The sequence below is a fragment of the Schistocerca nitens genome, chromosome 1 (assembly GCF_023898315.1).
Source record: "Schistocerca nitens isolate TAMUIC-IGC-003100 chromosome 1, iqSchNite1.1, whole genome shotgun sequence".
Lineage (NCBI taxonomy): Eukaryota > Metazoa > Arthropoda > Insecta > Orthoptera > Acrididae > Schistocerca > Schistocerca nitens.
In genome coordinates this window covers 1,209,655,518-1,209,799,696 of record NC_064614.1, presented here as the reverse complement: position 1 = coordinate 1,209,799,696, position 144,179 = coordinate 1,209,655,518, and the positions used below count along the sequence as shown (strand labels likewise).

The 144,179-nt window shown below is 43.9% G+C and overlaps 1 non-coding gene across 1 annotated transcript; it reads left to right on the top strand.

Moving 5' to 3' along the window:
• Window positions 1-78,108: 78,108 nt before the first annotated feature.
• On the top strand, window positions 78,109-78,181 carry Trnat-agu (transfer RNA threonine (anticodon AGU)). Its single transcript has one exon. It is a non-coding gene; the product is annotated as a tRNA-Thr (tRNA).
• Window positions 78,182-144,179: the final 65,998 nt, after the last annotated feature.

Here is a 144,179-nt window from a genome sequence, read left to right as displayed (position 1 = left end):
TGTTATTCTACATGTTAAACTAAAAAAAAGCTCATATAAACATAGGTCCGAAAATGTTTAGTTACAGAGTTACGGTTAATAAAAGGTTTTGGCTGAAATTTAGCAACCTCGCTAACATGAAGCCATTGCAAAACTGTACGAGGTTAAACTAAAGCACGATTTTCATTTATGTTGTTGTTATTGATCTGGTCAGTCTAATAAAACATGTCCCAGACGTGTATGTGCACGATTTTCATTTATGTTGTTGTTATTGATCTGGTCAGTCTAATAAAACATGTCCCAGACGTGTATGTGCAGTAGTTTTCCAGAACATCCAGAGAAATAAAGATTATTATAGAAGTAAATTGGTTTACTTGCCATTAAGAATGTAGAAACGTTTATGTCATCTTTGGCAACCGTTAGTGAGTTGTTTCAGTCGCTTCCTAACCTTGAGTTAGTTTTCTGTATTTTTCAGTCAAAGAACATAATAACAACAGCGTATTTAAGTGAAACCACATAGTAACAGTCGTAGTTTGTAGATTTCTTATGAAATAGGGATTCCTTTCAAATTTACGACAGAGGAATACGCCGATGTGGTGTTTATTTATGACAAATGTGATGGTAATGCTACGGCTGCAGTTAATGAATATCGCGTACGTTATCCAACTCGGAGGATTCCGAATGCACAAACAATTAACTGAGTATTTCGAATGTTCATAATCAGTACGAGCGCTCGATACATAAAAATGATGATGAGGATATTATGGATGCTGTTCAACCTAGCCCAGGGACCATTACACGACGTATCTCTCAACGATTAGACATATCACAGTCTAAGGTATGGCGTACACTGAAGTACAATAATCTGTATCCTTACCATAAACAAAAAGTGCATCATTTACACCCGGGAGACCCTGCCCTTCGCTTTGGAGTTGTGCAACTGGTTGATTATTAATCAAAAATGGTTCAAATGGCTCTGAGCACTATGGGACTCAACTGCTGTGGTCATAAGTCCCCTACAACTTAGAACTACTTAAACCTAACTAACCTAAGGACATCACACACATCCCTGCCCGAGGCAGGAGTCGAACCTGCGACCGTAGCGGTCGTGCGGTTCCAGACTGTAGCGCTTTTAAACGCTCGGCCACTCCGGCCGGCGATTATTAATCGGCAGTTACACAAATGTATTTTATTTACTGATGAGGCACAGTTTACTCGAGATGGTATAAAAAATTTACGTAACGGGCACGTATGGTCTGAAGCAAACCCATATGCAACAGTGCAGCGCAATTGCCAGCAGCGATTTAGCATAAATGTGTGGTCTGGTATAATCAACACACACTTTACTGGACGATTCATTTTCCCAGGACGTCTAACTGGTGAGACGCACTTACGATTCCTTCAAGAAGAAATGCCCCGCTTGCTACGCGATTACAAATGTATTTTCAACATGACGGCGCACCTCCATATTTCACCAACGCCGTTACTACCCATTTAAATGAACATTTTCCCCAGAAATGGGTTGGTCGTGATGCCACACGTCTGCGGCCACCCACGTCACCCGATTTAACACCAATGGGTGTTTGTGTGGATGAAAGACATAATTTGTGAGGACAAAGTCAATACAAGTGAGGCATTACTTGCTCGCATTATGAATACAATAGGCGAAATTAACAACAACTCTGTGAAACAGAAACGAGTAATAAAATCTGTTCATACACGTGCAGCTAAATACATTGAACTAGGTGGAGACATTTTTGAACATTTATTGTGAATGTATTATGAAATTGTATGTACACTGTACAACTTCCTTAACACTTCCGGCTTAACATGAATTCACATGTGGTTTGGTATTAATAAAAGCTGATTATCTGACACATTCATACAGATTCGGTTAATGTTATTACCACCATTTTTCCATAATTAAATTATCTACCACTTCTGCTGAAAACTTTGTGCAGTTGTCTGGAATTTAAAAAACAAATTGGGCCAGGTAGTGAATAAATTAAAAATTTTACGAAATTACGTCTTTGCTTCTCTGGATTTTCTGGAAAACTACTAGAGATACACATCTGGGATATGTTTTATTAGATTCAACAGATCAATAACAAGAAAATAAACGGAAAACGTGCTTTACTTTAACCTGGTACAGTTTTGCAATGGCTTCATATTAGCGGAGTTGCTAAATTTCAGGCTAAATCTTTTATTAGCCGTAATTCTGTAACTAAATATTTTCGGAACTATGTTTATATTAACTTTTTTCTTTAGTTTTACTTGTAGAATAACATACTAAAATGTTTACATATCTTCGTGAATCACCCTGTCTACTAAGTTTCGCTGCCATACGAAAACTGAAGCCCACACTGGACCTCTGTCAATAGCTGCACTATAATTAGAACACACGGTAGGTGACCTACGACGGAGTCTAAGTGATCTTTCCATTCCTTATCCCTACAAATTGCTACGTCCAGTAATTTGTGTGAATTGATCGATTCCAGTTGTGACGTATTGATATTGTACTCACAGTATTCGACGTTTTTCGTTTTATGAAATGCAGTTTCACATTGCCGAAAATATAAAGCAAGCTTCCCATCTTTGCACAACTTTAAATATTATTTCTGCAGATTTGTTCAAACGGTACTTCATATAGATGGCTGCATCACGTGTGTAAATTCAGAGGTTGTTATTGATCTTGCCCGCAAAGTCATTAATATACAACGCGAACATCAGGGGTCCCAAAACGCTTCCCTGGATCGTATTTGAATTTACTTCTACATCTGTCGATGACTCTGCATCAGAGATAACGTGCAGAGTCCTTCCCATCAAGAAATCCTGATTACAATAATGAAATTTCTTTGGTACACCATACGATCATATTTTAGATATTAAATGTAGGTGTGCTAATGAATATTTCAACAAAATGACTGCCTTGAGCTTTCAGGACGTCATGTGGAAAAAATCTCATGATCGATGTGTACCGATCTCTTCTACTACACTTCGAGGTTCGTTTCAACAGCTGGGCACGGATTTCTCTTCAAGAGATCTACTGTAAATTGTGATTAAAAGACAGGCTAACTCTGCGAAAATTCGATACAGAATCTGATAGGGACTCCATTGGGCCCTGGAGCTCTGTCCAACTTTAGCAGTTTCAACTATTTCTCAGTACCGCTAATATTCACATCTATATCACTCATCTTAACAATGATGCGATAATTATTTTAGCAGTATTCATGGACTCTCCTTTGTAAAGGAACGCTTGAAATCGAAGTTCATTTTTTCTGCTTTTGACTTGCTCCTCACTACCCCAGTTCTTTTGTCGTCCACGAGTGTCTGGACACTAACTTTGGCACTACTAATAGCCTTTGCGTATTGCGCCATCTTAAAACTATCTCGCGATAATACACTAAGTTCAGCAGTGGAAAGTACAAAGCGTACATACTCAGAAATAAACACGTACAATGTCCGAAGGAACTGGCACGCCGGCATCTACAGCCATTATGAAATACACGAAATGTGTTCGAATTTGCGAATATGGACAAACATCAGCTGTATAATGGAACGATGGCAATGAAAATTTGTGCCGGACTGCGACTCGAGCGGATTTCCGGCTAATCGCGAATGGTCACATAATCATTAGCCTATCCCAGCATGACTCACTGCAATACACTAATTTCTACATGTCAACCATTTGTCTAAAACCTTCGCTCGTACATCCATTATGTATATTCCCGTACATGCGAGACATTTTACTTTAAAGTCGCTTGCCCAGTGTCGGCAGATTCTGTTATTCCGAATTATGGTGCAATGTTCCTTCCGACACGCAGTAACAGGAAATATTGTACGATGGGGCACGAGTGGTTGTCCCTGTGTCGCGTTATTGGTACTGTATATTGAAAGAAGCCGTTGCAGTGCGCCTATCTGACAATACAGGGTGATTCAAAAAGAATACCACAACTTTAAAAATGTGTATTTAATGAAAGAAACATAATATAGCCTTCTGTTATACATCATTACAAAGAGTATTTAAAAAGGTTTTTTTTTCATTCAAAAACAAGTTCAGAGATGTTCAATATGGCCCCCTCCAGACACACGAGCAATATCAACCCGATACTCCAACTCGTTCCACACTCTCTGTAGCATATCAGGCGTAACAGTTTGGATAGCTGCTGTTATGTCTCCTTTCAAATCATCAATGGTGGCTGGGAGAGGTAGCCGAAACACCATATCCTTAACAAACCCCCATAAGAAAAAATCGCAGGGGGTAAGATCAGGGCTTCTTGGAGGCCAGTGATGAAGTGCTCTGTCACGGGCTGCCTGGCGGCCGATCCATCGCCTCGGGTAGTTGACGTTCAGGTAGTTACGGACAGATAAGTGCCAATGTGGTGGCGCTCCATCCTGCTGAAATATGAATTGTTGTGCTTCTTGTTCGAGCTGAGGGAACAGCCAATTCTCTAACATCTCCAGATACTGTAGTCCAGTTACAGTAGCACCTTCGAAGAAAAAGGGACCAAAAACTTTATTGGCTGAAATGACACAGAAAACGTTCACCTTAGGCGAGTCACGTTCATACTGAGTTGTTTCCCGCGGATTCTCAGTGCCCCATATACAGACATTGTGACGGTTGACTTTCCCGTTAGTGTGGAAAGTTGCTTCATCACTAAACACAATCCTTGAAACGAAAGATTCATCTGTTTCCATTTGAGCAAGGATAAAATCACAGAAATCGATTCTTTTAATCTTATCAGCTGCAGACAGTGCTTGAACCAATTTCAGACGATAAGGTTTCATAACTAACCTTTTTCGTAGGACTCTCCATACAGTTGATTGTGGAATTTGCAGCTCTGTGCTAGCTCTGCGAGTCGATTTTCCTGGGCTGCGAACAAATGCTTGCTGGATGCGTGCTACATTTTCATCACTCGTTCTCGGCCATCCAGAACTTTTCCCTTTGCACAAACACCCATTCTCTGTAAACTGTTTATACCAACGTTTAATACACCACCTATCAGGAGGTTTAACACCATACTTCGTTCGAAATGCACGCTGAACAAGTGTCGTCGATTCACTTCTGCCGTACTCAATAACACAAAAAGCTTTCTGTTGAGCGGTCGCCATCATAGCATCAACTGACGCTGACTCCTAGTCAACAGCGCCTCAAGTGAACAAATGTACAACTAAATAAAACTTTATAGCTCCCTTAATTCGCCGACAGATAGTGCTTAGCTCTGCCTTTTGTCGTTGCAGAGTTTTAAATTCCTGAAGTTGTGGTATTCTTTTTGAATCACCCTGTATTATAAACAGAGATAGGAGGTATCCTTCAAGGAAGAGCTGGAACCCTGTTTTCTTTGGCATTAAAAAGCAACGGTCTTCGTTTAAATCACCAAAAGCCGGCAATAGTGATTTATATAGATTTATCGTTTCCGCGCGTTTTCACCACCGGTTTGCTGTTGTTGCTTGCGATATAGTGCAGTTACGTTCGCGGACGCGCAGTGAACCTAAGGGCGGTGTATAAAGGAGCCACGGTGGCGTGTTTGATTTCAGTGTGATTTTTATATTATTTTCCTCTTTTCGAAGGAGATTTTGAGATCTGTTTATCTGCTTGCTTTTGTAGTTCGAGGATCCGCTCTTTGACCTCTTCCCAGGTCCCGCCTACTAGGGCCATATCATCTGCAAAAGCTGGCAACTGACGTTGTTGCATTTGTTTGCTTATTCTTCTTAGAGCGCAGTTAAATAGCAGTGGGGAGTGTCCGTAGTCTTGCCGTACACCACTTTTTCTTTCAAAAGCGTTGGAGAGTTTTGTTATAACTTTGGAGTATGTGTTGGAAAGGGTTTCTCTGTTGAACTTTGTGGTTTTGTTCTCTAGATTTATTTATTTTAGCACAGACATAAGGAATTCCGGTTCTGCTGAGTCTTATGCTTTATCTGAAGTCAATAAAAGTGGTAACATATGACTCTGGGCTTGTGGTTTTTGACATACAGGGTTTGTTCTAGATAGGACCTTCATTTCTTATTACATACATGGAATGTGTGATGTGTTTATTATTTTCCGACCATCTTCAACATGTCACGTTCTGTTGTCGCCCAGCCAATAACTGCAGTTCAACGTAAGAGCGGCTGCGTGACAAATGACGCAGTGCCGTGCCAGGAGAACTTCACTGACTTGTCGGCAACATCTAAAGGTATCGTTGACGAAGCTGCCGCATGTTACGTTTTGAAACTGAACCAACATCGATGTAACGTCAGTCGCGGACAATTTATGCCAAGAACCTTTATGAAATGCATTGCTGACTCTTCATTTGCGACCAGATCTTACGACACAATCTATTTTCTATTTCAACATTTCTTTTGTTTTTGGTCATCAGTCTACTGACTGGTTTGATGCGGCCCGCCACGAATTCCTTTCCTGTGCTAACCTCTTCATCTCAGAGTAGCACTTGCAACCTACGTCCTCAATTATTTGCTTGACGTATTCCAATCTCTGTCTTCCTCTACAGTTTTTGCCCTCTACAGCTCCCTCTAGTACCATGGAAGTCATTCCCTCATGTCTTAGCAGATGTCCTATCATCCTCTCCCTTCTCCTTATAAGTATTTTCCACATATATCTTTTCTCTCCGATTCTGCGTAGAACCTCCTCATTCCTTACCTTATCAGTCCACCTAATTTTCAACATTCGTCTATAGCAACACATCTCAAATGCTTCGATTCTCTTCTGTTCCGGTTTTCCCACAGTCCATGTTTCACTACCATACAATGCTGTACTCCAGACGTACATCCTCAGAAATTTCTTCCTCAAATTAAGGCCGGTGTTTGATATTAGTAGACATCTCTTGGCCAGAAATGCCTTTTTTGCCATAGCGAGTCTGCTTTTGATGTCCTCCTTGCTCCGTCCGTCATTGGTTATTTTACTGCCTAGGTAGCACAATTCCTTAACTTCATTGACTTCGTGACCATCAATCCTGATGTTAAGTTTCTCGCTGTTCTCATTTCTACTACTTCTCATTACCTTAGTCTTTCTCCGATTTACTCTCAAACCATACTGTGTACTCATTAGACTGTTCATTCCGTTCAGCAGATCATTTAATTCTTCTTCACTTTCACTCAGGATAGCAATGTCATCAGCGAATCGTATCATTGATATCCTTTCACCTTGTATTTTAATTCCACTCCTGAACCTTCTATTTCCATCATTGCTTCCTCGATGTACAGATTGAAGAGTAGGGGTGAAAGGCTACAGCCTTGTCTTACACCCTTCTTAATACGAGCACTTCGTTCTTGATCGTCCACTCTTATTATTCCTTCTTGGTTGTTGTACATATTGTATATGACCCGTCTCTCCCTATAGCTTACCCCTACTTTTTTTCAGAATCTCGAACAGCTTGCACCATTTTATATTGTCGAACGCTTTTCCAGGTTGACAAATCCTACGAAAGTGTCCTGATTTTTCTTTAGCCTTGCTTCCATTATTAGCCGTAACGTCAGAATTGCCTCTCTCGTCCCTTTACTTTTCCTAAAGCCAAACTGATCGTCACCTAGCGCATTCTCAACTTTCTTTTCCATTCTTCTGTATATTATTCTTGTAAACAGCTTCGATGCATGAGCTATTAAGCTGATTGTGCGATAATTCTCGCACTTGTCAGCTCTTGCCATCTTCGGAATTTTGTGGATGATGCTTTTCCGAAAATCAGATGTCATGTCGCCAGACTCATATATTCTGCACACCAACGTGAATAGTTGTTTTGTTGCCACTTCCCCCAATGATTTTAGAAATTCTGATGGAATGTTATCTATCCCTTCTGCCTTATTTGACCGTAAGTCCTCCAAAGCTCTTTTAAATCTTCACCCTCATAGAGGATTTCAATGTATTCCTTCCACCTATCTGCTCTCTCCTCTGCATTTAACAGTGGAATTCCCGTTGCACTCTTAATGTTACCACCGTTGCTTTTAATGTCACCAAAGGTTGTTTTGACTTTCCTGTATGCTGAGTCTGTCCTTCCGGTAATCATATCTTTTTCGATGTCTTCACATTTTTGCTGCCGCCATTTCGTCTTAGCTTCCCTGCACTTACTATTTATTTCATTCCTCAGCGACTTGTATTTCTGTATTCCTGATTTTCCCGGAACATGTTTGTACTTCCTCCTTTCATCAATCAACTGAAGTATTTCTTCTGTTACCCATGGTTTCTTCGCAGCTACCTTCTTTGTACCTATGTTTTCCTTCCCAACTTCTGTGATGGCCCTTTTTAGAGATGTCCATCCCTCTTCAACTGTACTGCCTACTGCGCTATTCCTTATTGCTGTATCTATAGCGTTAGAGAACTTCAAACGTATCTCGTCATTCCTTAGTACTTCCGTATCCCACTTCTTTGCGTATTGATTCTTCCTGACTAATGTCTTGAACTTCAGCATACTCTTCATCACTACTATATTGTGATCTGAGTCTATATCTGCTCCTGGGTACGCCTTACAATCCAGTATCTGATTTCGGAATCTCTGTCTGACCATGATGTAATCTAATTGAAATCTTCCCGTATCTCCCGGCCTTTTCCAAGTATACCTCCTCCTCTTGTAATTCTTGAACAGGGTATTCGCTATTACTAGCTGAAACTTGTTACAGATCTCAATTAGTCTTTCTCCTCTTTCATTCCGTGTCCCAATCCCATATTCTCCTGTAACTTTTTCTTCTACTCCTTCCCCTACAACTGCATTCCAGTCGCCCATGACTATTAGATTTTCGTCCCCCTTTACATACTGCATTACCCTTTCATTATCCTCATACACTTTCTCTATTTGTTCATCTTCAGCTTGCGACGTCGGCATGTATACCTGAACTATCGTTGTCGGTGTTGGTCTGCTGTCGATTCTGATTAGAACAACCCGGTCACTGAACTGTTCACAGTAACACACCCTCTGCCCTACCTTCCTATTCATAACGAATCCTACACCTGTTATACCATTTTCTGCTGCTGTTGATATTACCCGTTACTCATCTGACCAGAAATCCTTGTCTTCCTTCCACTTCACTTCACTGACCCCTACTATATCTAAATTGAGCCTTTGCATTTCCCTTTTCAGATTTTCTAGTTTCCCTACCACGTTCAAGCTTCTGACATTCCACGCCCCGACTCGTAGAACGTTATCCTTTCGTTGATTATTCAATCTTTTTCTCATGGTAACCTCCCCCTTGGCAGTCCCTCCCGGAGATCCGAATGGGAGACTATTCCGGAATCTTTTGCCAATGGAGAGATCATCATGACACTTCTTCAATTACAGGCCACATGTCCTGTGGATACACGTTACGTGTCTTTAATGCAGTGGTTTCCATTGCCTTCTGCATCCTCATGTCGTTGATCATTGCTGATTCTTCCGCCTTTAGGGCAGTTTCCCACACCTATGACAAGAGAGTGCCCTGAACCTCTATCCGCTCCTCCGCCCTCTTTGACAAGGGCGTTGGCAGAATGAGGCTGACTTCTTATGCCGGAAGTCTTCGCCAATGCTGATTATTTATCAAAATTTAGGCAGTGGCGGGGATCGAACGCGAGACCGAGGACTTTTTTGATTATGAATCAAAGACGCTACCCCCCCCCTTTTTTTAATTCTCATTTTGTTCGCTTTTGTTCGTTGCGTCTGCTCGGGGGGGGGGGGGGCGTCGTTAGACATCCGTTTTTTTTTAAGTTCGTTAATGATCGATTAACTCAGTTTTTTTATTACAGAGGGCACGTAACCCTCTCACCGAACACGCTGAGGTACCGTGCCGGCTAACCCCTAGACCACGTCATCTGATTTTTCAGTATTTGGTTGGGCCACAATATGTGTGGCGACACTGTGCGTATGTGCCTATTCAAACATTTTTAGCAGTTATCAAGTAATTTTTGACATGTCTATACTGTTCTGAAATACTCTCTTACAATATTTTACGATTATGCTTTACCGTAGTCATAATCGGCGAATAAGGCTGTGATCTAGGGAGACGTGCCTTTCTTCTAGCGTTTTGGAGAAGCACTGCATTGTTACTCCTGGTGCTGTGGTATGGGGAGCCACCACGTATGACTCCAGGCTACGGCAGATAGTGAGTGACGGAATTCTTAACGGCACAACGGTACGTCACGGGCATCCTGCGTCCTAATGCTTTACCTCCCATGGGACAATTCCACGGTGTTACTTTCCATTAGGCCAGTGCTCATTCACATGTTTCTTCCTCGAGGTACTCCCATGGCCAGCAAAATTCGCAGATCTGTCCCCGACAGACCAGTCGGACGTCATCTGCGTCCCAGTCTCAGCCAGTACCCAGGACATCAAACACCAGTTATATCAGTCGTGAGCAGCTTGCCTCAGAGGAAGATACAACGGCTGTATGACACCACTTCCAACCGAATCAGTGCATGCAGCAATGCCGGAGGATGTGCAACATCGTGCTGATAGGTAAGCTCCTAATGCTAAGTTCTTCGAAAATTTGACTCGATCACTGAAAAAGCATCACATATCCCCCTCGCTTAAAAACTCAGTTCGTTTTCTCCTCCCCCTTCTGGGGCCTTCACTGTTTTTGTCACACAGTGTATTTCATGGAGATAAAATCATTTACTTCAGTTACATTTCTGTAGCTTAAACACTTAATCCATTTATTTTGTGTTGATTCCACATGATGGCACTGAAGTACAAGCTTTTTTTAATAATAAATGTATTTCATTTTGTTGAATCCTACCTAGTCGTCGAATACGGGATGTCCAGGAAACCTACTTTCTCGGATCGCAAGACAACATCCAAACAAACCGGATTAATGAGTTTTATTACGGAAAGTAATTGATAATACTGAAGTTAGAGAATTCGATAGATGTGTCCAAGCAAAGGGCGACATCCGAATTAAACAAGCTTCCTCAATATAGACAATGCTACATACTACAAGCGAAATGACTGGTCTTGAAGCTATTGTAGAACTGGGCCACGACCAGTCAAGCGCGGCGCATATGTCCTCTTCGCACAGTGGCGGCTGCTGTCGCGTTGTCGTCCTCGAGACGGGTGAGTCAGCCTGCAATTGGCTGGCGTCATCTCACAGCCCTGCCTGCTCTCTCGTTCCCCATAGGCATGCCAGCTCTTGGCTTTACGGCCGTAACATTCCAATGGCCCCCCTCCAAAGAAGCAACGACGTACCGTCGTCGAATAGGGAGCACGTCAACGGCGGAGGAGGCAGGAGTGTGGTTGCTGCGATGGACTGGAAGCTGTGGCTGTAGGGACAGTAGTCCTGCAGTCGTACTCCGCCACATCCGGCCTGCGCTCTGGTGGAAACTTCCCCCGGGAAACGACCAGAGGGGTACGCGTCCACCTCGTGCGGACCATAACAAGATGTTGTAGGCGTCGGATGCAGCGTTGTTCGGCTCCATCGGCAGGACGAGAGGAGGCGGAGTAGGCGAGGGCTCCGTCTCCATGGGTTCGTTCCGCGCTGTCGTGATGACACCTTCTGGCGGCTGCTGTGGCCGCGCTGTCCTTTGGATCCGTCAATCTGGAGGAGGAGACATATGTGGCGCGAAGAGATACTTGCAGCCCATCTTCGCCGACGGATGCTGAGGAGGGTGGAGCAGTAGGAGCAGTGTTCGATGGCGGCAGCTGTGTAGCAGTTCCGTCGGCGATGGTCCATCTCGTGGATGCGAACGATAGGAGGCGAGAAACAGTTGCAAAGTTTGATCCTTGGTGTGTGCCTTGCGAAACCTGGCCATCTGCTGCTTGAAGGTTCTGACAAAACATTCCGCTTTGCTGTTTGACCATGGATGGAAAACGGTGCACTCGTTAGATGTTGTATGCTATTGCGTTCACAGAATGTCTCACATTTATGTGGCGTGAACTGAGGGCCGTTGTCCGACACTGACTACACGCAAAACTTCGAGGAAAAAAATAGAGGACAACGCCTGAACAGTGCTACGTGTCGTTGTCGAGTTCATTGGCACATTTTATATTTGTTTTATTTATTTTACGCAGAGAAAGGAAACCTGCTACAAGAATCTACCACAATAAACCAACAAGTGTTCCAAAAAGGTCCCGCAAAGTCTGTGTGCACATCTTGTCATGATGATTGCGACTGAGGCCAAGCAGAAAATTTTTGTGGCAGAGCGGACTGATTTTCCGCATATACGTGATACTGACGTCATCTGTTCTATTTGGGTGGCCATACCATGCCAAGTACTGTGTCGACGCGCTAACTGTTTCGTGCGAACAATCCCCAGTGTCCTTGGTGATGTAACTGCAACACGTCTTTTTGCAAAGCTTTGGGGATCGACACACTGGACTCTCCACAGTCAGTCTGAACAAGAATCACACCTTGCTGTACAGCGAGGCTATGCCGACGTGCAAAGTATCGGCGTACTACAGAGTCCTTTATGCAGTGCAGTGAGCGAGACCAAGATGTGTGAATTTATTTTACCAGAATGTTCAAATCTGAATCAGCTGCCGTGGTCTGTGGAATTTGCCTATAGTTCAGAGGAAAGGATTGAAGGAATCAGAATTCTGAGCATCGATGTGAGAACAAGATGCAGCAGAAGCGTCAAAGTCTTTATCAGGGCCAATTGGAAGACGTGAAAGTGCGTCCGCATTACCATGTTTACCTGTCGGACGATACACAATCTCGTACTCTTACTGAGACAACAGCAAAACCGATCGTTGCAATTTTTTGGGCAGTTCGTACAGGAATCGGCTTCACCGGATGAAAAGAGCAGTGGCTTGTGATCCTTTACTAAGAAGAATTTTCTTCCATATAAATAGTAGTGGAATTGGATGACACAAAACCCAATAGCCAGTACCTCCTTCTCTGTTTGTGAATACTTACAATGAGCTTTGGACAACATTTTTGATGGAAAATCAATACGCCTGTCTATATTACCATGTCTCAGCGAAAGCACTGTATCGATTTTGAAAGAGAAAGCGTCAACTTGCAACACAACCGGTTTGTCAGGATCAATCTCAACCAAGCATCGATCACTGAGCAATGCAACTTTAAGTTTTTGAAAAGATTCTTGGCACTCATGTGTCGAAACAAAGGGGACGTTCTTGCGATGCAAGCGATGCAATGGAGCTGCAATTTGTGCAGCATTCGGTACGAACCGAATATAATACACTCCTGGAAATGGAAAAAAGAACACATTGACACCGGTGTGTCAGACCCACCATACTTGCTCCGGACACTGCGAGAGGGCTGTACAAGCAATGATCACACGCACGGCACAGCGGACACACCAGGAACCGCGGTGTTGGCCGTCGAATGGCGCTAGCTGCGCAGCATTTGTGCACCGCCGCCGTCAGTGTCAGCCAGTTTGCCGTGGCATACGGAGCTCCATCGCAGTCTTTAACACTGGTAGTATGCCGCGACAGCGTGGACGTGAACCGTATGTGCAGTTGACGGACTTTGAGCGAGGGCGTATAGTGGGCATGCGGGAGGCCGGGTGGACGTACCGCCGAATTGCTCAACACGTGGGGCGTGAGGTCTCCACAGTACATCGATGTTGTCGCCAGTGGTCGGCGGAAGGTGCACGTGCCCGTCGACCTGGGACCGGACCGCAGCGACGCACGGATGCACGCCAAGACCGTAGGATCCTACGCAGTGCCGTAGGGGACCGCACCGCCACTTCCCAGCAAATTAGGGACACTGTTGCTCCTGGGGTATCGGCGAGGACCATTCGCAACCGTCTCCATTAAGCTGGGCTACGGTCCCGCACACCGTTTGGCCGTCTTTCGCTCACGCCCCAACATCGTGCAGTCCGCCTCCAGTGGTGTCGCGACAGGCGTGAATGGAGGGACGAATGGAGACGTGTCGTCTTCAGCGATGAGAGTCGCTTCTGCCTTGGTGCCAATGATGGTCGTATGCGTGTTTGGCGCCGTGCAGGTGAGCGCCACAATCAGGACTGCATACGACCGAGGCACACAGGGCCAACACCCGGCATCATGGTGTGGGGAGCGATCTCCTACACTGGCCGTACACCACTGGTGATCGTCGAGGGACACTGAATAGTGCACGGTACATCCAAACCGTCATCGAACCCATCGTTCTACCATTCCTAGACCGGCAAAGGAACTTGCTGTTCCAACAGGACAATGCACGTCCGCATGTATCCCGTGCCACCCAACGTGCTCTAGAAGGTGTAAGTCAACTACCCTGGCCAGCAAGATCTCCGGATCTGTCCCTCATTGAGCATGTTTGGGACTGGATGAAGCGTCGTCTCACGCGGTCTGCACGTTCAGCACGAACGCTGGTCCAACTGAGGCGCCAGGTGGAAATGGCATGGCAAGCCGTTCCACAGGACTACATCCAGCATCTCTACGATCGTCTCCATGGGAGAATAGCAGCCTGCATTGCTGCGAAAGGTGGATATACACTGTACTAGTGCCGACATTGTGCATGCTCTGTTTCCTGTGTCTATGTGCCTGTGGTTCTGTCAGTGTGATCATGTGATGTATCTGACCCCAGGAATGTGTCAATAAAGTTTCCCCTTCCTGGGACAATGAATTCACGGTGTTCTTATTTCAATTTCCAGGAGTGTAGTTCATTTTCTCTAAGACTGGCTGGTATTCACTGACATTGCGAGGAACTGGCAGGTTTCGTATGCTAACAAATGTGACTGAAGAGGGTGTACACCTTAACTGTTTATGGCATGACCATGATACTGCAACTCAGGTTTTAAAGAATCACTTTCTACAGTCTAAACTTTAGTCCTGCATCAGATAACATACGAAACAAAGCAGGCAAATTTCTTCAGGTGCACGGCCTGCTACTATAATATCGTCCAAATAGTTTTTACAGTACTTGAGCATTCAGATGTTCCAAATACCACTGGAAAACGACTGGTGCGGAAGTACTGCCAAAAAGTAAACGCAAATATTTAAACAAGCCTAAATGAATGTTCACAACACACACTTTAGGGATTTTTCATCTAGTTGTATTTGAAAATATGCGTCGCCCAAATCAATTTTTGAAAAGTAACGACCAGCGCATAATTTGACCATGAGATCCTCTGGCTGTGGCAATGGATAAGTAACAATAACAGTTTGTGGGTTGTCTGTAGACAAAGTTGACACAGAGGCGAATGCGACCTGAAGGTTTGGGGAGTAAAACCAGTGGACTTGCCCGTTGACTAGATTGTATGGGCGCAATAGCTCGGCTATCTTACAATTCTTTAAGTTCAGTGGTGACTTTGTCCCGTAATGCAATGGGAACAGTGCTGGCCCGGCAAAATTTCAGCTGAGCATTGTCTTTCATAGCAATATCTGCAACAAAATTGTTGGCCTTGCTTAAACCTTCTGAAAAGAGTTCAGAAAATTCTTTCAGCAAGCTAGCTACATTGTCTGTTGGATTGAATGCAGTCACTGACAACACATTGTCCTAAATTCTGAAGCAAACATATCAAACGAATCAAGATCAAATATGTTCTCACAATCGTCTGATTGTAGCACAGTGAAAGTCACAGTTCACGTGTGCGAGCGATACATAGCAGCCAATGTACATTTTCTGAGAACAGGAACGTCGTGTCCATTATAAGCCGTCAGGTGCAAGCTAGTTTCAGACAGGCGCGGGGAACCGAACAGTTCATATGTGTTACGATTCAGCAATGTAACAGAGGCGCCCGTCCCCAACTAAAATTCCACACGTTTTCCGCTAATATGCAAATAAACAAAAAGTTAGTTGGACTGGCACAGCACTGAAGAAACTGTTCGCTTGCTAAGTTTGCTAATGTTTGCAGCAGATTTTGAATACAATGCAGTGATTGCACGGGTCTTGTGACCAGAATTTTGTGAGTGGGTAGAATTGTTTCATTTGTGCCATTGCAAACATACCTTTCTTGCCACATGCGTAATATTGTGCTTGTCTGGACAGGAAGTCTTGGCGTTAGTGCCGTGACTATCACCGAATGCGTGACTTAATTGAGCTGGCCTGTTTGGATAGATGTTTACGCGGCGTGGATAATTGTGTGTGGGGCATGCCACACTCATACTGGCACTGCCTTCTGGGCCGGTCATGAGGAAGGGACATCTCAACCCAACAAATTGGTGGTTATCGGCCTACACGGCACCTGAGTCATACTCATCGAGAATTTACACTACATACTGAAATGATGGAGCTAACTGTTTCGAAATCTAAGTGTGATATCAGTTGTATTGTACACACCTGCATCACGCAACATAACATCGGAATATAAAGCACCACAAGCACAGCCGGCCGGAGTGGCCGTGCGGTTGTAGGCGCTACAGTCTGGAGCCGAGCGACCGCTACGGTCGCAGGTTCGAATCCTGCCCCAGGCATGGATGTGTGTGATGTCCTTAGGTTAGTTAGGTTTAATTAGTTGTAAGTTCTAGGCGACTGATTACCTCAGAAGTTAAGTCGCATAGTGCCCAGAGCCATTTGAACCATTTTTGAACCACAAGAACATTTGAATTTTTATTTCCTCGTCATACTCTACAAACCTGTTACCAACTCCCGATTAGTTTGTTATGACCTTTTGTTGCAACGAAAGAATTGGTATCTAGCCGCTACTACATTCATTTGTTGCTCAAAACTGTTAGTTAGCGAATATACAACCTTATCATAGCAAAGTTCATTTGGAGTGGCGTTCGGGAACAATCTCTGAATGAGGCAAAACCTTGCAGTTCCTACCGCTGACAAAAAGCAATGTAGTTTCACAATACCTGGTACGTTGTGCGCAATTACGTGGGCGTCAAACTGTTTCAACCACTCGTGCCACTCCTCGCCTTTGTCATTAAACGGCCGAAAAGACGGTATGGCACTTGGAGCTACAGTTACTGTATTAAGTGGTGAGGAGCTGCTGCACCCTGTTTAGCAGAATGGCAGTTTGTTGGATTTGAAACTGAAACATCATTGCATCTATCGCTGGCAGCTGAGGCGCCTGGGCAGGAGATGGGAGAGGTGGGTTAGTCGTTTTGGACTACGCAAATGCTGTAAACAGACTATTCAAGCTAGAAAAATAAGCACACAAGCAAGAAAACGTTCCTCACCGCCCACCTGAAAACACTGATTAGCAAAAACAGTATAAGAGATGTTGTGTCTAGACCATACAGCCCAGACACAATGCTGTAGCCGATAGGGCACGCAAGGCTAACGCAGACGGGCGTGAAGTCTGGAACATGAGACTTATAAATGCACTAAAGAAAAATACGTAGCCTTTTTAATACTTAACTTTATTCTCTTGTTGGAATACATCTCTCCTGCATACTCGTAAGCTATTGGCACTGATACAAATGGCGCCTTGCTAGGTGGTCGCCATTTAACTTAGCAGAGGGCTATTCTACTGTCTATCTCTCGGCAAATGAGAGCAAGGCTTAGCACGTCCAATCGCTAGCTATGTTGTCCGTACAACTGGGGACGAGGTCTCCTCAGTCTCTCGAGACCTGCCTTGTGGTGGCGCTAGGTTTGCGATCCCACAGTGGCGACACGCGGGTCCGACATGTACTACAGGACCGCGGCCGATTTAAGTTACCACCTAGCAAGTGTGGTGTCTAGCGGTGACACCACATTCCTCCCCCGCAAATCGGCGAACGGTCGTGAGATAAGGCTTCCGCCCGCCGTGGGGAGGACCGCATGTTGACGTATGCGATGAGGTGGGGAGCCTAACAACAGGCGAGGCTGTGCCACCCGCACCCGGCCATTCGGTCCGAGGGGAGCTAGGAAACGCCTGAAAACCTAGTCCAGGGTGCACGTCAACATGCGGTGTATGCGCACGTAATGAGACAGGAGGGGCCGAAGGGTCGACCTCCATTGCGTCGGGGAATCCGACGCGCGATGACGACATCTGGTCCGTAGCGGGCAAGAGGTCCATGGCGGAGGACGGCTGGTCACGGGAAGCGAGCGGCGGCGCGTGACCCTGGGAGGCGCCGGGCGGTTGCAGCGAAGCGTCCACTGCGGGCGGCGCCGGCGGCGGCTGCGGCGGCGGCGCGACGCCATGAGGCAAAAGGGAAGGCAGCGTCGGTAACACCTGGGGATGAGACGAACCAGTAGATGGGTCCCCAAGGCGCTGACCGGACGGCTCCGTCGCTGAAAGCAGACGGGAAGCGGCAGAACCCAGGCGACGACAGAGGCGCAGCTGATTGAGATGCCGACGCACCTCACCAGAGGCCCCCCAAAACCAAATACATCGCGCGGCCGAGGCAGCGAAGAATGCGCCCTGCGAGCCAACGCCGTGAACCGCGATTAGTGCGATAATAGACAACGTCGCCAGGAGCAAAAGCAGGAGTCTGCCGCTGCACAGGAACCTGATGTGGCGGATGCAGCAAATACATCAAGGTGCGATGAGAACGACCATGGAGCAATTCAGCCGGCGAGCGACCATCGCGGGGCTGAGAGCGATACGAAGACAAAAAGAGCAACAAAGCGTCCTCCCGAGAATGCGACTCTTTCAATTTCAACATCTGTGACTTGAAAGTCCGGACCAATCGTTCAGCGGCACCGTTTGACTGAGGCGAAAACGGCGCGGATGTCAGATGTTGAATACCATTGGCCTCGCAGAAGGACTGAAATTCTGCGGACATGAATTGTGGGCCATTGTCGGAAACAATAGTCTGCGGAAGACCTTCAATGCAAAAGATAGCAGACAAGGCTTGGATTGTGGCAGAAGACGTCGTGGAAGACATCCGGACAACAAAAGGAAAATTACTGAAAGCATCGACAACAACCAACCATCGAGCATTCCAGAATGGACCAGCAAAATCGACGTGCAAGCGTTGCCAAGGGGAAGTGGCTTTCGGCCATGCAAAGAATTGCCGCGGCGGTGCGGATTGCTGTTCGGCACACGCCACGCAAGAGGAGCACATATTCGTAATCGCAGCATCGATTCCGAACCAAGTACAGTGCTGACGAGCAAGTTGTTTCGTACGCACTATACCCCAATGTCCTTGGTGAAGAAGCTTTAAGACAGCGGACTGTAACGAACGTGGGACCACGACTCTGGATTGATCATTATCGGAACGCAACAACAAAACACCACGTCGTACAAAAAGTCTCTCCTTGTGAGCAAAAAAACGGCGAACCAAAGGATCCTCGATCCGTGACTTTGACAAGGGCCATTGCGTAGCATCAAAACGCAAAACAGTAGCAAGGACAGGGTCAGCAGCTGTGGCTGTAGCTACACGACGAAAATCAATCGGAAACGATTCGACCACGTCATCGGTTTCCGAATCAATGAACATGCAAGCAAGTTCGGAAGAATCGAATGCTTTATCCTCAGCAACAGGCAAACGGGACAACGCATCAGCGTTTCCATGCTTAGCAGTGGACCGATACAAGATATCGTAGCGGTACTGCGAGAGAAAAAGAGACCAGCGAATGAATTTCTGCGCTGTACGTGGAGGTACAGGCATGGTCGGATGAAAAAGCGATGTCAAAGGTATGTGGTCCGTGATGATTGTAAAATGACGACCATACAAGAAATCATGAAACTTTGTAACACCAAACACGAGAGCTAAAGCTTCTTTCTCTATCTGGGAATAATGTCTTTGCGCAGATGAGAGCAATTTGGACGCAAAGGCAATAGGGCGATCATGCGAACCATCTTTGTGCGCAAGCACAGCACCGATCCTGAAATCCGAGGCATCTACCATCAACAAAAGAGGTTTTCGGGGATCGAATGGCGTAAGGCACGTATTTGAAAGTAACGCCGATTTCAACTGGCGAAAGGCGCGTTCGCATTCCGTCGTCCAGACGAACGGAACACCTTTACGGCGTAAGCGATGAATCGGAGCTGAAATGGAAGAAGCGCGCGGCACAAACTTTGCATAATAATTAATTTTACCCAACACACTCTGTAGCTGTTTCAAGTTCCGCGGTGCAGGTAAATCCTGTATGGCACGGAGGTGCTCTGGACTCGGATGTATACCTTGGGCATTTATGACATGCCCCAGGTAGGGTAAGTCACGAGCAAAAAACACACATTTGTCCTTCCTCAAGCGAAGACCATTCTGACGCAAGACCTGAAATAATGTTCGGAGATTTTGCAAATGTTCGGCTTCTGTCTGTCCTGAGATCACAATATCGTCCAGATAGTTCGCAGCAGTAGGGACCGACGCACACACAGTTTGTAAATAGTGCTGAAACAAAGCAGGGGCGGATGCACACCCGAACGGTAGTCTTTTGAAGCGATACAAGCCAAGATGCGTGTTAACCACTAAGACGCGCTGGGATTCTTCGTCCACAGGTATTTGCAAGTACGCATCTGCTAGGTCCAATTTGGAAAAATATTTTCCCGGGCACAGTTTGTCAAAAAGATCTTCCGGGCGGGGCAAAGGAAAAGTGGCAGTCACAAGTTGTGGAATCACTGTTGCCTTGAAGTCCACACAAAGTCTCAGTTTACCGGAAGGTTTTGGCAAAATTACTAAGGGTGAGGCCCAGAGAGAAGGCTGCACACGTTCAATTACACCTTGAGCTTCTAAATCGGCTAATGTTCTGGCGACCTCATCACGCAATGCGTGGGGAACATTGCGCGCTCTGAAAAATTTCGGTTGCGCGTTTTCTTGCAGTTCCAAATGCGCTTCATAGGTCTTAGCGCAACCAAGGCCCGGTGCAAAAATGTCTGCAAATTCTTCACAAAGACTAGAAACACTGGCGGAAGGCACAGTCTGATTCACTGATAGGACCTGATTTACTATAGACATATTAAACAATTGAAATAAATCTAAACCAAACAAGTTCACTGCAGAAGTAGAACGAATAACGTAAAATGATACAAGTTTTGTCTGTCCCTTGTATGTGGCAAGAAGGCTGCACTGTCCGAACACAGGTATATGCTGTCCAGAGTAACTATGTAACTTAACATTTGCGGCACGCAATGGCGGTTTGCCCAGTTGTTTGTACGTGTCGTGATTGAGCAATGAAACTGCAGCTCCGGTATCGAGCTGGAAGGGTATCACTTTGCCTTCAAAGTCTAAGTCCACAAAAAGTTTATTGTCCTGCTGACGACAAGAGCGACTGTCACGTGCAATTTGAACTGATACAGGTACAGAAGCACTTGCGACTTCACGGGATTTTCGGCGACGTCGACGCACACTGTTTGTGGGACGAACACAGTCACCGTTAGCTAAAGTGTCACTGGACGGGTGGGAATGAACTACATGAATGTCCATGGGCGAAGGTCCACGAGCCTGATTGTCCCGGGTTCGATTCCGGCGCGAAACAAAGGGCCTGGAATTATTGTGATTGTCTGATCTAAGCTTTTTCTGGCAAACACTTTGAACATGTCCTTTCTTTTGACAGTAAAAGCAAATAGCTTGGCGTGACGGGCAATTTTCACGCGAATGTCTAGCTGCACACCGCGGGCATGATTTCACTACAGTTGCTTGCTTACGCGGCGCACGTGTTTGCAAGGTAGGCTGCCGCCGCTGTGACGGGCGCGAGGGCCGCGTAGCGTCCCGTGCAGTGGGCCCGGCGGGCCGGTTAATGTGACACACTGCTGGCGAAGTTTCAAATGAGTCCTGAGCAGAGTCAAGTGTGTCTTGCCTATCCAATATGTCTATCACTTGTTGAAGGGAGGGATTTACTAGTTTCAAAATCTGTTCCCGTATGCGAACATCAGAAACGTTCTGTGCAATGGCATCACGCACCATAGTATCTGAATAAGGGAGGCCACATTCACATTCAAACGCACACTCCCTAGTAAGTCCTTGCAATGTCGCAACCCACTCCCTATTAGTCTGACCGGCCGTACGTTTTGTACGAAAGAACGTATACCGTTTTGCAACAACATTTACTGTTTCTGTGAAATAAGCATCTAACGCCGACAAAATTTCTTCGTAGGACAGAGTTGCTACGTCGCGCCGGGGAAACAACTTCACTATCACACGGTAGGTGCACACACCGACACAAGAAAGCAAAAACGGCTGCCGCTCATTACCTTGAATTCTGTAGGCGGCTAGATGAAAGCTGAACTGGCGTGACCATTCCGGCCAGGACTCCAAGGAGTCAAAATGACGGAAGGGCGGTGCAATGGCGTTTTGTGGCTGCGGTAGCGATGAAGCGGCGGCTGCCGCATCGTGTTGCAGCACACGTTGACCCTGGACGAGCTGTCCCAGGGCATCCAATAACGCCTGCGACTGCTGATTCTGCAAGCGAAAAAATTCGGACAGTACATCCGGAGATTGTGGCGAAGCCATGACACAAACGAATGAATACAAACTCTTTTTCTCGTCGCCAATAATGTTGTGTCTAGACCATACAGCCCAGACACAATGCTGTAGCCGATAGGGCACGCAAGGCTAACGCAGACGGGCGTGAAGTCTGGAACATGAGACTTATAAATGCACTAAAGAAAAATACGTAGCCTTTTTAATACTTAACTTTATTCTCTTGTTGGAATACATCTCTCCTGCATACTCGTAAGCTATTGGCACTGATACAAATGGCGCCTTGCTAGGTGGTCGCCATTTAACTTAGCAGAGGGCTATTCTACTGTCTATCTCTCGGCAAATGAGAGCAAGGCTTAGCACGTCCAATCGCTAGCTATGTTGTCCGTACAACTGGGGACGAGGTCTCCTCAGTCTCTCGAGACCTGCCTTGTGGTGGCGCTAGGTTTGCGATCCCACAGTGGCGACACGCGGGTCCGACATGTACTACAGGACCGCGGCCGATTTAAGTTACCACCTAGCAAGTGTGGTGTCTAGCGGTGACACCACAAGAGACACTGTTAAAGCAAGTAAAAACACCCCTGAAAAGAAACGACAAAGTAGAATTAATGCGCCAGCAAAATACAACAGTCCCCGAAATATCAAAAAATAGTTGCAGCTAGCTGCAGTGTTCTCACGCGTCAAGAAATGTCGAATCCTGCCTAGTCGTCGAATATGGGGTGTCCAGGAAACCTGCTTTCTAGGATCGCTAGACAACATTCAAACAGATTGTATTAATGCGTCTTATTGCGAAGTGTGATTGACAATACTTAACTTAGAGCATTACACAGATGTGTCAAAAGCTAAGGGCGACATCCAGAATAAACAAGCTTCCTCAGAACAGACAATGCTACATAGCACAAGCGAAATGACTAGCCTAGAAGCTATTGTAGAACTGGGCCACCACCAGTCGGGCGCGGCACATATGTCCTCTTCGCATAGAGGCCGCTACTGTAGCGTTGTCGTCCTGGAGAGGGGTCAGCCAGTGTGCAATTGGCTGGTGTCGTCTCACAGCCCTCTCTGGTCTCTCTCTCCAGATTGGCATGCCGTCATTTGACTTCGGCGCTTCACATTAAGCTGTAACAGTTATAAATTAGTTTCTCAAGTAGGGTAGTGTAATAGGTCCATTGCCACATAATACCCTCTTCATGCATTAGCTAAAATAGCTGCCCAGACAGTTAACTCATCATCACTGATTTTAGAGACAATCGGAATACACCGTTTCCTTGCTTTTGGTTAACACAGTGTACTTGTCGGGTATAAGGGGCACTATGACACACTTTTATTTTGCTTTATTTTTAGTGACCGATATCAGATCATCCCAACTTCGAGGCACAAAGGCATCATAAAATTCGATATGGGCAGATGAGGCCCATGAGAATATTTTGTAGTTCATTCGTTGGATTTGTGCAAAGGTAGAAATGGCGTGTGGCAAGCTGAAGGATTCTAAGACCCTGGAAGATTCAGAATCGTAAATAGGAGACACAGCCAGAGAAGATTTGGACTTTGCAACATTGCAACATAGGAGCGATCTAAAGAAGAGCTCTACATGGCATGAGTGGGCTGCAGTAAAGTTAAGTGAAGTCTGCTGTTTTTCATTATTATACTGCAGATGCAGTATCAGCTATCCTCAAGTCTCTTCTTGTTTTGATAAGCTTAGCTCGTGATGTCCCCCCCCCCCCCCCCCGCTCTCACAACCCGCCCCACCGCACCACCACCCTCCTGCGTGCAGAGGGGCAAGTCGCAGGAGCGCAGGTCTATACGGCGTGCTATTGAAATGGTATGGGAGCATGGATTAAAGGCTTTGAAAATTGTTGTTGTTGTTGCGGTCTTCAGTCCTGAGACTGGTTTCATGCAGCTCTCCATGCTACTCTATCCTGTGCAAGCTTCTTCATCTCCCAGTACCTACTGCAGCCTACATCCTTCTGAATATGCTTAGTGTATACATCTCTTGGTCTCCCTCTACGATTTTTACCCTCCACGCTGCCCTCCAATACTAAATTGGTGATCCCCTGATGCCTCAGAACATGTCCCACCAACCGGTCGCTTCTTCGTGTCAAGTTGTGCCACAAACTCCTCTTCTCCCCAATTCTATTCAATACCTTCTCATTAGTTATGTGATCTACCCATCTAATCTTCAGCATTCTTCTTGTCCAAATAATTTATCGTCCACGTTTCACTTCCATACATGGCTACACTCCATACAAATACTTTCCGAAACGACTTCATAACACTTAAATCAATACTCGATGTTAACAAATTTCTCTGCTTCAGAAACGCTTTCCTTGCCATTGCCAGTCTACATTTTATATCCTCTCTACTTCGACCATCATCAGTTATTTTGCTCCCCAAATAGCAAAACTCCTTTACTTCTTTAAGTGTCTCATTTCCTAATCTAATTCCCTCAGCATCACCCGACTTAATTCGACTACATTCCATTAGCCTCGTTTTGCTTTTCTTGATGTTCATCTTATACCCTCCTTTCAAGACACTGTCTATTCCGTTCAACTGCTCTTCCAAGTCCTTTGCTGTCTCTGACAGAATTGCAATGTCATCGGCGAACCTCAAAGTTTTTATTTCTTCGCCATGGGTTTTAGTACCTACACCGAACTTTTCTTTTGTTTCCTTTATTGCTTGCTCAATATACAGATTGAATAACATCGGGGAGAGGCTACAACCCTGCCTCACTCCCTTTCCAACCACTGCTTCCCTTTCATACCCCTCGACTCTTATAACTGCCATCTGCTTGCTCTACAAATTGTAAATAGCCTTTCGCTCCCTGTATTTTACCCCTGCCACCTTTAGAATTTGAAAGAGAGTATTCCAGTCAACATTGTCAAAAGCTTTCTCTAAGTCTACAAATGCTAGAAACGTAGGTTTGCCTTTCCATAATCTTTCTTCTAAGTTAAGTCGTAAAGGTCAGTATTGCCTCACGTGTTCCAACATTTCTACGGAATCCAAACTCATCTGTTTTTCCATTCGTCTGTAAAGAATTTGCGTTAGTATTTTGCAGCTGTGACTTATTAAACTGATAGTTCGGTAATTTTCACATCTGTCAACACCTGCTTTCTTTGGGATTGGAATTATTATATTCTTCTTGAAGTCTGAGGGTATTTCGCCTGTCTCATACATCTTGATCACCAGATGGTAGAGTTTTGTCAGGACTGGCTCTCCCAAGGTTGTCAGTAGTTCTAATGGAATGTTGTCTACTCCCGGGGCCTTGTTTCGACTTAGGTCTTTCAGTGCTCTGTCAAACTCTTCACGCAGTATCATATCTCCCATTTCATCTTCATCTATAGCCTCTTCCATTTCCATAATATTGTCCTCAAGTACATCGCCCTTGTATAGAACCTCTATATACTCCTTCCACCTTTCTGCTTTCCCTTCTTTGCTTAGAAGTGGGTTTCCATCTGAGCTCTTGATATTCATGCAAGTGGTTCTCCTTTCTCCAAAGGTCTCTTTAATTTTCCTGTACGCAGTATCTATCTTACCCCTAGTGAGATAAGCCTCTACGTCCTTACATTTGTCCTCTAGCCAACCCTGCTTAGCCATTTTGCACTTCCTGTCGATATCATTTTTGAGACGTTTGTGTTCCTTTTTGCCTGCTTCACTTACTGCATTTTTATATTTTCTCCTTTCATCAATTAAATTTAATATTTCTTCTGTTACCTAAGGGTTTCTACTAACCCTCCTCTTTTTACCTATTTGATCCTCTGCTGCCTTCACTATTTCATCACTCAAATTTACCCATTCTTCTTCTACTGTATTTCGTTCCCCCATTCCTGTCAATTGTTCCCTTATGCTTTCCCTGAAACTCTGTACAATCTCTGATTCTTTCAGTTTATCCAGTTCCCATCTCCTTAAATTCCGCCCTTTTTGCACTTTCTTCAGTTTGAATCTACAGTTCATAACCAATAGATTGTGGTCAGAGTCAACATCTGCCACTGGAAATGTCTTACAATTTAAAACCTGGTTCCTAAATCTCCGTCTTACCATTATATAATGTGTCTGATACCTTTTAGTATCTCCAGGGTTCTTCCATGTATACAACCTTCTTTCATGATTCTTAAACCAAGTGTTAGCTATGATTAAGTTATGCTCTGCGCAAAATTCTACCAGGCGGCTTCTTCTTTCATTTCTTAGCCCCAACCCTTATTCACCTACTATGTTTCCTTCTCTCCCTTTTCCTACGCTTGAATTCCAGTCCGCCATGACTATTAAATTTTCGTCTCCCTTCACTACCTGAATAATTTCTTTTATATTATCATACATTTCAATCATTTCTTCGTCATCTGCAGAGCTAGTTGGCATATAAACCTGTACTACTGCAGTAGGTGTGGGCTTCGTGTCTATCTTGGCCACAATAATGCGTTCACTATGCTGTTTGTAGTAGCTTACCCGTACTCCTATTTTTTATTCATTATTAAACCTACTCCTGCATTACCCGTATTTGATTTTGTATTTATAACCCTGTATTCACCTGACTAAAAGTCTTGTTCCTCCTGCCACCGAACTTCACTAATTCCCACAATATCTAACTTTAACCTATCCATTTCCCTTTTTAAATTTTCTAACCTACCTGCCCGTTTAAGGGATCTGACATTCCACGCTCCGATCCGTAGAACGCTAGTTTTCTTTCTCCTGATAACAACTTCCTCCTGAGTAGTCCCCGCTCGGAGATCCGAATTGGGGACTATTTTACCTCCGGAATATTTTACCCAAGAGGACGCCATCATCATTTAATCATACAGTAAAGCTGCATGCCCTCGGGAAAAATCGCGGCTGTAGTTTCCCCTCGCTTTCAGCCGTCCGCAGTACCAGAACAGCAAGGCTATTTTGGTTAGTGTTACAAGGCTAGATCAGTCAATCATCCAGACTGTTGCCCCTGCAACTACTGAAAAGGCTGCTGCCCCTCTTCAGGAACCACACGTTTGTCTGGCCTCTCAACAGATACCCCTCCGTTGTGGTTGCACCTACGGTACGGCTATCTGTATCGTTGAGGCACGCAAGCCTCCCCACCAACGCCAAGGTCTATGATTCATGGGGAGGGGGGGCTTTGAAAATTACAAATGCATTATGTTCATTATTTTGAATTACACTCCTGGAAATTGAAATAAGAACACCGTGAATTCATTGTCCCAGGAAGGGGAAACTTTATTGACACATTCCTGGGGTCAGATACATCACATGATCACACTGAGAGAACCACAGGCACATAGACACAGGCAACAGAGCATGCACAATGTCGGCACTAGTACAGTGTATATCCACCTTTCGCAGCAATGCAGGCTGCTATTCTCCCATGGAGACGATCGTAGAGATGCTGGATGTAGTCCTGTGGAACGGCTTGCCATGCCATTTCCACCTGGCGCCTCAGTTGGACCAGCGTTCGTGCTGGACGTGCAGACCGCGTGAGACGACGCTTCATCCAGTCCCAAACATGCTCAATGGGGGACAGATCCGGAGATCTTGCTGGCCAGGGTAGTTGACTTACACCTTCTAGAGCACGGGATACATGCGGACGTGCATTGTCCTGTTGGAACAGCAAGTTCCCTTGCCGGTCTACGAATGGTAGAACGATGGGTTCGATGACGGTTTGGATGTACCGTGCACTATTCAGTGTCCCCTCGACGATCACCAGTGGTGTACGGCCAGTGTAGGAGATCGCTCCCCACACCATGATGCCGGGTGTTGGCCCTGTGTGCCTCGGTCGTATGCAGTCCTGATTGTGGCGCTCACCTGCACGGCGCCAAACACGCATACGACCATCATTGGCACCAAGGCAGAAGCGACTCTCATCGCTGAAGACGACATGTCTCCATTCGTCCCTCCATTCACGCCTGTCGCGACACCACTGGAGGCGGGCTGCACGATGTTGGGGCGTGAGCGGAAGACGGCCTAACGGTGTGCGGGACCGTAGCCCAGCTTCATGGAGACGGTTGCGAATGGTCCTCGCCGATACCCCAGGAGCAACAGTGTCCCTAATTTGCTGGGAAGTGGCGGTGCGGTCCCCTACGGCACTGCGTAGGATCCTATGGTCTTGGCGTGCATCCGTGCGTCGCTGCGGTCCGGTCCCAGGTCGACGGGCACGTGCACCTTCCGCCGACCACTGGCGACAACATCGATGTACTGTGGAGACCTCACGCCCCACGTGTTGAGCAATTCGGCGGTACGTCCACCCGGCCTCCCGCATGCCCACTATACGCCCTCGCTCAAAGTCCGTCAACTGCACATACGGTTCACGTCCACGCTGTCGCGGCATGCTACCGGTGTTAAAGACTGCGATGGAGCTCCGTATGCCACGGCAAACTGGCTGACACTGACGGCGGCGATGCACAAATGCTGCGCAGCTAGCGGCATTCGACGGCCAACACCGCGGTTCCTGGTGTGTCCGCTGTGCCGTGCGTGTGATCATTGCTTGTACAGCCCTCTCGCAGTGTCCGGAGCAAGTATGGTGGGTCTGACACACCGGTGTCAATGTGTTCTTTTTTCCATTTCCAGGAGTGTATATTAAGTAGCAGACATCAACTGACCAATATCATGGGTTAAAGAGTTTGTCAAAGAATAAATATTTTTCGTAATCTGCGTAATATTCTTCAGCTAAAAAAGTATCTTCTACTACACACTTTATAAAGTAGCCTATATTCTACAGGATTCAAACTATCGAAATTGGTTAAGCGGGTTAGTTATAAAAAGTGTAAACGTCGTGCACGATGCGGGAGTTTGTCACGCGTCTCACTGTTTACGACGTCATAATCCTGAACTAGGTCTCGTTCAATAATATAATTTTGCAAGTACTGTGCACTAAAAGTGTCGCGAATGTAGTTAGTAGTAATGAAGCAATAAATTCTAACGTCATTCCCTATGCAAAAATAAATACTAAAATATAGTAAGCGGTAAACCTTTTCCCTTTATCATTTAGTGGTGGGTGTTAGCGAGAAAACGTTTCATAAGGGTTTGAAATTATGTGTAAAGTTTGCAGCAAGGCACTAAGTGCTCTGTTTTCAAATACTGGATGACTAAAATCTGGATTTTTGCAAGTCGAGACCAACACTTGTTTTTCACCACCACCCCCACCTGTTTGAGAGGCGGTTCTTACCCGGACAGCTTTTCTTTCTACACTGTAAGTGGTATGTGTACAAAGTTTGATTGAAATCGTTCCAGTGGTTTCGGAGAGGATGTGGAACATACATATCCACGTACTTTTTATAAAGTCGGTGGACACCTTTTCTTCGTGTTCCGATTTTGATGAAATTTAATCTATAAAGTGTCCATGAGCTATACTACCTGCGAAAACCTCATGAACACAGAAACAATGCTTTTACAAATTCATTATCAGCATAGATGTGTGGGTTACCGGTACTGCAAATAACACCAAAACGTTTGGCTATTGTAGAGCTTGTTGAGACGGAGGAAATAAAGAGACTGGTAAACTTTTCAGAGAGTGTAAATGGTGGTGTTAGGACTACAATGCTGAACTTAGCATCACTTAGTGCTTGTAAGATTACAACATGAAATCTGTACTTCGACTACATAAAATATTCTCATGTTACCAGACGAAATCTAATTGTTGTGAAACCACATAATATAGTCTCACGTTCAGGTACTTAGTTGAAAACATTCCTGTACTGTTTCTGTGAATGTAAATAAAATATGAACTGCACCTCCTGTGAGAGAGAGAGAAAACACGTAAGTCTTTTTTTCTTCATGATTTTCTTGTGTTTGTTAGCCAGTTATACCGTCCAATTGAAGCGTATGCACCAAAATAAACCTTTCCTTTTAAACGGTGCGATAATAACGTTTCTGTCACGTTTCTGTATTTTCCCTCTTAAAAGCGCTGCCGAACCATTTCAGTTCACGATGAAGTAACGCCTGGGAAGAAAGCGTGTTCAAAGTGTTAAGCTGATTATACAATTCTATTGCCATCTCGTCCGCAGCTCGTGGTCGTGCAGTAGCGTTCTCGCTTCCCACGCCCGGGTTCCCGGGTTCGATTCCCGGCGGGGTCAGGGATTTTCTCTGCCTCGTGATGACTGGGTGTTGTGTGCTGTCCTTAGGTTAGTTAGGTTTAAGTAGTTCTAAGTTCTAGGGGACTGATGACCATAGATGTTAAATCCCACAGTGCTCAGAGCCATTTTTTTATTGCCATCTCTAATCTATGTTTTTCGTCGAATCAGAGCAGAACTGAGCAACCTCAGAAAGTCAGCTGGAAGTTTTTGTCAAATACGTCGGCTTCTGTAGACTCCAAGGGCAATGATAATGCCTCGTGCTTACGACCCACTGCGCAGCGGTTAATGACACTGCACGGATTATATAGAAAACAACAGTTTCTTGTATTACTATTGCTACGCACGTCCCTACCTATAAAATCTCTTCTTTACTACGCACTAAAGAGCAAAAGCGCTGTTCCGTAATTCGTTCCGTTTTATGTTGCAACATAAACGCTGTTGATTCAGTTATATCAAATTTATTTTACTCTCAGAAACATTCGCTTCCTCGCTTCTGTAAAATGCGGATATCTGCCGGAGCCCTAATTACGCCTTTGAAGGGCAGATCATGCGAATCTGGATTCCCTAACGACCACCTCGCTTCAGTTATAAGCCTCAACGTCCACGTGAATGTGTCTTTCATATCTCTTGTCCCGGAACTATCTCCTGCACACAGTATTACTTAATGAGCCACAACTAGTTGTACAGAATGTTGCTATAATGTTTCTGATTCAGAAGGAATTAGAAAATTACTGCTCAAAGCAAGTCTCTGAGGATAATTCAGTATAAGCGTAGGACAAATAAACAAAATATCATAATAAATGAATGCACAGGATGTGAATAATGTCTGGCAGTATATGGCAAATATAAAGGCGATTAACATGGAGTTCCATAAAGAGATACGCGCAGTGGTTGGTAAATGTAGTGGATGCTGGTTATGTTATGTGTGCGTACAGTTTCAAAAGTGACACAGATTTCTTGATTTAAGAGCTGAAAATGGGAAAAACTAGATTTCTGCTCAAGTAATGTTATATTCCCTGTGACGGGAAAGAACTGCTTAGTAACGTAAAAGGTAAAAAGGAAGAAACTGAAACTGTCAGTATCAGACAAGACATCAGTTGGGACTGAGATGTATCCATTCGGAGTTTTGGGAACTAGAGACTGTTAGTGTCTAAACTCAAAGGAGCTAGAACAGTCTTCTATCACCAGAAGCTGATAGCCAGATATTACTTTTACATTAATTAAAGAAGCAAGCAAGATATGGATAAAGTGTGACTGATTACAGCCGTTTATCCAGCAAGCCCTCGTGAAGACGTAGGTGGCTACAATTTATCTACCAGCACCACACAAATAATGGACACCTTGTGTAATGTATGTCGCTTTGTAGACAATCTCCTGTACAATGCACATGTTAATGCAGTTTGTATTAACTGATACAACAGTGAACATCCATTAAATACAAGTACTCTTGCATCTGAACACAAAAAATCTTCTCAGCTGTTAGTGAGAGTTGATCTGCTGGGTTATGTTGGTTGTACTGCCATATTTTCCGACTCTTGTACAAGAACTTACCCTGAAATGCTGAAAAACCACGTAATACATAAGCAACGAAGTTCACTATTGTAAGACTACACTATTACTGACAAATTGCTAGAAACAATATTTATCGCCCCACATCACAAAGCTATAATGGTGGGCTTTTCACTCTGTAGCTGTGAAGCACATTAACAAAATGTCGCAGAATAAGTTGGTTGGTTGGTTGGTTTTTGGGGGAGGAGACCAGACAGCGAGGTCATCGGTCTCATCGGATTAGGGGCGGATGGAGAAGGAAGTCGGCCGTGCCATTTGAAAGGAACCATCCCGGCATTCGCCTGGAGCGAATTAGGGAAATCACGGAAAACCTAAATCAGGATGACCCGACGCGGGATTGAACCGTCGTCCTCCCGAATGCGAGTCCAGTGTGCAGAATAAGTAGTAAAGTATACGAAGACATCTTAGACCTACTGTGCAAATTTGGTTTATGAAACTACTTCAGCGCATTCATACAGCAAGATGTGACGTGTTAATTTCGTTCTTTGCAATGGTGAAACACTCTTTATGAGATAACATTTGTGAACCATTTACGAAAGATAATGCGCTATAAACGGAATAAACTCCAAGATGCTACTGCAGGCGGGCGTAAAATAAATGTGCGCAACGGAAAATAATAAATCCTAAAATGAAGATTTCACCCTGTCTGAATACCCCCTGAAGCAGATCTTGTTGTTGTTGTTGTGGTCTTCAGTCAAGAGCCTAGTTTGATGCAGCTCTCCATGCTACTCTATCCTGTGCAAGCTTCTTCATCTCCCAGTACCTACTGCAGCCTACATCCTTCTGAATCTGCTTCGTGTATTCATCTCTTGGTCTCCCTCTACGATTTTTACCCTCCACGCTGCCTTCCAGTACCAAATTGCTGATCCCTTGATGCCTCAGAACATGAGCTACCAACCGATCCCTTCTTCTAGTCAAATTGTGCCACAAACTCCTCTTCTCCCCAATTCTATTCAATACCTCCTCATTAGTTATGTGATCTACCCATCTAATCTTCAGCATTCTTCTGTAGCACCACATTTCGAAAGCTTCTATTCTCTTCTTGTCTAAACTATTTGTCGTCCATGTTTCACTTCCATACATGGCTACACTCCATACAAATATTTTCAGAAACGACTTCCTGACCCTTAAATCTATACTCGATGTTAACAAATTTCTCTTCTTCAGAAACGCTTTCCTTGCCATTGCCAGTCTACATTTTATATCCTCTCTACTTCGACCGTCATCAGTTATTTTGCTCCCCAAATAGCAAAACTCCTTTACTACTTTAAGTGTCTCATTTCCTAATCTAATTCCCTCGGCATCACCCGACTTAATTTGACTACATTCCATTATCCGCGTTTTGCTTTTATTGATGTACATCTTCTACCCTCCTTTCAAGACACTGTCCATTCCGTTCAACTGCTCTTCCAAGTCCTTTGCTGTCTCTGACGGAATTACAATGTCATCGGCGTACCTCCAAGTTTTTATTACTTCTCTATGGATTTTAATACCTACTCCGAACTTTTCTCTTGTTTCCTTTACTGCTTGCTCAATATACAGATTGAATAGCATCGGGGAGAGGCTACAACCCTGTCTCACTCCTTTCCCAACCACTGCTTCCCTTTCATGTCCCTCGACTCTTATAACTGCCATCTGGTTTCTGTACAACTTGAAAATAGCCTTTCGCTCCCTGTATTTTACCCCTACCACCTTCACAAATTGAAAGAGAGTATTCCAGTCAACATTGTCAAAAGCTTTCTCTAAGTCTACAAATGCTAGAAACGTAGGTTTGCCTTTCCTTAATCTTTCTTTTAAGATAAGTCGTAGGGTCAGTATTGCCTCACGTGTTCGAACATTTCTACGGAATCCAAAGTGATCTTCCCCGAGATTGTCTTTCGTCTGTAAAGAATTCGCGTTAGTATTTTGCAGCTGTGACTTATTAGACTGATAGTTCGTTAGTTTTCACATCTGTCAACACCTGCTTTCTTTGGGATTGGAATTATTATATTCTTCTTGAAGTCTGAGGGTATTTCGCCTGTCTCATACATCTTGCTCACCAGATGGTAGAGTTTTGTCAGGACTGGCTCTCCCAAGGCTGTCAGTAGTTCTAATGGAATGTTGTCTACTCCGGGGGCCTTGTTTCGACTCAGGTCTTTCAGTGCTCTGTCAAACTCTTCACGCAGTATCATATCTCCCATTTCATCTTCATCTATATCCTCTTCCATTTCCATAATATTGTCCTCAAGTACATCGCCCTTGTATAGAACCTCTATATACTCCTTCCACCTTTCTGCTTTCCCTTCTTAGCTTAGAAGTGGGTTTCCATCTGAGCTCTTGATTTTCATGCAAGTGGTTCTCCTTTCTCCAAAGGTCTCTTTAATTTTCCTGTACGCAGTATCTACCTTACTTCTAGTGAGATAAGTCTCTACGTCCTTACATTTGACCTCTAGCCAACCCTGCTTAGCGATTTTGCACTTCCTGTCGATAACATTTATGAGACGTTTGTATTCCTTTTTGCCTGCTTCACTTATTGCATTTTTCTATGTTCTCCTTTCATCAATTAAATTCTGTATCTCTTCTGTTACCCAAGGATTTCTACTAGCCCTCGTCTTTTTACCTACTTGATCCTCTGCTGCCTTCACTATTTCATTCCTCAAAGCTACCCATTCTTCTTCTACTGTATTTCTTTGCCCCATTCCTGTCGATTGTTCCCTTATGCTCTCCCAGAATGTACAACCCCTGGTTCTTTCATTTTATCCGGGTCCCATCTCCTTAAATTCCGCCCTTTTTGCACTTTCTTCAGTTTGAATCTACAGTTCATAACCAATAGATTGTGGTAAGAGTCCACATCTGTCCATGGAAATGTCTTACAATTTAAAATCTGGTTCCTAAATCTGTCTTACCATTACATAATCTATCTGACACCTCCTAGTATCTCCAGGTTTCTTCCATGTATACAACCTTCTTTAATGATTCTTGAACCAAGTGTTAGCTATGATTACATTATGCTCTGTGCAAAATTCTACCAGGTGGCTTCCTCTTTGATTTCTTAGCCCCAATTCATATTCACCTACTACGTTTCCTTCTCTGGTCACCCGTGACTATTAAATTTTCGTCTCCCTTCACTACCTGAATAGTCTTTTATCTCATCATACATTCTTCATCATGTGCAGGGCTAGTTGGCATGTAAACTTGTACTACTGTAGTAGGCGTGGGCAGATCTTAGGATCTCTTAATTCTATAAATTATAATCTAAAAACAAATGAATGATGAAGGCAAAAAATCCTACTTAAAGATAAACGATATTCCTGCTTATATTTTGATTGCTGATTAAAAAAACCTTTATATTACAAAGTTTACATTTCCTAAGTGAAATTAATAATGTATTGCCCAACTGTGCCCCTTATTATGACTGCCCGGTCTAATATCAATAGCGCGAAATGACTGACATCATCTTCATACCAAACACTAGAAGATACTAACTTCAAAGATGATCTACGTTGGTGTGGAACCCCAGTGGAAATAAACTAGCGTGATCTCAACTGTTTAGCTTCTATATCCGTAATAAGCCGAAGCAATTTGCGATATCACCGTATGTACTGCGTGCTGTGCGTCGAGGTGATGGTTCTAGTACTCGTCTGCAACTGTGGAAAAACTCCAGGCACAAATAAACGCTTTCAAACACTAGGACGGCAGAAGGCGGTCCTCTGACTAATAGACTCTGATACTGTCTTTCTTCTCTTTCAGAAGACAAACGCGAACCCCCAACCACAAGGACTGAGTCCAGATAATGTCTCACCGTAAGTATAGGCAGAGGAAGTGCTCCCAATTACTGAACGCTGCGTACTCAACGACGACTTCCAACCCGGAGGTGTAGTCCAAAATCGAATAGGTTCGCAACAGTACAGTGCCTAACTGATCTAGCTATAAACTCATCTGAGAGCCGAGACAGCAAGTCCGTCTGTACCAACAAAGATGATACGGAGCGACCGTCTGTCACACACGGGTGCTCACAACGGAAGACCACGTCTCTCCACCGCTGGCCTCCCCACAAGGCTCGGCTCCCCACCATCGTAATTCCGAAAACAAATCATTCCCGAAACCACGGAATATTCTCCCTCTCTACAGATTCTTCCGAGCGCCGACGAACCATATTTTAGTCTTTTGTCGTCCAGCGCGGGACGTTTGCGAGAAAAAACCTATACTCGTACAACGGTACGCTTCTGAGTAAAAATCCTTGGAAATAACCCAGCCTGCGTGGTTTCCGAAGTGCCGCTACTTCGTTCCTCTCACCTGCGTCCAAGATTATCAACGTTCGGATGTATTATCCGGTTATCCTTCCGGCCCTACTACAATAGAGGCCGATAGCGGCTGGGCGCCCCTGTATTGTGTCTTCGGACTCAGGTGTCACGACGTCCGTCTAGCTACTTCCAGTGTTTAAGCAGGACGAACACACCGGTGTGGGCCTTCCATCCAGGGCTTGAGTTCCGTCTGCCGTTTTGTCTACACTTGCGTTCCAACCTCTACTAGTATAGGCCATTGCCCGCATCTCGTGGTCGTGCGGTAGCGTTCTCGCTTCCCACGCCCGGGTTCCCGGGTTCGACTCCCGGCGGGGTCAGGGATTTTCTCTGCCTCGTGATGGCTGGGTGTTGTGTGCTGTCCTTAGGTTAGTTAGGTTTAAGTAGTTCTAAGTTCTAGGGGATTTATGACCACAGCAGTTGAGTCCCATAGTGCTCAGAGCCATTTAGTATAGGCCATCATTCATTACGCCGTTCTGATAATAAAGACACTCCGTCACCTTTCATGCAATAAGCGTTAACAATTATTTACAAGGCGTACGTGACAATGTCAGTCTTCTTTATGTATTCACATATACGATGTACAACCTATCAAATGATACCTCATTGTGTTTGTAGATCACGGCAATGGATGCTCGTAAGGTGCGAAACTGAATCCACCGTACAAAACTTACACAGATATTCAAAAGCTGTATGACTACGCCGCCAATTACACAAAGAAAGGTTGGAGACACTTGGATAAGTACGGCAGGAATAAGGTATATATTGGTCCAGAAACCCCGTGTAACTCATGGCCAATCCTCACATCCTCACTTGTACTTTTTACAACATGATTCCGTTTCCTAACAGTCGCCCAAAGCTCTAGAGGGAACTTAATATCGACTACGGGGCTGTTAGCTGTTTGGGTACCGTTCCTGTTACAGAGGTAGCGCAGGTGGCATAAAACGATATCAGTAGAGGCAGATAAATCACCATGTAACCATCCAGAGTGACTTTAAATGCAACGACCACGTAAAACAAATAGTAGGAAAAGCAGATGCCACAGTGAGATTCGTAGGGAGACTCCTAAGGTTGGTTGGTTATTTTGGGAGAGGCGACCAGCAAGGTCATCGGTCCCATCGGATTAGGGAAGGAAGTCGGCTGTGCCCTTTCAAAGGAAGCTTTCCGGCGTTTGGCTGAAGCAATTTAGGGAAATCACGGAAAACCTAAATCAGGATGCCCGGACGCGGATCTGAACCGTCGTCCTCCGGAATGCGAGTCCAGTATACTAACCACTGCGCCACCTCCCTCGGTGAGTCTTAAGGAAATATAACCCATCAACAAAGGAAGTGGCTGACAAGGTGCTTATTTGATCAACTCTTGAGTACTGTTCATCAGTAAGGGGTACTTACCAGGTAGAACTGATAGATGGCGAAGATCCAACGACGAGCGGCGCGTTTCGTCACGGGATGGTTTAGTCGGCGCGAGAGCGTTACGAAGATGTTGAGTAAGCTCCAGTGGTAGACGTTACAAGAGAGGCGTTGTGCATCACAGACAGGTTTGCTACTTAAATTTCGAGAGAGCACTTACCAGTGAGATTTGAACAACATATTACTTCCTCCCACATATATCAAGCGAAATGACCACGATGAGAGAATTCGAGGAATTAGAGCTAATACAGAGACTTACCGACAGTCATTCTTCCCACGCACCATTCGCGAGTGGAACAGGGTCAGTTAGCAGTACCAGAAGTACGCTGTGCCACAGAACGTTAAGTGGCTTGCGGAGTATTACGTACATGTACGATAGTGTTGAGATATATACCAGATGTTTACGAGTGCCCGTGAAATTAAACAGAGGTGCAGTCATTGTGCGGCCTGACGCAGACTCTGAGTTTGTGTAAGCACGACAGGAAGGAAAACATCCGGACATCCGCGCAGCCCAAGCCATGCCCGTAGGAACCCTAGCCGTATACTGTACTGTATACTGTATTTCTCAGGCGGCGCTCACAAGACGCGCCAGAAGCATTCGGCGGGTGTTCAGAACGCCGCGGTAAGGTGATTGAGTTGAACCGTCGCATGTTACACGAAATAATGGGATAAATGAATCGAACTGACTCTTGACTATATGAAAAGAGGCGTTATCGAAGATGGTAACAGCATGCATGGATATTCCGATTCAAAAATGGTTCAGATGGCTCTGAGTTCTATGGGACTTAACTGCTGAGGTCATCAGTGCCCTAGAATTTAGAACTACTTAAACCTAACTAACCTAAGGACATCACACACATACATGCCCGATGAAGGATTCGAACCTGCGACCGTAGCGGTCGCGCGGTTCCGGACTGAAGCGCCTAGAACCGCTCGGCTACCGCGGCCGGCTATTCCCATTCACGTGGGCACATAGCTCGAACTCTTCTACAAAGAACTGGATTCCACTTCCTATCCAAACGCCAATTAAGAGAAAGAGATTCAAAGTGCCTAACCGCGACATCGGGAAAACATGATCATCCTGCACTAATGCAGGAGATTGCATTTGCAGTGTGTTGCTTAAGCCAATCTGCCACCGTTTGATCGAGCAGAAGCAAGACCACAATAAAAGAAGTGTAACTCACCAGCAATTCGGGCACTACACAGTTCAGAATGAATACTCACGGCTAGGCGTTTGATTGGCCACTATAAACACAAACACCCCTCATTTGCTTCTGAGTCGGTATCCTTCGTCTACAAGTTTTGGGGCTCCAAGTTTTTTGCTATATTGAGTTTCTGTTTGTCAACATTTTCTGTGTCCGTTTCCTTGATTGAAATTATTGTTTATAGTACATAGAGACATTGTGGTCTTCGTTTTGTGTGCCTGGACATACATATCTTGTTGTAGATATTTTGGGATATGTACAAACTGAGCTGGGAGTATAACACTTATACATTGTTTGTGACCCGAGACTTGTAAGTGGCATTTTAAAACAAAATGCAAAGCTGGAATGAAACGGAACTGTCAGCAGGAAAGCACAAATAAAGATCATGAATTTAATAATCTGACGATTTACTAGAAAAATACACAAAAAGTAGATAAAGGTACACTACTGAAATTATAAATAGGTGACAGGGGCAATTCCTTAACAAATATACTTCAGCAAAAAGACGATCGTCAGTCTCTGAGCTTCCAGACACGTGCAGAACAGTGATACAGCTACTAGAATTGAGTCTCTGTGCTTCCTTATTTATTCTCCTTTTCCTTCGCCTCTGACGCAGACCCTTTGGTGGGGACGAGTAGAATGTTCCTTAATAATTATAACGTTAGCTTTTTCTAGCCCGCTTCGGCCCCAACGTATAGTTTATTAGAGCTACTGTAACTGCAACTACTAGTTTTTCATAGCACCTCAGTTCACTGTGTTGCCCCACATTGCTCCACACCCTTCTCCACACTTGTTCACGCTGCCCACCAGGCGGTGCTTCCTCGCCTGTGGGTGGCGTCCTAACCCTGCCTCGCGGAACTGTGTGCGTGATATTAACTTAGCCAGCGTGCCCTATGCGATACGTCCATCGGCACTTATCTTCTACCTTCTGACCAAAGCTGCGCAAAACTGTCAAGAATTCCCCAAATTAATGTCTATGTTTATTCCTGACGCAGCAGTTCTCACACCATCCTATACTAGGCATCTCCAAAACAAGCAGGTCTCATAAAATCTAACAGAAAACCTACTACGTCACTTTCAATCAGCGTATGTTCTTCACCACTTCGTTCGTGGGATGCGTTTCTATCGAAGACACACTGTGCGCTGGCTCTCGGTCTTTCGGCATGGAAACTCACACAGCAACTACGAGGAGTCTTACAGAATTCAAAACGAGAGCATCAGATCGCAGGCATCAGTATTCTACGTGGGGGATAAAATGAGAGTAGGGGTGACACCCTATACTCCTCGTAATAGTGTTCGCGGTACTGGTAGGTTTTCCTCTGGTTTTCTCCGATTTCTTGAAAAGATTTTCTTAATTGAAAAAATCTGATACTGTTTTCTGCTTCTATCTCTCTCCATTTGTGGTTTCGCGACGCTTTCGACCCGTATTACCTTAATATCACTCGACAGCTTTGAAAACAGAGAGGGAAGTATGCATTACAGTAGATGAATTAGAACTGCATGAAGGAAGGGGGACCAGTGTGTGTCAGTCCGATTAATCATAATTCGAAAATTGTGTACTAGACGAATACTTTGTATTTTCCTGTTTTATAGCGTATTGTTTGTGGTGGTGCGTGAGTCGACCGGCATTCGGCATCATTTATTGCAAGCTGTTTGCCACACTTGCGAACTCAAAACACGATTAAACACCATATCCCTTCACTACCCAATGAGGCGGGACCGGTTTAGTTTGGAGAAAAGTAGAAATTCCCTCTCCGGTAAGCTTTCTTACATTAGAAATACTATTTTATTTAATGAAAAATGAGTCATTTAAGGTCACAGGGTTCTTATTTTATTTAAACTGGAGACGTTGAAAATTTTGGTGCTGTACTGTGATTGGAATTCAGACATCCTGTTTCCTGATATTTGACACTCTTGGAACGATATAGTTCGATCATTTCGTTGTTTTCCACAGGATTGCAAATTTCTCTAGGTCTCCATGAAAGTTTCGTCTCTAGGTTCAAATCCTGGCACTGCGCAAAAATGTTCGTAATTTCGTTTCAAGCCCTACCATATGCACACTGATTACTACTGAAAACTAATTTTCATTGTTAACGTATCTCAATGTGTCGTCAACAATGCTGAGCTGTGCGTGGCCCGTGTTCGTGCCATCTGTCTCTTTCTTTTCATTCTGTTTTTACTGTACTGCCACCTCGTTTTGTTAATTCAATTACTGGTGTTATTGAGTTGCTGCCTTGCCTAACCGTGAGGGGCAGCAGCAGCGTTTATAGATTTATGCCCCACCGTATTATCTCTGCTGGACTGCTATTACTTCCCGGTCGTCGGGGTTGAGAAGTTAATTCGTATTTGGCAGTGAGTTGCAACGGACCAGCAGTGGAGTTCGCACCTGGCAATCGGACAGTTGGGATGCGGCAGTCGGTCGGGTTAGAGCGGCAGTGAGGTTCGGATAGTCATGACTCGCCCGACCGTTGCCAGCACACATGGTTGCAATACGGACGGTCTTGGTTGATCGTCGGTTGGTCATCTTACCGGACGACGTGATTGCTCGTCGATCGTTTATGGGCTGGAGATGCGTGTGTCTCAACTCGTGGTTCGTCTTTGTCACTGCATATTCACTCTTTTTACCATTGGTCGCGTTCTGCGTCCAAGTGTTTGTGATATTGTGTGTAGCTTGTGATGTCGACTGCCCATTTATTTTAGTGCTGTTTCCGTGATGATGTGTAGCAGTAGGTGTGGATCAGCCAGGAAATACACTCCTGGAAATTGAAATAAGAACACCGTGAATTCATTGTCCCAGGAAGGGGAAACTTTATTGACACATTCCTGGGGTCAGATACATCACATGATCACACTGACAGAACCACAGGCACATAGACACAGGCAACAGAGCATGCACAATGTCGGCACTAGTACAGTGTATATCCACCTTTCGCAGCAATGCAGGCTGCTATTCTCCCATGGAGACGATCGTAGAGATGCTGGATGTAGTCCTGTGGAACGGCTTGCCATGCCATTTCCACCTGGCGCCTCAGTTGGACCAGCGTTCGTGCTGGACGTGCAGACCGCGTGAGACGACGCTTCATCCAGTCCCAAACATGCTCAATGGGGGACAGATCCGGAGATCTTGCTGGCCAGGGTAGTTGACTTACACCTTCTAGAGCACGTTGGGTGGCACGGGATACATGCGGACGTGCATTGTCCTGTTGGAACAGCAAGTTCCCTTGCCGGTCTAGGAATGGTAGAACGATGGGTTCGATGACGGTTTGGATGTACCGTGCACTATTCAGTGTCCCCTCGACGATCACCAGTGGTGTACGGCCAGTGTAGGAGATCGCTCCCCACACCATGATGCCGGGTGTTGGCCCTGTGTGCCTCGGTCGTATGCAGTCCTGATTGTGGCGCTCACCTGCACGGCGCCAAACACGCATACGACCATCATTGGCACCAAGGCAGAAGCGACTCTCATCGCTGAAGACGACACGTCTCCATTCGTCCCTCCATTCACGCCTGTCGCGACACCACTGGAGGCGGGCTGCACGATGTTGGGGCGTGAGCGGAAGACGGCCTAACGGTGTGCGGGACCGTAGCCCAGCTTCATGGAGACGGTTGCGAATGGTCCTCGCCGATACCCCAGGAGCAACAGTGTCCCTAATTTGCTGGGAAGTGGCGGTGCGGTCCCCTACGGCACTGCGTATGATGCTACGGTCTTGGCGTGCATCCGTGCGTCGCTGCGGTCCGGTCCCAGGTCGACGGGCACGTGCACCTTCCGCCGACCACTGGCGACAACATCGATGTACTGTGGAGACCTCACGCCCCACGTGTTGAGCAATTCGGCGGTACGTCCACCCGGCCTCCCGCATGCCCACTATACGCCCTCGCTCAAAGTCCGTCAGCTGCACATACGGTTCACGTGCACGCTGTCGCGGCATGCTACCAGTGTTAAAGACTGCGATGGAGCTCCGTATGCCACGGCAAACTGGCTGACACTGACGGCGGCGGTGCACAAATGCTGCGCAGCTAGCGCCATTCGACGGCCAACACCGCGGTTCCTGGTGTGTCCGCTGTGCCGTGTGTGTGATCATTGCTTGTACAGCCCTCTCGCAGTGTCCGGAGCAAGTATGGTGGGTCTGACACACCGGTGTCAATGTGTTCTTTTTTCCATTTCCAGGAGTGTAAATCTCCACGCGGCGCGGTGGGTCGGGCCCGCTGGTGGTCTCTATGCAGTGTTGGAGTGTGTGGGAGCTGTTCTGATTGCTACAAGGTTCACTGGCCCAGGACATAAAAGTTGAGTGTTGATTTAATTACCGAAGCCAGTCTGTTGACATTGTGCCTTTGGTTTTCATAGTTCGCCTTTGGTGTTTATTCCTGTGAGTAACAGCGAGTGTTCGAGTTGGCGGAAGTTTTGCCACCATCCGGTGGAGTTTAACTGTGTATTGGTTATTTGAAGTGCATCAGCGGAATTTTCTGCCTTGTGGTCGTTAGCGTTCCGGTTACCTACCCTGGCCGTTGACGTGAAATTCAGGCAGTGTCTTTTCCTCACCGTGTTGTCGCTGTCCAACACGTGTGTGTAGTTTTGACAGCTTATGCATATTTGATTGTGGGCGGCTACGCCTTTTACGTTTTGGCCTTGGAATTCCTTGTGTACTGGTTGGGTGGAAAGCAAGTCGTCTTGTCGGTGGGTCCGTTGCCTGTCTCTCGGTTCGGTTGCCGGCGGATCGGATATAGTTGGGCTGACTACCTGTCTCCCCTAAGCGAACGTTAATATTTCAAGTGCAGACCGACCCCCGGAAACTTCTGAGCACCGCTGGCTGTACTGCCTTTTCTTATTGGTGTTTGATTGTGTCTTTTAATGGCTCATAGCCGATGGTTTGAAACTGTAGGCTTTTAGTTGATTTTTAAATAATGGGCCTTCAGCCGTTTTAAAACTGAAAATTTCTTACTTGTTAAGCCTTGCATTGTTTGGGCCTTCAGCCTCATTTGATTTATTATTTAAGGATAAAACCTTGCGCTTTCGGCCTTTTGAAAATTTGTTGTAGTTGTGTTTCAAATCATGGGCCTTCAGCCGTTTTAAAAATTAAAGAGATTGTGCCCTTAAGCCATAAGATTGTGTGACATATTCAGTCCATAGCTAAGCTCGGAAATTTGCGCTGTATGTTTGGGCAACTAAATAAAGTTATATGTGTTCGAGTGTAACTGACAGCTGATGATTTTTGGCCCCTTTCCACAATTCCAACTACTTGTTCTGGCCTGCGGATTTAACCAGGCGTTTCAAATGCGATAGTTGCTATTATTTCTACATCTCACTACTTGTGAGTAAACAACTGATACTTGACGTCTATTCTGGGACAGAAAATAACGGCAGTGGATGACAGATTCGATTCCTGGTCAAGGAAAAAGAACTGTGTCTTAGTTTAAGATCAAAAAATCTCGCTGCTGGTGAAAAAAGTCGAAATGTAAAATTTCATTTTATGTAGTTGGCAATCCGATTACGTGATGGGTACGAATCCCCGTCACTAAACTTTAAATTGTAACATTTCAGTTTTAAATACATTCACACTTCCTTTGTTAGATGACATTGAGGTAAGAAGCTTGATAGGATTCCCAATTCAGTACAAAATTTTCATTTGTTTTCAAGTTCAGGTTTTTAAACTGATGCTAGTTCGTGTCTGTTTATGCCTAGTTAGCAATGACATGGCTGCAGGTGCTGGGTTTGAATCCAAATCCAGAACAGAAGAGTTCATTGTGTCATTTAAAGTTCAAATATTTGTACAAATAACTGCTCATGAATCATGAGTACAATGAAATCACTGGTGATGCTCTGTTAAGGGGAGTTCGAACGGAAAAAATTCTTTTCCACATTTCCCCAAATAAACTCACATGGGAAGTATTTTATTTTATTAAATATAATCTACACCAGCAGCCTTTTCAGTAGGTTCAAGGGCAACAGTCTGGATGATTGACTGATCTGGCCTTGTAACAATAACCAAAACGGTCTTGCTGTGCTGGTACTGCGAACGGCTGAAAGCAAGGGGAAACTACAGCCGTAATTTTTCCCGAGGGCATGCAGCTTTACTGTATGATTATATGATGATGGCGTCCTCTTGGGTAAAATATTCCGGAGGTAAAATAGTCCCCCATTCGGATCTCCGGGCAGGGACTATTCAAAAGGATGTCGTTATCAGGAGAAAGAAAACTGGCGTTCTACGAATCGGAGCTTGGAATGTCAGATCCCTTAATCGGGCAGGTAGGTTAGAAAATTTAAAATGGGAAATGGGTAGGTTAAAGTTAGATATAGTGGGAATTAGTGAAGTTCGGTGGCAGGAGGGACAAGACTTCTGGTCAGGTGAATACAGGGATATAAACACAAAATCAAATAGGAGTAATGTAGGAGTAGGTTTAATCATGAATAGGAAAATAGGAATGCGGGTAAGCTACTACAAACAGCATAGTGAACGCATTATTGTGGCCAAGATAGATACGAAGCCCACACCTAATACAGTAGTGCAAGTTTATATGTCAACTAGCTCTGCAGATGACGAAGAAATTGATGAAATGTATGATGAAATAAAAGAAATTATTCAGATAGTGAAGGGAGACGAAAATTTAATAGTCATGGGTGACTGGAATTCGAGTGTAGGCGAGAAGGAAACGTAGTAGGTGAATATGGATTGGGGCCATGAAATGAAAGAGGAAGCCGCCTGGTAGAATTTTGCACAGAGCACAACATAATCATAGCTAACACTTGGTTTAAGAACCGTGAAAGAAGGTTGTATACATGGAAGAACCCTGGAGATACTAAAAGTATCAGATAGATTATATAATGGTAAGACAGAGATTTAGGAACCAGGTTTTAAATTGCAAGACATTTCCAGGGGCAGATGTGTGCTCTGACCACAATCTATTGGTTATGACCTGTAGATTAAAACTGAAGAAACTGCAAAAAGGTGGGAATTTCAGGAGATGGGACCTGGATAAACTGAAAGGACCAGAGGTTGTACAGAGTTTCAGGGAGAGCATAAGGGAACAATTGACAGGAATGGGGGAAAGAAATACAGTAGAAGAAGAATGGGTAGCTTTGAGGGATGAAGTTGTGAAGGCAGCAGAGGATCAAGTAGGTAAAAAGACGAGGACTAGTAGAAATCCGTGGGTAACAGAAGAAATATTGAATTTAATTGATGAATGGAGAAAATATAAAAATGCAGTAAATGAAGCAGGCAAGAAGGAATACAAACGGCTCAAAAATGATATCGACAGGAAGTGCAAAATGGCTAAGCAGGGATGGCTAGAGGACAAATGTAAGGATGTAGAGGCTTGTCTCACTAGGGGTAAGATAGATACTGCCTACAGGAAAATTAAAGAGACCTTTGGAGATAAGAGAACGACTTGTATGAATATCAAGAGCTCTGATGGAAACCCAGTTCTAAGCAAAGAAGGGAAAGCAGAAAGGGGGAAGGAGTATATAGAGGGTCTATACAAGGGCGATGTACTTGAGGACAATATTATGGAAATGGAAGAGGATGTAGATGAAGATGAAATGGGAGATACGATATTGCGTGAAGAGTTTGACAGAGCACTGAAAGACCTGAGTCGAAACAAGGCCCCGGGAGTAGACAACATTCCATTAGAACTACTGACAGCCTTGGGAGAGCCAGTCATGACAAAACTCTACCATCTGGTGAGCAAGATGTATGAGACAGGCGAAATACCCTCGGACTTCAAAAAGGATATAATAATTCGAATCCCAAAGAAAGCAGGTGTTGACAGATGTGAAAATTACCGAACAATCAGTTTAATAAGCCACAGCTGTAAAATACTAACACGAATTCTTTACAGACGAATGGAGAAACTAGTAGAAGCCGACCTCGGGGAAGATCAGTTTGGATTCCGTAGAAACACTGGAACACGTGAGGCAATACTGACCTTACGACGTATCTTAGAAGAAAGATTAAGGAAAGGCAAACCTACGTTTCTAGCATTTGTAGACTTAGAGAAAGCTTTTGACAATGTTGACTGGAATACTCTCTTTCAAATTCTAAAGGTGGCAGGGGTAAAATATAGGGAGCGAAAGGCTATTTACAATTTGTACAGAAACCAGATGGCAGTTATAAGAGTCGAGGGACATGAAAGGAAAGCAGTGGTTGGGAAGGGAGTAATACAGGGTTGTAGCCTCTCCCAGATGTTATTTAATCTGTATATTGAGCAAGCAGTAAAGGAAACAAAAGAAAAATTCGGAGTAGGTATTAAAATCCATGGAGAAGAAATAAAAACCTTAAGGTTCGCCGATGACATTGTAATTCTGTCAGAGACAGCAAAGGACTTGGAAGAGCAGTTGAATGGAATGGACAGTGTCTTGAAATAAGGATATAAGATGAACATCAACAAAAGCAAAACGAGGATAATGGAATGTGGTCGAATTAAGTCGGGTGATGCTGAGGGAATTAGATTAGGAAATGAGACACTTAAAGTAGTAAAGGAGTTTTGCTATTTGGGGAGCAAAATAACTGATGATGGTCGAAGTAGAGAGGATATAAAATGTATACTGGCAATGGCAAGGAAAGCGTTTCTCAAGAAGAGAAATTTGTTAACATCGAGTATAGATTTAAGTGTCAGGAAGTCATTTCTGGAAGTATTTGTATGGAGTGTAGCCATGTATGGAAGTGAAACATGGACGATAAATTGTTTGGACAAGAAGAGAATAGAAGCTTTCGAAATGTGGTGCTACAGAAGAATGCTGAAGATTAGATGGGTAGATCACATAACTAATGAGGAAGTCTTGAATAGGATTGGGGAGAAAAGAAGTTTGTGGCACAACCTGACCAGAAGAAGGGATCGGTTGGTATGACATGTTCTGAGGCATCAAGGGATCACCAATTTAGTATTAGAAGGCAGCGTGGAGGGTAAAAATCGTAGAGGGAGACCAAGAGTGAATACACTAAGCAGATTCAGAAGGAAGTAGGTTGCAGTAGGTACTGGGAGATGACGAGGCTTGCACAGGATAGAGTAACATGGAGAGCTGCATCAAACCAGTCTCAGGACTGAAGACTACAACAACAACAAGCTACACCAGCTGAAAATGTAAAATTTTTATGTGCATTTCTTCAAGATCTAATAAAGTTTGAGAGACAAGAACTTTCTGATGGTAAAACCAGACAAAATGATTGATGAACTACAGCAGTGTTATGGGATGGCTATTAGAAATAACCCTGATAATTTGCCTAATATGAAGCAGGCAATATGGGCTGCCTTCCTCCATAGACTGTCAACTGATGAAAAACCAGTACACGACCTTTGCCCTCCTGGACCTGATTTATGGTACAATTACCGCAATGCCCAGTACTCAAACAGTTCATACAGCCTTAACATTCCATCCCAGCACCAGTCATGGATATCATAAAACCTATTTACGGAGACATGGTATGTCCTAAATTACTGTGTAAGTGTCTCCATGGTCAGACTCAAAATCCCAATAAGTCGTTCAATAATCTTATATGAACTCGCTTATCAAAAATTGCTTTTGTTGGAATGAAGACACTAAAGTGGAGGGGTCAGTGATGCTGTTATTGCTTTTAGTGATCGCAACATTGCTGGAGAATCCTTTATCCACAACACTGATGCAAAAATGTCTTCTAAACCACAGTCAGTTACTAGTGTATATACCCGATAAGAAAGGAGAACCACATCCAGCAATTTTCGTAAAGAGTTTTCGGAGGATGCCGTCAAGATCCTGGACAGACATTCAGAATATTTGTGGTTTCACATGTTCATGGTGATGAGACCCTCTGGGTGTCGGAAAGCTTACAACAGTTATTGGAGAACTTTACGTAAATATTTCGAAAGGAACATAAAACAAAACAAAACACTGGGATAACCCAATACCAACAAAAAACTTAATCCGAATTCTCAAGGTAAAACTGCCCCTGAACCTGAAAGAAAAGTTGTTGCATGCATCTGAAACTGACACAGTCAGTAGCTGACTCATCTGACTCATGGGTTAATGATAACAACCATAGCCCTAATCACAAAAGTATTGCTAATTGTAGATCTTCAGCCCAATAAAATACTATACTAATGACTATAACAATAGGTTATCATTTGGCAAAAAGAGAAGCTACAGTAGTAGGTACAATCCGGGGTATCGAAATAACAATAATAGTCATAATAATAACAATATGAGGTCAGATGCTTGGCAGTGTAATGCCCACAGTAACTAGCAAAATAATCCTGTGCCACAGAGTAGTGGTGGGCATAATTCAAATCTAAATCGGAACCAAAATGATAACAGTTATAATAATAGTAGTGACAATCCTAACTGGAAACACAAAACCAACCAGTGAGACTTACTGAAGTTATCCAAAGCAATCAAACAAGTAACAGCGATTTAACAAACTAATTTTGGCAACATCGTACCATCAGATACTTTTTGGGAACAGTGTAGGTGGCAGTACAACAGAAGAGATCAGTTTGATCAGATGTAATGAAGGTAAGGATATACGTTGAAAGTTGGCCATCTATGATGCTGCTGTGTGCATACACAAACAGTGAGATATTATTATCGCGGTAGTAGCGAGCGAGGAGTTGTCGAGCGGAGTCGGAAGTGGTCGGACGCAGCGTGCAGTGGAGAGAAACCGCGCGACATGAGAGGTTGCAGCCTGTCGTGATCCTGCTATAGTAGAACCCATGAACGATGGCGGGTCGCGCAGGTCTGCGCAGTATAGAGAGAGGCACAGACGGAGATTGCAGCGTTGCCGGTTGCCTCTGATTGGCTTGACTTAGAAGCTTACGGTTTTTACACTGTACACGCATAAAGATGCAGACGCCAAACAGTTCGCAATCTTGTGTATAAGTGGTAGGGGTCAGACGAGAAAGTTATTCCGAGAATTTTTTTCAGTTTGTTGCGGTTTGTCAGAAATTTAAGCTTCCACCACCCCATAACTACCACTGTGAGATAGGCAGATCGAAAGGAATGAGACATGGAATGTCATCTGGCACAGGAAGTTGCGATCCTTCGTCTCGAGCGTCTACATACAGGGAAGTACAAAATCTTGTGTCCGATGAAAAAATCAATTTTCAGATAATTATTTTGGCAAAACAGCAGAAAACTGCTGTCATGTGCAGTGCTTAACTACTTCCAACGTGGATACAGAGTTGTGGATTCATGAAAACGTAAAGAATAAAATTTATTGAGTGTTAGAGAAATTCAGTGCGCCAAAAAAGAACTTATTTGAGTGTGTTTGTCACACACAAACAGCAATTATTTTCAAAAATATAGATCAGTCTACACAAACATTTAATATGGTCTTACATCCGCAGCGACGTACAAAACTACGACAGGTAATTAAGTGGCAGTATAGAAGCCAAAATATTGTCCACTGAAGATGCTTCAAAATAAGGTGGCTGGTATAAATAAGACTTTTATTACAGTCAGAAAAGACAGAATGTGTTTCAGTATTACTGGTAAAACTGCAGCTGCAGAAGAGAAGCTATAGAAAAATAAAATAAAATGTAAGCATTGTACGTGTGTCCACCCCGATACCTAAGTGGTCAGCGCGGCTGTCTGTTCCGCCAAGGGGCCCTGGTTCGATTCCCGGCTGGGTCGGAGATTTTCTCAAGTCAGGGACTGGGTGTTGTGTTGTTCTCATTATCATTTCATCATTAGTGGAAGACAACGAGAAACCACCGCTGGAATCACTTCCCTAGATGCTCATGCAGTGGATTTCTCTGACGAGGCTTCCCCCATGTCAATACCTGCCGTAAGGCAGAACACAAAGTTTTTATTGTACGTGTGGCTCACCTTTGGTTGTTTTCAGTCACTACGATGGCCGTCATCGACACTGCTGCAGTCCATGCAAGTCTCTGACTCATCTGGTCTTAGAGTGATGACGATGCGATCGAGCATATTATCAGTTAAAATTTCCCTCTTCATGTCCTCCTATTGTAGCCGTTCTGCGTGTCGAACACATTCAGCCCATGGTGTTTCAAGTGCTCTGCAAATGTGGAATGGTTTGTTTCGCACTTCCAACACCTGATGTGTTATTTGTACCATGTTTTAATATTCCTACATGTTATGCCTATGTATATTGAATCACAACTTTACATCCAAGTTTATACATTCCTAATGTATTCCCGGAAGTTATCCCTCTTGGTTGTTGGAATGAATAAATTCCAGGAATCGCGGTTTGCTCCTGATGAAAGCGTCTACGCCAGAAATTATGGCTCTCGCTTGCTTCTGTAGAACTTGTCGCTCAGCCGTGACAACTCCCATATTATGCTCGCACAGCATACAACATTCACAGCATAGCGCTCAGAATACTACTAAACACTTACTGTCCGTCGGAGAACGCGTGACGTAGGTGCGCAGAGCAAGCTTAAACTCGACCGCCGTCGTTAGTGACTCCAGCTATAATGAGAACAGTGTGGGGAAAAACAAATACAAAAGTGTTCAAAACGCCCGCCGTCAATTGTAACGCATTTTGCTGCTCTCGGAGACAGCTGCTGTGTTACTGTTCTCAGCTCATTGGTACAGTCCTGTACTTGAGCCCCCGCATGTTATATACGTGTCAGAAGTTCCTCCTTTGTGACCACTCAGCCACCCAACATACAGTAATCTAATGGAGTAAGATGGTGTGGCCTCGGTGACGAAGAATCGGCGACCGGTCGAGCGCTCAGAACACGTTTCAGTTAGGTACTGTGTAACTGGTCGTACGGAATGCTCCATCCATGTGGAGCACGTGTTGATCTCACCGCGGACTTCTAGACTGAGCCACACACAACTGATTTCAGCAAAGAGTACGGGCCTGAAGATGACGTTGACACAACGCCGAAACTAGTAACGAAGTAAATAAAAAATCTTAAGTACAGCCCGAGGAATTTCATTTTTAATAAAAGAAAATAACGTCATTTTGGTTGGATTCGCATGTGAGTCCTGCACAAGAAGGACATGTGACATACGCCCGTGGTTTTCAAAGAGTTTTACGTCGCATACGGTTAATAAAAGGGCATACGTTCATCCGAAGTTATTTGTTCAGAATCGCCAATTCTGTCACCCCCCCCCCCCCCCCGCCACCAAACCATGCGCCTTTCCTCTTGACTCTCCATGTATTGTGTTACTCTGACTATTAGGTGTCTGTGAAAGGGAACACCCTATGGACATTGGCTTTATGGTCTGAAACTGCTTGTCAATATTCCATCAATTTCAATACTTCCGAATGAAATTCTTCACCATGCTGAAATTTGAAATAAACTGGTCATTTTATATGCGTCAGAAGCTATGTAAACGCAAAGTAATCTGTTTTCTTTTGTTGTATTAATTTCGGGAAAGTTAGCCACTAATCACAGAATTTACCGTCATTCGACTTCACGTTTCTTTCGACAAAATATTCATAGTTTCTGCTGCTTGCCCCAGGCTGTAACCCCAGGTCCAAGATTTTAAGTACTCTTTGTTACGGCATGAAGTCAAGTACCGGCATGCCAGACGGGCACGTCAAAGCAGAGAAGGCTGTGAGAAGAAGTCAGCCAATCGCACGCTGACGGGATCTCCCTCCAGGATGACAACGCGATAGCATAGACCCCAACGTGAAGAGCCGCGACCGACTGGTGATGGCCCAGTTGAATAGCAGCTTCCAGATTAGCAACTTGGATAGAAGGGTCAACGCTAGATCACTTCGTTTGTATTCTCTATGTAGCACAGACTGGGAATTGTCTATACTGAAGAAGACTGAATCATTTTGTATGTCGCCCTTTGCTTCCGCCACATCTGTGTAACACAGATTTAAGTATTGTAATTATCTTTTTGTAATAAAACTCTTTAATACAACTTGCTTGAGTGTTTGTATTGCGAACCGAGTAAGTAGGCTTCAGTCAGTCAGTTAGTCAGTCAGTCAGTTAAGTCTTTGGTATTTCGCTCCTAACTCACAAACACACGAACAGCTTGTGGCAATTCAGTGCCTATTATTTATGTTTGCCTTAAATTTTTCACCTGATTTTTGATGTGTATCCGATAAGTTGCGTGTTCCTCTTTCATCGCTAAGAAGCATAACAAAAGCAGGACAAGGCGAACTTGATATATTTGACCGGATGTGGCCGTAAAAAGTCGGACGTGTCCGGTTGAAGCTTGACGCTTGGCAGCCTCATGGATGAAACTGGTAATAAGGCGAAGGCAGAAAAGAAAATTGACCAGGTGCTAGTAGGACTCGTACGCTGAGAGTTGAGTCCAAGCTTAATTACGAGGGTTGGAACTTTAATACTGGCAACTATTTATTTACAGCTCGTACAAATTAGATACTCCTTTCAAAGTTTTACTGACCTTCAAAGAAGTCACCAGCATAGTGCATAACCCGTTGCCAGCGATGTGGAACTCGTAGGATACTCTTAGCAGTGCCAGTTGTGTTGATAGTTCGAGCGGCGCTGTCTATTGCCCGACGAATTTGTAGCAGTTCTGAAGCGAATGCCCTGAAGTGTTTCCTTCAGTTTAGAAATCGAGTTGAACTCACGAGGGCTTGGGTCGGGTGAGTGCAGTAGGTGGTATAGCACTTAGCAGCCCGATCAGTCAAACAAATCAGTAACAGCTTGCACTGTACGTGCTTGAGCATCGTGCTGCAAAATGATGGTCAGATCCTGCAGAAAGTGTCATCACTTCTGTCTCGAAGCTGGTCGTCGGTTGTGTTCAAAAAATGAACAACGTGGAGACAGAAGTGATGACACTCTCTGCACGACCTGACCTTTATTTTGCAGGACAATACTCAAGCAGGTACAGTGCAAGCTGTTACTGGTTTGTTTGACTGATCGGGCTGCTAAGTGCCATACTACCAACTGCACTCCCCCGACTTAACCCCTCGTGAGTCCAACTCCTACTAAACTGAAGGAAACACCAGAGCATTCGCTTCAGAACTGCTACAAATTCGTCGGGCAATAGACCGCGCCGCTCGAACTATCAACACAACTGGCACTGCTAAGAGTATCCTACGACTTCCACATCACTGGCAACTGGTTATACACTATGCTGGTGACTACTTTGAAGGTCAGTAAAACTTTGAAAGACGTATCTAATTTGTATGAGCTGTAAATAAATAGTTGCCACTATTAAAGTTCCAACTATCGTATGTGTAAACAGTTCGACGATCCCAGGAATCGAGAATCTCGATGACTTTTGTCTGTTAGAGACGTTGATATGGCCAGATATCGGTCCCGGGAATCCAAGACTTTCGAGAATGTTTTAACTTTAAGTTTGAAGTCGGGTAACAATATATATATATATATATATATATATATATATATATATATATATATATATATATATGAGGGAACTACATATTAACAATTTTAGAGTTTTCTCCTTTCGTTCTACTGTGAAGTCCTAACAGGGGAACGGACAGCCTCACAGCCAGATAAAAAAAAATGACAATTTTTTTTCACGCGATGTATATGCAGATCAAAACTTTTCTGGGTTTTTCCCTTAGTTTTACTGTTAAACCTTGCTCCTTGCCAATTTTCATGAGTCTGGGTGAACAGGAAGTAGTCTGTAGGTTTTGACGAGTGAGTTTGCGTATCTCAAAATATATGACACAAATGACCGTATCGTTTGACTGCGTTGGCTTAGCTAGGGAGCATGAACCTTAGTATGTTACGTAAATTTGAATCTGATACATCTACCCGTTCCTGAGAAAAATGGACACGTATACAGATTGTCGGATAAGAAATGACAACTTTTTTTAAAATGACAAATTTACTGCGAGACTTTGCTTCTTGCCAAATTTCATGATTCTAGGCCAATGGTAAATACCATTTAGGTTTTGGCTAGTGAGTTTACCAATGTGACATAAAACACAGTATATTTTGTTTGCATCGACTTAGAACCCTCAATTTTTTTACACTGGCAAAAGACCATAAATTAAATTTCAACAGGGTACGGATAACTGTTCCTGAGAAAGGCGGGGGCGTAACAGACGGATGGACAGCCAGTTATCAGATAAAAGAAGGTCAAAAAAGCTTTACCTCGTGTGATGTAATTACAAATGCTCGCTTTTCGGATTTTTTTCCTTTAATTTTACTGTGAACTCTTGTTGTACCGCATAGGTTTTGATGAGTGAGTTTGCGAGTCTCAAAATACGTGACATAAATGACCGTATTATTTGATTGCATTCACGTAGGATCTTACGCTTTTTACACCGCTAAGGGATAATCGACCCTGGCGTTTTACTTAAATTTCAGAGTGATACGTCTAACAGTTCCAGAGGAAAAGGGATGTTATCAGACGAACAGGCAGCCAGATCAAAAATGATATTTTTTTCATATGATGTAACAACAATTTAATACTTTTGGTTTTTTTCGTTTACTTTTACCGTTAAACCTCGCTTCTTGCCAAATTTGATGATTCTAAGTCTACTGGAAGCACCCTATAGATTTTGAGAGTCTGAAAATATATGACATTAGTGGAAGAATCCTCTGATTGGCTTGACTTACAAGCTTACGGTTTTTACACTGATAATGGATCATAGACCATAGTATGTCACATAAATTTCAGCGTGGTACGTTTCACTGTTCCTGAGGAAAAGAGGTCGTAACAGGCGAACGGTCAGCCTCAAAGCCAGATAAAAAAATAACAAATATCTTTGTGATGTATCTGCAAACCAACACTTTTCGGGTTTTTTCCTTTAGTTTTACTGTTAAACCTTGCTCCTTGCCAAATTTGATGATTCTGGGTCAACGGGAAGTACCCTACAATTTTTGATGAGTGAGTTCGCGAGTCTCAAAATTTGTGACTTAAATGGCCCTTTTTTTTAACTGCATTGCCTTAAAAGCTTAAATTTCTTCCATCACCAAGGAATCATACACTATTGGCCATTAAAATTGGTACACCAAGAAGAAATGCAGATGATTAACGGGTATTCATTGGACAAATATATTATACTACACTCATGGAAATTGAAATAAGAACACCGTGAATTCATTGTCCCAGGAAGGGGAAACTTTATTGACACATTCCTGGGGTCAGATACATCACATGATCACACTGACAGAACCACAGGCACATAGACACAGGCAACAGAGCATGCACAATGTCGGCACTAGTACAGTGTATATCCACCTTTCGCAGCAATGCAGGCTGCTATTCTGCCATGAAGACGATCGTAGAGATGCTGGATGTAGTCCTGTGGAACGGCTTGCCATGCCATTTCCACCTGGCGCCTCAGTTGGACCAGCGTTCGTGCTGGACGTGCAGACCGCGTGAGACGACGCTTCATCCAGTCCCAAACATGCTCAATGGGGGACAGATCCGGAGATCTTGCTGGCCAGGGTAGTTGACTTACACCTTCTAGAGCACGTTGGGTGGCACGGGATACATGCGGACGTGCATTGTCCTGTTGGAACGGCAAGTTCCCTTGCCGGTCTAGGAATGGTAGAACGATGGGTTCGATGACGGTTTGGATGTACCGTGCACTATTCAGTGTCCCCTCGACGATCACCAGTGGTGTACGGCCAGTGTAGGAGATCGCTCCCCACACCATGATGCCGGGTGTTGGCCCTGTGTGCCTCGGTCGTATGCAGTCCTGATTGTGGCGCTCACCTGCACGGCGCCAAACACGCATACGATCATCATTGGCACCAAGGCAGAAGCGACTCTCATCGCTGAAGACGACACGTCTCCATTCGTCCCTCCATTCACGCCTGTCGCGACACCACTGGAGGCGGGCTGCACGATGTTGGGGCGTGAGCGGAAGACGGCCTAACGGTGTGCGGGACCGTAGCCCAGCTTCATGGAGACGGTTGCGAATGGTCCTCGCCGATACCCCAGGAGCAACAGTGTCCCTAATTTGCTGGGAAGTGGCGGTGCGGTCCCCTACGGCACTGCGTAGGATCCTACGGTCTTGGCGTGCATCTGTGCGTCGCTGCGGTCCGGTCCCAGGTCGACGGGCACGTGCGCCTTCCACCGACCACTGGCGACAACATCGATGTACTGTGGAGACCTCACGCCCCACGTGTTGAGCAATTCGGCGGTACGTCCACCCGGCCTCCCGCATGCTCACTATACGCCCTCGCTCAAAGTCCGTCAACTGCACATACGGTTCAAGTCCACGCTGTCGCGGCATGCTACCAGTGTTAAAGACTGCGATGGAGCTCCGTATGCCACGGCAAACTGGCTGACACTGACGGCGGCGGTGCACAAATGCTGCGCAGCTAGCGCCATTCGACGGCCAACACCGCGGGTCCTGGTGTGTCCGCTGTGCCGCGCGTGTGATCATTGCTTGTACAGCCCTCTCGCAGTGTCCGGAGCAAGTATGGTGGGTCTGACACACCGGTGTCAATGTGTTCTTTTTTCCATTTCCAGGAGTGTAGAACTGACATGTGATTACATTTTCACGCAATTTGGGTGCATACATCCTGAGAAATCAGTAGCCAGAACTACCACCTCTGGCCTTAATAACGGCCTTGAAACGTCTGGGCATTGACTCAAACAGAGCTTGGATCGCGTGTACACGTACAGCTGCCCATGCAGCTTCAACACGATACCACAGTTGATCAAGAGTAGTGACTGGCGTATTGTGACGAGCCAGTTGCTCGGCCACCATTGACCAGACGTTTACAGTTGGTGAGAGATCTGGAGAATGTGCTGGCCAGGACAACAGTCGAGCATTTTCTATGTCCATAAAGGCCCGTACAGGACCTGCAACATGCGGTCGTGCACTATTCTGCTGAAATGTAGGGTTTCGCAGGCATCGAATGAAGGGCAGAGCCATAGGTCGTAACACATCTGAAATGTAACGTCCACTGTTCAAAGTGCCGTCAATGCGAACGAGAGGGGCGGAGACGTGTAACCAGTGGCACCCCATAGCATCACGCCGGGTTATACGCCAGTATGGCGATGACGAATACACGCTTCCAATGTGCGTTCACCGCGATGTCGCCAAACACGGATGCGATCATCATGATGCTGTAAACAGAACCTGGATTCATCTGAAAAAATGACTTTTTGCCATTCGTCGTTGAGTACACCATCGCAGGCGCTCCTGTCTGTGATGCAGCGTCAACGGTAACCGCAGCCATGGTCTCCGAGCTGATAGTCCATGCTGCTGCAAACGTCGTCGAACTGTTCGTGCAGATGATTGTATCTTGCAAACGTCTCCATCTGTCGACTCAGGGATCGAGACGTGGCTGCACGATCCGTTACAGCCATGCGGATAAGATGCCTGTCATCTCGACTGTTAGTGATACGAGGCCATTGGGATCCAGCACGGCGTTCCGTATTACCCTTCTGAACCCATCGATTCCATATTCTGCTAACAGTCATTGGATCTCGACCAACGCGAGCAGCAATGTTGCGATATGATAAACCGCAATCGCCATAAGCTACAATCCCATCTTTATCAACGTCGGAAACGTGATGGTACGCATGTCTTCTCCTTACACGAGGCATCACAACAATGTTTCACCAGGCAACGCCGGTCAACTGCTGTTTGTGTCTGAGAAATCGGTTGGAAACTTTCCTCATGGCAGCACGTTGTAGGTGTCGCCACCGGCGCCAACCTTGTGTGAATGCTCTGAAAAGCTAGTCATAGGTGTCGCTCTGAAAAACTTTTCATTTGCATAACACAGCATCTTCTTCCTGTCGGTTAAATTTCGCGTCTGTAGCACGTTATCTTCGTGGTGTAGGAATTTTAATGGCCAGTAGTGTAGATCTTAGCAAGTGACACGAATTTCAAACTTCTACCCGTTCCTGAGAAAAATGTGTATTAATACCCAGCCAGACAGACAGATGGACAACAGTGACTTCCCGTCTTCCGTTTTCAGCGACTGAGGTACGGAAACCTAAAAGCAGATCCAGGAAATGGATTGACATATCTGTCGGTAGTGTACAATCGATTTCTGAGTATTGATACGTTTCCTGCCAAATATACGGCAGACATTTTTGATATGTCGTTGCCGCCTCAAAGTCAGCCATAGTGTCGGTCCCATATAGTAAATATCTCTGGAGTGAGCATTCACATGCGCAGAACAGATTTTGTGTTGTCAACATACATTGACGGCCTGGTCACGTATTCTTGGGACGTCGTGTGTTTGTCCGTATAGCGCCCTGTAGTATTTCGAATGTCACTGCATCCCTAGTACAGACGGCTTCTTTTCGTACGTGTCGTGGATTATTTATATATGTTGCGCAAACATTTTAACAGTATCAATTTGATACCCGGAATAAACCAGCAACGTAACCTTTAAGGGCAAGTGATATTGCATTCTGCTTCTTTGCGATAGGTGTCACAGTTCAGTTGCACTCGATTTTTGGTAGTTTTCAGTATGATACGGCACTTTATAGTATTACAGTGCCCGACATACATTTTTTCATTGATAGCCTTGCAAAACGACTTGACAGTACGCTAGTACTTTTGCAAGTGTCCGAAAAACACCGAATTTGCCACACATTAGCGATTATATCCCTGCTAATTCGTCCTTTTTTCTGCTATTTCCGAGTATTTATTTTCTCGATTTTGCGACCTAAGGCACAGTTTTTCATACTGGTGATACTCTGAAGTGTTTATTTAACGCATTTTACGTACTTGCTCCCAGTTTATTAAATAAATAGTAGACTGAGTAAGAAGTGGGAAAAAAGGCGATCGGAGAGTAAATGTACTGTAAAGCAAATACGGTTGGTCATGTAACAGTCAACCCATATAACACCATTGAGGGAAGTGCAAAGTGACACAAATGAAAGAGTTTTGAGACATGTTTACTAATATTTTACGCTTCTTAATCAAATGGCGAAGAAAATAAATTGAAGGCAAAATACACCAAAGAAGATGAATGTGTACTTTGATTAGCTACACTATTGTGTATTTAATTTTAATTTGCGCAGAAAATGTATTTAAGCTGAATGCAGAAATTAGTAGTAGCTGTTTTGGAAAATGAAAAATAGTTGGTATAGCATCTACCTTCAGCCACACACGTCCAAATTTTTCTCTGTCTAAACATTCCTCTTCAAAGTGTTTTGAAGATACTTTGGAATATTTTGTGGGGACAAAATTACTCCTCCTTATTTTCTGGAGCCACACCTTTACTCGTTGTTCATCCTTCAGGAATGTAAAACATAAATCACACATAACCATTCTCCATATCCTAGACACACTTAACATTGTCCCTACTGTAACTTTATAGTAAACAAACAGGTATGGACGCACATATTCTACGAAGACAATTACAGATTCCCACTCTATTGAATTTACCTGTCTCCCGTCTTTCAAATCTATATACATAATCGACAAGTCACTGATAAATGCATGGAGGATAGTATTTGCTGAAACAACAAACCATTCCATTTCCTGTTCCACTAGCAAATTTACGAGAGGAAGCGATTGTTTGTAACCATTTGTACGAGCCGTAATATCTATTGTTGTTGTTGTTGTTGTTGTGGTCTTCAGTCCTGAGACTGGTTTGATGCAGCTCTCCATGCTACTCTAGCCTGTGCAAGCGTCTTCATCTCCCAGTACCTACTGCAGCCTACATCCTTCTGAATCTGCGTAGTGATAATCTCTTGGTCTCCCTCTACGATTTTTACCCTCCACGCTGCCCTCCAGTACTAAATTGGTGATCCCTTGATGCCTCAGAACATGTCCTACCAACCGATCCCATCTTTTAGTCAAGTTGTGCCACAAACTGCACCCCAATTCTATTCAATACCTCCTCATCAGTTATGTGATCTACCCATCTAATCTTCAGCATTCTTCTGTAGCACCACATTTCGAAAGCTTCTATTCTCTTCTTGTCTAAACTATTTATCGTCCATGTTTCACTTCCATACATAGCTACACTCGATACAAATACTTTCAGAAACGACTTCCTGACACTTAATCTATACTCGATGTTAACAAATTTCTCTTCTTCAGAAACGCTTTCCTTGCCATTGCCAGCCTATATTTTATATCCTCTCTACTTCGACCATCATAAGTTATTTTGCTCCCCAAATAGCAAAACTCCTTTACTATTATTTTAAGTGTCTCATTTCCTAATCTGGTTCCCTCAGCATCACCCGACTTAATTCGACTACATTCCATTATCCTCGTTTTGCTTTTGTTGTTGTTCATCTTATACCCTCCTTCCAAGACACTGTCATTCCGTTCAACTGCTCTTCCAAGTCCTTTGCTATCTCTGACAGAATTACAATGTCATCGGCGAACCTCAAAGTTTTTATTTCTTCTCCATGGATTTTAATACCTACTCCGAACTTTCCTTTTGTTTCCTTTACTGCTTGCTCAATATACAGATTGAATAGCATCGGGGAGAGGCTACAACCCTGTCTCACTCCCTTCCCAATCACTGCTTCCCTTTCATGTCCCTCGACTCTTATAACTGCCTTCTGCTTTCTGTACAAATTGTAAATAGCCTTTCGCTCCCTGTATTTTACCCCTGCCACCTTCAGAACTTGAAAGAGAGTATTCCAGTCAACGTTGTCAAAAGCTTTCTCTATATCTACAAATGCTAGAAATGTAGGTTTGCCTATCCTTAATCTTTCTTCTAATATAAGTCGTAGGGTCAGTACTGCCTCACGTGTTCCAACATTTCTACGGAATCCAAACTGATCTTCCCCGAGGTCGGCTTCTACCAGTTTTTCCATTCGTCTGTAAAGAATTCGTGTTAGAATATCTATTATATAGTCATAAAACCGTAGACAAATAGTTCTACAGAATCAAGCCTTAATTTTAATGCGTCTCGAAATTTTTAAACATAGTACCCATTAAAAGTTACTATCCCTCCTTTCATATATTTTTCTTTGCACCCGTAGCAACAACAGTAATTCACCATCGCTATTACACTATCAACAAACGGTGAAAATACAAAAAAGACTCTTGATATTATAAACTTATAACTCTGTGGAGAGCACACACGCACAGCGTAGTCCCGAAAACACGTGACAATCCTGGTTTAATGTTGACAACATGCGCAGAACGCAATGCTCACTCCAGAGCTATTTACTCTATGGTCGGTCCCCGGGACCTCAGGCTTTTCAGCGCCTCCAAGCGCTATGGCGCACTGCGCCTGCTAACTTGAGCGGCCGTCAGCGAGCGACAGACAGGTGTCTGCTGTCCTGCGACAGCTGGCCGCCGCCGGCGCGGCTTCGTTCCCACAGCTTCCGCACGTCCAGCTATTCCTGCAAGCCGCGCGGCTGCTCCCGGCTGCTGCCGCCCCGCCTGGATCGGCGTTCCCGCTACACACGCGGACTTCCCACGGTCGCGGACCCGGGACGTTGATCCCGGTCTAGGGGCTGACCTGTCCTCACCGGACGGTGAGTCACCGCGCCACGGCACGCCGCACCGCAAGAAAGCCTGCGGCAGGTCACCGCACATACGCGCCCCGCGCGGCTCGGACGCAGGAAACACACGCGAGAAACAAGGACGCTGCCGCGAAACCACCGCCAGCCAACACGATTTCCAAATTGAGGGCGGGAAGCGAGTAGCACGCGGCACGCAAGCCGGCTCCAGCGCGTCACGAAAAGATTGTATGCAATTTTGCCGAAGGATGTTATTTGCAAAGACGGCGCTGTCACTAAAGAACCGTAATAACATCCTGGCCCCATCGTTCTCATCGCTCACGAATACACGCTCTGCAGCACTGGGCTTAAAGGGAATTGAAAAATGTTGCAGCTTCTACGCTGAATACAGATAACACTGTGAATGGCTTAACGCGAGACAGCTGGCTAAACATGTGACAGTAATACATTGAACACCCAAACAAAGTGGTACACCTCCATAATATCGTGTAGGGCCTCGCGAACACGCAGAAGCGTGACGTGGCATGGACTCGACTAATGTCTGAAGTAGAAGTGGACAGAACTGGCACTATGAATCCTGCAGGGCTGTCCATAAATCGGAGGTCTCTTCTGAACATCACGTTGCAAGGCATTCCAGATACACTCTATAATGTTCGTGTCTGGGGAATGTGGTAGCCAGCCGAATTGTTTAAATTCAGAAGAGTGTTCCTGGAGCCACTCTGTAGCAATTCTGGACGTGTGGGACGTCGAATTGTTCTGCTGGAGTCGCCCAAGTCCGTGGGAATGCACAATGGACATCAATGGATGCAGTCGATCAGACAGGATGCTTACGTACATCTCACCTCTCAGAGTCATATCTAGACGTATCAAGTGTCCGACATCAATTGCACAAGCCCCACACCGTTTCAGAGCGTCCACCACCTTGAACAGTCCCCTGCTGACATGCAGTGTCCATGGATTCTACATCTACATCTACATTTATACTCCGCAAGTCACCCAACGGTGTGTGACGGAGTGCACTTTACGTACCACTGTCATTACCTCCCTTTCCTGTTGCAGCCGCGTATGGTTCGCGGGAAGAACAACTGCCGGAAGGCCTTCGTGCGCGCTCGAATGTCGCTGATTTTACATTCATGATCACCTCGGGAGGTATAAGTAGGGGGAAGCAATATATTCGATACTTCATCCAGAAACGCACCCTCTCGAAACCTGGACAGTAAGCTACACCGCGATGCAGAGCGCCTCTCTTGCAGAGTCTGCCACTTGAATTTGCTAAACATCTCCGTAACGCGTTCAAGCTTACCAAATAACCCTGTGACGAAACGCGCCGCTCTTCTTTGGATCTTCTCTATCTCCTCTGTCAACCCGACCTGGTACGGATCCCACACTGATGAGCAGTACTCAAGTATAGGTCGAACGAGTGTTGTATCCATACCTGCCCACCTCCATCCGCTGTATACAATTTGAAACGAGACTCGTCCGACCAGGCAACTTGTTTCCGGTCATCAACAGTCCAAAGTCAGTGTTGACGGATCCAGGTGAGGTGTAAAGCTCTGTGTCGTGCAGTCATGAAGGGTAGACAAATGGGCTTTCGGCTCCGAAAGCCTATATCGATGATGTTTCGTTGAACTGTTTGCACGCTGACACTTGTTGATGGCCCAGCACTGAACTCTGCAACAATTTGCGGAAGGGTTCCACTCTTTCAAATTGAGCGATTCTCTTCAGTCGTCGTTGGTCCCGTTCTTTTTCCGCAGCGATGTAGGACCAGATCTATACTTTCCGGAACTTCTTTTCTTGTGAGGTGGAAAATACTCAGACAGGACTGCAAATGGAAATAATTGGTTTACAAGCTGATGATTCCATGAACGACAAGTTTAAAGAAAGAAGCCTTTGTTCAATTTTGCATGTTTCTTTCAGGAAAAAACTACTCTAAAATCAAATATTTTTTTAGTGTGTTTGATATCTGTATTTTGCACTCCCTACCACTATGGACAAAAATTTTCTTTGCTGAAATTTATGAAACCTTAATACGGAAGTAATCTCAATGACGAACATTTACGAGGCACTTTACTCAAACAGAAAGGCTACAGTCGCAATTTCAGATAACAATTTTCGAGTCAAAAGAAATATTTAATATCACTCACTAAGTGTGCTAAAAAGTAGTAGAGTGTACTTGAGGTTTTCACTGAATATTGTGTTTACGTCAAACAGCAGTCAATTTCATTATAATTTTCTTCTCTAATTTCAGAGAAAATATGTTATGCTGCTCACACTGAGGTTCAAAACTTTATATGTGGCCGCTCGTGGTCTCGCGGTAGCGTTCTTGCTTCCCGAGCACAAGGGTCCCGGGTTCGATTCCTGGCGGGGTCAGGGATTTTCACCTTCTTGAGATGACTGGGCTATTGTCGTGTCGTCTTTATTATCATCATTCATCCCCATTACGGTCGGAGGAAGGCAATGGCAAACCACCTCCACTAGGACCTTGCCTAGTACGGCGGTGCGGGTCTCCCACATCATCCTCTACGCCCTGTCAAGGAGTATGGGACTTCATCATCATGATTCATGATCCAGGAATTTGGAGGCTCTGCTGTAGTCAATGATAAACGACCCCAGCACCAATGGACATTGGGTGACAAGAAACAAGTGATTTGCAGTGGTGAATCAATCTGTAACCTGCGGCAGTGCCACGGAAGGGTTTGGGTTTCGCGAATGCCGGAAGAACGTTACTTGCCATCATGCAGAGTGCCAACAATGAAGTGTGGAGGAGGTGGTGTTACAGTACAGGGATAGTTGTCGTGGTTAGGATGTGAACCTCTCATTGCGCTCAAGAAAACGCTAAACGCCGAAGGATATAAATGATTTTTTCAGCTCTGTGTACTGCTTACAGTAGAGGAACAGTTTGGAGTCGATGACCGCATCAGCATGACAGTGGTCCCTGGGCAGTAAAATTCCTGAAACGGACTGGATTGAACCTAACGGAACACCTTTGGTATGTTAGGACGTCAACTTCACACACCAGTGTCCAGCACCACTGCCTCATTTGGTTTCGGCTGACATTCTTCTCACACATTCAGATCCCTCATTGAAATTACCCCCTTACTGTTGTCCACTAATAGATGTCCAGCTACTTTTGATCAGATAGTGTATGGAAACTAGGAGAGACGTACTGCAGAACAGAAGGCAGGAAGGAGCGATGAAAGACGAGTTAATCTTCTGGTTGAAAGGTAAAATAACGGACTCGCACAATTACAGACCAATATCCTTAACAATGATTTGGTGCAGAATTCTTTGACATATTATGAGTTCGAATATAATAGAATTCCTTGACATAGGAAAGCTTTTGTCCACAAATCAGCTCGGATTTTGAAAGCAACGCTCGTGCGAAACTGATCTTGCCCATTCCTAGCATGATATCTAGAAAATATGGATGGAGGGCATCAGGCAGATTCCATATTTCTAGATTTCCCGAAAGCATTTGACACAGTTCCACACTGCAGACTGTTGGCGTAGTTCTGAGCATACGGAATAGGTTCTCAAATTCGTGAGAGGCTAAGAGATTTTTTAAGTAATAAACCTCGAAGGCGAGTGTTCATCAGAGGCAAGGGTATCGTCAGGAGTGCCCTAAAGATGTGTGACAAGATGGCTGCTGCTTTCTATGTACATGGCGAGTCTCGTGGACGGGGTGATCAATAGTATACGGCTATGTTGACGACGCTGTGCTGTATGGGAATGTGTCTTCGTTGAGTGACTCTGGTAGGTTACAAGATGACTTAATATTTCTAACTAGTGTGATGGAAATGAGAGTTTGGCGTCATTGGCCGCGAGGCCCCTTACGGGGCAGGTCCGACCGCCTTGGTGCAGGTCTTATTACATTCGACGCCACACTGGGCGACCTGCGCGCCGGATGGGGATGAAATGATGATGAAGACAACACAACACACAGTCCCTGAGCGGAAAAAATCCCCGGGAATCGAACACGGGTCCTTTAGGACGGCAGTCCGTCACGCTGACCACTCAGCTAAAAGAGCGGACAACTGGTGTAATGAATGGCAGCTAGCCCTAAGGGTAGAAAAACGTAAGTTACTGCAGATGAGTAGCAAAAACAATCCCTAATGTTCGAGTACAGCATTAGCAGTGTGCTGCTCGACATACTCACTTCGGTTAAGTATCTAAGCGTCACGTTGCAAAGCGACATGAAATGGCATTAGCACATCAGGTTGGCAGTCGGGAAGTTTAGTTCATCTCTATAGGAGACGGGGTGTATAGAACGCTATTGCGAGTGTTTTGGACCTCCACCACGTCGGATTGAAACGTCCCCTTTTTTAACAATTATACACGAGACTGTGCTTAAACTGACACACAATATTTTTAGCGCAACACAATCTGACTTTCAATAATCTCTACAAGAGAATGGCCCTGACTAACATTAACCTGTACTTTTCACAAATCACTTACCTCACAAAAATCTTGGTTACTCCCACTACTGCAATAGAGCAAGCGCCACTACTGCCAGCTAAATAAAAGATTCAAACTATGGAAGGCACTAACTACTGATAGGGATAGTTAGCAAATGAAAGATATTAATAGAGAACAAACAATGTATTTACCTTGATATCATCATATATATATATATATATATATATATATATATATATATATATATATATATATATATATATATATATATAGCAGTTCATGACAAATTCCAAAACTCCGCCAACTCTCTCCCCACATCCACCACTGGTGGCGGCTCACCTCCAACTGCGCAACGCTACGCGCTGTTCACAGCCAGCTGCCTAACACTACAATGGCAAGTATTACAACAATGCAAAGCAGCCACAGACTGCACACAGCACAGCCAGTGATTTTCATACAGAGGTGGCGTTACCAATAAAAAAACCTAAACAGCCTACTTACATAGCCCCCATGCTCCCCACAAAAAAATTTTACAAATTGGTTTGGGCAGTGGCCAATACAGATTTGAAAAAATTTTTCATAATTGCAATAACAAAGAAATCAAATGCACACACTTATTGATACAATGTTGGTCAAAAGCTAAAATTTTCTCACAGTCCATAAAGACAGTCCTGATCATTCATCACATTGCAGTGTTTTTCTCAAAGTCTGAGCAGTAAAAGAAAATGCACACGGAAGTAGTGGATTTCCATGCAGTCTTGAAGAAGTCGTGTCCTTCCAATGGAAAGACAGTGCTGACTCTTGAAATGCAGACAAGTCATGGGCCGCAACAGAGCAAACCCACAGCGGAGTCAATCGAAGTTTTGAAGAATATCGTTTGGTAGGTCATCACAGAGCAGACCCACTGTAGTCCTGGTAGAGATTACGGTATTGGTGGGCCACCAGAGGCGCAGACCCAATGCAGTCCTTGCAGAAATAATGGTACTGGTGAGTCATCAAAGATGCAGACCCACTGTAGTCCTTGTAGAGATAATGGTACTGATGGGCCACCAGAGGTGCAGACCCACTGCAGTCCTTGTAGAGATGGCCAGCAGCCACCTGTTGTGACTGTGCAGGTGCACAATCACCATTGAAGAGTCTTGCGGATAATATAGCAAGTCCATAACCACCACTTGTGCACTCACAGAGTTTTTGGAATTGTCATTAGAACCAGAAATGCTGTTATCCAGTCCCTTGCTGAATTATTAACACACGTGCAAACACTAACAGTCCCTACTTCTCACATATTGTCCATATACTATGACCAACAGAAACGTGTGCAGTGAAATGGAACTTACAAGTTAATAATATGATGAACTGGTGTCAATTACAATTTTATAAGAATACGATTACAAAGGTACAAAATACATCATTAAAGAACATAACAATACAGATAACATTTGTAGTAATAGGGGCTTTACAAAAGAATAGAAATAAGCATATACATCAGTGTTACAGGAATTATGACATAAGTGAACACATAAAAGATCAGAATAATTATTGAAACATCACCTTCACATGTGAGCAACAAACCAGAATAAATAATGTCTAAACATCTTTACAAAGTAAATAACATATTATCAATGCAAATTATATTTGAGGATAACAGTATTCCTCATCATAGTTCATGTAGCTGAGTATTAGAAGAGAAAAAAGTTCTATGAAACAGTACACAGACACAGGAAGAAAACAAATACATAAGGGTACACAAACACATAGGGGGATAACACAATGGAAAGGACAGGGTTCGTTTTCAGTGTAACTTTTGGTACTGCAGTATTTTGCGAACAAAACCTATTTTGTTCTTGGAGATCTCCCTTCGTTCATCATTATTCCCAAAAAGTCCTATCTATACCTGCTTTCTGTATTCTATTCATATTTCTTTCAAAATAATTATTTCTCAGTGCACAATACTCATTTTTGCCAAATCTGTTTCATATAACCTCCAAAGCATTCTTTCCCTATTCTCCATAGTTAGGTTCTTATATAGACTACCCCCTCTTAAGCTAACTTAAATCTACTGAGCTCAGATATTAAACTAAGGGACGAGGCAATGCAGCAGCATAAAACAATTAACACAAACAACAATGATAAAAAATAGAAAAGGCAAAGCAAGCAGCATAAATTAGCAAAGCAAATGCAATATTACAACTAATATAAGGCAATGAGCAGCAAACAAGAAAAATAAATCTGGCTTAGCAGAGTAACACAAATTAAAATTCAGTAGCACTATGCCTGGCAAACAGCATAACTTATACCTAAACATGACAAAGTTCAAGCAGAAAAAGTATTACACTAAAAATGGCCATGTCTAATACCTATGTCACATCTTAACACTAGAGTGATGCATCACAATTTATTCTACAAAAGAAATTAACAAGTACTTGAAAAGAAAACTATGATTGCAGTTCCTGTGGAGGTAAATATCTTTTTGTGCTCCCTCATTTTTTTTTAAATTATTATTTACTCGATCTGTAGACAGAAAATATTTATATTAGTACATCTATAAAATTTTATTTTAACCAATGCTGCAGTGCAGCTAGAAAAATGGCTCTGAGCACTATGGGACTCAACTGCTGTGGTCATCAGTCCCCTAGAACTTAGAACTACTTAAACCTAACTAACCTAAGGACATCACACACACCCATGCCCGAGGCAGGATTCGAACCTGCGACCGTAGCAGTCTCACGGTTCCGGACTGCGCGCCTAGAACCGCGAGACCACCGCGGCCGGCGTGCAGCTAGAAACTAGATATCAAATGAAATAAGCAATTACACAAACCAAAGCATAAAAATATCATTCAATAGTCATGTGACATTTCATAAGTTAGTAGACATTCTCTCAACTCTCGTAGAAAGACGCTTGTCATAATCAGGTGTGCAGATGTAAAAATATTTCTCGTCATTTCATTAGGCATTTCTGTAAATATCATAAATTAAGAGCTCCACAGTGTCAACATATGTTTTCAAGTTCGACCGTGTCGTTTTTGCGATGCTCTCTACAAAGGAACGTCAATAGCGAGGATAATGGCCTCCCTTTTTTTTTTCTACCTGTGCCGCTGGAAAGGGCTCGCAATAATGGCTTTTTCTCCAGGCGTCTGACATACCTGGCCCCTCACAGCGAATTACTTCACGGTCACTTACCTTTCTTAACGAAATATTTACGACAGCAGTTTTCGCTACAGCGACAGTCTCATATAAAAATTTCATAGGTCAAGAATTTGCGTTACAAATCTGTAGAAACAAAATCGTATGAATATAACATTGTCCAAAAAATTTTCGCCGGCATTGTGATACATTCACGCATTTACACACATTTCCTACCTCTTAAAGTACGATTCTTGGTTTCCAAAATCCTTTTTTACAAGTCAGAGTCCCTAATTCATTACTCCTTACCTTATTACACATATACAAATTCGTCGACGCTTCTTCAATATTTCCTGATAATAAATACGTAGCATAATCAAATAACTCATATAGCATCAGCTTACTGATCATAAACATACCGCAACAGCATAATACACATAGTCATCGTAATAATAACATCATAACACCTCAGTCAATTCTCAAAATCGTCATAGCTTCCTCCAATAATTTCAAAACCTAAAAAAATTCTCTGCTCATGTCAAAAGTGTCATCTACCTCAAATGTACTTTAAAATCATGCTCCCTTACCAAATACATCATTCAAAGTTCTCATAGTATCACAATGGTTCCAAAAAAATATGAACAGTTCACAAAGTACTGACAAAATGCAATTTCATACGTGTGAAGTTATTCAACTGTGTAATTACGTAAACATCTGTCACTAATGTAGTAAAAAAAAATGTTTATCTCTCAGTTACATGATCAGATAGCTGTGTAATTTGTGTGTTAGAGAAATATGGTACCGATGTGTAAAGTTGTATAAGCAAATACCATATTAGCTAGCGTTCCTTGTGGTTGCCACACACATGGTACACAAAGTAAGCGTGTACCCCCCTGAGGATTAATGTAATTATACTCTCAGGTGTTACAGATTACAGCAATGGAATGAAATGTATCACGGAAAACTTTCTTTGCAATTCAAAAATCTTGAAAAATAAATGGCTTAAGTACAAAATTAATCTCTCAAATGCGTGTCCTGTAGCGCTAAATGTGCGTCTTGCTGTAAGATAATTCTGTGGAAGTGTCGTAGTTATCGTCCTCCGAAAGCTAAGTTCTGCAGAAGTCAATGTACTTACCTCATGATACACAAAAGTGAAATGCTTTGCGTATAGATATCTTAGTTATTACGCTTATTGCCGTGATGAGGAAAGTACTGTGCTGTAACGTATTGTTGTGCCACGAAAAAGGCTGTCTCATTGTTGTTATACCACAAAAGTTACTACTAAAACATGTTTTTCTTTCCAGAAGAATTCAGAAAACTGTGCAGATATAAAACAGATACACCGCAAAAGCAACATTGTAAATTGTCACTCATTAGTAGCGTCGTGATAAAAATCGTGTAGCTGTCACATAAACTAACCTCTGTGTCATCTGGTATCTCTCAGAAAGCACTTTAAATTCAGAATGTATTTTCAAATAAACTAAAATGTTGCATTAAAATCTCATTAGCAGTACTGGTAAACGTTCTAAGTATGTGAGCCTTATAGTCGTTACGTAATCGTGCAACAAACAAGCAAGAATGCACACACACAATAACACTGTGTCGTCTGTTCACAATAACAATGCATTCGTAATTTCTGTTTAAATAAGTTCTCTTGGTTCTTGATTGGATATTTAACTTCAAACATTGTTGCATGTTAAAAGTTTCTTAAGTCTGACAAAGCATACTAGAAATGTGAAGTGAAACGTTTTATGGCAAAGACAAAGTTAAAAAGCAGATTATCTTTCAATAAACGGTTTTACATGTGAAATGTGGTGTAAACCTTTACTCTTCATAGTACTCAGACTTTCAACTGAAAAGCAATTATCATGTTTTATACATCGGTAAAGAATGCTAAAATTTTTCTCAAGGCTAGCGTCTTATGTTATTTTTCTCGGAACCAGCGGGCGCACGCGGCTGCCTGCTGTGCGAGTCATTGTCTGTCTCTTTGTTGGCGCGCGCCGTTATTGGGATTAGGAGACCTAACTTCTACAAATTCACTCTGACGAGAAGGCCCTGCCCTGTTTAAATCACGCCAGTTCTGATGCAATTCAGGTCTGTCGTTACGAATATATCGTCTGTCGTCATGTCGGTAGGTTCCGTAATTTCTTCCTTGTCCGTCACGTGGTGGAGAATTTCTCCCTGAATCGTAACTGTGCGCCGAACTGTTGCGTCTGAAGTTATTCTGTCTCCCTTGATAATAATTGTTTTGGTTCCCATATTGTCTGTTTCTATGGTAATCTCTATCATGTTCATTACTATGGAAGTGCGATCTTTCTCTGTACCTATTATTCTGCCAACGGTTGTCATATGGGTGGTGTCTTTTTTGGTCACGATTTGTGTTGTGAGAATAGCCTTGTCGCGTCCAGTTATTATTTCTTTCATCGTGGAATTGCGACGGATATGACCTGTAATTGTTGTGTTCCTGTTTCCGCGTTCCGCGATTGTCAGTGTCAATTTCTAATTCTTGTAAGAGTCCCTGAAACGCTTCAATGTCGTCTTTGCAACGTCCTGCCAAAATGTTCAGGTAATTTGATTAAGCAAATGCGGATGAGTTCTAAGGGGCTGTATGGGTTTGAAAGATACTGATTCTTATGCAACATGTCTTCAAAGTATTTCATAAGACTGGAAAATTCAGATTGTTCGAAACGTTTCAGCATTATGATGCTATGTTTTACTCGGTCTTGTGTAGCTTGAGACCAATACGCTGAGAGGAAGGCATGATAAAAATCTCCTTCATTGTGACAATCGTGAATGACCGATCGCATTCTTACAGCTGGTTCATTTTCCAAGTAGCCACACATAAATTCTAACCTGTGCTCCAATGACCAGTTGGGAGGAAAACAATGAGAGAATTGATGGAGCCACGCTTGTGGATGAATGTCGTTGGCAGAATTCTTAAACGTTTTGAATTTACGTGTAGTAATGAACAGCTTATAGTCAAAGTCATCATGTCGGCGAGTCGCATATCGGTCATTGTTACGTCGTTTCGGCGGTTCCACTTCAAAATTCGGTGCACCTTGCCAATTTCTTTCATAACTTCCGAAATGCCCTGTGTTATTATTTTGCGTCTCTTCCGTATTTCTAAGTCCCTCTTCCCGTGTTGGAGCGCGAGTGTCCTCTGAAATTTGTAATTTTTGTATTACTTGTGTCAGCTGATCTTGTACTTCCCGGATTTCTCTTTGGTGTTGCGTATTAATTTGATTCAGATTTTGTTTCAGTTTCTTAATTTGTTCGCACTCTTCTGTGTCATTAAAGACTACCGGTTTTGTGTCGTTCAGATTATCATCTACCTTCGTAGATAAGTTAGTGAACTGATCCGAAAGTTCGGCTACTTTCTCCGATAGTGTACTTATTTCCTCAGTGTGTTTTTCTGAACCAAATTTCAGAGTATTTACTGTGTCCTTTAAATTTTCCTGAGTTTTTGCAAGTTGCATAACCGAATCGGTAGATGCAACTGAGTCAAATTTAGCTTGCAAGGTCTCATGATTTTCATGGACAGTAGTTTGCAGTTCTTTTATGGCTGCTTCGTGATTCTGTAGTGCATTTTCATGACGCGAAAAAATAGGTTGGAAATGCTCACAAATTTGTGTTTTTACGTCAGTACAGACTTTTTGACATTTCAATTCAATGTGATGTAACTCAGTAGTTAAATCCTCACGTGTTTGTTCAAGAGTTTGCTCCAATGAGTCTAACTTTTGAAGATTTTGTTCCATTGCGTCTAACTTTTTAAGATTTTGTTCCATTGTGTCTAACTTTTGAAGATTTTGTCCCATTTGTTGCATTAATTGCAATAATAATGTATTAGTGTTGGAATCTGTTTCTCTATGCTTTTTTGCGGTGTATTTTCACCGACAACATTCACATTTTGACAAGCAGAAAATGTGTCTTGACTCATTTGAGAAAACGGTGAGGACCCAAAACCTGAGTCTACAATATTTGCAAAATTGTGTCCTGTCATTACCGATTCCCGAGGCGAGCTGTTGCCGACCGATCGATCGATAATGCTTCCCTCTTGACTAATTGTTTCACTGTCCACGCCATTGTTTGCCGCCCGCTCCATTTCCCTATGCACAATTACCAAATTACTACTTTGAACATCAGTTAATTCATTACTCGGTGGCGCTAACACACTGCTTTCGTCTTCGCTGTCATTTCTCAGTTTACTTTGGAGCCTAGTGTTACGTTTTTCACACGCCATTATTGTCACAATATTTCACACGATAACACAGAAAAGCACAATTTGAAGAGCAAAAATAAGAGAACACATTAACATAGCACTGAAAATAATATCTAGTTAATTGCAGCTGCGAAATACTTGGTGCAAATCTACATGCATACCACAACTGTTTTACTGTACAACAATGAAAGACTGCAACTACAAAGGAGATTTTCTCTACAATTACGCGCTAGCAATAAAGAAAAGCTACACTAATTACACAAACTACAAGAAAAAAAATCAGAAGATTCCAGTGAGGTATCCTCGGCTAAGGGTCGACATATGAAACGTCCCCTTTGAACCACAGTACACTACTGTGCTTAACCTGACGCACAATATTTTTAGCGCAACGCAATCTGACTTTCAATAATCTCTACAAGAGAATGGCCCTGACTAACATTAACCTGTACTTTTCACAAATCACTTACCTCACAAAAATCTTGGTTACTCCCACTACTGCAATAGAGCAAGCGCCACTACTGCCAGCTAAATAAAAGATTCAAACTATGGAAGGCACTAACTACTGATAGGGATAGTTAGCAAATGAAAGATATTAATAGAGAACAAACAATGTACTTACCTTGATATCATATATATATATATATATATATATATATATATATATATATATATATATATATATATATATATATATATAGCAGTTCATGACAAATTCCAAAACTCCGCCAACTCTCTCCCCACATCCACCACTGGTGGCGGCTCACCTCCAACTGCGCAACGCTACGCGCTGTTCACAGCCAGCTGCCTAACACTACAATGGCGAGTATTACAACAATGCAAAGCAGCCACAGACTGCACATAGCACAGCCAGTGATTTTCGTACAGAGGTGGCGTTACCAATAAAAAAAACCTAAACAGCCTACTTACAGGATTAAAGGAAAACATCGAAGCAATTCACAGGTGCGCTGTTACATTTGTTTCTCGTATTTCCGATCAATAAGCAAATACTGCGGAAATGCTTCGTGAACTCAAATGGCAATCCATGGAAGGAAGACGACACTCTTTTCACAAAGCGCTACTGCGAAAATTTAGAGAACCGACATTTGAGGCTGACCGCATACCGGCTCTACTGCCTCAAGTGACGTACATTTCACGTAAGGACCAGGAAGATATGAGAAACGTATCGTATGGACGCTCAAACACTGACGCGAAAAAATCGCAATACTAGATAATGTAGAGTAATTAAATTCCAGGGATATTTGTCTCGATAATATTCACTCATGCTAATAATTTAAGGATAATGACAGAATGTCGTGCCACACAACGTGACACTACACAAAACTGGCGCTAATAGCATAGGCACATAGGGAACACACACGACACAGATCTGTAAGTCCACGGTATTGGCGATAAGTTGAGGAAACCATCCCAAACACATGTGTTACCAAACGCCACTGTTTCGTGCACATGTACTACGACATCAATATGGGATATTATCACAATGCACACGTACACAGGCCGCACAACGGGTTGGTATACTCTGGATCAGGTGGTCGAGCAGCTGCTGGGGTATAGCCTCCTTGCACCAGTGCCTGTCGGAGCTCCTGAAGTGTCGTAGGGGTTTGAAGACGTGCAACGATACGTCGACCGAGAGCATCTCAGACGTGCTCGATGGGGTTTAGGTCTGGAGAACAGGCAGGGCACTCCATTCGCCTGATATCTTCTGTTTCAAAGTACTCCTCCACGATGGCAGCTCGGTGGGGCCGTGCGTTATCATCCATGAAGAGGAAGGTGGAAACCCACTGCACCCGTTAAAAGGCGGACATACAGGTGCAAAATGACGTCCCGATGCACCTGACCTGTTACGGTTCCTCTGTCAAAGACATGCAGGAGTGTACGTGCACTAATGATAACCCCATCATCAAACCGCGACCTCCATACAGGTCCCTTTCAAGGACATTAAGTGGTTGATATCGGGTTCCTGGTTCACGCCAGATGAAAACTCAGCGAGAATCACGTTCAGACTATACCTGGACTCGTCCGTGAACATAACCTAGGGCCGGCCGAAGTGGCCGTGCGGTTAAAGGCGCTGCAGTCTGGAACCGCAAGACTGCTACGGTCGCAGGTTCGAATCCTGCCTCGGGCATGGATGTTTGTGATGTCCTTAGGTTAGTTAGGTTTAACTAGTTCTAAGTTCTAGGGGACTAATGACCTCAGCAGTTGAGTCCCATAGTGCTCAGAGTCATAACCTAGGTCCACTGTTCCAATGACTATGTACTGTGTTCTTGACACCGGGCTTCACGGGCTCTCCTGTGTCACTAGAATGCACCTTGCAGGTCTCCGGGGGAATAAACCATGTCTGTTCAGTCGTCTGGAGGCTGTGTGTCTGGAGCAACTGTGCTAGTGGCTGCGGTAAGGTCCCAAGCAAGGCTACCTGCAGTATTCCGTGGCCATCTTCGGTCACTTATGGTGAGATATCGGTCTTCTTGTGGTGTTGTACAATGTGGACGTCCCGTAATGCAGCGCCTCGACGCGTTTCCTGTCTGCTGGAATCGTTGACATAATTTTGAGATCACACTTTGTGGCACACGCACAGCCCATGCTCCGACCTGCTGTATTTAACCAGCCTCCAGTCGCCCTGGTACTCTACACCTCATAACGTCATCAATATGTGTTAACACACAGTCACCATTAGCACGTCTAAAAACGTCTGCACACTTACTCGCCGGCCAGAGTGGCCGTGCGGTTCTAGGCGCTACAGTCTGGTGCCGAGCGACCGCTACGGTCGCAGGTTCGAATCCTGCCTCGGGCATGGATGTGTGTGATGTCCTTAGGTTAGTTAGGTTTAATTAGTTCTAAGTTCTAGGCGACTGATGACCTCAGAAGTTAAGTCGCATAGTGCTCAGAGCCACTTACTCGCTGCACCAACATACCTCTGCATATGTGGACTGCTGCCAGCGCCACTGTGCGACGACCACAGGTCAAATGCACCGCATGGTCATACCCGCAAACCGCCCACTAGAGCGTTGTTTCACCATGTATCAGCATTATCCTTAGTTTATGAGCATGAGTGTAGTTAAGTGATTAACGATGAAAGCGCGAGATAAGCCATTGTAAATGTGGAATGCAGGTACATTAACAACCGTTGTAGCCGCCAGAACGTCGAATGCAAGCATGCAAACGTGCATCCTCTATGTTGTACAGGTGCCGTATATCAGTTTGTGAGACGGAGTTCCATGCCTGTTGTATTTGGTTGTTCAATGCATGGGCGGTTCTTGTTGTTTGTGGATGACGCCGAGTTGTGGTTGAGTGATGTCCCACATGGACTCTATTGGAGACAGAGCTGGAGATAAAGCAGGCCAAGGGAACATGTCAACACTCGGCAGAGCATGTAGGGTTACAACAGCGTTGTGTGGGCGAGCATTATCCTGTTGGAAAACACCCCCTGGAATGCTGTTCATGAATGGCAGCACAACAGGTCGAATCACGAAATTGATGTACACCTTACATCAGGCCAATAGGTTGGCTGCAGGTCCTCAACACGCCATCGGTGGCTCCGAGCAGAACCAGCTTACATCAGAAAACACAACGGACTACCACCTTCCCTCCAAAGTGTTCTGGCTTGACACCACTGAAGTCACAAACGGCGTTGGTTTGGGGGTCAGTAGAATGCATGGCTACAGGGAGTCTGCCTCGGAGCTGTGCCCGAAGTAACCAATCTGCAACAGTTCGTTGTGTCATTGTGGAGCTAACTGCTGTTCAGATTGCTGCATCACGATACGCCTGAGCCATACGCTGGAAACGATGGTGTTCCCACTCGGTAGCGCCAAGTGGTCATCCAGAGCCCGGTCTTCTTGCGAGCGTACATTCTCGTGACCACTGCTGCCAGCAGTCATATAAAGTGGCTGCATTCCTATGAAGTCTTTCTGCAATAACGCATAAAGAACATCCAGCTTGACGTAACCCTACTACACGATCTCATTCTAACTCAAAGAGGTATTGATAAAGGTGTCTTTGCCACATTTAAGGCAGTCCTGACTAACTTCAACTCACCAAGTCCAATCTCAAAGTTAACTAACGTTCATACCATTACAACGAGTATTTAAAGCAAACCCGATTTTTTTCAGTCACTATTTGCGAGTGCAACAGGAAAGGAAATGTGGTTCGAGGTGCCTTCCACTATGCACCTCTAGAGGCTTGCGAAGTATGAATGTAAATGCAGATTTAGACGACGCTATAATTAGATAACGTTGGAAGCTGAAGAAGTGAATTAAAATTTGTGCTGCGGCCGGGACTCGAACCCAGATCTTCCTGCTTATTTGGCAGATATACTGACCATTACAGCAGCACAGCATTGTAGTAAACATTGCTGCACCAACTACCCAAGTCAAATACCCTCTGGTGTCGGAGAGCCCTGGTAATAGTGAAGTGATAAGGGGAGATGTGAATTGGAATTTGTGTTGGGGGAGTGTATTTGACTTGAGTAGTTCGTGCACGCATGCCTACCAACCATAATGCTGTGGTGGTGTAATGGTCAGCATATTTCCCTAGTAAGCAAAAAGACCTGGGTTCGAGTCCCGGCCGCAGCGCAACGTAGCTGCACGAACTACTCAAGTCAAACACCCTTCCCCGCCCCTCCCCCCCCCCCCCCAGACACAATCTGAAATTCACATCTCCCCCTATATTGTCACTATTACCAGGGCTCTCCGACATTGGAATAGCACCCCAGCATTGGATGTAATGGGGAAGTGCTGTACTACATGAGATCGTGTAGATCTTAAATTTTCTCTGAGACATTTAAGTCTCTAATTTATCTACGATAACGTTGGAAGCTGAAGAAGTGAATTAAAATTAGCGCTGCGGCCGGGACTCGAACACAGGTCATTTTGCTTATTTGAGAAATATGCTGACCATTACACCACCACCGCGTTATGGTCAACATGCCTGCACGAACTACCCAATTGAAATACCCTCCACAACACAAACTCCAATTCACATCTCCCCTTATCACTTCACTATTACCAGGGCTCTCCGACACCAGAGGGTATTTGACTTGGTGCCGTAATGTTTATTATAATGATGTGGTGGTGTAGTGGTCAGCTTTTCTACCTGCCGGCACGGTAGCTCAGCGTGTTCGGACAGAGGGTTACGTGCCCTCTGTAATAGAAAAACTGAGTTAATCGATCAATAACGGACTTAGAAGGTTGTCTTACGACGTCCGCCCCGAGCAGATGCAACGAACAAAAGCGAACAAAATGAGGTTAAAAAAAAAAAAAAACGGTTAGCTACCCTCTGTAATATAAAAACTGAGTGAATGGATCAACGTACAACCTGAAGGGATGTCATGAGACGTCCGCCCCCAGCATATACAACGAACAAAATAGAACGAAATGAGATCAACAAAGAGTTTAAAAAAAAATCTGCCTAATAAGCAGGAAGACCTGGGTTCGAGTGCAGGCTGCAGCAAAAATTTTAATTCACTTTTTCAGCTTCCAACGTTATCGTAGATAAATTAGAGACTTAAATGTCTCATAGAAAATTTAATTTAAGATCTATACGATCTCATGTAGTACAGCACTTCCCCATTACATCCAATGCTGGGGTGCTATTCCAATGTCGGAGAGCCCTGGTAATAGTGACAATATAGGGGGAGATGTGAATTTCAGATTGTGTCTGGGGGGGGGGGGGAGGGTGGGGGAAGGGTGTTTAACTTGAGTAGTTCGTGCAGCTACGTTGCGCTGCGGCCGGGACTCGAACCCAGGTCTTTTTGCTTACTAGGGAAATATGCTGACCATTTCACCACCACTAGAAAAGGATGCGGAAAGGAAATTAGTCACGAATTTTCCGACTTTCGTCGTAAGTGACTTAGGTATTCTGTGAAATTAAAATTTTCCGGTACGATTGTGTTCCTACCCACCCAGCACGTCGCGACAGCACAAGTCAGGAGCTCAAGTGTGGCCAGAAGGTGCGGTTGATGGCGAGAGGGCAGAAGTAGCACCACGCTGAACCTTGATGGGGCGGCGTGTCGTAGCAATCAGCAGTATGGAGTGGGAGCGACCACATCAGCTTCAGCAAGAGCCGGGGGCCGCTATGGGCAGCAGCGGACAAGCCTTTGGATCGACACCAGGGCAGGATGGCCCGCCTGCCGTGCTTGTCTTTGTTACTGGCGTGGCTGGTCAAGATGTTCGCGACAGAGGACGGGAGACGTGTCACAGCGGTTGGCATACCGTGGATAGGAACTAAAGCACACAGACACTGGAGAAGCACAAAGCGGTAGAGCCGTGAGCGGCATGGAGGCTGCAGGCTGTTGCACTGCAACTGTCAGCGCAGAGTGTGGCCGGCTGTAACACGTAGTGGTAGTAGATAGTGTAGACGGTAGCTGACAAACAGGGACGAAAAACAAAGGACAGTCCCGATTATACGACGCGGAGCATAACACTTATGTGTGTTCTGAATGTGCCATTATTGCACTGGCTCGCACGGGTACCCTCAGTGAAGTCAACAGTCAAACTGTGCCGATGGTGCACCCGGTCAGCGAAGTCTTGATTTGCATGGAGCGAAGAAGCCGTGAGGAGTTTCGATTGTTTGATGAGTGTACTAAAGAGCATTTGGACGGCGAGGCCAAGGAGCAATATGAGTCTATCACTGTTATCTTCATTTAGCAAACAGGGCGAGACCACTGTGAGGAAACAGCTTTTTAGTAACAAGTTCATATAAACTTAGAGTGCCTGTTTATGCATCTTCTTTGTAGATTCTCTAGTAAGGCGTATATCCGTATAGACTGTTTATCCTTTCGCCTGTCTCTCCGGGGAATGGTTGAGGTGTTGGCGGTGGTAGGCTATAGGTTACTGCAGTTAGCAATTCTGCCTGTTGCTGTTCTATTTTGAGTACCTCTATGTTCATATGGCTCCAAGCACTATGGGACTTAACATCTAAGGCATCAGTCCCCTAGACTAAGAACTACGTAAACCTCACTAACCTAAGGACATCATACACATCCATGCCCAAGGCAAGATTCGAACCTGGGACCGTAGCAGCAGCGCGGTTGCGGACTACGTGAAATCATTCGTGGACAGATGCAATATTGTACATATAATATGTGTACTTGCATCTTAGGATACGTTTTTATTGCATGTTCTTATTGTCGCCTTTGGAGATTTTATTTTATTTACTAAAAATTCCGGTATGAGTAATTATTTTAGTTTCTTATATCACTCGTTATCTAATATTATATGTCTTATGAGTTTTAGTGCCAGGGTTCGCTTCGTTTATTTGTGTGTGCACTCTGGCTTCGTAAAGTTGATTAAAAGCTTAGGCTTGGACAATCCCCAGTCAAACTCCACTCCCACGCAATCCCAGCGCCACATAAGGTGACCGTAGAAGACTGAAATGACAGCTGTCCTCCGAGAGTCTTCGTCCCTCTGTAACCTCATTCAGCAGGCTCTGCGAAAATCATCCACACGTTTATTTACAACGTGATTCAGTTGTCCTTGCCTGTGGATTTTTATGCAACCCGTAACGGCTTCAAAAACCATGCACGAGGTTTTCTTATTCTGTCACTAGATACACACAAACTGTTAGTCCTGCAGTAAAAATGAACAAGACCTTTCCGTAGGAAATTTAATGTAGTTAAATTTTATACTGTATACGTTTTTGCTGGAGGCCACAGTTTTCGAATTATTCAAGAAAAACGAGCAAACGTGACTTCCAAACGGATTTTTCTTGAATAATTCCAAAACCGTGACTCCAGCGAAAACGTTTCCTTCTACAAAATCTAACTACATTAAGTTTCCGACAAAAGGTTCATTCATTTTTTCCGTAGGACTAATAGTCTGCGTGCAACTGGCGAGAGAATATGAAAATCTAGAACGTGATTTTTGAAGGCGTTACGGGTTGCATAAAACCCATAGGCAAAGAGAGGTGAATAACACTGTATTTTGATGGCTTCTCTATATTGCTGTGGATAATAGTCGGTCAAGGCAGATAAAACTTTTTTTTGCAAAACTTCATTTCAGGATTTACTGAATGGTCTGCTACAGCTTATTTTTCGGTTTTACCTAGTCTGCAAGGACTTCTATGTTAGTGTAATAATTTATTCACTCTTCTCTTGGTAGTTCAATGGGGATAACTTAAACAGAAAAGAAGAATCCATCAAATATCTTGATACACCGACAGTGGCTCTACACGAACGATATTTAATTTTTATCTCTGACATATGACAATCGATGGTTAAGTTTTATCTCTTTCAACGATTATCTCTGCCAGTCACATGTACAGTTCGATTATGCCTCTTTTCCACAGTATTATTCCGTTCACTGATAACCGACGAGTCAATCGGCAAGGCTTAGCAGTACCAGGAGCCCTCCGAAGATGTCTAGTGCAGCTCGTGACGAAACGTTGGAAACGGAAAGATTTCATGGACCGTTGCCCCACAACACAGAAGATTCACCAGCAGCAGTGACACCTGATCGTGAAAGCTATACATGTATGATCACACGGCTCTATGGGAAGAACTCTCAAAAACAGTCAGATATCTGCAAGTTTTACGTGAGAAGGGAACGCATTTGAATTCTATTTTAACTTGCTCATTCCATTGCACAGACTCCTATTCCTGAACTTTTTAAAACTTTTGATTATACAGGAGCCCCACTATTGTGAGGAAGGATACCTTATGCAAGACCAGTTATAGATTCTGTTAATTGTAAGTTGCTCCAACTACATTTATTCATTGATACTGAGTTAGAGATGTATCTGTGGAATAAAGTAGATTGGCTTATATATATATATAGGGTGTTACAAAAAGGTACGGCCAAACTTTCAGGAAACATTCCTCACACACAAAGAAAGAAAATATGTTATGTGGACATGTGTCCGCAAACGCTTTCTTTCCATGTTAGACCTCATTTTATTACTTCTCTTCAAATCACATTAATCATGGAATGGAAACACACAGCAACAGAACGTACAGACTTCAAACACTTTGTTACAGGAAATGTTCAAAATGTCCTCCGTTAGCGAGGATACATGCATCCACCCTTCGTCGCATGGAATCCCTGATGCGCTGATGCAGCCGTGGAGAATGGCGTATTGTATCACAGCCATCCACAATACGAGCACGTAGAGTCTCTACATTTGGTACCGGGGTTACGTAGACAAGAGCTTTCAAAAGCCCACATAAATGGAAGTCAAGAGGGTTGAGGTCAGGAGAGCGTGGATGCCATGGAATTGGTCCGCCTCTACCAATCCATCGGTCACCGAATCTGTTGTTGAGAAGCGCACGAACACTTCGACTGAAATGTGCAGGAGCTCCATTGTGCATGAACCACATGTTGTGTCGTACTTGTAAAGGCACATGTTCTAGCAGCACAGGTAGAGTATCCCGTATGAAATCATGATGACGTGCTCCATTGAGCGGAGGTGGCAGAACATGGGGCCCAATCAAGACATCACCAACAATGCCTGCCCAAACGTTCACAGAAAATCTGTGATGACGACGTGATTGCACAATTGCGTGCGGATTCTCTTCAGCCCACACATGCTGATTGTGAAAATTTACAATTTGATCACGTTGGAATGAAGCCTCATCCGTAAAGAGAACATTTGCACTGAAATGAGGATTGACACATTGTTGGATGAACCATTCGCAGAAGTGTACCCGTGGAGGCCAATTAGCTACTTATAGTGCCTGCACACGCTGTACATGATACGGAAACAACTGGTTCTCCCGTAGCACCCTCCATACAGTGACGTGGTCAACGTTACCTTGTACAGCAGCAAATTCTCTGACGCTGACATTAGAATTATCGTCAACTGCAAGAAGAATTGACTCGTCCATTGCAGGTGTCCACGTCGTTCTAGGTCTTCCCCAGTCGCGAGTCATAGGCTGGAATGTCTCGTGATCCCTAAGACGCCGATCAATTGCTTCGAGCGTCTTCCTGTCGGGACACTTTCGTTCTGGAAATCTGTCTCGATACAAACGTACCACGCCACGGCTATTGCCCCCGTGCTAATTCATGCATCAAATGGGCATCTGCCAACTCCGCATTCGTAAACATTGCACTGACTGCAAAACCACGTTCGTGATGAACACTAACCTGTTGATCTACGTACTGATGTGCTTGATGCTAGTACTGTAGAGCAATGAGTCGCATGTCAACACAAGCACCGAAGTCAACATTACCTTCCTACAATTGGGCCAACTGGCGGTGAGGCCGGCCGCGGTGGCCGTGCGGTTCTAGGCGCTCCAGTCCGGAGCCGCGCTGTTGCTACAGTCGCAGGTTCGAATCCTGCCTCGGGCATAGGTGTATGTGATGTCCTTAGGTTAGTTAGGTTTAAGTAGTTCTAAGTTCTAGGGGACTGATAACCACAGCAGTTGAGTCCCATAGTGCTCAGAGTCATTTTGAACCAACTGGCGGTGAATCGAGGAAGTACAGTACATATTGACGAAACTAAAATGAGCTCTAACATGGAAATTAAGCGTTTCCGGACACATGTCCACATAACGTCTTTTCTTTATTTGTGTGTGAGGAATGTTTCCTGAAAGTTTGGCCTTACCTTTTTGTAACACCCTGGCAGTAGATAAATCTAGCGGGTCAACCATAGCGCCATCTGATTTCCCCCTTCAAGCTAGACGAGTTTCGTTCTTTGTAGTTGTTTCGTTTGACGCTTATTTAGTGAGATATTTGGCCCGGTCACGATCACTACTGACCATTAAAATTGCTACACCAAGAAGAAATGCAGATGATAAACGGGTATACATTGGAAAAATATATTATACAAGAACTGACATGTGATTACATTTTCACGCAATTTGGGTGCATAGATCCCGAGAAATCAGTACCCATAACAACCACCTCTGGCCGTAATAACGGCCTTGAAACGCCTGGGTATTGAGTCAAACAGAGCTTGAATGGCGTGTACAAGTACAGCTGTCCATGCAGCTTCAACACGTTAGCATAGTTCATCAAGAGTAGTGACAGGCGTATTGTGACGGGCCAGTTGCTCGCACACCATTGACCAGACGTTTTCAGTTAGTGAGAGAGCTGGAGAATGTGCTGTCCAGGGTAGCAATCGACCATTTTCTGTATCCAGAAATGCCCGTACAGGACCTGCAACATGCGGTCGTGCATTATCCTGCTGAAATGTTGGGTTTTGCTGGGATTGAATGAATGGTAGAGCCACGGGTCGTAACACATCTGAAATGTTACGTCCACTGTTCAAATTGCCGTCAATGCGAACAAGAGGTGACCGAGACGTGTAACAAATGGTACCCCATACCATCACGGCGGGTGATACGCCAGTATGGCGATGACGAATACATACTTCCAATGTGCGTTCAGCGTGATGTCGCCAAACACGGATGCGACCATCATGATTCTGTAAACAAAACCTGGATTCATCTGAAAAAATGACGTTTTGCCATTCGTGCACCCAGGTTCGTCGTTGAGTACACATCGCAGGCGCTATTGTCTGTGATGCAGCGTTAAGGGTAACCGCAGCCATGGTCTCCGAGCTGATTGTCCATGCTGCTGCAAACGTCGTCGACTGTTCGTGCAGATGGTTGTAGTCTTGCAAACGTCCCCACCTGTTGACTCGGGGATCGAGACGTCGCTGCACGATCCGTTACAACCATGCCGATAAGATGCGTCATCTCGACTGCCAGTAATACGAGGCCGTTGGGATCAAACACGGCGTTCCGTATTACCCTCCTGAACCCACAGATTCCATATTCTGCTAACAGTCATTGGATTTCGACCAATGCGAGCAGCAGTATCACGATACGATAAACCGCAATCTCGATAGCCTGCAATCCGACCTTTATCAAAGTCGGAAACGTGATGGTACGCATGTCTTCTCCTTACACGAGGTATCACAACAACGTTTCACCAGGCAACGCCGGTCATCTGCTGTTTGTATATGAGAAATCGGTTGGAAGCTTTCCTCATTTCAGACCTTTTATGTGTCGCCACCGGCGCCAACCTTGTGTGAACGCTCTGAAAAGCAAATCATTTGCATATCACAGCATCTTCTTCCTGTCGGTTAAATTTCGCGCGTGTAGCACGTCATCTTTGGCGTGTACCAATTTTAATGGCCAGTAGTGTAATATAGAAAACACAAGCGATATATTGATATCTGGTACTGCTATTAATAAGTCAAAGAGTATTATCTCAAGACGACGTTTCCATCCTTGTAAAAAGAGGAAAATATGTTGTAACACCCGTGAAAGCACTACTTGAGGAAATTATCGCTAATGTAGAAGCACGAATACAAACTCATTACAAAGAATCTGCAAATATAATTCGAATCAAAAAAATTGTTCAAATGGCTCTGAGCACTATGGGACTCAACTGCTGTGGTTATCAGTCATCTAGAACTTAGAACTACTTAAACCTAACTAACCTAAGGACATCACACACATCCATGCCCGAGGCAGGATTCGAACCTGCGACCGTAGCAGTCCCACGGTTCCGGACTGCGCGCCTAGAACAGCGAGACCACCGCGACCGGCTATAATTCGAATCGAAACCACCAATATATTGTGCACAGTAAACATTTGGAAAGTAATTTAGCGAATGGCGAGAGGAAGGTGCTCAAAGATATGTAAGTGAACGAATAGTGCTCTTTCTGCTGACAAAAGGAACACCACTAATGGTATGAATCTTTCAACATCAGGATAGTGCTAAAAACTTAACATTGACCCTACATATGGTGGACCGAAGAAAACAAATACTGAAAATTTAAATTGAAATGCAGTGTGACTAGGCCTCCCGTCGGGTACACCGTTCGCCTGGTGCAAGTCTTTCGAGTTGACGCCACTTGGGCTACTTGGGTGTCGACGGGGGTGAAATGATGATGATAAGGACAACACAGCACCGAGTCCCTGAGCGGAGAAAATCTCCGACCCAACCGCAGATCGAACCCGGGCCGGTACGATGTTCCGTCGCGCTCACCACACTGCAATGGAGTCATCCACTACAATTCCGAGATGAAGTAGCCTTAACGAAGACTCAAGGTGTGTGTCCAAGACGTTATGGCCCATCAAAATTACATAAAATTGATCTTAGTCCCATTGTTAGCGCTGTCCCACGTTCCATATAGGAAGATATGTGACCACACGTTTACAACCATATATTGGGAAAACTGACTCATGTTTAAGAGACTCGCATCATGTTTTTCAAGTAACTTGGACTAACTTTGGTTTCTGAAGATATTCTTGTGAGTTCCGACATAGTGCCTTTTTTCACTACAATTGCAGTTAGCAAACTTAAATTTATACAGTGGATGTTACTCCCACGGAATCTGACTGCTATTTTTAGACATTGCCTTACGTCTAGTCAGTTCCAGTGGAATGTTGAAGTTTATGTGGATGCTGACAGTGGCGCAATAGGGGACCCAAATGCATCTTGCGATCTCTAACAGTAAGAAGAAAATTTCGAACAATCAGCTCAAGAGAAAGCAGTTAGAGAACCATCTCAATGGTGTCGTTTGTGGACGACAAATTTGTGATTTGCTATATGAATAATTATATCCAAAAAATCCAGTTTTCCACAGACGTGGCAAATGATAATAGAATATCTTTCATGGATGTTTTAGGTACGAGACAGACCGATGGAAGTCTGCAGCGCAAAGGTTTTCGGGAAGTCAAGCAAATGGGCAGAGACAGGAAAAATGCGAATACGTTCCTGCTTACAAGATATTAACGGAAAAGTGGGGTACCATCGTCCTCATTCCACCTTCTTGCCAAAAAAAAATTTTTTAACGTGCAACTCACTTCCGACTCCCACAAGATCCACTAACGGTAACTCACTCACACCCACTTGTCCATCGCCGTAAGTTGCTCATATCCATCCAGTCCCTTTTCCACTCACTCATACAGCCCTACTCTTAGTCATTGTTTTCTGTCTCACAGCCACGGATGTCCTCGTTCCGTCCTACTACTACAGCTTCCTCTCACTGTCACTGCCTCCCTCCTGCTCCCTCCTAGTCCTACTAAACTACTGGCCATTAAAATTGCTACACCCCGAAGATGACGTGCTACACACGCGAAATTTAACGGACAGGAAAAAGATGCTGTGATATGCAAATGATTAGCTTTTCAGAGCATTCACACGAGGTTGACGCCGGTGGCGACACCTAAAACGTGCTGACATTAGGAAAGATTCCAACCGATTCCTCATACACAAACAGCAGTTGTCCAGTTAAACGTTGTTGTGATGCCTCGTGTAAGGAGAAGAAATGCGTACCATCACGTTTCCGACTTTGATAAAGGTCGGATTGTAGCCTATCGCGATTGAAGTTTATCGTATCGCGACATTGCTGCTCGGCTTGGTCGAGATCCAATGACTGTTGCATGGGGACTTAATTAAGTATAATGCAAATAATTTTAATTTTAGTCGCAGTCTCGTAACCGGTTGGCCCTGACTAGTATTACTACGCAATCTGACTGCATAGAATAACACCAAAGAAGATTTTTCCAAGTTCACTGTAATGCCAACTCTTGCACGTAATAATGAATCCAAAATTTTGTTATGCTCACTCCAAGAACGTTTAGCAATAAGAATATCGTCAACATATGAAGTAATATTTTCACGAAGATAAACAGGTAAAATTTCGTTAAACTACGGTTGAATGCTGCTGAAGATACAGTAAGTCCAAACGGTAATTTCCGAAATTGGTAACAGTATATTTTCTACAATCAGGGTGGAGTTCTATTTGCCAAAAACTTGCGCGCATATCAATCGTGGATAAAACTTTAATTCCATGGAAGTGTTGAAGAAGTTCATCTAAATTTTGTGGACGGTCAGTTTCAGGAATGATGATATTATTTATCTGTCTGGAATCCAGAACCAAACGAATTGACCCATCCTTTTTAAGAACGACATGTAATGGGCTGGTATAAGGACTGACTGCTGGCTCAATAATGCCTTGATCTAACATGTATTTAAGTTCACTCTTAACCTTGTCCCTGTAAGCCAAAGGAATAGCGTACGTTTTCCCCCGAAGTGGTGTGTGTTCTTTTACTTTCAATAAATATTGTAAGCCTTGTATAGTTCCGGTGTGATGACTAAATACTGTAGCATGTGAAGTCAAAATTTGGTGCAGTTCTTCTCTTGCAACGTCATCTGGCACTTCAGCTTTCTTAACCTTTTCATTAATTAATTCTTCGCTATTAATTATATCATCCATCGCGTCTCTGTATCTGTTGTCGTTGTCATGAATGAACACATTTTCGTCATAATGCTCAGCGAAAACATCAGAAGTAAGAAACCTTCAACATTTTGTGTCTGATTCAGATTTTGTTAAACACTCGAAAAATGTCTCTCATGTCTTCCAGGCGTACGTAGTGTAAAGTCGTAGTGACATTACTTTCTGAACCGTCTATATTGCTGCCAGAAGTCATTGTCGATTGTTTGCGTCACGTCTTTGATTATTCGCGTCATTTCGCGGATCAATTTCTACAATTTGCACTTGTCTCTCGGAATTTCTGTCACGCGGAGGATGCCAATTAGGTCCCTCCTGTCTGTTAGATGTAAATTCTTGGTTGTGTCTGTTTTCCTGTCTATTTTCCTGTCTATCTGCATGACTGTTTCTTGTGTAATTTCCACTGTCACTTCTGAAATTATTGTTATATCTACTACCCTGGTTATTTCTGTAGTAAGAATTTCTATTATTGTATGAATAATTTCTGTCTTGATGATACCGATTACTGTTTCCGTATGATTGATCATTCCGGTAGGAATTTCCGTTATTATAATTGTCTGTGTAATTTCTATTAGAACGTCTGTTATTGTCATAAGGCTGGTATCTATTGTCCTGTCTGTTTCGTCTGTCATTCTCAAAATTACCCATATAACGTCCGTTCCGATCATTATCCCTTCTCTCTGAAAATCTATTGTGATTACCGCTACTGAAAAAGTTACAAGACGTCCCGTCGTCGTTGTCATACTCAAGTTCTTGTAGCAATGTCTTAAAAGTCTCAATGTCGTCTTTACATCTTCCGGCTAAAGCAATTTATCTTATCGATTGTGGCAGCTTGGTTAAACAAATGCGAATTAATTCAGTCGGGCTATAAGGATTGGAAAGGAACTCGTTCTTTCGAATCATGTCTTCAAAATATTCTGCTGGCGTGCGGAACTCAGACTGTTTAAAATTACGCTGCATAATAAGACTATGTTTGACTTTGTCTTGCGTGTTTTCGGACCAATACGCCGATAGAAATGCATGATAAAAATCATTTAAATTATTACAATCTCTAATAAGTGCGCGCATGCGCGTCGCCGGTTCGTTTTCTAAATATCCACACATAAATTCCAGTTTGTGACTTAGTGGCCAATTTGTTGGAAGTGCGTACATAAATTGATCTAACCATGAACATGGATGTATGTCATTCTTAGAATTGCGAAAGATCTTAAATTTCCGAACAGTTAAAAAGTGTTTATAGTCAAAGTTTTCGCCTCGTGGCGACAAAGGCCTACCGCGTCTGTCCCAGTCCCAATGTCGATTATTGTCAAGTTCGCGCGCCTGGCGCTCTCTTGTTGCATCTCGTAAATGACATAAATTATTATCTTCAAAACCCGCTACTATCGGTGATTCCAAATTTCTTCTACCGTCTTTTCCTACGATTTCGCTTTCAATTTGTTTGACTTGCTTTCGTAACGCCTCAGACTCCCTTTTAACGCGTTCATTAAATTTTCCCTGATTTTCAACATGTTTATTTATGTTCTGGTACTCTTCGGTTTCTGCAAATGTCAATGGAGCTGTATCATCTGAATCTCTGTCCCCATTTAAACTAAGACTTGTCAATTTATTTGAAATCTCAACTCTTTCCGATAAGTCACCTATTTGTTCTTTCTGTTTATTTACGTCTTCCGTAAGTGTCGCGACTCGGGTTTCAGTATTGACACATTTAGTAGTTAACTGTTCATACTGTTGTGTTAGGTTATTTATTCTGTCAATTGGTACGGATTCCTCGATTCTTTCAAATATTTCTTCCTTATCGTGTGCACGTTGTAAATTTAACTCTGAAAATTTTTGTACTATCACACGATCTCTTTCTTCCTGTTCTCTATCCTATTCCTTTTGCCTAATTTCTATTGAAATTAATCTATTATTGTGAGCATTCAAAATTGGTTGTACTTCTTCTCTAATTTCGTTCTTTAATTCATCTTTCAAGTTTTTGAAACATGTCCCTATTCGTGACTAACCGTGTTTCCATTGTTTCCATCTCTGTTTTAATTGTTCCTATTTGTGATCCCACTGTTTTTAATTCAGATCCCAAATTTAATATTGCACTCATCAACTGCTCCATATTAACTGGTTCGAAATTCTTTTCACCCCTAACATTTCCCGCAAAACGAACTTCTTTCGTCATATCAGTAAAGCTATCTGTGTTCGATACTATTCCAGAATCTTCTGTCGTTAATCTCGTATTCTGAAAAATTTTTGATTGTGAAAAATTTTGAACTGGTTCCGGACTATTTTCCCGACTTATTAAATTGTTTTCCACTTCATTATTCATCATACTGTTCTCCTGTGTTGGCGAGTTCGCCATGTTAACAATTTCGTCATTCTCACTATCCATCATTTTTGCCTTTTTCATCGATCGCGTAATCATTTACAAAACATACAAAACTCGTCACTATACGAAAATTACACACAATATAACACTTTATCACCAACAATACCATTCACACGATATGATTCCCGACAAACACGCCTAAAGAACAATTAAAACCTTCATAATTGCACAAAATTGCCAGACTCGTATACAATACATCAAAAATTAAATTCTGCACAAATACCATTAGAAGAAAGACAAGACAACTACAAATGTTCAATTACCAAATCTACACATGCAATATAGACTACAATTACTAAACTACAAAGTACTACAACAATACTACTGACTGCTATTTTTACTATCAAAAGAATTCCAAGGGACGATCCGAAGCAGTGGTCGCCACGTGCATGGGGGCTTAATTATACTTAATGCAAATAATTTTAATTTTAGTCGCTGTCTGTCCGGTTACGCAGTCTCGTAACCGGTTGGCCCTGACTAGTATTACTACGCACTCTGACTGCATAGAATAACAACAAAGAATGAAAGGAAATTTCCGTTAACACAATTAATAAATTAAGTCCCCAGCAACTATAAAAGCTACGAAGCAAAAACTACGAAACAACAAAGCACAAGTGTAACTGTTCTGTGTGTGCAAGTGTGATTCAACGTACACATCTGGCAGGGTTCTTCCTCAATACGACAAGATGCTTTAAACGCCATTTACAATGAAGTAATTAAAAAAACAGAAATACTATAATTGCACATATAAACCAGAATTACACTCTAATACATGAAAACAAGCCAGATGCTTTGTTGACTGAACCTGTGACCAAGAGACATTGACGAAAAATACACTCTGATCATTACAACATCCCCAATCGAACAGCATCGGCTGTCTAGCCCATCAGAACAACTGCACACGACATGCTCACAACTAGTACTGCTATCAACATACTCTCAACAAGCACTGACTACGGCAACCTCACAACTACAACTGCCCACAGCAACTTCTGAACAAGCACTGCCAGTGGAGGCGGCGGAATAAAACTCTTTGGCGCAATCTCTGGCGCTGTGACTCAGTGTAGCCACCTTTCACTGTTAGCAGAATATGGAATCGGTGGGTTCAGGAGGGTAATATGGAACGCCATGCTGGATCCCAACGGCCTCGTATCACTAGCAGCCGAGATGACAAGCATCTTATCCGCATGGCTGTAACTGATCGTGCAGCCACATATCGATGCCTGAGTCAACAGATGGGGACGTTTGCAAGACTACAACCATCTGCACGATAAGTTCGACTACGTTTGCAGCAGCATGGACTATCAGCTCGGAGGCCATGGCTCCGGTTACCCTTGACGCTGCATCATAGACAAGAGCGCCTGCGATGGTGTACTCAACGACGAACCTGGATGCACGAATGGCAATACGTCATTTTTTCAGATGAATCCAGGTTGTGTTTACAGCATCATGATTGTCGCATCCGCGTTTGGCGGCATCGCGATGAACGCACATTGGAAGCGTGTATTCGTTATCGCCATACTGGCGTATCACCCGGCGTCATGGTATGGGTTGCGATTGGTTACACGTCTCGGTCCCTCTTGTTCGCATTGACGGCACTTTGAGCAGTGGACGTTGCATTACAGATGTGCTACGACCCGTGGCTCTACCCTTCATTCGATCCCTGCGAAACTCTACATTTCAGCAGGATAACGCACGACCGCATGTTGCAGGTCCTGTACAGGTCTTTCTGGATACAGAAAATGTTCGACGGCTGCCCTGGCCAGCACATTCTCCAGATCTCTCACTAACTGAAAACGTCTGGTCAATGGTGGCCGAGCAACTCGCTCGTCACAATACGCCAGTCACTACTCTTGATGAACTATGCTAATGTGTTGAAGCTGCATGGACAGCTGTACTTGTACACGCCATTCATTCTCTGTTTGACTCAATACCCAGGCGTTTCAAGGCCGTTATTACGGCCAGAGGTGGTTGTTATGCGTACTGATTTCTCGGGATCTATGCACCCAGATTGCATGAAAATGTAATCACATGTCAGTTCTAGTATAATATATTTGTTCAATGAATACCCGTTTATCATCTGCATTTCTTCTTGGTGTAGCAATTTTAATGGCCAGTAGTGTATCTCATTCCTTCCTTCCTACTGGTGCTGTCTCTACCCACTGTATCTCTCTTTTGCTCGCTGTCATTGCTATGTACTATGACTCTTATTGTCACTGGCTCTCACACACTTGCACTTTATTCTCCCTCCCTACAAATCACTGTTTCCTTCGCTCTTCTCCTAGCACTGCTCTGTCACTGTCAACTATGTTTCACTGCCACTGCGTCACTCTCTTTCTCTCACACTGACAGTCTCCTTCGCTCTTTCTACAACACAGTCACTGTCTACTACCTTCCAGTATTTATTACTTTTCCGTTTCTTTGCCAATGCCGCTGTGTTCTTTTCTCTCAGCACAATAAAGCGCGAATATGTTCGAATGCCAAAATTTCGGAGGGGTTTTAAAGGAGCTGAGGAAGGTATAACGAAGTAGCTGGTACCCCACTTTTCAGTCATAGTGTTTTAAATAAACGGGAACATATTCGCATTGTTTGTTCTGCTATAGGAGCATTTCCCCCCCACCCCCCGTTCATTTCACTGCTGCATCAAGACATGTAACTCATATGAAAAGCAAGGTATTTCTCAGTTAAATTTAGATGTGAAAGTGAAATAACGCAAAACTAATTGAGTACCTAAGACCCGATATGCAAAAAAAAAAAAAAAAAAAAAAAAAAATTACATGTGCCTCAGTAATACAACACGGGGTTCCCAGACGATAACATAGACACTTTAAAGCATATGTATACGTGGTACGTCAATTTATAAACGACGTTTTCCTTCTCGACGAGTTTGACGTGCGTATTTTACGTGAACAAGTAGAATAATTATGAACATAAATATCACGGAAATGGGCAAAGATATGAAGAACGTTTTCAAGACTGTTCGAGATGTGGATTTTAGGAAAACATCGTAAAAATTACAGCAGTAATCTGTGCTCAGCCGCCTAGGAATCCGTGGCTAGGTTTTGGTGCGCAAGAAAACAAGCATTTGCAGTGTTTCTCGATAACAGGGAAATGGATCTTCTCTGTAAATCTCTAGAGAATATACTGTCAAATTTGAGCAATTTTCTGCGGTTATTTATTATTTAGATTTCGCCTCATGCAGGGTTTTACGTGTAGAATGAGTGTAAGTTTGAAACATTTTCTCTTGGAAATATATAAATATATCAATGAAATTATCAAAGTTGTATGGAATCGAGATCTGAGGAATACACTACAATAATTTCAGCCATTTTCTGTGCATAACCATCTTGGAGTCCTCGGCTGGGTTTTGGTCCACTGGTGACGGCGAAAATACAGCAAAATAACCTCTTTGTGGGATTTTCCGAGGGACGGCCCACTAATGGTGACTCTATAATTCCTATCATGTCCACCTTAGACCATACCAATTGCAAAGAAAGAAACAACAGATTTGCTCCATTTGCTTAAGCAGGAGGAACTGTGTAATATTCATACTTCGACACTATACTGTAGGATAGTGACACTATGGCGATCCGTCTGTTGGGAATATAAACGGTCCTTACTCCAAAAGCTATCCAAAAGACTTGACCCCACATTTTTATCTCCAATCGAACCCGATGTAGGCGCACCGGAAAAACCCCGTTTTGTTCGCCGCGTTTTGGAACATACTAACTACCAATGCTGTCGCATGCATACAGATTAAAATAAGAATTTAAACCAACATCCACACTGAAAGAGGGATGTCATCAAAAGTCTTGTTGACGGAGCCAAAAGAATTTGAATCTCGGGATACGCAAATGCCGAATGAAATCACCTGAAGCAGGCTTACGAAATTAATGGATGTTCGGGAAATGAAGTAAATAAGGTTCTATGACCTAATAACAATAGGTCAAAGGAGAACAATAAAACACAACGATTGAAAAACACACTTTCCATCTCCTTTATTACACTACTTTCCATTAAAATTGCTACACCACGAAGATGACGTGGTACAGACGCGAAATTTAACCGACAGGAAGAAGATGCTGTGATATGCAACAAGGTTGGCGCCGGTGGCGACACCTACAACGTGCTGACATGCGGAAAGTTCCAACTGATTTCTCATACATAAACAGCAGTTGACCGGCGTTGCCTGGTGAAACGTTGTTCTGGTGCCTCATATAAGGAGGAGGAATGCCTACCATCACGTTTCCGACTTTGATAAAGGTCAGATCGTAGCCTATCGAGATTGTGGTTTATCGTATCCCGACATTGCTGCTCGCGTTGGTCGAGATCTAATGACTGTTAGCAGAATATGGAATCTGTGGGTTCAGGAGGGTAATAAGGAACGCCGTGCTGGATCCCAACGGCCTAGTATCACTAGCAGTCGAGATGACAGGCATCTTATCCGCATGGCTGTAACGGATCGTGCAGCCACGTCTCGATCCCTGAGTCAACAGATGGAGAGGTTTGCAAGGCAACCATCTGCGCGAACAGTTCGACGACGTTTGCAGCAGCATGTACTATCAGCTCGGAGACCATGGCTGCGGTTACCGTTAACGCTGCATCACAGACAGGAGCGCCTGCGATGGTGTACTCAACGACGAACCTGGGTGCACGAATGGCAAAACGTCATTTTTTTCAGATGAATCCAGGTTCTGTTTACAGCATCATGATGGTCGCATCCGTGTTTGGCGACATCGCGGTGAATACGCATTGGAAGTTTGTATTCGTCATCGCTATACTGGCGTATCACCCGCCGTGATGGTATGGGGTGCCATTGGTTACACGTCTCGGTCACCTCTTGATCACATTGACGGCACTTTGAACAGTGGACGTTACATTTCAGATGTGTTATGACCGTTGGCTCTACCCCTCATTCGATCCGTGCAAAACCCTACATTTCAGCAGGATAATGCACGACCGCATGTTGCAGGTCCTGTACAGGCCTTTCTGTATACAGAATATGTTCGACTGTTGCCCTGGACAGCACATTCTCCAGATCTCTCACCAACTGTAAACGTCTGGTCAATGGTGGCCGAGCAACTGGCTCGTCACAATACGCCAGTCACTACTCTTGATCAACTGTGGTATCGTGTTGAAGCTGCATGGGCAGCTGTAGCTGTACACGCCATCCAAGCTTCGTTTGACCTTTATCAATGTCGTTATTATAGCCAGAGGTGGTTGTTATGGGTACTGACTTTTCAAGGTGTATGCACCCAAATTGCGTGAAAATGTAATCACATGTCAGTTCTAGTATAATATATTTGTCCAATGAATACCCGTTTATCAACTGCATTTTTCTTGGTGTAGCAATTTTAATGGCCAGTACTGTAAATAAATGACTTAAGAGATAGGAAAGGGTTTACAGAAACATAATATCACATAGATTTTTTGACCAATGAAGGAAACATATTTTAAAAATTGTCTTTTGTATAGGATAAACGTTCTGCTTTGTCCCTTAACTCTTGAAACGTTTTGTGCGTGTGATGTTTGCATATTCTATAATATTTGATACCAGCATTAAGGAATATTCGATGTCTGTATAACTAGCTGCACTCTCTTTCTAGGAGAACAGCTTTTTTTCTAAAACTGTGCACTGATACCAGTAATAAACGCGCTTTCAGTCCTATGTGTTTGTCCTGCCTTCGGTTTGGACCTGAGTGTGGTCATGATGTGACTTTCTTTGTTGGAAATACCATGTACTGCAAAACATCTACAACACCATGGCTACAAATACATATTGTAAAATTCATTGCCTACATGAACTAGAACTCGAATAGCAGCTGTACATTGTTCCTAAGATCTGCATAATCGGGTGACAGATTGATTCCAAACCAATAGTAAGTCAGCTGCACGTCAGGAATCCATTAGTGTTTTGCAGAGATGCTGATGAGGACCTTATAGTATAGATGAGAGGGGTCGATCAAGTCATCTAGTACAACAGATCTAGTAATATAATGTGTTTGGTAAATGTGTACTTTCTGTTTAACTACACAGCCCGGCGGTGGTTCGAGAACAGTGAAGAGGAGGTCGACAGCTTGGACATATTTCATGATGAACTGAAGAAAACGGTTGGGAAGAATCAGCAGCAAGTCTGCATAATGAAATGACAACTGAAGACCTGGGCCTAGCGTCATAAGGAAACGACAGAAAGCAAACAACGTTTTGTTCCTATGCCACCTTCTGGCTCCTAAAATGACGACGAAAATCTCACACTTCATGAAAGGAGTCGAAGAAGACATGCACCCAGATCTTCCCGTAAAGTGTGTGACAACGACATAGGAATTCATCAAGTCAAGCCAGAGAGTCGATAAAACGCAATATAAAAAATAAAACGAAAGAAATACAATCGACTGCCAAACGTGATGCCTACGGCAGTTGTAGAAGAGTTCGCTTCTCTCATATCAAGGTAGTAAGAAAAAGAGATGCAATAGTGTGTGGCAACCAGAAATTTCGGACCGAATACACGAGAGAAAGCAGCTTTGAATGTCAATGGGATACATAAAAAGGTAACAGAGAATATTGGGGAAGAGGTGTATCAGTCTTTAGTTCGAATCACCGCCACCAGCCAAACGCCCCAGGAAGTGAGAACTCGATCAACTCCGACTTAATGCAGCAGTCATCAAACGGCAACCCATCATACGACCAATGCAGGTACAATCCACCTCTGTGCCATCTAGAACGCGTCGCGGAAAAGACATTTGGAGGACAGAGGACAACATGCCAGTGTGTTTCCACAACAGATGCCCTGGACATATTGTACGCTAGTGCAGGAAAAGTGGATGACTTTTCGGCGACTAGTACGCCACCACATGTCAATAACTGCAGCAATTCAGTTTACGTCAGTCAGCTGCTGGTCATTTTAGTCTCCTTGTTGGACGAAGCCTGTAGCAGCACCCTAGATGATGTCATACCCGACAAACGGTAGCCATTCCTTGCCGCCATACAGGGCTACCAACCACTTGCCTAGCCTCTGATGTCAGACAAACTAAGCAAAGGCGACTATCTATGCAGGTGAGGCCGTCACAGATCCAAATCTTCCATGGACGACAGTCATCAAGATCTCAGGAAATCCCACTGGCGTCATCATTGATGGCCAAGTCAACTCAGGGGCTTCCTTTTCTGTAATGTCGGATGCTTTCAGCTCCAGAGCGGAGGTCAGAGAGACCAGACGGTCCATGGCAAAACACCATATCAACATTCACCTCTCATATAGAATGTCGCCAGCTGAAAGGCAGATAATCCAGGAGAGAATGGAGAAAATGCTTCAGTATGACATGGTTTAACTTTCAGAGAGTCCTTGGTCCTCTCTCAAGGCTCTTGTGAAGAATAAAGATGGCACATGACTTTGCTGCGTCAACTACTGATGACTGAACAAAAACACTAAGAGTGAGTTCATGTCACCCTAGTCTCCTTGAACGGGACAAATTTTTTGTCTACGATGGAGATGGTTCAAATGGCTCTAAGCACTATGGGACTTAACGTATGAACTCATCAATCCCCTAGACTTAGAACTAGTTAAACCTAACTAACCTAAGGACAACAAACACATCCATGCCTGAGGCAGGATTCGAACATGCGACCGTAGCAGCAACGCGGTTTCGAGATGATGGAGGCAGGCTACTGACAAATCAAGGTTGATAAGGCTGCCTGAGAAAAAAACTGCATTCATAAGTTCTGAAGGCGTCTATGAGTTCAGTGATATGCTGCTTGCGCTATGTAATGCTTCAGCCTCCTTCTTATGTGTGATGGACAACCTATTTCAGTTCTATAAATGGGCGACATACCTTTGCCATCTGAATTTGTAGTTCTACGGAAGATATGTGAAGAACATCTAAGCTACTTGACCTCATTTTGACGTATTTTGCCCGCATCTCGTGGTCGTGCGGTAGCATTCTCGCTTCCCACGCCCGGGTTCCCGGGTTCGATTCCCGGCGGGGTCAGGGATTTTCTCTGCCTCGTGATGGCTGGGTGTTGTGTGCTGTCCTTACGTTAGTTAGGTTTAATTAGTTCTAAGTTCTAGGGGACTGATGACCATAGATGTTAAGTCCCATAGTGCTCAGAGCCATTTGAACCATTTTTTTGACGTATTTTCAGACTGCAGGTTTCTGCATGAATCTGAAAGAGTGCCTCTTCTTCGCATAAGAAGTAAATATCTGGGAACATCTAGCGGAGAGCAATGGAGCCCATTCTGTTCCACAGAAAATAAGAGCAGTTAATTATTTTCCGACTTCTCAACACATTACTGATGTGAGAAGTTGCACTCATACTACCAGCAACTGAAGGAATTTTGTACCGCGCAACATCCCTTGCAAGAACTACTGCAAAAAGATGCCGAATTTTCCAGTGTAAGGAATGTCTTTCTTTGTCCGTAACGAGGCGCTAACATCTCTAGTTCTAGCATCGTGCTATGAAAATGAAGAAAGAGAAATTTGCGTTGAAAATAACGGGTTGACTGGCCTCAAGGATCCACTGAGTCTATAAGCAAGAGGCTTTAGGAGTATGACGTCAATGTGGTATACAAAAGCTGACTCAAACACAAGGACGGCTATAGCTTTACAAGGAATACTTTGGCGGAACAGCATGACGTGGAAAAAATCTCCCTCAGTGCTGCATTAACTGACATGTTGAACGAAGAAAAGATCCAGCATTGCTTAAAATCATATTAGTCTTGAAGACCAACCAAAGTAGAATCCCAATTAATAGACGAAACGTTGTACAAGAGGAACTATGATCTAATGAGGTGTAAGTGGTAGCTTGTAATTCCAGATCATCACTAGCCAACTATCCTCAGGTACTCCACTCCAACGTCTGACGACTTGAAATTGCTGAAGACTTCATTAGACATTATGTGAGACACTATCGGGAGACCTTCCAACGCTGGGAAGCATCACCAAAATTTTGTCTCCACGAACGTTGTTACCGATGATGTGATGTTTGTCGTAAGGACTCTGAAACACTCTGTATAGAGGCGCGGTTTTCGCCGTATTGTAGTGGACAATGTACCAAATACACTGTAAGACAAAAAATACAAATCATCACGAATGAATTATCCGAATGGGACGGAAATCGGTACGTACAGACAGACAAATTATTTCAGAAAATCTGGATGATTTATTCAAGAGAAGAGCTTAACAGACTGAGCAAGACAATAACGGGTTGCTCAACTTCTGGCACTTTTGCAATCAGTTACTGGGCTTGGCATCGATTGATGGACTTGCTGGACATCCTCTTGAGGGAGGTTTTTTTTTTTTTTTTTTTGGAAAGTACAAAGACAAGTAGGAGAAACTCTCGCTGTATGCGAGCTGGCATTATCTTGCTGAGATGTAAGCCCAGGAAAACATGCCATAAATAAAATGGGTTCTAGAATATCATCGACGAACCGCTGTGCTCTAAGAATACCGAGGATGACAACGAAAAGTAAAGAAAAGGCACCCTGCACCATCAGGTCTTCGGCCTGGAATCTCATTGACAGAAGTAGCACTGCCTTCAGTGATGAGTCTTGTTTCGACATGAACCACGATGATCAGCGAAGACGTCTCTGGGAACGTTCAAATGGCTCTGAGCACTATGCGACTTAACTTCTGAGGTCATCAGTCGCCTAGAAGTTAGAACTAATTAAACCTAACTTGCCTAAGGACATCACACATATCCATGCCCGAGGCAGGATTCGAACCTGCGACCGTAGCGGTCGCTCGGTTCCAGACTGTAGCGCCTAGAACCGCAGGCCACTGCGGCCGGCCTGGAAACGTTCCAGACAGCGTTGGGCTGCCAACCTGAGTGTCGCCCGCCATACAGCATGACAGCTGGGAGTGATGGACTGGGGTTGCATGACACCACGTGTGGGAGGGAGAAAGAGATGTGAATTTTACTTAGATTCTATATATGAAATGCAAGGAGGGCTGTTCAACATATAAGTTGTTTATTCAGTGAAACTGCATCAAACTGCACATGCAATAATTATAGAAATTTTATGAAATTCATTTAACAATCACTCACAAATTATTCAAATAACGATAAACAAAAATAAAAAATTTGGGTCGCCAGGTACTGTAGAAAGTATCAAATAAAAAACAAATAGAATTGAATTGGCACCAAGAGCTCACAACAAGTGAATTATATAAGGTGCCTGCCCTGGTATTTGCTTTTTAACATGAGCATTCTATGACTTCATTCTAATTTAACATATAAATAAATTACTCGAGACGGGTTGACCTGGTGTAATAAATGAGGAAGGAATACAAGAAAACCAGCTGAACATATGACTCTCTTAGCGGGCAAACGGTGAATACTGTGCCTTACGTCTTTATGAGCATCTAACACATTGCAAGGAAATTGAAGAAAGCGAAAGAAGAATGCGCAGCTAGGACAGCGGGAGTTTTCTGTATTACCATGTTCATAGCGTGGTCGGCGTGGCGGTGGAGTCGGCTGATTGCGTGCTGCTACATCGAGACTCTGCCGGGGATGTAGTTGATAGCGTCTAACACTCCCTACGCTGAAAATAGTGACCGAAACCTGCTACTGAAAGTTATCATTACTGGACGACGGTATGTGTCCATCTGCAAGTGCAAACCTACGTGAAACTGCATTAAACAAAGCTCAAAACTGTTCTAACAGTACTACCGTCACCGGACATGTAGTAAATCAAAATGTGATCCTGAGTTAAGCTCTTGATAACGCGCACAGTGAGTGAAGCTCGCCTACTTGGATCTAACAAACTTTGCTCTCTACGGTGTTTGTGACGAATGCAAAGTGCATCGACTCATGACAAGCGATAAGAGAATCCTTGCGACTTATCGGAAGCAGTCAAGAGTGAACTCCTGCCTCCTCAGAAGCAAAATTCGGAATGCCCAATACTAGTGCGCTCCTCGCACCTGGAGAGAGAGAGAGAGAGAGCCGCTCCCCTCCAGCGTCTTGTCTCCGCCCTTCCGCAAATTACGTAGCTCGTACTATTTTTCAAAGCCAACGTTAGATTTTTGCCAATGAAGAAGTCCCTTTCAAAATTTCCTCCCTCCTTGCCGTCGCATTCCGCGAGGAAAAGAGAGCCATACTCTGTGTGAGACAGAGTATACAAATAAACCAAGACTTCTCCCTTTGAGTATTGCTGCTACGTTCCCAGGTGTCCTGCTCGCGGGAAACGGCCAAAATTTCCCGGGTCACCCAAGTCGTGCTGTTGGTATTCAACTCCCCGCTCTGTCCGTGTTACCTAGAATCGTGGCAAAGCTGTTTTTCACTCTGTTTATAGTTTCCGCTGCCTCGGGCACACGTGCGAATGTCCACGGCACAGTCTAATATAACAGTCGCGACACTTCGCCTCGATTTTGTTGCCTTCAGCGCCAGCAGCGCTCCAAGCGGCCGGTAGGTTGAACTGTGAGTTCGGCGCGATCGCGAAATCGAATAGTGATTGTTTATTTTGATTCATACAATGGTTTTTACCATCGGGAGCGTTTGTAGCGCAATATATTGCAGCAGCAATAGGAAGAAGACACCACAGCTGTCCTTTTTAGGTTTCCTAAGGATCCTGAGAGGTATATACCATCATGATACTAAACTGTATCGTCAGGATTCATTTGCAAATGTATGTGTATAAATCATGAATGTTTCGTTTTAGGAGCAAAAAAATGGCTAGTTAATAGCAGACGAGAAGACCTTATGAACAAAGACCCGGTTTACCTGTATAATAATATTAGGTTTTGTTCGCTACATTTCGAACAAAACCAGTTCATGAACGCAGACAATAACGAACTCGTGTGGAATGCAGTACCCACACTGTTTGACATTCCAAATAAGCCACCTCAACTGACGTTGAAGAAGAAACTGCCACAAAGATACGACAGTCAATCTAAAGCTGTAAAACAGTCCTATGACACAGAAGCAGCCAGTTCAACTCTCTATGTATTAGTGCCAGATTCGTGAGAATCATTAACACAAGACCTACTTTGACGATGAAGTGGTTAGATTAAGTGCAGCTGTTCGTGTCTTACAAAAGCATGTGAAGTGTCAGAATTGCAGATCGCTAGACTTCGAGGGAAACTATTATGGGACAAGGAAAGTGAATATAGACAGATTGTTTGAAAATTATTCAAATATTTGGTTTTTCGTGAAATGTAATGTAATCAGTTCATTATAATGTTTTCAGCATATTTCTCCTACTGTTTGTCAGTTGCTTGTCTCACTTAGAATAATATAAAGATGAAGGTCGTGGCAACAAGTGACAATGACAAACACAGAACGCCCACAGAACGATAAACGAGCTGTCCATCGCTTTTGCATGTAGAGGTATGTTTCTGTGCTTCTTACATGTGAATCTGTATGTTTATATTCTTTTGATATCAACGTGGTAAGCTGCAATTCTGTCCAATGTCACAAGTGTTTCTTCACGAATGTGTTATAGTTTGCCACTCTATTCATGGTTTTTGTCCATACTTGCGCTTATTTTAGAATCATTTTTAGAAACGTTTATGCCTTTTGATACAACACAAACTCTTGTAGGCAAGAAACTAACTCGAATAATTCGGAAATTACGTACGAAATGGATGCAAACAAACATTATGCTTACGACGCGTCTGACGTTCACCTTACCTGCCGCTCTGAGCGCTAGTGTCGCTCCATCTGTCAAACGGCAACAACTTTTACAGCAGTGAGTGTCGCGACTGTTATGTTAGACTGTGTCCACGGCTTCCCTTGGCAGCGTGTTAATGTATGCAGCGTCTTCGCCTGTCGCTAATCCTCTGGGGGCCTGCCCTCCGTGAAGCGTGCCGACATAGACGCGCGACCGCCGCTCGCCCGTGGGCGCACTACCTGTGTCCACCTGGTCGCCGGGCCTCCCAGCTAGGAACGCATCAGAAGAATTCCTTTCATGCACAAAGTGTACCAAGTTTGCAAAGAGAAAAATCATGGCCCTTTGCCGATGCTTAATAACACAATCATTCACTTCCATCACACTTCATATGTTGCAATAAATTGATGACTGATTTTAAAAGCAATTATCTCCTTTATTTAAAAACATGAAAAGCTTTGACGCTTTTCAGGGTGCCATTTCTTTTCATGCCAGGACCCCTTCGGCTGTCATCCGTGCCACCCTTACAGCATAGCGGTACATCGTCAATGTTCTCAGCCTCGTTTTGTTGCCCTTCATGGGAACTTATCTAGGCGTACATTTCAGCAAGGTAATGCCCGCCCGCGCATGGCGAGAGTTTCTGTTGCTTGTCTTCGTTCTCATCAAACCCGTCCATGGCAGGAAGACAGTCATATCCCTCTCCTATTGAGACCGTTTCGAGCATTACAGGCAGGGCGCTCTACCCAAATCGTGCCGCGCGGGGTAGCTCCGTGTTTTAGCGCGCCCTGTCACGGTTCGCGCGGGTTCCCCCGTCGGACGTTCAGGTCCTCCCTTGGGCATGGGTGTGTATGTTGTCCTTAGCGTAAGTTAGTTTAAGTTACACTGCTTAGTGTGTAAGACTAGGGACCGATCACCTTAGCAGTGAAAGGTCTCTGTTGGATTCCTTTCATGTTAATTTCTTAAATACACTCCTGGAAATGGAAAAAAGAACACATTGACACCGGTGTGTCAGACCCACCATACTTGCTCCGGACACTGCGAGAGGGCTGTACAAGCAATGATCACACGCACGGCACAGCGGACACACCAGGAACCGCGGTGTTGGCCGTCGAATGGCGCTAGCTGCGCAGCATTTGTGCACCGCCGCCGTCAGTGTCAGCCAGTTTGCCGTGGCATACGGAGCTCCATCGCAGTCTTTAACACTGGTAGCATGCCGCGACAGCGTGGACGTGAACCGTAAGTGCAGTTGACGGACTTTGAGCGAGTGCGTATAGTGGGCATGCGGGAGGCGGGCTGGACGTACCGCCGAATTGCTCAACACGTGGGGCGTGAGGTCTCCACAGTACATCGATGTTGTCGCCAGTGGTCGGCGGAAGGTGCACGTGCCCGTCGACCTGGGACCGGACCGCAGCGACGCACGGATGCACGCCAAGACCGTAGGATCCTACGCAGTGCCGTAGGGGACCGCACCGCCACTTCCCAGCAAATTAGGGACACTGTTGCTCCTGGGGTATCGGCGAGGACCATTCGCAACCGTCTCCATGAAGCTGGGCTACGGTCCCGCACACCGTTAGGCCGTCTTCCGCTCACGCCCCAACATCGTGCAGCCCGCCTCCAGTGGTGTCGCGACAGGCGTGAATGGAGGGACGAATGGAGACGTGTCGTCTTCAGCGATGAGAGTCGCTTCTGCCTTGGTGCCAATGATGGTCGTATGCGTGTTTGGCGCCGTGCAGGTGAGCGCCACAATCAGGACTGCATACGACCGAGGCACACAGGGCCAACACCCGGCATCATGGTGTGGGGAGCGATCTCCTACACTGGCCGTACACCACTGGTGATCGTCGAGGGGACACTGAATAGTGCACGGTACATCCAAACCGTCATCGAACCCATCGTTCTACCATTCCTAGACCGGCAAGGGAACTTGCTGTTCCAACAGGACAATGCACGTCCGCATGTATCCCGTGCCACCCAACGTGCTCTAGAAGGTGTAAGTCAACTACCCTGGCCAGCAAGATGTCCGGATCTGGCCCCCATTGAGCATGTTTGGGACTGGATGAAGCGTCGTCTCACGCGGTCTGCACGTCCAGCACGAACGCTGGTCCAACTGAGGCGCCAGGTGGAAATGGCATGGTAAGCCGTTCCACAGGACTACATCCAGCATCTCTACGATCGTCTCCATGGGAGAATAGCAGCCTGCATTGCTGCGAAAGGTGGATATACACTGTACTAGTGCCGACATTGTGCATGCTCTGTTGGCCTGTGTCTATGTGCCTGTGGTTCTGTCAGTGTGATCATGTGATGTATCTGACCCCAGGAATGTGTCAATAAAGTTTCCCCTTCCTGGGACAATGAATTCACGGTGTTCTTATTTCCATTTCCAGGAGTGTATGTTGTCATTTACGGCATAAATTCCTCTTCTAAATTTTCTGTGGTGTTTCTGACCATCTGGGAGGAGACTGAGCAGTGAAACGTGTTACTTTTACGTATAAACAAGAACGATCTGTCACACTACTACACTTTAAAACACAGTTTATATGTAATTCATGTCACACAGTCTCATACGGAACCTACATCCGCTTTCTATTATATACTGTATATGATAAGATACTGTCATCCCCCTTCCCTTCTGTGTGAGAGGATGAATGAGCAAATGTATTTCTAGTTGCATGCTGGATGGTAGCAGACAAGCCTGTCTGCTAGAGAACAGTAGGACCAACGTCGGAACAGGTAGCTACGCTTTCTAAAAGCAAAGAGGTTTCTATCCTTAGTATGGTCCTGTCCGTCCCTTGTCATGTTGGTCTAGGAAGTTGCCTCTCTGGTCACTTCCGTTTTGTATACGGAAGCACCCTTGGTAGGAGCCCAGGTCAGTCTGTCCGCGGCGAGCGTCCGAAGTGGTAAGATCTCCAGCTAAGCGCGTGTCTGCTAAGTCCGTAGGAGAATGGATTTCTTAAGTTCAGCCTAACTGAAAATTTAATCACCTTTATTTCAGGTTTAGCTCTAAAATATCTAATGTTATCTTAAATTGCAACGCAGTGTATTTCGAGTGTGAATTTCAGAATATCTTCCAGTAGTTGCTTTGTCACTACTTTGTGAGTAAAGTGGAACCACGTGTTGATCAGTAACTCTAACTAAGATCATCAACCTTAAATGCGAATGTGCGTGAGATTATAAAGTCTCGTCTTGACAATATTTTTCAATATAGCAACTTTTCTTTATGTTCAACCCATGTGGGGTGTACTTTGTGAGACCAGTACCACGTGCTTATACAATTGTTTGACCCATCAGGTTAATAGTAAGACGATAGTAACCAGTTCGAGGTTTTTCTTTTGTAAATTGCTTTTCGATCTAATTTATTTTAATTATCAAAATTATTGGGGAGTTACACTCTTTGTGTAAACCAAGTTGACCACGTGAAGGATGTGGTGTAATCATCAAAGTAGCCCCCAGCTATTCTTTTCGGGAAGATTTCACAGAGAGTTCGTATGAATTTAGTACACCAGTGTGTGGTAATTACATGACGGACAGGATTGCGCTACGAACGTAACTTCTTTGGGTGAAAATTGAATCGGTTGGTAGTGGTTAATTTCCTCTTGCATATGTTTCAACGTTCTTCGTGTGTTATTTTATGAATGCAGTGTTGTATGCAGTCTCCCAATCTGGGCTCCATATTTGATGTGTTCTGTAAGATTACAAACTCACATTTTCACAATCCCAAAAAAGGTACCAGTTTAGTTATGAATCAAGTTTAATATGCTGAAAATTCAATGATCAATGTTAAAATAAATTTCCAAATATAAACTGATTTATTTCTTTTTATTTAAATTCTCTTTATATATATATATATATATATATATATATATATATATATATATATATATATATATATATATATATATGTGTGTGTGTGTGTCACCGGTTGTCGTATGACGATTAAAAGATTGTAATTAATGTTAGTCTGGTTGGGAATTTGGTAAGCTAGACTGGATACCTGGTGAAACAGTTGCTCAGTAATGCAAGGTTAACTTCCCCAGACAGCTGACAGCTTTTAACCCGCTTTTATTGTCTATCAGCACCGCTTTAAGGACAAATTAAAGCAACAACATTACAGCAGTTTGGTCCCATAGAAACTTACCACAAATTTCCTAATTTCCGATCTCGTGATTTTGGCGATCTAGCGCACCATTTGAACAGAATTTGGCATGATATTCCTGAGGTGGACCTCTAATAAATGTATGAATCAGTGCCAAGCGTAATAACTGCTTGCATAACTGCCAGAGGTAAAACAATGCGTCATAATTAAATGTTCCTGAAATTGTAATTGTTTGTTTTACTGTACATGTACATCACATCTACCGACGTCCGCACAACAGGGATAATTCCTGTGTGGTGCGTCGATTTTTTTGTCATTATTATTTTGTTTGGGTTTATTTGAATGCTCATAGGTAATAGGCTTCTAGTGCGTAGCTAAACACAAAACATATCTAAGTTAAGTGCCTACTGACATTTGGTACAGTAGGGTGGACGTTTATGGGACGTCTAGTGAGACAGTCGTTTGCGGAGCTCTTACCTTGTTACTACTGATCAAGTTCTATACGTTTTACGTCGCTGAAGTCATCTTCGATAATTGTTCCCAGCGCCAGAGAAGAAAGTGTGTGACCACATTAAAAAAAAAAAAACAAGTTATTTCGATAGGTATAATGTTAAAAATTGCTTACGTACGTAATAAAATTCACCACGTTGTCCGTTGCAGATGCCTCATCCTGTTTTCTTGATTAGCCAGCACACATCGAGCAGCGGAATTCATAACTTCACGCTGTACGCCAAACATATAGGACAGTGGTTCACAACTTTTCTTAGACCATTATCCCTGACTGCATTTACAGGTAGACATTAGCGACAACCACCACCCTCTTCTTCCCCCCCCCCCCGCCCCCCACTCCTCACTCTTCCGTCTGTTGCTCCCCGCTCCCCTCCATTATCACAACTTTGTCACCTAATTAATATGTAGCATGAACGACTTTTCTTCTAACATTTTTATTTTTAAAACGATTAAACATGAATGATATTAATGCGTGTGTGTGTCAGTTTTAGAATGAGTGAGAAAGGAATTCGAGGTGCGTCGCAAGTGTTACCCACAAATCCTTCTCACATAAGAAAGCCATCTACGCACACTGATGGCATACTTTACAGAACATACTTTCCCTGCATTACTCCTCTCCATTGCGGCACTTGCTTGACCTGCACATTGGAACCCTATTTAGAATCAACCAAGTTAAAACATGTGCACTATAATTACTGTCCGTAAATCGCTTGATGGCTGCACTCCTTACTTCTGAGGCGGCAGAAAATGGAAGGCATCAGGCTGTTACTGCTTTGTGTCTGACCACAGTCACTAATAGTTATAATAATAATAATAATAATATTAATATTAATAATGCTGTGTACAGTACAGTATAGTAGCCCTTGTGTAGTTAGTGTTGTGTCGTGCTGTCAATTAATTCATTTATCTGTTTTGAAGCGAATAATGAAGCAATTTCTGGACTACTGCAGGTACTATCTGCAACTAGGAGAAGACATTTTCTTGAAGTACACAGCATTTGTTACATATGCGTCTCATCATCAGCGATCTACGGGAAGAAGCACAAGATATGTCTCTGGCGGATGGACTATGTGAGGAATGTGTAACCTCCAACGCATTAATGCTACTAACTGAGAAAAAGTAATTATTGATAACATATATATAATTATTATTACAGTCGTACAAAATTGTGGTAATAGTAATGATCTTTCGCCGGTTGTTGTGACCGAGCGATTCTAGGCGCTTCAGTCCGGAACCGCGCGAACGCTACGGTCGCAGGTTCGAATCCTACCTCGGGCACGGATGTGTGTGATCTCCTTAGGTTAGTTATGTTTAAGTAGTTCTAAGTTCTAGGGGACTGATGACCTCAGATGTTAAGTCCCATAGCGCTCAGAGCCATTTGAACCATTTAATGATCTTCTGAAAATAAGTTATTTTCGTGACTGAAACAGAATCTAATCGTTTAGTGTTTACCCCACAGAAAATTTGATTGTACACCTCAGGGGGTAATTATCCCCAAGTTGGGAACATGTGATCTAGAAGCTGGTGATGTAATTGTGATTTGACAAAGTTTAAAGTGATATTTTTTCCCTTTACGACACTTTTATGACATATGCAAGGTGTGTCGTCTTTCTGTTTTGAAACTGTATTTTAATACCTGAATCAATGTTTGCTCTAATTTATTTTATTTTTTTATAACAAGCAGTTGTCCTTATTTGCTTTGGAACTGTGGTGCTGCCGCAAATTGTTTACACTTTAATGAGAGTCTGTGTGGTATTCAGTACTCACCCGACTGCACAACACATAACCACAGCCTGGGTAAGAGAGAATGAAAAAGTGACGCTCTCCACTAACCCCTGAATGCAGGGTACAGTTGTGGCGCGGCCGCAGTCTCTCCGCGTTCCTTTGTTGGCGGTGCCTTTACAGCTCATCTGGCAGCGGTTTACGATGGACGGAGACGCGAGTAGCCAGCGTTAAGAGAAAGAGGCGGCGCGTGGTTACCCCAGGGAAGGCAGGCCCTGCTCGCGTCTCGCTGTGTGGTCGGCTAGGTGTGTGGTCCAGTGACACCTGTCACCTGCCCTAGGCGTCGTCGTTAACGCGTGCGCAGTGACAGGGGCTCTCTGACAGCAGTAAGGGCGTCTGTCCAGACGGCGCCCGAACTGGTCTTCTGCTACCATCCTTGCCTCCAGCAGTTGCTCGCCTCCTTCTCTGTCTCCCGTATCTTGCTCCCTTCCTTCGTTGCAATTTCTATTCCCTCTTTTCTGAATCTTCCTGGGTTGGGCAAGGTAATATGGACGTCTGCATAAAAAAAACCTAGCCACCATGTTACGATTTTCGATATGTGGTATCGACAGCAACGATGCCACGGAATAGTTTCTCACGTTGGCACTACGAGTCACCGACGACAGCGCACTCTAGCCGGAGCCGCTCCAGTTTCAGCCCATTTCAACAGGTGAAGACAGCCAGGACACTTGGCTTCAACTTCGCACCACCTTGCAAGTTATGTAATATGATTCCATATGTTATCCGCTAGTAAAGGTGCCTCAACTGTATCTGCAGTACCGAAAGATTAGTACCTTTTCCTGCTCCTGTTCCTTACCCACGCGCCGCCTCACAGGCGGGATACAAAACGAGACAAATGGACTTACGTACTTTCTTTGTTTATTGTACACCATATGAAAAGAATAGTTGAAAAATCGTTTTATTTAATTTATTGCACTACTACTATCATAAAACTACGATTACGATGAATTTTGCCTTCCGGAGACTGCTTTGTTCAGAAAAATTATAGTATTGTAGAGTACCTAGAATTTGCCTGCCCGGCTAGCCGCGCGGCCTAACGCGCTGCTTCCCGAACGGGAAGGCGTGCCGGTGCGTGGCACGAATGCGCTCGACGTATTAGGCCAGGGATTCACAACATACGTGCTCGCGGAGCAAGCTGTGAGCAGCAAGGCGCGAGCACGGAGCACCGCGAGCACGCTACCCCCACTACCGGACCAGAGCGGAGAGTGGGAAGAGTCACGTGGGGCACACAACAGCTGCCGCCAGTCAATGTAAATCCGCGGCCACCTGCAGGGATATCACTCACCAATTATTACTGCGACAAATGAAACAAATAGAGGAGAATGTACATGTGCCACATAATTTTATTAGCTTAGTGTATGCCTCTACCATCTGTAGACACTGAAACTAACGAATTCCACGACAATCCTATATTTTCAACACTTTCTTCAACACTACTTAAAATAACACCTCCGGTTGTAGTGTTCTTGATGGCTACTACATCGAGGAGCTCCTCCCTCACCTGAAGATCTCTATTAACACCTCTAATAAATAAGGCAAGCTGCGCTGTTCCAGTGATATCAACACTTTCGTCCAGAGCTAGAGAATACGCCATAAAATCTTTACAGATATTTACAAGCTAGCTCTGGACGTCGTCTGCCATGTCCTGTATGCGACGCATAATGGTCATGTTAGATAATGGCACAATCCGATACTGTTCAACTTGAGATGGACACAAATGTTCCGCTGCAACTACCAAACATTCTTTTATTAAATAGCCATCAGTTAAGGGGTGCAGGGATTTTGCTAAAAGCAAAGCAATTTTGTAAGCCACTCTGAGAGCTGCCTCAGTTGATTTTTCTTCGTCGTCCAGATCTTCTTCAGATAGCTTTCTTTTAAATTTAATAACTTCCTGTGCACGATCAATCACATTTTCCACGTCCGTAGTCTTCCGCGTGGTACGACATATAATGTCGCTGCAAATTAAATTTCGTAAAACAATTCAGCGTTTTGTGACATACTAAACATTTTGCAACACCATCTTTTTCTGTAAACAGATACAATTCCTCCCAACTGCGAAAGCATGGTTGGGGTTACACAACGGCGACATCACATGATTCTTAACTAGCGAAGTGACTGTTAAGAGCTGATCGCAGTACTTTAAACGTTACACAGTCAGCGCGAATTCAATAGGCACGCAGCGGCCCTATTCAAACGTGCGCGCGCATTTCCCCTCCCTCCCCTCTCTCCCTACTCCGCGACCTTGCACCTGCTCGCGAGCACATGACTGAGCAGATGCGAGTACTCGCGCTCAAAACCGGCCAGTTGTTAAGCCCTGTATTAGGCTAATGCCACACTTGGCGATTTTCTCCCCTCAGTAATAATTACGGCTGAAATAGTCGCCCAAGTTTGACACACTTCAAACGATTATAAACGCGGTGAATTAAGTCGCGCCGACAAAACCGGGTGCCGCACTAGTGACAGTAATCGGTGGCTTCTGCAGTTCTGGTGCAGCCTGCCACGAGAGACACCATGAATGATGACCTGTCATTCAAATTTGAAATATTTAGCTGCTGCTGCATTATATGCAGTTCGACGTCTCAGAAGGCGTAAACGACATCGAAAATGGTGGATTCATCCAATTATAATGAATCGTCCAAGCGAAGGAAAGTTTGTGTTACTACACAAGAAACTTAGGAGTTAGGAGGAGAAATTCTTTGGTTATTACCGCAGGTCCGTAGCATCTTTTGACTTCTCGAATATAAATGCATCAAAATGGTTTTGTATCACCGTAGTTCACAGAACTCCTGAAGACCGACGTTGACTGTGGTTGTTGTATCGCAGACACTGTGGTATCGATAGTAACGATGCCACATAGTTTCAAAGGTTGGCACTACCACGAGACACCGACGGCAGCGCCCTCTAGCTGGTGCTGTGCAGCCCTACGAGCTCCGCTTCGGATTCTGCCCATTTCATCGGGTGCAGCCAGCCAGGAAACTTCCCTTCAACTTCGCACCACATTGCAAGTTATGTTTTCTTATTGCTTGAGTACAGGGGATTTAAATTCATACAGCAATACCGACGTGTTTTACCTTTTCCTGATCCAACCAACACGCCGCCTTCCAGGCGGGGTACAATAGACACAGTCCCTTGGATCAGAGATGTCACTAAACCCGCCAAAGATGTAAACATCCACGCATGAGCAGCGCCTATTAGAAGGAAAGAGGCCCGGCAACCGATCAGTTGCAGCCATCCCACGAGGAGGGAGGTACACGGCTGGTGTTGTCTGTAGTTCAACCACCCCTAGACGGTCGATACCGCAGTTCGATCGCGTTCGCATAGTTACTTTGTGCGAGGAAGGGCTCTCAACAAGGGAAGTGTCCGGGCGTCTCGGAGTGAACCAAAGCGATGTTGTTCGGACATGGAGGAGATACAGAGAGACAGGAACTGTCGAAGACATGCCTCGCTCAGGCCACCCAAGGGCTACTACTGCAGTGGATGACCGCTACCTGCGGATTTTGGCTCGGAGGAATAGACAGCAATGCCACCATGTTGAATAATGCTTTTCGTGAAGCCCCAGGACGTCGTGTTAAGACTCAAACTGTGCGCAATAGGCTGCACGATGCGCAACTTCACTCCCAAATTCCATGGTGAGGTCCATCTTTGCAACCACGACACCATGCAGTTCGGTACAGGTGAGCCCAAGAACGTGCCAAATGGACTGGACCTCTCAGGATTGGCATTACGTTCTCTTCACCGATGAGTGTCTCACATGACTTCAGCCAGACAATCGTCGGAGATGTGTTTGGAGGCTACCAGCTCACTCTGAACGCCTTAGACACACCGTCCAGCGAGTGCAGCAAGGTGGAGGTTCCCTGCTGTTTTGCGAAGGCATTATGTGGGGCTGTCGTACGCCGCTGGTGGCCATGGAAGGTGCCGTAACGGCTGCACGATACGTGAATGCCATCCTCTGACCAACAGTGCAACCATATCGACAGCATATTGGTGAGGCATTCGTCTTCATGGGCGACAATTCGCGCCCCTATCATGCACATCTTGTGAATGACTTCCTTCAGGACAACGACATCGACCGACTAGAGTGGCCAAAATATTCTCCAGACATGAACCGTATCGAACATGCCTTCGATAGAATGGACGACGCGTCCAACCAACCACTCTGAGGTATATACGCCCAATCGCCGTTGATGAGTGGGACAATCTGGACCAACAGTGCCTTGATGAACTTATGGATAGTATGCCACGATGAATACAGGCATGCATCAATGCAAGAGGACGTGCTACTGGGTATAAGAGCTACCGGTGTGTACAACAATCTGGACCACCACCTCTGAAGGTCTCGCTGTATGGTGATACAAAATGTAATGTGTGATTTTCATGAGCAATAAAAAGGGCGGAAATGATGTTTATGTTAATCTCTATTCCAATTTTCTGTACAGGTTCCGGAACTCTCGGTACTGAGGTGATGCAAAATTTTTTTGATGGGAGTAAAAACTAACTTACAAAAGAAGGATACCACGTTACGTAACTGTATTAGTGCGGAAGAAAAACTTGCAGTAAAATTGAGGTACGTTTTTTAATTAAATGGAGTATGTAATTTATAGACATGAACATACACTTAATATAACATTAACATAAACTATGTTACAATGAAAGAGTTTACGTTAGAAGTTGATGTCATATGCCTTATCACTTGTAATATTCTTCAAGTGACAAGATCGCGTCTTCATTCTGCAGTCCAGTAACTGGTGAAAAATAAGTGATTGGACTCTCAGGTGTAGGGCTTTGTGTGCTTATAGATGTCGACGTACCCGACGGTGCAGTATTTATGAAGCAGACAGTAGTAGTGCTCCTCTCTACAGTCTTCGGCTGCAAGATTTTATTAATTTTTTATTTGAAAGTCTAGTTTATTGTCGGTAGTCATTCTTTTCAGTAAGGTGAAAGAGGTCTAAAACAACTCATCAGGATCCTTTTGTGGTACAGCACAAGTTGAACCCTGTGTCAAAACTCTTATCAAATCCCTTTCAAATGGTTCCTGAAGTTTCCTTTTATTTGCTTTAGCAGTGGAAGGCTTAGCAGCGGTGTTAAGGGGCGGTGCACTGTCTTCATGATGCTTTTCGGCGACATCATCCTCAATAATAGAGGAATCATTCATATTTCCTGATCTCCTGAAATTAAAAGAAACATTTCTGGAAAAACCCACATACCTCTTTGTACTGTGCAAATGTGTGTGATGTTATATGTATATAGTAAGTCGGTATAGAGTAGGTAATTCACTACCATATCTATTGGAAATACAGGGTGATTCAAAAAGAATACCACAACTTTAAAAATGTGTATTTAATGAAAGAAACATAATATAACCTTCTGTTATACATCATTACAAACAGTATTTAAAAAGGTTTTTTTTCACTCAAAAACAAGTTCAGAGATGTTCAATATGGCCCCCTCCAGACACTCGAGCAATATCAACCCGATACTCCAACTCGTTCCACACTCTCTGTAGCATATCAAGCGTAACAGTTTGGATAGCTGCTGTTATTTCTCGTTTCAAATCATCAATGGTGGCTGGGAGAGGTGGCCGAAACACCATATCCTTAACATACCCCCATCAGAAAAAATAGCAGAGGGTAAGATCAGGGCTTCTTGGAGGCCAGTGATGAAGTGCTCTGTCACGGGCTGCTTGGCGGCCGATCCATCGCCTCGGGTAGTTGACGTTCAGGTAGTTACGGACAGATAAGTTCCAATGTGGTGGCGCTCCATCCTGCTGAAATATGAATTGTTGTGCTTCTTGTTCGAGCTGAGGGAACAGCCAATTCTTTAACATCTCCAGATACTGTAGTCCAGTTACAGTAGCACCTTTGAAGAAAAAGGGACCAAAAACTTTATTGGCTGAAATACCAACGTTTAATACACCACCTATCAGGAGGTTTAACACCATACTTCGTTCGAAATGCACGCTGAACAACTGTCGTCGATTCACTTCTGCCGTACTCAATAACACAAAAAGCTTTTTGTTGAGTGGTCGCCATCTTAGCATCAACTGACGCTGACGCCTAGTCAACAGCGCCTCAAGCGAACAAATGTACAACGAAATGAAACTTTATAGCTCCCTTAATTCGCCGACAGATAGTGCTTAGCTCTGCCTTTTGTTGTTGCAGAGTTTTAAATTCCTAAAGTTGTGGTATTCTTTTTGAATCACCCTGTACATTTAAATGTTACAAAACTGTAGAAGAAAGTTTTTACTTACTGCCTCAATTCCATCACTTATTACAGGAAAGACATCTGTCTATAGTAGACATATGGTTTTTTTGGAGTTGTTGGGCTGCCACACTTTTTATTTCTTTGTAATTCTTTCAGGCTGCGACTCCATGCATCACGCATATTTTTCCATCGTTTTTGTACTTCTTTTCCAGTAGGAACGTTAAAAATGATTATTCTTACACTTGCTCATTGAAATTAATTTGCTTCCATCAACCAAATAATGTATTTTGTAATCATTTATAACAGGTATCTTGGAACAGGATGCTCCATGAAGTTTCTGCACTATGAGTTTTTTCTAGAACTCTAAACTATTGCATCTATAATTGAAAGTACATGGAGAAATTTGAAACTGCTTCCAACCAAAGCACATGCCAAAGCAAACGAAAAAGGACTTACAAGAAGCAGCTCTGAATTTTGAGAAAACTAGAAATTTTCCTCACTGCATAGATGTCACTGACGGTAAGCAAGTACTGTTGGTGAAACCCTGGAAGAGCGGAAGTGAATTTCTTGGTCATAAATAGTTTCATTCCGTAGTGCTTATGACAGTTGAGGATAGTCACTATTGCTTCCGATACATTAGTTCTGGGGTGACAGGGTTGTGGTCTCACTCTCCATTGTTACGAGTTGTATCCAAGATGGCTGCGATGACGTCATCCAAATTTGGCGGCGTGTAGACTTGGCAACAGCGAATGACATCATCCAAGATGGCGGCCGTGACGTTATCCTAGATGGCGGATTTTGGCGGGAAGATAGGTCACTTGGGCTACCTCGACTAACCTAAGTCACCCGACTGCCACCTCTTCCTAGAAATTGGCGGGAAGTTTGAATTTTGGCTGTAAAGAAAGGTCAATCGGGCTATCTCTACCAACGTAAGAAAATGGTGGGAAAGATAGGTCACCTCCACTAACCTAAGTCACCTGACTGCCACCTACTCCTATGGATTGGTGGGCATGCTCTATTTTATTTAAACAATTAGAGGCACCAGCACCATCCAGTGTGGTCACCAAGGGGTCCGGACTCCAACTGACCTAGTACACAGTACCACCACCAGAGGGTACTGTCATCCCTCCTGTGACATACTCCAAGATGGTGGTCTGGAGGGGGAAAATGACGCCAAAATGACTCAGACTGCGCTGGGCTGCTGGAGAGAGTAAGAAAGAAGCGTACTTGGAACAATTATTTAGGGATAGAGTATATTTATCACACTGATACAAAAGACACACACTGCCATATTTGGGGTCACGCCACACAGCCCACAGACCTAAAAAAACTACTCCTAAAAACGCTCCTAAATTACCCAAATAATTTCACGACAGACATGCAAACTCCTCCTAAATAATGTAGTATACAGATGTGCAGACTCGAAATCAGCTTGTAAACCGATAACGCATAGCACAGACTACAGACCTGCTCGCAAAATAATGCAACAGACACACAATCAACGCGCACAAGCACCATCCACTGGCCACTATCCACTGGACCACACAGGCGGCTAGCGGCAGCCCCCCGCGAAGTGACGCTGCCGGCAGCTGTCAAACCACGCACATGTGTCCGGTCAGGTCCCACAAAGCATGAAGCAGCGACATCCCTTTCATATTTGGTACCCGAGAAATTCCTATCGAAATACGTGTTCACTTAGGCACTTACTATCAGTGTTATACTGACGTCACTTAACTCCATGGCACGCTCACACTGGTCTCATATGCAAGACGCCTCTGGGCAGTACGTGAATTTACCGTTGATGACAGAGTAGCACAGGGTGCATTGTTCCTAGCGCGACATGCAAGACGCATCTAACCATGCCTAACTGCCCAGCGTGACTGACAAAATGCCGCGAAGTGCTCGCGGGTAGCTACAAACCATCGCAAGCGCCTCAAACAAGGTTCTAAATCTTATACTGATGTCACATGGCTACGCAAAATAAGAACTGAGTCGACCTCTCGGAAATTCTATAGTGTCCCAGAAATAGTTAATGCTCGCTTTCGTATGCTGGTATGCATGGAAATTCTTACCCTAACAGAATCTGTTTACGAAAATAGCGCCGAATAACATCGAATGCAGTCTTCCTAGTGGTCCTAACGTGGTATCCCGTCCATTACATCTTACTCTTACTGCTTTCAACACATACACAAACATCCACAACGCTATGTAGAGACTCCTATATCCCACCACAAAAGAATGTCTTTTGAATGAATCGAGCATATGATTGGCTCTTATCGAATTATCCGCCGAATTACTGATGCTTCTGGTATCGAAGCACAATCCACCTTTCTTTTCTGCAGACAAGACTTTCAGCGGTAAAAAATTATTTTACACTGGTTGCCATATGGCACCAACAACTAAACCCTTCAAAGTGTCCTACATATCATCAAATACGGAAAGACTTATACTCAATTACAAGACTCTCCCACCAAGGACACGATCTTGGATGTTAGAATGTGGAGCTGATCTCTAACCTATCAATATATCACCGCTTACCGTGTCGATGTAATAAACATAAAAAATCGCCCCCTTCACATCATTTGTACACATGCCGCGAAGACAGACGGCACCTTATATACTCATCCCAGCACTAGATATGCCCCTGTGAGGTAGGCAGTCATCCACGCCCGATGGGTGACCTGAACGCCTTCAGCGGACGGAAGTCACTCTCAGAACAGTTCTACAAATTTGGGCTCGTTCTCCTCGGCACAAACGCGTTACTGTTTCTTTGATTGCTTGCATTTTTCTACACACATCAACAGACTCTCGGATTACAAGAACACATGTGTATTCGCATGCTTTGCACACGACAGTAGCCTACCGATCAACCGCCCGCGCAACTTAATTCCGAAGATGTAGACTGGAAATTATTTCTCTACATACGCAGAACTATAGCGCTTATCCCTTCTGCGAAGACCTTTACGTCAGAACTCGAAACATATAGAGGAAAATGTTATTTCCACTCGCGAATACCGATGTTGGTGATGTAACAGATTCCAAATCATCCCTATAACCTACAAAGTCAACTAAGGTGTTTCTCATGTCTAGAGAACAAGCAAACGTCTCTTTCACCTGCTCGATGCACACACCAAAATCGATGTTCCCTCAACTAAATAAAGGCGCGAAATGTGCAGAAGTAGTCAACCGAACAATTTACGTGCGAGGGAATATTGGCCCAGCGCAAACACACCTCCATATTCAATCGTCTCAAATTTACACGCGATAACGAACGTTATCCAACATATGCTAAGTATTAGTTCGCTATTCGGTCGTCTAGAGGACAGCACAGTTAATTCATCTTCATTTCTACACTCCAACAAGCCTCTCCATTCTGACAGCTCCTACAGTTAACGGGAAACGTTAATCACTCATGTCACCTGCGTTGCGTACCGAGCACACATAGGCAGAATCATCATCCTAAGAAATCGGTCACATATAAATTTTATCCCTGTACTTACAACTAAATGTTACGATCGCGGCCTCAGTTGACAATGAGCGAAGGATCAGAAATACACCTTGTTGACGGCTGCAGCTCTGGAAATAGAAATACCTATACCATTCTTATGACTTTACATAATCTTCCCTCTGATATCACAGTATTCCACAGTCATCTCCATTGCACATGCCGGAACACAAACACATATTTTGTAAGCCTGATCCTGAAGGTGAACCTATCACGCATTCCCTGCTACTAGTAAGTATATCACTTGGCCAATAAATAATTCCAGACGATACAAAATAATACCGAGATAAAATCAACCATGGGTGGACATGTGTCATACGTTTTTCTTGCAAGTGTTACCATTTTGTTTTAGAAAGAAAGTCATAATCGGCCAGATGTTAAAAAACCCGATCCCAACAACTACTGTATGTTACTGTCACAAGCAGTTCTGGTTCTACAGGTGCATACAAGTATCAATGTTAAAAGCTATACCCGCTTTACAAATCGAGGTACGACATAACCTCTGAATGAGGTGGTTTTTTGTCCAGACAAATACTGTGCCAGCGATCGGTGGAGTATATAGTATTAGACCAACAGCGCGCTTACCCGTCGCCAGCGGTGCAACCTCGTAATAAAATTACCCAATTTAGAAAGTGATTCGGCTATGGAACGTGGTATGAAACCGGTATCTGCGAATCCCTCACGCCACCGCAGCTAGATACTTCTACAATATTTGTAGTGCATTATGTCTCGATCCCACGTCAGAGGTTCGGTGAGATATCCACATAACTATAGACGATGGTTGATTGAGAAGGATCACAAACAGTAGTAGATGGTGTGCTGATGGAGGTCGTAAGAAAATGTAGACTAGCTTTTCAGATCTCTAGTGTCACGCTATTCGCTAAAAATGATCTCTATGATTTGGAATCCGGTCTTTCCATTCAAGCACATACCTGCGATGGATCCTATTGACAATTCGTTTAATGATTACAACTACTACTCAATCATATTTATGACACTCCCATATCTCGAAACGAAACACCTATCTCGAACCTGTCTGCAACAGTAAAATTCCAACCTGGTCTTAGTCAGCCCCTACACTGCTCCCATTTCTACAGCTTTGCGCATGTGATCATTCAAATTTAAGTCGGAACTGAGCAGAAGTCGGAGGAAGACATATCCACAACCTTCTGCAACCCATGTATAAACAGAACGAACTGAGTTAGTGCAACAAGACTGTGTATTGACCCCTGCATTGGATCCTATTGACAATTCGTTTAATGATTACAACTACTACTCAGTCATATTCCTGGCACTCCCCTTGAAACGTCCCCTTTGAACAATTATACATGACTGTGCTTAAACTGACACACAATATTTTTAGCGCAACACTATCTGACTTTCAATAATCCCTACAAAAGAATGGCCCTGACTAATATTAACCTATACCTTTCACAAATCACTTACCTCACTAAAATCTTGGTTACTCGAACTACTGCAATACAGCGAGCGCCACTACTGCCAGCTAAATAAAAGATTCAAACTACGGAAGGCACTAACTACTGATAGGCATAGTTAGCAAATGAAAGATTTTAATAGAGAACAAACAATGTATTTACCTTAATAGTCATCAAAAGTAATAATATATATAGGAGTTCATAACATCCATAACAATATCATAATATCATAACATCCATAACAATATCAAAACTCCGCCATTTCTCTCCCCACATCCACCACTGCTGGCGGCTCACCTCCAACTGCGCAACGCTACGCGCTGTTCACATCCAGCTGCCGCTGCCCAACACTACAATGGCAGACAACAATGCAAACTAGCCACAGACTGCACACAGCACAGCCAGTGATTTTCATACAGAGGTGGCGTTACCAATAAAAAACCCTAAACAGCCTACTTACATAGCCCCCATGCTCCCCACAAAAAATTTTACAAATTGTTTTGGACAGTGGCCAATAATGATTTGATAAAATTTTTTTACAATTACAATAACAAAGATATCAATTGCACACACTTATTGATACAATGTTGGTCAAAAGCTAAACTTTCTCACAGTCCATAAAGACAGTCCTAATCGTTCATCACAGTAAAATAGCAGTGTTTTTCTCAAAGTCTGAGCAGTAAAAGAAAATGCACACGGAAGTATTGGATTTCCATGCAGTCTTGAAGAAGTAGCGTTGTCCTTCCAACGGAAAGACAGTGCTGACTCTCGACATGCAGACAGGTCATGGGCCACAACAGAGCAAACCCACAGCGGAGTCAGTCGAAGTTTTGAAGAGTATTGGTGGGTAGGTCATCACAGAGCAGACCCACTGTAGTCCTGGTAGAGATTACGGTATTGGTGGGCCACCAGAGGTGCAGACCCACTGCAGTCCTTGTAGAAATAATGGTATTGATGGATCATCAAATATGTAGACCCACTGTAGTCCTTGTAGAGATAATGGTACTGGTGGGTCATCAAAGATGCAGACCCACTGTAGTCCTTGTAGAGATGGCCAGCAACCATCTGTTGTGACTGTGCAGGTGCACAATCACCATTGAAGAGTCTTGCGGATAATATAGCAAGTCCATAACCACCACTTGTGCCTTCACAAAGTTTTTGGAATTGTCCTTAGAACCACCAATGCTGTTATCCAGTCCCTTGCTGAATTATTAACACACGTGCAAACACTAACAGTCCCTACTTCTCACATACTGTGCATATATTGTGACCAACAAAAACGTGTGCAGTGAAATGATACTTAATTTGAAGAACTGGTGTCTATACAATTATAAATGTACAACATAAGAATACAATTACAAGGGTACAAAATACATTATTAAAGAACATAACAATACAGATAACATTTGTAGTAATAGGGGCTTTACAAAAGAATAGAAATAAACATATACATCAGTGTTACAGGAATTATGACATAAGTAAATACATAAAGATCCGAAGAACTTTTGAAACATCACCTTCACATGTGAGCAACGAACCAGAATAAATAATGTCTAAACATCTTTACAAAGTAAGTAACATAGTATTAGAAAAATTCTACAACATAGCTCTCATCAGCTAAACACATAAAGGCAGGAAAAAAACAAATATACAAGAGTACACAAACACATAGCGGAATAACAGAAAGGGAAAGGACAGTGTTTGTTTTACTGCAGTATCTTGCAAACAAAACTTTCTTTAATTCTTGGAGATCTCCCTTCATTCTTAATTATTTCAAAAAGTGCTATCTATACCTGCTTTCTGTATTTTTTTGTAAGACTTCTCAATGCATTTCTTCCAATTCATCGCAACTCATTCTCTTATATAGTCTACCCCTCTTAGGCTAACTTAAATCTACTGAGCTCAGATATACAGGGCTATTACAAATGATTGAAGCGATTTCATTAATTCACTGTAGCTCCATTCATTGAAATATGGTCACAACACACTACAGATACGTAGAAAAACTCATAAAGTTTTGTTCGGCTGAAGCCGCACTTGGGTTTCTGCCGCCAGAGCGCTCGAGAGCGCAGTGAGACAAAATGGCGACAGGGGCCAAGAAAGCGTATGTCGTGCTTGAAATGCACTCACATCAGTCAGTCATAACAGTGCAACGACACTTCAGGACGGTTCAACAAAGATCCACCAACTGCTAACTCCATTCAGCGATGGTATGCGCAGTTTAAAGCTTCTGGATGCCTCTGTAAGGGGAAATCAACGGGTCGGCCTGCAGTGAGCGAAGAAATGGTTGAACGTGTGCGGGCAAGTTTCACGCGTAGCCCGCGGAAGTCGACGAATAAAGCAAGCAGGGAGCTACACGTACCACAGCCGACCGTTTGGAAAATCTTACGGAAAAGGCTAAAGCAGAAGCCTTACCGTTTACAATTGCTACAAGCCCTGACACCCGATGACAAAGTCAAACGCTTTGAATTTTCGGCGCGGTTGCAACAGCTCATGGAAGAGGATGCGTTCGGTGCGAAACTTGTTTTCAGTGATGAAGCGACTTTTTTTCTTAATGGTGAAGTGAACAGACACAATGTACGAATCTGGGCGGTAGAGAATCTTCACACATTCGTGCAGCAAATTTGCAATTCACCAAAAGTTAACGTGTTTTGTGCAATCTCACAGTTTAAAGTTTACGGCCCCTTTTTCTTCTGCAAAAAAAACGTTACAGGACACGTGTATCTGGACATGCTGGAAAATTGGCTCATGCCACAACTGGAGACCGACAGCGCCGACTTCATCTTTCAACAGGATGGTGCTCCACCGCACTTCCATCATGATATTCGGCATTTCTTAAACAGGAGATTGGAAAGCCGATGGATCGGTCGTGGTGGAGATCATGATCAGCAATTCATGTCATGGCCTCCACGCTCTCCCGACTTAACCCCATGTGATTTCTTTCTGTGGGGTTATGTGAAAGATTCAGTGTTTAAACCTGCTCTAGCAAGAAACGTGCCAGAACTGCGAGCTCGAATCAATGATGCTTTTGAACTCATTGATGGGAAGATGCTGCGCCGAGTGTGGGAGGAACTTGATTAGCGGCTTGATGTCTGCCGAATCAGTAAAGGGGCACATATCGAACATTTGTGAATGCCTAAAAAAACTTTTTGAGTTTTTGTATGTGTGTGCAAAGCATTGTGAAAATATCTCAAATAATAAAGTTATTGTAAAGCTGTGAAATCGCTTCAATCATTTGTAATAACCCTGTATATACCAAGGGATGAGGCAATGCAGCAGCACATAAAACAATTAATACAAACAGCAATGAAAAAAAAATGGAAATTGTCAAAGCAAGCTGCAGTAAATCTAAATTACCAAGCGAAGCAACATTACAATTTGAGCCAATGTGCAGCAACAAGAAAAATAAATCAGTAGCATAACTAGATTAACAGAGTAATGCAAAGTGAAATTTAATAGCACTATGCCTGGCAAGCAGAAGCAGAAAATGAAATATCTTATACCTAAACATGACATAGCTCAAGCTGAAAAAATAGTACACTAAAGATAACAACGCAGACAAGGGAAATGTCTATTCACATCTTAATGTCTATGTAATTAAAGTGGTGCACCACAACAACTTATTGTAAAAAAATATTACCATGTACTTGAAAAGAAAATTATGTGTGCAGTTACTGTTACTAGTCCCTTCTTATTGTTCTTTCCTTTCCAAGTGCTCCCTTTTTTAAGAATGTAGATTACAAAATTATTATTTAATAGATCTGTTGACAGAATGTGTTCACATTAGCAAATGCATTTTATTTTATAAAAGCAATGCTACAACACAGCTGGAAACTAGATATCAAATGAAATAAGCAACTATGAAAAGCAAAGCATAAAAATATCATTCACTAGTCATGAGGCATTTCATAAGTTAGTAGAAAAATCTCTCAACTAGAGAGACAGTAGTCATAATCAGGTGTATAGACATAAAAATATTTCTCCTCATTTCATTAGGCATTTCAGTAAATATCATAAATTAAGAGCTCCACAGTGTAATCATATGTTTTCAAGTTCGACCATGTCGTTTTTGCGATGCTTTCTACAAAGGAATGTCAATAGCGAGGATAATGGCCTCCCTTTTTTTTTCTCCACCTGTAACTCTGAAAGGCACACGCTAATGGCTTTTTTTTTTCTTTCAGGCGACTGTCGCCCAGCTGGGTGCCCACGACGCATTACGTGCAGGCGGTCACTTAAGTTTCTTACCGAAATATTTACGACACCAGTTTCCGCTACAGTGACAGTCTCATATAAAAATATTTCACAGGTCAAGAATTTGGGTTACAAATCTGTAGAAACAAAGTCCTATGAATATAACAGTGTTCAAGACGTTTTCGTCGGCATTGGGATACATTCATGCATTTACACACATTTCATAACTCTTAAAGTACTATTCTTGGTTTCCAACAACCTTTTTCACAAATCAGCGTCCTTAACCACTACTCATTATTTCTTACCTTATTACTCATATACGTATTCGTAGACATTCTTCAATATTTCATTATAATAAATATGTAGCATAATCAAATTCCTCATATAGCATCAGCTTATTGACCATAAACATACCTCAGCAGCTTAATACACATGGTCGTCATAATAATAACATCATAACACCTCACTCAAATCTCAGAATCGCCGTAGCTTCCACCAATAATTTCAAAACCTAAAAAAAATTCTCTGCTCATGTCAAAAGTGTCATCTGCCTCAAACGTACTTTAAAAATCATGATCCCATAAGAAATACGACATTCAAAGCTCTCATAGTATCACAATGGTTCCGAAAAAATATGAACATTTCACAAAGTACAGACAAAATACAATTTCATAAGTGTGAAGGTATCCAACTGTGTAATTACGTAAACATCTGTCACTGCCGTAGTAAAAAAGTTTGTCTCTCTCAGTTAAAAGATCAGATAGCTGTGTAATTCTGTGTTAGAGAAATATGGTACTGGTGTGTAAAGTTGTATAAGCAAATACCATATTAGCTAGGGCTCCTTGTGCTTGCCAGACACATGGTACACAAAATAAGCGTGTACCCCCCTGAGGATTAATGTAATTATACCCTCAGGTGTTACAGATTATTGCAATGGAATAAAATGCATCACGGAAAACTTTCTTTGTAATTCAAAAACCTTTAAAAATAAATGTTTTAAGTATAAAATTAATCACTCAAATACATGTACTATAGCGCTAAACTGTGCGTCTTGTTGTAAGATAATCTCTGTGGAAGTGTCGTAGTTGTCATCCTCCGAAAGCTAAGTTCTGCAGAAGTCAATGTACTTACCTCATGATAAACAAAAGTGAAATGCTTTGTGTATAGATGTCGTAGTTATTACGCTTATTGTTGTGATGAAGAAAGTGCTGTACTGTAACGTATTGTTGTGCTACGGAAAAGGCTGTCTCATTGTAGATATACCACAAAAGTTACTACTAAAACATGTTTTACTTTCCAGAATAAAACAGAAAACTGTGCAGATATAAAACAGATACACAAAAGCAACATTGTAAATTGTCACTCATTAGTAGTGTCGTGATAAAATCGTGTAGCTGTCACAGAAACCAAATACTAAGTCATCTTTAATCTCACACAAACTACTTCAAATAAGGAATGTCTTTTCAAGTAAACCAAAATGTTGCATTAAAATCTCATTAGCAGTGTATGTTCCAAGTATGTAAGCCTTATAGTCGTTACGTAATCGAGCAACTAACAAGCAAGAATGTACACACACAATAACACTGTGTCGTCTGTTCACAATAACAATGCATTCGTAATTTCTGTTTAAAAATGTTCCCTAGGTTCTAGACTGGATATTTAACTTCATTGTTGCATGTTAACAGTTTCTTAAGTCTGACAAAGCATACTAGAAATGTGAAGTGAAAAGTTTTATGGCTAAGACTAAGTTAAAAAGCAGATCATCTCTCAATAAACGATTTTACATGTGAAATGTGGTGCAATCCTTTACCCTTTCTAGTACGCAGAGTTTCAACTTCAAAGCAATTGTCATGTTTTATACGTCGGTAAGGAATGCTAAATCTTTTCTCAAGGTTAGCGTCTGTGTTATTTTTCTCTGAGCCAGCCGGCGCAGGTGGCTGCCTGTGGTGCGAGTAATTGTCTGTCTCTTTGTTGGCGCGCGTCGTTATTGGGATTAGGAGACCTAACTTCTACCAATTCACCGTGACGAGAGGGCCCTGCCCTGTTTAAATCCCGCCAGTTCTGATGCAGTTCAGGTCTGTCGTTACGATCATACCGTCTGTCGTCATGTCGGTAGATTCCATAGTTTCTTTCTTGTCGGTCACGTGGTGGAGAATTTCTCCCTGAGTCGTAACTGCGCGCTGGACCGTTGCGTCTAAAGTTATTCTGTCTCACTTGATAATAATTATTTTGGTTCCCATATTGTCTGTTTCTCTGATTGTCTCTGTGATATTCATTACCGCGGAGAGGTGATCTTTCCCTGTAATTATTACTACTCTGCCAACGGTTGTCATACGGGTGGTGTCTGTTTTGGTCACGATTTGTGTTGTGAGAATAGCCTTGTCGTGTCCAGTTATTATTTCTTTCATCGAAGAATTGCGACGGATGTGACCTGTAATTGTTGTGTTCTTGTTTTCGCGTTCCGCGATTATCAGTGTCAATTTCTAGTTCTTGTAACAGTCCCTGAAAAGCTTCAATGTCGTCTTTGCAACGTCCTGCTAAAATAATATGCCGTAAATGTTCAGGTAATTTGATTAAGCAAATGCGGATGAGTTCTGAGGTGCTGTATGGGTTTGAAAGATACTGATTCTTATGCAAAATGTCTTCAAAATATTTCATAAGACTGGAAAATTCAGATTGTTCGAAACGTTTCATCATTATGATGCTATGTTTTACTCGGTCTTGTGTAGCTTGAGACCAATACGCTGAGAGGAAGGCATGATAAAATTCTCCTTCACTGTGACAATCGTGAATGACCGATCGCATTCTTACAGCTGGTTCATTCTCCAAGTAGCCACACATAAATTCTAATCTGTGTTCTAACGACCAGTTGGGAGGAAAACAATGAGAGAATTGATGGAGCCATGCTTGTGGAAGAATGTCGTTGCCAGAATTCTTAAATGTTTTGAATTTACGTGTAGTAATGAACAGCTTATAGTCAAAATCATCATGTCGGCGAGTCGCCTATCGGTCATTGTTAGGTCGTGTCGGTCGTTCCATCTCAAAATTCCGTGCACATTGCCAATTTCTTTCATAACTTCCGAAATGCCCTGTGTTATTATTTTGCGGCTTTTCCGTATTTCTAAGTCCCTCTTCCCGTGTTGGAGCGCGAGTGTCCTCTGAAATTTGTAATTTTTGTATTACTTGTGCCAACTGATCTTGTACTTCCCGAATTTCTCTTTTGTACTGTATATTGATTTGATTTTGTTTGAATTTCCTAATTTGTTCGCACTCTTCTGTGTCATTAAAGACTACCGGTTTTGTGTCATTCAGATTATCATCTACCTTCGTAGATAAATTAGTGAACTCATCCGAAAGTTCGGCTACTTTCTCCGATAGTGTACTTATTTCCTCAGTGTGTTTTTCTGAACCAAGTTTCAGAGTATCTACTGTGTCCTTTAAGTTTTCCTGAGTTTTTGCAAGTTGCGTAACCGAATCGGTAGATGCAACTGAGTCAAATTTAGCTTGCAAGGTCTCATGATTTTCATGAACAATAGTTTGCAGTTCTTTTATGGCTGCTTCGTGATTCTGTAATGCATTTTCATGCCGCGAAAAAATAGGTTGAAAATACAAATTTGTGTTTTTACGTCATTACAGACTTTTTGACATTTCGATTCCTTGTTATGTAACTCAGTAGTTAAATCTTCACGTGTTTGCTCAAGCGTCGTGTGAAGATTTTGTTCCATTGCGTCTAACTGTTGCTGTGTTTGTCTCTGGTGTTGTTCCATTGTGTCTAACTTTTGAAGATTTTGTTCCATTGTGTCTAACTTTTTAAGATTTTGTTCCACTGTGTCTAACTTTTTAAGATTTTGTCCCATTTGTCTCTGATTTTGTTCCATTTGTTGCATTAATTGCAATAATAATGTATTAGTGTCTGGAATCTGTCTCTCTACGCTTTTCGGCAGTGCATTTGCACCGGCAACATTCACATTTTGACAAGCAGAAAATGTGTCTTGACTTATTTGAGAAAACGGTGATGACCCAAAACCTGTATCTACAGTATTTGCGAAATTGTGTCCTGTCATTTCGGATTCCTGAGGCGAGCTGTTGCCGACCGATCGATCGATAATGCTTCCCTGTTCACTACCTGTTTCACTGTCTACACCATTGTTTGCAGCCCGCTCCATTTCCCTATGCACAATTACCAAATTACTACTTTGAACATCAGTTAATTCATTACTCGGTGGTGCTAACACACTGCTTTCGTCTTCACTGTCATTTCTCAGTTTACTTTGGAGCCTAGTATTCCGTTTTTCACACGCCATAATTGTCACAATATTTCACACGATAACACAGAAAAGCACAATTTGAAGAGCAAAATAAAATAACATAGCAATGGATATAATGTCTACCTAATTGCAAGCGCAGCTGCGAAATACTTGGTGCAAATCTACATGCATGCCACACCTGTTTTACTGTACAACAATGAAAGACTGCAACTACAAAGGAGATTCTCTCTACAATTACGCGCCAGCAATAAACAAAATCAACACTAATTACACAAACCACAAAAAAAAATCAGAAGATTCCAGTGAGGTATCCTCGGCTAAGGGTCGACATATGAAACGTCCCCTTTGAACAATTATACATGACTGTGCTTAAACTGACACACAATATTTTTAGCGCAACGCAATCTGACTTTCAATAATCCCTACAAAAGAATGGCCCTGACTAACATTAATCTATACCTTTCACAAATCACTTACCTCACTAAAATCTTGGTTACTCGAACTACTGCAATACAGCGAGCGCCACTACTGCCAGCTAAATAAAAGATTCAAACTACGGAAGGCACTAACTACTGATAGGCATAGTTAGCAAATGAAAGATTTTAATAGAGAACAAACAATGTATTTACCTTAATAGTCATCAAAAGTAATAATATATATAGGAGTTCATAACATCCATAACAATATCATAACATCATAACATCCATAACAATATCAAAACTCCCCCATTTCTCTCCGCATATCCACCACTGCTGGAGGCTCACCTCCAACTGCGCAACGCTACGCGCTGTTCACATCCAGCTGCCGCTGCCCAACACTACAATGGCAGACAACAATGCAAACTAGCCACAGACTGCACACAGCACAGCCAGTGATTTTCATACAGAGGTGGCGTTACCAATAAAAAAACCTAAACAGTCTACTTACAGCCTATCTCGAAACGAGTCACCTTTCTCGAATTTTGCTGCTACAGTAAAATTCCAAAGTGGTTTTAGTCACCCCCTACGCATCTTGCAACTGATCCCATTTCTACAGCTTTGCGCATGTGATCGTCTCAATTTAAGTCGTAACTGAGCAGAAGTCTTAGAAAGACATATCCACAACCTTCTGCGACACGTTTAGACACAGAACGAGCTTAGTTAGTGCAAGGGGACTGTGTTTTGACCATTCGGTGGAAATACGCGCAAGGTGGTACCTCTCCAAATTAGATACAGGTAATACAGTCCGAAGCAGATCCGCGTCCATTCACATCTATCAGTTCAACGAGCTATCATCGTTATTCTGTACCATCCAACAGAGAAAAATTACGAACTATAAAAGCTCCACTAACTTCATCCGATATAGAACTCACCTAGGCACCGTTACAGGCGCGATAACGCATCAGTTTAAGGTTTCATCACCTGGGCTGTAGGATGACGACCGTATCCCACCGACTATACTGTAAGTCGCAAGAGACGCTCCCTGTAACCCTGTGTCGTTGTTTGTGTTGTGGACTGGCAAGACAGCCAATCCACAATGGACGGGAGACCAAAAGGCACGCGTTTAAGCTCACGCAGGCTGGCGTGAGGTCTGGAACAGGTAAAGTAATTATACTATCAAGAAAGGTACGTAGCTGCTGGAATACTTAACTTTAATCCATAATTGGTGAACATCGGTCTGACTGTACATGCCTCCCAAGATAAATAACAAATGATAATGGCGCCTTGCTCGGTCGTAGCAAATGACGTAGCTGAAGGCTATGCTAACTATCGTCTCGGCAAATGAGAGCGTAATTTGTCAGTGAACCATCGCTAGCAAAGTCGGCTGTACAACTGGGGCGAGTGCTAGGAAGTCTCTCTAGACATGCCGTGTGGCGGCGCTCGGTCTGCAATCACTGACAGTGGCGACACGCGGGTCCGACGTATACTACCGTACCGCGGCCGATTTAAAGGCTACCACCTAGCAAGTGTGGTGTCTGGCGGTGACACCACAGTTTGAAACACTGTTTTCTAACACAATTTGTACACTGCCATACATTTTGTTTTTCTGCCACGACTTAGAGGTCTGTGTCAGATCCTAAACTGACATTAAGACGCTCTTATCCACGCCCTGTCGCAGAAAACTAGACATCGCACGGTGTAAATCATTTTGTTGCTGCGGCTACCATAACATGTGACACACGGTCGATGATTTTAAATAAAAGACAATTACAATATAAGGAATCTAGAAGGGTCTGGCTGCGTTGTGGGGAGCTTCCAGACTGATGTCCGGAAGTGATTCACGGCCTCTGCATTTAAACTCATCTGTCACAGTGATGGCATAGATGATGGCTTTGCGTTCTACATATTTCACTCATGCTCGTGATCACTCTTCCGGTGCTAGCAACCCCTAGAATGTGTCACCATCCACAAAACTCATTCCCCAACTCAAACAAGCGCTGTCAGTCAATCATTATATGGTAACCAACAGAACACCAATGCACGGATGGGATGGAAAAGACGCCGCCGATGTACTGTAATAATAAGCATCACAGTTGATAGCGTGAACAATTTTAGCAATTTTACAGTAATTTCAACACTGGCCAATATTGTGACAGCACGTTTACCCAATTTCAGTATCATAGCTAAACCACCCCTTCTCTACTTTATGAGTATCATTGCGAATGTACTGCGAATGACTGCGCAGTATGTCTATTCAGTTTTAATTCTCGAACACATAAATCATCAAAGTATACCAGACAGCACTCTATATATTTCTAACACCTCGAGCACAGTGCTTAGTTTACGATCTATCTCTCTGCGTATGAGACTCACAGAGCATTCTCGCTGTCTTAGGGTAAAATTAGAGAGTGAAAGACCCTTATCACACTGTCATTGACCAACCCACCCTGCAGCACCGTCACCGAATTAATCTGCAACCGATCAGAAGTAGACTGCTACACTCCACGTCTCGTGAATTAATGGAGCTTTTCGAGTCCTCAGTCATCCAAGTGCACAAGATTTCTGGAGATGCGCCCATGTCGACGAGCTTAGGACTCCTTATCCATGTATAGTAACAGATTTCAAAGTGTCGTGATGTAATAGCAGACGGTTAACAAGAACAAGAAACGAATGATTTTTATGCGCGATGGAGCTCCAGACGGAGGGAGTTCGACGCATTTTTACGCAAATCAGCCAAGCTATCAACTCTAAAGTATTGTTCTAGAGTCTAGGATCGATACCTGGAAGGTATTAGTAAGAGAGCACATAAACACAATGCACTCCTAATTCTACAACGTTCCGCACTTAATACGGGCTATAATGCTAGATCGCTTGCGTTTCTGACTTATCAGTCGCATGGAATGTAGCGCTGTTAATATTCCAATGTAAGAAATATATTTCAAGAGGATGACATACATCCTTCTTCCCGGTTTCTCTTCGATAAACTGTAGTGGACTGACAAGGCAGCCAGTCCACAGAGACGGGTAGCCGAAAGGGCACACGTACACACACGCCGACTGGCGCGAAGTCTGGAACAGGATTCGTAATGAATGTGATAAAGAAAAGAACGTAGCTACTAGAACACTTAACTTTTATATCGTCCTTTGGTATACAGCATTATTGATGATACAAGTGAGACTATCTTGAGATACATGCAATGGTACAAATGGCGCCTTGCTAGGTCGTAGCCATGGACTTAGCTGAAGGCTATTCTAACTGTCTCTCGGCAAATGAGAGAAAGGCTTCGTCAGTGTAGTCGCTAGCAACGTCGTCGTACAACTGGGGCGAGTGCTAGTACGTCTCTCGAGACCTGCCGTGTGGTGGCGCTCGATCTGCGATCCCGACAATGGCGACACGCGGGTCCGACATGTACTAATGGACCGCGGCCGATATAAGCTACCACCTAGCAAGTGTGGTGTGTGGCGGTGACACCCCATAAACTATGTTATTGAACTGTAAAACGAAAAATCTACTTCCTTAAAACATTGGCTCTGTGTGATACGAGTACAATATGGCTTTCCAGAGATGTACAGCGCCCACTCTTCACATCCGATCATGGTTCGGAAATTATACTATGCTTGCATCAGCCCTATATAAAATGATCGTTAGTAACGGCTAATACCTTTTACAACGAAACAGATAAACGCATAGCAGCAGCGTCTGACATGTGAAAATTACAAGTCATTCCGTCACTAACTCTGTAAACAGCGCATCTGTCAGGCAAATTTATACACGGGGATTGCAGCGAGTAACAAGCACTATCGCTAACTTAATTATGAAGTTGAAGTCTTGATTTTACACTCAAGATGCGACAGGGGGGATGGAGTACATCACATAAATCTTAGTTCATTTAGAGGAATGTGCCCTGTTTCATCACACATAAGATGGAAGTCCTCTGATGACCGACAGGTTTACCGTTAACGATCGCAAGTAGACAGTGCATGCTACGTTACGCGAGTGATGCATCCTGACAGAGCAGTGGAAAATTAACCTGCAGTAACTTCACACCTCTCTAGAATGCATCATCAGTCTACCATTAAATCGTACTTCATTACAGCTCCATCTCAATCGATCACTCCTTCCACTCTTTGTTATCCTTAACGCAGATGCATGTAAGTTTAGAGGTGAATGGCTCTTGGTCTTCCTAAAAAGCGTCAAATACAGTAGTCAATTCGTGCGTATCACTGCTACCTCAATAGACATGTAGTATAATGCTGCCTCGACGGAGAAAAAATCGACTGCATCCCCGATTCCCTTCGCTTCCATGTCGACGTTTTCTCGGATTTATCTTGATGCCGCATACTCGTCCGCAAATACAAATTGTTTTGCGCCAACCAGAAGATACACAAGTACTTCCTCAAGTTCCCCACATTTCGGTGTATATTCGATCAATTTATAGCTATTCACCCGTCATTTTTTGCAATTCTATCGATTTTTCTATGTCAGTTCTATCCACGTGATCATGACATAACCTCTCGTTCTGTGTTCTAATATTGCTTGTAAATGTAGCCAACACCTGTATGTCTGTGTATATGCATGTGTCGCGGGCAGCTACCAGGACCCGTAGTAGACCCGAGTTAGTGTTCGAAAGTGGATCTACCGCACGTTATATCTGGAGCGAGGTAGGATTGCGGATCCAAAATATGCCATGCACGTGATAGGGTTTGAATGTGGATCTGCTGTGCACAATGTACGAATCGGTATTTGGGTGCAGATGCACAATATACTCATCCGAGTTAGCGTTCGAGTGTGGATCTGCTGCGCACTATATAGCCGGACCAATGTTTGGAGGTGGATCCACCACACCTCACATCTGTGACAGGGTTTGCGGGTGGACCAACCACGCGTTACGTGCGGACACGTATTCCATGTTCGAAGTTTGGTGCACCAACGGAGGGGACTGGGTTCTGGGAGCCGTCCGCGACACATGCAAATACATAGACATACAGGAAACAGAGCAAACGCTCTCCAAAGGTGGAGGTGACAGGACAGTCACGTACAGTGCTATACTACACCTCCTGATACGTGCGTTTGGGCTAGGTGTTGGCAGCTCTGCTACATTTACAAACGATTTTAGAACACAGAACGAGAGGTTATGTCATGATGGCATGCAGAGAAATTTTTTAAATTAAATCCATTACGTTAGCAGAAACGCCCATACACTCTCATAGCACCGGTGACATAATATCTCTATAACTATAACATGTTTGAATAAATTATTTATGTTACTATGCGAAACTGTGTCACCCAAAGTAAATGCTTATCGTGTGTGCTGCAATTAAAGAGAGAATGGTGTGGAGTAAGGCGTTCTTCAGTGAACTGAAAAGCACTCATAGAGTGCACATCCATAAATGTATTAATTATAAAATTCACAACGAAAACATGGGACGATTTCGTCACCTAGAATCATAGAGGATGTACGTTTTCACAACATGACAGGTTTTAATTGTTTTAAAAATTTTCGTAAATGTTTTGATCTATGTCATAAGAATTATATCACTAGTAGATTTTACCAAATAGTGAACAAAATACACTAGACTCTTGCTAAACTGGTCATTTCTCGCAGTGATTTCCCTAAATCGTTTCAGGCAAATGCCGGGATGGTTCCTTTGAAAGGGCACGGCCGATTTCCTTGCCCATCCTTCCCTAACCCGAGCTTGTGCTCCGTCGCTAATGACCTCGTTGTCGACGGGACGTTAAAAAACACTAACCTAACCTAACATTTCTCGCACATCTGGGTGCCAGATTATCGGAAGTGCCGGATTTTTGAGAATGTAAAATTTTATGCAAGCACATAGGGTTTGTACTTTATCAAATCAAAAGATGCTTTCATTTTTACTGAAAACTTGGTCCTTGAGTGTGTACGTGCATATTAGTATCACTCGACATTCTCTATGAAACATGTCCCAAAGTTTTAATTTTCTCCATGATTGTACACGACGGTAGTATGCTTTATCAGACAACGGCGTTACGAGCATTTCATAGGTCCTGCCATGCTTCTGATGGTTTCATAATGTACTCCAAGAAGACGTCTCCAGCTTCAGCATCAGCAGTTTGCGATATCCGCATGTTCTCTCCTCTTATGTCCTCTTCTTTATCAGTTTCATCGTAACTTTCCTGTGCGCTTATGATTACCCCTTTCCTGCTGAAGTTTTGCCATATATAACTGTACGTCCAACAGCGACAATGGTTTTCTGCGAAGAACCTCAGTTTGGTTTGTATCTAATTTCGAGTTTCAGCTTGAGGTCTAGCATAACGTGTTTCCCCTCAGAAGCCATGACAATGATTCGTAAGGAAAGCCACAACTTCAAAGTGTACATGAATGTTGAACATTATAATTAACTAGAAACATTGTTGCAGACGATATTTCATTATTGTAAGTGTCATTTCAGGTTGAACGACTAGAAGCTGGAAGTGTGCCGGATTACTAGAGGCCGGACTACTGAGGGCCGTATTACCGATAGTTTAGTGCACTTTCTGTCTCTCCTAGTGCAATACAAAATGACGGCCCAGAAGGATAACAATGGAACTTGTAACAACTGTCTACAGACGTATTTGTAGGAAATCCGAAACCCGTCACTGTTTGATTCAAATAAACCTTTTCAAATCATTCTTGTGGCTCGTTCCTGTTTCAATTATAAAAAACACAGGAGAGACACAGAAAACTTAATTTCATTTGGGTAAAAGCCCATTACGACCTACACTGACAAGCTACTGAAGGAAGCGACCCTCTTGGGAATTGGAAGTATGATAACTTCTAGAGCTCAATTTTCGTAATCAAATTCAAGGAAGAAAACCGGTGAATAAGGAGAGGTATAGCGCTACCAGAGGATACTGTGTTGCGTCCTCGCCAATAGACGCAACCGGAGCTGGCGCTCTTAGACAGTATCTGACTGGGGCCACGGGCGGCGCTTTGAAGTTCGCCGCCAACCACAGGCACGGCCCAACCAGCAACCTCCGGGCTGCCGCCAATGAGATGGACTTCCGCGATGTGATAAGCAGATGCCATAGGCAGCAACGGACCGTTCATGTTCGGATTAGCATATGACATTTCGAATATGGACTTCCACGGTCACTGTAGCTATAGTTCGTAGTGGAGATCAAGCTGCGAGATTTAGTCTACAAGTGGAGACGCCTGTAGCCTTCGCGTACGAACAAGTGTTTACTAGAGTGACTGACAGTGTGCCGCCTAGGACGGACATGATCTTATTGACGTTGCTTGCACTGTCACAGGTCCTCTGTCCATCTCAGAGCACCTAAACCTAATATGAATTGTGCTAGACGTTCTACCCACATGCTCTGTACACTCATACTGTTACAGTGATGTACACTTATATATACCTAGGATCCACTGGTACGCAAAACGAGCAGTTTGACGAAGATTTTAGTTACACTGTTGAGCCGTGGTAAAAACTGCTGTTTTGAAGAGCGCGCCGCTGCGCGTAGTGTGAAGCAGTCGCCCTCCTTTTCTGGCGGTGGCGCCACTGTGGCAATCGCAGCTTTGGTGTCTCCCTCTGGTGGGAAAGGGGAAAGGTTGCCTGTTCACGTGCATTTAAGGGGCGCTACGAGCTCGCCAGTCAGTCAGTCTGGGTCAGTCTCTCGTCCGCATTTGTTAGGCAGTTAGTGTCTGTCTGTTGTTCGGAGTGCTAGTAAGTCTGTCGTTCGGATCAACCTTCAAAGCCGGCAAATGAGAGTCTTTCCACTCCGCCAGTAAGAGAACTCAGCGAGTGGTCACCCGGTCGGGGCTTAGTTCCTGCATCTGAGACTGCGTGTTAGGCCGCCAGTTTGCTCAGGTAATGGTCATTGGCGGTAGGATCGATCGGTTGCTCGGTCGCTCACTGAGACACAAGATGACTTGTCCGTCTTAAGCGTCGACGCATGTGAGGTCGCCACGTGAACCCAGTGGGCCGCGGGGTAGTGACTTTGCGGTCGACACGAGAGCAACAGGAGTCAACCCACGTCATCAGTCTGGCCGGTGCGAACTGCGACGCCGTGACACGGGAGATCGGCGCACCTTCCTGCGTCTGTTAAAGCGGCTGGCAGCGGACGGTTGGGAAGAGCGATTTGGGGGTGCTCCACCAGGTCTTCTCGAGAAATCGCAGTTTACTAGAAATTAAGTGATTGGTGATATGTTGTTTGATTTACTCTTGGTTAAATTCTACTTGTTTTCTTGGTGAGCCGGCCGCTGTGATCTAGCGGTTCTAGTCGCGCAGTCCGGAACCGCGCGACTGCTACGGTCGCAGGTTCGAATCCTGCCTCGGGCATGGATGTGTGTGATGTCCTTAGGTTAGTTAGGTTTGAGTAGTTCTGAGTTCTAGGGGACTGATGACCGCAGATGTTAAGTCCCATAGTGCTCAGAGCCATTTGAACAATTTTTTTTTCTTGGTGAGGCTTACCAGCCGTTTTGCTTTGGGGTCGTCCCACCATTCTTCTCCGTTTACCCACCCGCGGGAAGGTGGTTGTTTATAAACGGGGTGGCCCGTTTTTCCCTTGTGGAGTAGTGGTGGGTTATAGCAACCTGCGGTTCGGGTTGTTCGGTAATCTCCCTATCAATTTACCGTACGTTAGTAGCTGCCTCTGTCATCTTTGTCGGATATGGTGTGTTAACGAATTTATTGTTTGGAGTGTAACGGCGTAATACCTGAAATATGTTTGATCTTTGGAAACTTTGATATTATTGCCTATGATCTTGAGAGGCGGTATCTGTGTACTGTGGAGCATCTTAACTATTGTTTGGTCAACCTTGTATTATTTTATATAAGATTGCATTTCATGGGCTTTTATTTAAATGATCATTTTAGTATATAAAGTTGTCACCCTTTCACAGTAAGACTTTTCTTGGAAGTTAAAATCAAGTTGCACCTTCGGTGGCAAGGTTAATATTTTAATTGTTAGTGTTTTGTACCATTTCCATCCCTCCTACGTGGGGTGCATAGTTTGTGTGCTTGTGTAAATTGTTAAAACGCTTAGTTTAAAGTAATCTGGTGTGTTGCAGATTTGCACCAGTGTAGTCTTTCAGAGGCTGTTGTGAGCGGTCGTAACTAAGGCCGTGTCAAAAGCGAGTGGCAAGGTTCTCTGTCCGAAAGCTCATACAGTCAAAACTTGTTTCTTTCTGCATCTGAATAAATTGTAACTTTGATATTTAGAGGGTGCTTTCTGATTATAATTTCAAATCTGTTTCTTTTAAAAAATGCTTTTAGGAACTATTAAAGTGAATAAAATTCCCATTTATTAAAAGGAATTTGGTTATGGTTTCATCAGTTACTTCCTGGCAACTACTTCCATGCTTAGATAATGTGATTAAATGTGTTAATGTTCTTGATGAATCGATAGTAAATAAAATAAATTCTTAAGAATATACTTTGAACATAAATCACGGTTCAACTGTCTAGGACAAAATTCAATCTCGAACGATTTAAACAACATGTGTATCAAGTAGTGAGGGTGAACACGCCTGCCAGTGGTCGCTTGCTTAGAGGGGACCTCACAATATCGCAGTGCCTTTCTTTACCGCAGACATAAGTCCAAATTACTATCGATTGTGTGGAAACAGGGGCTTCGGTCCTTTAATATAAATCTATTATTACGTATGCAGCGGAAGTGCAACATTAAGAATTGCGATCTGCAGGACTGTGTGTGCTTGTCTGGGGAAGGTGGGGGGGCTGTATAGAAAACGAGTGTGGACGAACCATGAAAAAGTAACTTAATACATCATGAAAGAAGTATTCACTATTCTCGCTTTGCCTAGAAACTTATTATACGGTTTATTAAAATTATGTTCTTGACGTCTTTTATGAGAATAGCCTTTCTGGAATCGACTGTCCTGCCAGGAGTGTCTTTATTTTTATTTATTTATTTATTTATTTATTATTTTTTTTTTTTTGAGTCATCAGTCTTCTGATTGGTGTGATGCAGCCCGCCACGAATTCCTCTCCTGTGCCAACCTCTTCACCTCAGAGTAGCAATTGCAACCTACGTCCTCAATTATTTGCTGGTTGTCTTTCTCTACAGTTTTTGCCCTCTGCAACTCCCCGTAGTATCCCCCCAGGGGTCCACAACTGTTTTGTGGATACGTGCGTAGCGAGCATCTGACCCCGAGCTAATGTGGCTTTCCTTCCTTTCCAGGCTGCATACCTTCCTTTTCCGCATCCTTCCCATTCCCCCATCTTCTCCCCCCCTCCCCTCACCTCTGTCTCTTTCCTTCCCTTTCTCCCCCTCTGCGAGTATGTTTTGTGCCTACGTCCGGAGACGGACGCTCGAAAATGTAACACATTCTTCGCTTTCTCTGCTTGCATGTCTTCATCCTTCCCTTGTCCTTCTCTTTTCCTTATCTCTTCTCTTTACCCTTTTCTCCGCTGCGGCGTTTGAGATCTTTCCTTACCCTTTCTTTGTTCTTCCCTTTCTCTTTTTCCTCCCTGTGCGTGTCTGAAGGCCGACCCACGCATTTCCATGCGTAGCCGGTGATGGGGTAACGCGTGTCCTACCTGTCTACCCACCCCGGGTAGACAGGTAGGACACGTACGTACCCTCTGGTAACGGCCAGGCCCAGGGAGGGGTGATTACCCGAGCTGATACCTTCCGAAAGTGCCGATTGGTCCCTCCGTCCGTTTTTCGGAAGGTGTGACCTGAGGTGTGATCAATCACCTAAGGCGGGAGTGCCCTCAGAGAGGGCCCCCACAAGGGAGGACCGCGCCATCGGAGACGCCGGTAATCATGGGGGATTCTTCCGCAATGGTTTCCTCATCTTCCACTATGTCTGCTCACAAGCGTAAGTTCATTGAGTCTCAGCCACAGACAGTGCTTCCATCGTTGCCACAGTTCCTTGTTGTTTCTCGGTCTGACGAAGGTCACGACTTCTCCACGGTCAACCCTTTCATTATTCAGAAAGGTGTCGACGCAACTGCAGGTCCTGTAAAGTCTTGTTCCAGATTACGGAATGGCACCTTGTTAGAAACAGTCACTGCCCTCCAGGCACAAAAACTGCTGCGTATGGCTGGGTGTTGTGTGATGTCCTTAGGTTAGTTAGGTTTAAGTAGTTCTAAGTTCTAGGGGACTGATGACCATAGCTGTTAAGCCCCATAGTGCTCAGAGCCATTTGAACCATTTGAAACTGCTGCGTACTTCACTGCTCCACACCTTCCCTGTCCAGGTGGAAGCGCACCGCACTTTAAATTCCTCACGTGGAGTCGTTTATACAAGCTCCCTCGACGGATTGTCTGACGAGGAAATTCAACACTACCTGTTCTACCAGGGCGTAACGGCTGTTCATAGAGTCATGAAAAGGGTTGACACGAACGTCGTTCCAGCCCATACTGTCTTCTTGACATCTGACAGAGTTCAACTTCCATCGAAAATAAAAGCGGGCTATGGGGTAATTTCCGTTCGCCCCTACGTCCCAAACCCTACGCATTGCTATCGGTGCCAGCGGTTCAATCATACCTGCCGGCCAAATGTGTTACGTGTGGCAAGGATGCCCATGAGGGTGCTTGTCCACCTCCATCCCCTCGTTGCATCAACTGTATGGGTGACCACGCGGCTTCCTCTCGAGATTGCCCCATTTTTAAAGACGAAAAGCTCATTCAGGAAATCAGAGTGAAGGAAAAGGTGTCGACGTTTGCTGCTCGAAAATTATTCGCCAGTCGAAAGCCCACTGTGCCTCAGACAGGAAAATACAGCACTGTCCTTGCCTCTCGTCGGCAAACAAAGGAGGCGGCCACGCAGACTTGTGATCTCACCTTTAGTGACACGGTCGTCAGATCAGCCAGCGCAAAGATCGCCCGTTCAACCTCCCCACTTTCGCCTGCTCACTCTATGTCTCACCCTTCATTGGGTTCTGCTAAATCTCGATCCCAAAAGTCAGACACCCAGACTTCCAAAAAAGAGCATACTCGTGAAGATTTTTTACGTACCCCAACTTCACAACCATCGATTCCTCCTTCATCTAAACATCATGTTTCCAAGAAGACTAATAAGAAACCCATTTCCTCTCCTTCTCCGCCATGGCGTGTCTCATCTACGCAACCACCTGGCGGTAACCGCCCTCGGCCATCTTCTGTGTCGCCGAGGCGCACTGCTGGCGGCCGTTCAACCGGCCGATCGCTGGTGGCAGGAGCTGCTCCTGAACAACCTATGGATCAGGATCTTCTGCCTTCGGCTGAGTACCGTTCCACGCTGTCGGTCGCAAGCTCTGAGCAGTCGTTGAGTTGACGGCAACCTTGGTCACATTCTTCCCTTTTCTGTCCACCCTATGTCCATTATCCATTGGAATATCCGCGGCATTCGAGCCAATCGGGATGAATTGACGATCTTCTTACGATCCTACTCGCCGGTCATGTTCTGTCTTCAGGAAACAAAGTTGCGTCCCCACGACCGCTTTGTTTTCCCCCATTTTCAGTCTGTCCGATTTGATCTCCCCTCTGTTGAAGGCACTCCAGCACATGGAGGACTCATGATTTTTCTCCATAATACTCTCCATTATCACCCAATCCCATTAAACACTTCCTTCCAAGCTGTCGCTGTCCGTCCTTCCCTTTCTGGATACACCTTCTCTCTTTGTACTGTATACATTCCATCGTCCACATCAATGACACGAGCTGATCTCCTTCATCTTCTTTGTCAGCTTCCACCCCCCTATTTGCTGGTTGGGGACTTCAATGCCCACCACCCGCTTTGGGGATCTCCACATCCTTGTCCGTGTGGCTCACTATTGCTAGACATCTTCCACCAAGTGGATCTTGTTTGCCTCAACACTGGGGACCCTACATTTTTGTCTGCCTCTACGACAAATTTCTCTCATTTGGACCTTTCGGTCGGTACTGTTCCGCTAGCTCGGCGCTTCGAATGGTTCGCCCTTGATGATACACACTCAAGTGACCACTTTCCATGTGTCCTTAGATTGCAGCCACAACTGCCATATATGCTCCCGAGACGCTGGAAGTTTGCCCAAGCCGATTGGACACTTTTTTCGTCTCTAGCGACATTCTATGACCGTCACTTTCCTAGCGTCGACGATGAGGTCACTCATATTACAGACGTTATTCTTACAGCTGCGGAACGTTCAATACCACGCACCTCCGAATTGCCCCGGCGCCCCCCAGTTCCTTGGTGGAACGAGGCATGCCGTGACGCAATACGTGAGCGGCGACGTGCTCTTCGCGTTTTCAGACACCATCCTACATTGGCCAACTGTATCCGCTATAAGCAGTCCCGTGCGCGGTGCCGTCGCGTCATCCGCGATAGCAAGAAGGCAAGCTGGGACTTCTTTACTAGCTCATTTAACACCTTCACTCCGTCCTCGGAAGTTTGGAGTCGGATTCGACGGTTATCAGGAACGCCTAGTTTCTTCCCGGTCTCTGGGCTCACTGTCGCGCATGATACACTAGTGGACCCCGTCGCAATTTCTAACTCATTGGGTCAACACTTTGCTGAGATTTCGAACTCTTCAAATTACCCGTCAGCGTTTCTCCCGAAGAAACGTGCAGAGGAAGTGCGACCTCTTGCTTTCTCCTCTCAAAATCGCGAAAGCTACAATACTGTTTTCTCCATGCGGGAACTCCAACATGCACTCTCTTCTTCTCGTTCCTCCACCCCAGGACCGCATGGTATCCTCATCCAAATGTTGCTGCATTTATCATACCATAGTCTGCATTACCTCCTTCGCCTTTATAATCGAATTTGGACCGACAGTACTTTTCCCAGACGATGGCGGGAAGCTATCGTCGTTCCTGTTCCGAAACCTGGAAAGGACAAACATCTCCCCTCTACCTATCACCCCATTTCTCTCACGAGTAGTGTATGTAAGGTTTTGGAGCGTATGGTGAAGTGCCGTTTAGCTTGGTGGCTGGAGTCCCGCAGTCTTTTAACACCTGCCCAATGCGGTTTCCGAAAGCATCGTTCTGCAGTTGACCATCTTGTTGCTCTCTCCACTTATATCATGAACAATTTTCTCCGGAAACGCCAAACAGTAG